This window comes from Engystomops pustulosus, chromosome 5 (genome assembly GCF_040894005.1).
Source record: "Engystomops pustulosus chromosome 5, aEngPut4.maternal, whole genome shotgun sequence".
In the NCBI taxonomy this organism is placed as follows: Eukaryota; Metazoa; Chordata; class Amphibia; order Anura; family Leptodactylidae; genus Engystomops; species Engystomops pustulosus.
This window is the reverse complement of record NC_092415.1, coordinates 204,737,091-204,863,935: the sequence shown is the minus strand read 5'-3', so window position 1 is coordinate 204,863,935 and position 126,845 is coordinate 204,737,091. Positions and strand designations below refer to the sequence as shown.

Sequence of the window (126,845 nt, the reverse complement as noted above, 5' to 3'; positions counted from 1 at the left end):
AGGGACCTGAGCGGGGAAGTGACACATGCAGGATATCAGGCGCACGATCTTAGTGACTCCCCGCACAGCGCATTATACACGGACAATGCACTTACATGCACCAGGAAGAAGAAGGTGAACTCCGGGGACCTGAGCGGGGAAGCGACACATGCAGGATATTGGGCGCACGATCTTAGTGACTCCCCGCACAGCGCATTATACACGGACAATGCACTTACATGCACCAGGAAGAAGAAGGTGAACTCCAGGGACCTGAGCGGGGAAGTGACACATGCAGGATATCGGGTGCAGGATCTTAGTGACTCCCCGCACAGCGCATTATACACGGACAATGCACTTACATGCACCAGGAAGAAGAAGGTGAACTCCAGGGACCTGAGCGGGGAAGTGACACATGCAGGATATCAGGCGCACGATCTTAGTGACTCCCCGCACAGCGCATTATACACGGACAATGCACTTACATGCACCAGGAAGAAGAAGGTGAACTCCGGGGACCTGAGCGGGGAAGCGACACATGCAGGATATTGGGCGCACGATCTTAGTGACTCCCCGCACAGCGCATTATACACGGACAATGCACTTACATGCACCAGGAAGAAGAAGGTGAACTCCAGGGACCTGAGCGGGGAAGTGACACATGCAGGATATCGGGTGCAGGATCTTAGTGACTCCCCGCACAGCGCATTATACACGGACAATGCACTTACATGCACCAGGAAGAAGAAGGTGAACTCCGGGGACCTGAGCGGGGAAGCGACACATGCAGGATACCCCGCACAGCGCATTATACATGGACAATGCACTTACATGCACCAGGAATAAGAAGGTGAACTCCGGGGACCTGAGCGGGGAAGCGACACATGCAGGATATCGGGCGCACGATCTTAGTGACTCCCTGCACAGCGCATTATCCACGGACAATGCACTTACATGCACCAGGAAGAAGAAGGTGAACTCCAGGGACCTGAGCGGGGAAGCGACACATGCCGGATATCGGGCGCACGATCTTAGTGACTCCCTGCACAGCGCATTATCCACGGACAATGCACTTACATACACCAGGAAGAAGAAGGTGAACTCCGGCAGACCTCAGCGGGAGCGACACATGCAGGATATCGGGTGCACGAACTTCGGCAGAGATCATTATTGTCAGACAATGCACTTTCGGTGAACTAGGTGGACCAGGTCAGTAAATGTGCCCCTATGTATTCAAATAAGCACAAATGAAAGATACAAATGTATCAGATAACAGGGGATCCAATCATTTCACTTGACAGATGCATTTTATCAAGCAATCCTCAGGGCGCGTTCACACGTTACGTTTTGACCTGCGTTTTTGTTGCGTTTGAAACGCATATACAACAGCTGAGGAGAGGTTATTTGCCTAATTACACCACTGTTAACATTTCCGTTTACAAAACGCATCGTAAACGCGATGTTAACGCATGCGCTAACAACGCGTTAACGCATGCGTTTTGTTAACACATGCGTTAACATTGCGTTTACAAACGTAAACGGTAATGTAATTAGGCAAATTACCTCTCATCAGCTGTTGTATATGCGTTTAAAACGCAATGAAAACGCAACCAAAACGCAACGTGTGAACGCACCCTCATAGAGAGATACAGTGGGGGGGGGACATTTATTTTCGACTTTCAAACACAAAACTGGCAAAAAAAAATTCCCCCTTGCTGCACCTCTTGCGCCTTATTTATGAAGTGTTTTGCGCCATAATTTTGGTGCTTTTCTGACACTCACGCCTTGTTCTGTTTTTCGTCACAAAATTGTATCGCCACTTGTGAATCTGCCACTTTTCTGGCGCTTCTATTTTTCCAACTGCTTTTGTGGCGCAATATTTGGCGCACAATTAGAGCAGCTAAAATCTGGTCTGGGGAGGTCTATTTCACCTTCATGAATGTGGAGACCGTTCTAATCCTTTTTGTTTGTGCACCAAATCATCAATCTCTTGCGGCACAAACTTAAAGAGGACCTGTCACCTGTAAAAACTGCACTAAAGTAATCAGCTCCTAGTGCTACAACAGTCCCAGCAGTGTTACACTGCTAGCGTTATCGGAAAACCTCCGATAACGCTAACAAACACTGCTGCGCTGTACAATAGAAAAAGCCGGACCGCGCTGTAAGCGGTCGGCGTATTCATGAGGGGGTGGGATTAGGGGCGGTGACTGCCGCATGAAGCTCAGCAGTCACACTGAAAATGACAGCCCACTTCCTGCGCCACTTCCTGCGCCACCCTGCAGCCCAAATTAATTATTATAAAATATTGCCCTGTTGGTACTTTTCTATCTAAACGTTGTCATCACCGTGCTATAACATTGGCTTACTAGGAAATCCAGGACTCCGAATTTGGATTATTGGGAATCAGCCGATAGCTAAGCCACGGTATACAGCTCCCATGCAGAGCTATGTGCTGTACTTCTAATCCTCCTCTAGTCTCTCCAGTTACTTGTCTCAGACGAGTGATTGGTCTGTGATACAAGGACCATGTACTGGCTCCATTTCATGGACCAAACACTGCTCCAGGGACAGGACCCCATGTATGGTAGACAGTCCCGAAAACATGAACTCCTGGCACAAGTGTTTGGTCCGTGAAATCCCTCCACCCTGTGGTCCATGTCGCGGGTCTGAAACAAATCACATCGGAGACAAAACCTCGAGCCCCATTCACATTAGCAGTTTTGCTGTGCGTGTTCCTGACATGTCTGACTTACATCGGACTCTGACTCAATGGGGCAGATTTACTTACCTGGTCCAGTTGCGATCCAGTGGCGCGTTGTCCGACGAGGATTTGGGTCCAGCGCGATTCACTAAGGTCGTGCGCCCAAGTTCCTGCAGGTGTCGCTGCTGCGCCGAGGTCCGCAAGAGTTCACCTTCTTCTTCCCGGTGCATGTGAGTGATTGATCTTTCGACACAATGGGGCAGATTTACTTACCCGGTCCGTTCGCGATCCAGCGGCGCGTTCTCTGCGCTGGATTCGGGTCCGGCCGGGATTCATCAAGGTAGTTCCTCCGCCGTCCACCAGGTGGCGCTGCTGCGCTGAAAAGCATCTGACCGCGCTGGAGTTCACCGGGCCGGACCAAGTGAAGGTAAGCGCGTCCCAAGCGACACATTTCTTTGCTCGGCCACGCCCCCCGATTTCCATCACATACATGCCAGCGCCGATGCGCCACAATCCGATCGCGTGCGCCAAAATCCCGGGGCAATACAGGGGAAATCGGCGCAAATCGGAAATATTCGGATAACACGTCGGGAAAACGTGAATCGGGCCCTTAGTAAATGACCCCCAATTAGTTTTTTAAATTCCACGTTTTTTCAGAATCCGTCGGGTTGTCAGACGGCCACGCCCCCCATTTCTGTTGCGTGTCGCGTCGGACAGAAAACTGGATGATGGAAAATGTCACTGATCGAACTCTGCAACCCTCGTGTGAAAGGAGCCTTCAGGGGGTCACCAACTATAGGCAGATTTGGTAGTGAATGGAGGGCAGATAAGAAGGGGAAATGAAGGGAATTCAATATTCATTCACCTTTTACCAATGTAAAATACCTTCCTACTTTTCACATCACCGCTTGCTGTCTGGGAATAAAATCAATCTATACATCCTAACAACATCCTCCGACCCTGTACTACTCACAGCTGAGTATTTGTTACATTTGTATCAAGTTCCCCAGTAATCAACTGTAATCTGTCCTCCCAGCTCCCTCCACAGGAGAGATGAAGTATTACACTTTGTCCATTTATATCAAAGTGTTTCCTGTACAGGCAGTCCCCGCGTTATGTAGAAGATAAGTTCTGTAGGTTTGTTCTTAAGTTGAATTTGTATGTAAGTCAGAACCGTATACTTTATAATTGTAACCGCAGCAAAAAAAATTTTTTGGTCTCTGTGACGATTGGATTTTAAAAATGTTGGATAATTGTCATAAGAACCAGGAGTAATAATAAATCTTCATTACAGACACCTGTGATATCTGTTACAGCTGATCATTGTAGCCTAGGACTAAAGTACAATAAATTACCAATATCCAGAGGTCCGTTTGTAACTAGGGTTCGTCTGTAAGTTGGGTGTTCTTAAGTAGGGGACCGCATGTATAATGCAGGACAGGACCTCCTAACCCTGACTTCTCTCCAGTATAGCCCCAACAATCTCCCTTCCGGGAGCCTGTAGTCTCCCCCATGTAGTCTGAAGGATCTTTTTTTGGGGGTTTCTTTAACCCCTTAATGCCGAAGCCACTTTTCACCTTCCTGACACGGCCCATTTTTTCACACTGCCCTGTGTCACTATAAGTGGTCATAACTTTGGAAACGCTTTATCATATCCAAGTGATTTTGAAATTGTTTTCTCGTGACACTTTGTACTTCATGATAGTTGAAAAATTTTGGTGTTATGTTTTGCATTTATTTATGAGAAAAACAGATATTTGGTGAAAATTTGGAAAAATTGACAATATTCGAAATTCAAAATGTTCTACTTTTTCCACACATAGTCATAACCGTAAAAAAATGAATAAGTAACATTTACCGCATGTCTGCTTTATGTTGTTATGGTTTTTTATGCATTCTCTACTTTTTGTAGGATGTTCTGGGGCTTTGAACGTCAGATTCGATTTTTCAAATTTTCATAAAAAAAGCAAAATCCTGCTATTTAGGGACCTGCTCAGGATTGAAGTCACTTTAAGAGGCCTAAATAAAAGCAAAACCACATAAATTACCCCATTATAGAAACTACACCCCTTAATGTATGTAAAACAACTTTTATGAAGTTTGTTAACCCTTTAATTGTTTTACAGGGGATAAAACAAAATCGTGTGCAATTTTGAATTTTGAAATTTTTTTGGCTAAATTAAAGGGGGTCATTTACTAAGGGCCCGATACACGTTTTCCCGAAGTGTTACCCGAATATTTCCGATTTGTGCCGATTGTACCTGAATTGCCCCGGGATTTTGGCGCACGCGATCGGATTGTGGTGCATCAGCACTGGCATGCACGCGACGGAAATCGGGGGGCGTGGCCGAACGAAAACCCGACGGAATCGGAAAAACCACCGCATTTAAAAAACAAAAAGTGTCGCGGGACTTGCACTTACCTTCACCAGGTATAGGCCGGTGTACTTCAGTGCATTCCGGCGAACTTCAGCGCAGCAGCGGCACCTGGTGGACGTCGGAGGAACTACCTTGATGAATCCCGGCCGGACCCGAATCCACCGCAGAGAACGCGCCGCTGGTTCACGAATGTACCGGGTAAGTAAATCTGCCCCAATGTGTTTTTCAAAAAACGTACAAATTTTCAGTGGATAAAATACCAAATGTCTCCACAAAGTTTGATCCCCAATCCCTCCCGAGTATAACAATCCCCCATATGTGGTGGTAACCTGCTGTATGGGCACACGCCAGGGCATGGAGGGGGGAGCTGCGCCATTCAGAGCAGATTATGCATTGTCACATTTTATTGGCTATAAAATCTTTATTTTTTCGGCAATTTGGACAAATATGGGATTATTTTCAGCAACATTAGATGCACTTTACAAATACTTAATTTTAGTTGATCATTATCTTATTGATGAGATTTTATTAACTCTTAAATGTATGTAGGGATAGAAAATTGTAAATTCTGGTTTCCTTTCTCCTTGTAATTTTTGGGGGCCGTACACCGTACCGTAAAAATAACATATTGTGGCACATTTACTAAGGGTCCGTGGACCACATTTTCGTTGGGTTTCCTGACTTTTTCCATTTTGCGCCGCATTTACGTGAGAATTGTGTCGCACACGATCGGATTTTGGCGCTTCATGCAACACAAATTGGGGGACGTGACTGTCGGACAACCCGACTAGTTTGGACTGAGCGCGGGATTTAACATTTAAAATTGTGTTGCAAGCCAAGCACTTATATGCACCGGGAAGAAGAAGGTGAACCCCGGGGACCTGAGCGGGGAAGCGACACATGCAGGATATCGGACGCACGATCTTAGTGAATCGCGACAGCTCCGAATCCTCGTCGGACAACGAACAGCAGAGATCGCGACGGGACCGGGTAAGTAAATGTGCCCCACTATCTTTATTCTATGGATCACTACGGTTACGGTGATACCTCATTTATATAGATTTTTCATATATTTTTACAATTTTATTAAAGAAAAGCTATTATAGAGGAAATCTCATTTATTTTCGTATCGCCATGTTTTTGGAGACATAACTTTTATATTTTTTGGTTGACAGAGCCATGGACCCCTACTATGCTACTTCCATGTAACTGCAACACCCCTGCAGCTGCAAAGGGTTAGGTAGGTATTGCAAAGTGTCCCTCTCCATGTCAGCAGCTGTAACTTAGTAATTGCAACCTGTGAATACTGCCTGGAAAGGCAACAGTTAACTATATGTAAGTAATTGACCAATGAGTTGGCTGTATTGTTAGCTGGAGTGAGATTGGAGAGGAGCTACCACCTGACCGGGGGGAGTATAAAACCCCTGTGCAGGGGGAGCACATGGTCAGACCTCCTGACAGAGTGAGAGACTCCACCTTGGAGTCAGGTCCAGTCCAGACTACAGGAGTCAGAGTGAACAGAGAGTCAGTGTCAGGACCCCTTTAGTGCTGTCACAGAACCCAATCCCAGGAACTGAGTCAGGAGACTCTAACCCAGAGCTGCAGCTTCCACAGTGTGAATGATCCCATCTACTACCAGGCTGGTGCCTTATCCTGAGGACCAGTCTCCACGTCCACTACAGTACCAGACTCCAGATCTGCTGTTGACCGTTTTGGCCCGATGCCTGTTACCTGTTGTTCAATAAAGAACCGTGAGATGATTTGCACAACGTTGCCTCTGTCTGATCACTGGATACGGCTGTCACCACCACAGGCTCCCCCATCCATCACCCAGGGACCTATTACAGACACTCAGGGGTTGCCCCAGGGAGAACCAGTACATCAGCCTCTCCCTCCATATTTCTTGCACACACCACCTGCTGGAGAGCTGCCAGGCTGTAGGACAGTCCTCCGGTCCCCATACCAAGCACCGTGACCACAGCGCACCCTAGACCGCAACCGCCAGCCACTCCGGTATTCTAGGCCCCGGCTGCCTCCAGGCCCCAAGAAAAGGCCCCGGTGGGGGATGTTGTATAAGGTTTTGACAGCCACATTGCATTATATAAGGCAATAGTGAAGAAGGGGGTTGCACGTTCCTATACTCTGCTGTCAGTTCCCTGCTCCATTAGGGAAACCTAACAAAACAGAAAAAGTGTCAGGACTTTTCAGTACATAAAACTTAAAGGGGTTTTCCCACAAGTCAGGCGCTATACAAAGGATAGGGCCTAACCTGAATAGCTGATCTGTGGGGGTCTTAGTGATGATCCCGCACAGTCACAAAAACGTTGTACCCGTCTGACCCCTTATCACTCCCAGAGATGAGCTGAGTAGCTGGTCACACAAGGGCGGGGACCCCCCCCCCCCTTCTCTGGATCTGTAGGGGTCTTATTACTGTGGATAGGGCCTAACTTGTTTCATGGAAAAAACCCCTTTAAGTGGATCCTCCTCCTCCTCCGTCACAGGAGTGTTGTATCACCTATAGCAGTGATGGCGAACCTTTTCGAGACCGAGTGCCCAAACTACAGCCAAAATCCACGTATTTACCGTGAAGTGCCAACATGGAATTTTAAGTAGTAACTTATTGCTACCTGTTCTTCCACATCTTTCATTTGTATTGGCCTTTCCTCTCTGTAGAGGAAGAATAATTGGTCGAGCAGGATGACCTCCAAAGACATTGCAGTTCTTTCAACAGTTCTCAGTTTTCCCACAGCCAATCTAGTGTCGCTGTAAAATAGCACTGAGAGCAGCATTTCTTAAGTTGCCTGGGACTGCAAGATTTGGTGGATTTGATCCATATTCTGTCCTGGGCTGATGGCCCGAGTGCCCACAGAAATGGCTCTGAGTGCCACCTCTGGCACCCGTGCCATAGGTTCGCCACCACTGACCTATAGGGTGAGGGGTGAGGGTGATCACATGAGTGTTGTATCACCTATAGGGGAGGATGATCACAGGAGTGTTGTATCACCTATAGGGGAGGATGATCACAGGAGTGTTGTATCACCTATAGGGTGAGGGGTGAGGGTGATCACAGGAGTGTTGTATCACCTATAGGGTGAGGGTGATCACAGGAGTGTTGTATCACCTATAGGGTGAGGTGGTCACAGGAGTGTTGTATCACCTATAGGGTGAGGGTGGTCACAGGAGTGTTGTATCACCTATAGGGTGAGGTGGTCACAGGAGTGTTGTATCACCTATAGGGTGAGGGTGGTCACAGGAGTGTTGTATCACCTATAGGGCGAGGGTGGTCACAGGAGTGTTGTATCACCTATAGGGCGAGGGTGGTCACAGGAGTGTTGTATCACCTATAGGGTGAGGTGGTCACAGGAGTGTTGTATCACCTATAGGGGAGGGTGATCACAGGAGTGTTGTATCACCTATAGGGCGAGGGTGGTCACAGGAGTGTTGTATCACCTATAGGGTGAGGTGGTCACAGGAGTGTTGTATCACCTATAGGGTGAGGGTGGTCACAGGAGTGTTGTATCACCTATAGGGTGAGGGTGGTCACAGGAGTGTTGTATCACCTATAGGGTGAGGTGGTCACAGGAGTGTTGTATCACCTATAGGGCGAGGGTGGTCACAGGAGTGTTGTATCACCTATAGGGGAGGGTGGTCACAGGAGTGTTGTATCACCTATAGGGTGAGGTGGTCACAGGAGTGTTGTATCACCTATAGGGGAGGGTGATCACAGGAGTGTTGTATCACCTATAGGGTGAGGGTGGTCACAGGAGTGTTGTATCACCTATAGGGTGAGGGTGGTCACAGGAGTGTTGTATCACCTATAGGGTGAGGGTGGTCACAGGAGTGTTGTATCACCTATAGGGTGAGGGTGGTCACAGGAGTGTTGTATCACCTATAGGGGAGGGTGATCACAGGAGTGTTGTATCACCTATAGGGTGAGGGGTGAGGGTGATCACAGGAGTGTTGTATCACCTATAGGGTGAGGGTGGTCACAGGAGTGTTGTATCACCTATAGGGGAGGGTGATCACAGGAGTGTTGTATCACCTATAGGGTGAGGGGTGATCACAGGAGTGTTGTATCACCTATAGGGTGAGGGTGATCACAGGAGTGTTGTATCACCTATAGGGTGAGGGGTGAGGGTGATCACAGGAGTGTTGTATCACCTATAGGGTGAGGGTGATCACAGGAGTGTTGTATCACCTATAGGGTGAGGGGTGAGGGTGATCACAGGAGTGTTGTATCACCTATAGGGTGAGGGTGCCGTGTTACCCCACTAGAAACCCTGACCCCTCCAATACTGCCCCCTGTGTTACCCCACTAGTAACAATGACCTCTCCAATACTGCCCCCTGCGTAACCCCAGTAGTAACAATGACCCTTCCAATATTGCCCCCCGTGGTACCCCACTAGTAACACTGACCCCACAATACTGCACCCGTGGTACCCCACTAGTAACACTGACCCCACAATACTGCCCCCCGTGGTACCCCACTAGTAACACTGACCCTCCAGTACTGCCCCCTGTTTTACCACACATGTAAGAATAACCCCCCCCAATACTGCCCTCTGTAGTTACATGCTAGGACCTACTGGACCTTTGTATTATCGATCCCAGCGCTCCATTCTGTACCACAGATTCAGTTACCCACAGAAGAGAGGAGTGGTGGGGGGCGCCGGACTCACCTGCGGCTCACTATTATATACGGTATTTATCTGCCCCCGGATCCGTCACTCTGCCCATTTGCAGCTGAGCTGCAGTACCTGCACAGACCATGGGGTGGCGATATTTTTGGAAGAATTTTTGTCATGTTTTTCGAGCCCTGGACAACAAATGAAAAGAACGTTTGTCCCTGTATGGACATTGACCTCGATATCCTGGTGTCCTCTTCTTCTGCCCTTAACCCATCAAGAAGCCGCACTACAGGTTGTAATATGAGCAATATAGTAACACACACAACTCATAAGATAAAAAGCCTTTATTCAAAAGGGAAAAAAAGGGTTAATCATATATGACACCCACAAGCGGATACTGAGCTACGAGCACACACTATAGAGCTGTACACACGGGTCGGCGCTGTGCATCCGCTGCTCGGAAATACTGACAAGTAGGAGGAGTCCAATGAGAAGCGGCTCCGCCCTCCCTATGGCTCCCGCGTGGATGGCTTTGCCTAAGATCAGGAGACTGACCAGAGGTAGACGTCCAGATGAAGGATCTAATTGCCTGAGTGCAGCAGCTCTACACCGATTCTCCTAGGAAACACGGACCACTTGTAGCTCACAATCTCCCGCCAGATGCTACGTTTAAGTCTCTCGTCTGCGGAACCGTCCGCCGCCGCTCAGTTCTCTTCTCCTTCAGACTCCGACTCTAGGAAACGCAGAGAATTACAGTGTTACTGATGGGCAAACGGAAAACAATGCATCAGTACTGCCTCCTTGTGGTCGTCACAAACACTGCATTGAAGGGGAATGTAGCTGCAGTTTCTCCTCTACTGTGAGGCTGCACGCTGTGAGAGGGGAGAGAGAGCAGCTCTATTTCTCAAGTTGTTACAATGTTTCTCTGTAGGAAGCACTATACCAGTACTGCCTCCTAGTGGTGATCACATACATTGCACTGGAGGGGGATGTAGCTGCAGTTTCTTCTCTGCTGTGAGAGGCGAGGGAGAGCAGCTCCATTTCTCATGTCGTTATAACGTTTCTCTGTAGGAAGCATTATATCAATACTGCCTCCTAGTGGTGATCACATACACTGCATTGGAGGGGGATGTAGCCGCAATTTCTCCTTTGCTGTGAGGCTGAACGCTGTGAGAGGGGAGAGAGAGCAGCTCCATTTCTCATGTCGTTACAATGTTTCTCTGTAGGAAGCACTATATCAATACTGTCTCCTAGTGGTGATCACATACATTGCATTGGAGGGGGATGTAGCTGCAGTTTCTCCGCTGCGGTGAGAGGGGAGAGAGAGCAGCTCCATGTGGTTATAATGAGTCCTACAGAAAAACATTGTATAACTTTACCCCATCTGGACTCCGACACAGAGAATTATAGTGTTATTGATTGGCAAACGGAAAACAATGCATCAGTACTGCCTCCTTGTGGTCATCACATACACTGCATTGGAGGGGGATGTAGCTGCAGTTTCTCCGCTGCGGTGAGAGCGGAGAGAGAGCAGCTCCATGTATCACGTGGTTATAATGATTCCTACAGAAAAACATTGTATAAAACTTTATCCCATCTGGACTCCGAATTATAGTGTTACTGATGGGCAAACGGAAAGCAATGCATCAGTACTGCCTCCTTGTGGTCATCACATACACTGCATTGGAGGGGGATACAGCTGCAGTTTCTCCTCTGCTGTGAGAGGGGAGAGAGAGCAGCTCCAACTCTCATGTCGTTACAATGTTTCTCTGTAGGAAGCATATGAATACTGCCTCCTAGTGGTGATTATATACACTGCATTGCAGGGGGATGTAGCTGCAGTTTCTCCTCTTCTGTGAGGCTGCACGCTATGAGAGGGGAAAGAGAGCAGCTCCAATTCTCATGTTGTTAGAAATGTTTCTTTGAAGGAAGCACTATACCAGTACTGCCTCTTAGTGGTGATCACATACACTGCATTGGAGGGGATGTAGCTGCATGTATACTATAATACAAGTAGCTCCATGCATCATGTGGTTATAATGATTCCTACAGAAAAACATTGTATAACTTTACCCTAGTGCTGCACAACATATTCAAGAAATCCCGTCTAAGTGGCAGCACAGACATTCCGTCTTCCTCCAGCTTTTTGAGGTAACCCCGCGCTTCTGGAAGAGCACTGCAGGGTCTTCAATCCTTACTGCTGATAATTGGGGGTCCATCTCCCTTTCCCCTCTCACAGCATGCAGTCTCACAGACACACAGAAAGGCACAATATACACAATATACACTCCCTGAAAGCCCCTTTATAGGTCTGTCCACCGGTCATGAAGTTTGGTGCTCTGTGATCTCCACTAGAGGGCAGCACCCAACAATAGAACTTTCTACATGGATCTACAGCAAAGGTGACAAAAAAGGGAAGCGAGAACACAGAGAATCCCATAGCATCACATACAACCTTACAGATACTGTTCTGTTATCTACAGCGCCTGCACTATATGCGAGCCAGAAAGAAAGGAAGAATCACACAACATACAATGTATTTACCTTCTTCTGCATTTTGAAGCCACTCAACAAATTTCTTCATCTGGTCAAGAAAGACGCTTTTTCCCTTGGCGATGTGCGCTTCCTTATACCACTTCAGAATGGCTTCTTCTCCCAGGACATCCGCTGAGACCCCAGAAAATATCCCAGAAATATCAGAAATACATACTACTATAATACTGCCCCCTATGTACAGGAATATAACTACTATAATACTGCCCCCTATGTACAGGAATATAACTACTATAATACTGCCCCCTATGTACAAGAATATAACTACTATAATACTGCCCCCCATGTACAAGAATATAACTACTATAATACTGCCCCCTATGTACAGGAATATAACTACTATAATACTGCTCCCTATGTACAGGAATATAACTACTATAATACTGCCCCCTATGTACAGGGATATAACTACTATAATACTGCCCCCTATGTACAAGAATATAACTACTATAATACTGCCCCCTATGTACAAGAATATAACTACTATAATACTGCCCCCCATGTACAGGAATATAACTACTATAATACTGCTCCTATGTACAAGAATATAACTACTATAATACTGCTCCCTATGTACAGGAATATAACTACTATAATACTGCCCCCTATGTACAGGAATATAACTACTATAATACTGCCCCCTATGTACAAGAATATAACTACTATAATACTGCCCCCTATGTACAAGAATATAACTACTATAATACTGCCCCCTATGTACAGGAATATAACTACTATAATACTGCCCCCTATGTACAAGAATATAACTACTATAATACTGCCCCCTATGTACAAGAATATAACTACTATAATACTGCCTCCTATGTACAGGAATATAACTACTATAATACTGCCTCCTATGTACAGGAATATAACTACTATAATACTGCCTCCTATGTACAGGAATATAACTACTATAATACTGCCCCCTATGTACAAGAATATAACTACTATAATACTGCCCCCTATGTACAGGAATATAACTACTATAATACTGCCCCCTATGTACAAGAATATAACTACTATAATACTGCCCCCTATGTACAGGAATATAACTACTATAATACTGCCCCCTATGTACAAGAATATAACTACTATAATACTGCCCCCTATGTACAGGAATATAACTACTATAATACGGCCCCCTATGTACAAGAATATAACTACTATAATACTGCCCCCTATGTACAGGAATATAACTACTATAATACTGCCCCCTATGTACAAGAATATAACTACTATAATACTGCCCCCTATGTACAGAAATATAACTACTATAATACTGCCCCCTATGTACAGGAATATAACTACTATAATACTGCCCCTATGTACAGGAATATAACCACTATAATACTGCCCCCTATGTACAAGAATATAACTACTATAATACTGCCCCTATGTACAAGAATATAACTACTATAATACTACTCCCTATGTACAAGAATATAACTACTATAATACTTCCCCCTATGTACAAGAATATAACTACTATAATACTGCCCCCTATGTACAAGAATATAACTACTATAATACTGCCCCTGTGTAATATTTCAGCATCTTCTCACCTTTATAGAACAGGACTACAATCTTCTGGAAGGCTTTCATGAAGTGGATGTTATCGTAACAATATTCTTGGACCTTCTGTAGCAGGACGAGCTCTGATTGGCCCTGTGTGCTGAATACGGCCAGGAGGGGAGCATATTGCTGGAAGACGAGGTGATGATATTATTTATAGTTACATAATATCAGTCTTGTAACAATCTGGAGATACAACACAGATGTCATAAGGGCTAGAACGTCCCTTTAAATCCTCACCTTTAAGTGCTTCAGAGCCTGCTCCGCCACCAGCTCCTCCTTCTTGTTCCATTCCACGGCGTTCATCACGCAGGTCCACAGGAGCCCGATCACGGCCGGCTCCGATATCTCGCTACGTTTCATCTCCTCTTTTAGGTAGATAACGATCTGCAGATAATGAAACGAGGAGAAACTGTAAGCGAACTGTAGAGCTGGGGTCATAAGGAGTCACTGGAGGTATGAGCGGCATTATCACAGCACTGAATAGCGGTATTATTCCATGTGTTGCCTCCGTCTGCGGGGACAACGTTACCTCCTTGATTGGACATTCTTCAGATAAACGTTCCTGTAATTCCTTCTGCAGTTCCTTCCGAGTTCCCAGAGATTGCTGGACCCGCAGGAAATCACTGAGCTCCTTCAGGTCTGCGTCAGTAAAATACTTAGAGAAATGATCAACTGTCTGCCGATTGGCCGGAAACAGCTCCTAGGAGGGGGAAGTATTATAGTAGTTATATTCCTGTACATAGGGGGCAGTATTATAGTAGTTATATTCCTGTACATAGGGGGCAGTATTATAGTAGTTATATTCCTGTACATAGGGGGCAGTATTATAGTAGTTATATTCTTGTACATAGGGAGCAGTATTATAGTAGTTATATTCCTGTACATAGGGGGCAGTATTATAGTAGTTATATTCTTGTACATAGGGAGCAGTATTATAGTAGTTATATTCTTCTACATAGGGGGCAGTATTATAGTAGTTATATTCTTCTACATAGGGGGCAGTATCATAGTAGTTATATTCCTGTACATAGGGGGCAGTATTATAGTAGATATATTCCTGTACATAGGGGGCAGTATTATAGTAGATATATTCTTGTACATAGGGGGCAGTATTATAGTAGTTATATTCTTGTACATAGGGGACAGTATTATAGTAGTTATATTCTTGTACATAGGGGGCAGCATTATAGTAGATATATTCTTGTACATAGGGGACAGCATTATAGTAGTTATATTCTTGTACATAGGGGACAGTATTATAGTAGTTATATTCTTGTACATAGGGGGCAGTATTATAGTAGTCATATTCCTGTACATAGGGGGCAGTATTATAGTAGTCATATTCCTGTACATAGGGGGCAGTATTATAGTAGTTATATTCCTGTACATAGGGGGCAGTATTATAGTAGTTATATTCTTGTACATAGGGGGCAGTATTATAGTAGTTATATTCTTGTACATAGGGGGCAGTATTATAGTAGTTATATTCCTGTACATAGGGGACAGTATTATAGTAGTTATATTCTTGTACATAGGGGACAGTATTATAGTAGTTATATTCCTGTACATAGGGGGCAGTATTATAGTAGTTATATTCTTGTACATAGGGGACAGTATTATAGTAGTTATATTCTTCTACATAGGAGGCAGTATTATAGTAGTTATATTCTTCTACATAGGGGGCAGTATCATAGTAGTTATATTCCTCTACATAGGGGGCAGTATTATAGTAGTTATATTCTTCTACATAGGGGGCAGTATTATAGTAGTTATATTCTTGTACATAGGGGACAGCATTATAGTAGTTATATTCCTGTACATAGGGGGCAGTATTATAGTAGTTATATTCTTGTACATAGGAGGCAGTATTATAGTAGTTATATTCTTGTACATAGGGGACAGTATTATAGTAGTTATATTCCTGTACATAGGGGACAGTATTATAGTAGTTATATTCCTATACATAGGGGGCAGTATTATAGTAGTCATATTCCTGTACATAGGGGGCAGTATTATAGTAGTTATATTCCTATACATAGGGGGCAGTATTATAGTAGTTATATTCCTGTACATAGGGGGCAGTATTATAGTAGTTATATTCCTGTACATAGGGGGCAGTATTATAGTAGTTATATTCTTGTACATAGGGAGCAGTATTATAGTAGTTATATTCTTGTACATAGGGGCAGTATTATAGTAGTTATATTCCTGTACATAGGGGGCAGTATTATAGTAGTTATATTCTTCTACATAGGAGGCAGTATTATAGTAGTTATATTCTTGTACATAGGGGGCAGTATTATAGTAGTTATATTCTTCTACATAGGGGGCAGTATCATAGTAGTTATATTCTTGTACATAGGGGGCAGTATTATAGTAGTTATATTCTTCTACATAGGGGGCAGTATCATAGTAGTTATATTCCTGTACATAGGGGGCAGTATTATAGTAGTTATATTCTTGTACATAGGGGACAGTATTATAGTAGTTATATTCCTGTACATAGGGGGCAGTATTATAGTAGTTATATTCTTCTACATAGGAGGCAGTATTATAGTAGTTATATTCTTGTACATAGGGGGCAGTATTATAGTAGTTATATTCTTCTACATAGGGGGCAGTATCATAGTAGTTATATTCCTGTACATAGGGGGCAGTATTATAGTAGTTATATTCCTGTACATAGGGGGAAGTATTACAGTAGTTATATTCTTGTACATAGGGGGCAGTATTACAGTAGTTATATTCCTGTACATAGGGGGCAGTATTACAGTAGTTATATTCCTGTACATAGAGGGCAGTATTATAGTAGTTATATTCCTGTACATAGGGGGCAGTATTATAGTAGTTATATTCTTGTACATAGGGGACAGTATTATAGTAGTTATATTCCTGTACATAGGGGACAGTATTATAGTAGTTATATTCCTGTACATAGGGGGCAGTATTATAGTAGTCATATTCCTGTACATAGGGGGCAGTATTATAGTAGTTATATTCCTGTACATAGGGGGCAGTATTATAGTAGTTATATTCCTGTACATAGGGGGCAGTATTATAGTAGTTATATTCTTGTACATAGGGGACAGTATTATAGTAGTTATATTCCTGTACATAGGAGGCAGTATTATAGTAGTTATATTCTTGTACATAGGGGACAGTATTATAGTAGTTATATTCCTGTACATAGGGGGCAGTATTATAGTAGTTATATTCCTGTACATAGGGGGCAGTATTATAGTAGTTATATTCCTGTACATAGGGGACAGTATTATAGTAGTTATATTCCTGTACATAGGGGGCAGTATTATAGTAGTTATATTCTTGTACATAGGGGACAGTATTATAGTAGTTATATTCCTGTACATAGGGGGCAGTATTATAGTAGTTATATTCCTGTACATAGGGGGCAGTATAATAGTAGTTATATTCCTGTACATAGGGGACAGTATTATAGTAGTTATATTCCTGTACATAGGGGGCAGTATTATAGTAGTTATATTCTTGTACATAGGGGACAGTATTATAGTAGTTATATTCCTGTACATAGGGGGCAGTATTATAGTAGTTATATTCCTGTACATAGGGGGCAGTATTATAGTAGTTATATTCCTGTACATAGGGGGCAGTATTATAGTAGTTATATTCTTGTACATAGGAGGCAGTATTATAGTAGTTATATTCTTGTACATAGGGGCAGTATTATAGTAGTTATATTCTTGTACATAGGGGGCAGTATTATAGTAGTTTTATTCTTGTACATAGGGGGCAGTATTATAGTAGTTATATTCCTGTACATAGGGGGCAGTATTATAGTAGTTATATTCCTGTACATAGAGGGCAGTATTATAGTAGTTATATTCCTGTACATAGGGGGCAGTATTATAGTAGTTATATTCTTGTACATAGGGGGCAGTATTATAGTAGTTATATTCCTGTACATAGGGGGCAGTATTATAGTAGTTATATTCTTGTACATAGGGGACAGTATTATAGTAGTTATATTCCTGTACATAGGGGGCAGTATTATAGTAGTTATATTCTTGTACATAGGGGACAGTATTATAGTAGTTATATTCCTGTACATAGGGGGCAGTATTATAGTAGTTATATTCCTGTACATAGGGGGCAGTATTATAGTAGTTATATTCCTGTACATAGGGGGCAGTATTATAGTAGTTATATTCTTGTACATAGGAGGCAGTATTATAGTAGTTATATTCTTGTACATAGGGGCAGTATTATAGTAGTTATATTCTTGTACATAGGGGGCAGTATTATAGTAGTTATATTCTTGTACATAGGGGGCAGTATTATAGTAGTTATATTCCTGTACATAGGGGGCAGTATTATAGTAGTTATATTCCTGTACATAGAGGGCAGTATTATAGTAGTTATATTCCTGTACATAGGGGGCAGTATTATAGTAGTTATATTCTTGTACATAGGGGGCAGTATTATAGTAGTTATATTCCTGTACATAGGGGGCAGTATTATAGTAGTTATATTCCTGTACATAGGGGGCAGTATTATAGTAGTTATATTCCTGTACATAGGGGGCAGTATTATAGTAGTTATATTCCTGTACATAGGGGGCAGTATTACAGTACTTATATTCTTGTACATAGGGGACAGTATTACAGTACTTATATTCTTGTACATAGGGGGCAGTATTACAGTAGTTATATTCTTGTACATAGGGGGCAGTATTATAGTAGTTATATTCCTGTACATAGGGGGTAGTATTATAGTAGTTATATTCTTGTACATAGGGGGAAGTATTATAGTAGTTATATTCTTGTACATAGGGGGCAGTATTACAGTAGTTATATTCCTGTACATAGAGGGCAGTATTATAGTAGTTATATTCCTGTACATAGGGGGCAGTATTATAGTAGTTATATTCCTGTACATAGGGGGCAGTATTATAGTAGTTATATTCCTGTACATAGGGGGCAGTATTACAGTACTTATATTCTTGTACATAGGGGACAGTATTACAGTACTTATATTCTTGTACATAGGGGGCAGTATTACAGTAGTTATATTCTTGTACATAGGGGGCAGTATTATAGTAGTTATATTCTTGTACATAGGGGGCAGTATTATAGTAGTTATATTCTTGTACATAGGGGGCAGTATTATAGTAGTTATATTCTTGTACATAGGGGGAAGTATTATAGTAGTTATATTCTTGTACATAGGGGGCAGTATTATAGTAGTTATATTCCTGTACATAGGGGGCAGTATTATAGTAGTTATATTCCTGTATATAGGGGGCAGTATTATAGTAGTTATATTCCTGTACATAGGGGGCAGTATTATAGTAGTTATATTCCTGTACATAGGGGGCAGTATTATAGTAGTTATATTCCTGTACACAGGGGGCAGTATTATAGTAGTTATATTCTTGTACATAGGGGCAGTATTATAGTAGTTATATTCCTGTACATAGGGGGCAGTATTATAGTAGTTATATTCCTGTACACAGGGGGCAGTATCATAGTAGCTATATTCTTGTACATAGGGGCAGTATTATAGTAGTTATATTCTTGTACATAGGGGGCAGTATTATAGTAGTTATATTCTTGTACATAGGGGCAGTATTATAGTAGTTATATTCTTGTACATAGGGGGCAATTTTTATTAGTATAAAACAAACATAAATACATAAATACTTTTCCATCAAATAAATCAACATTAAAGGTCATCAGTATAAATCATACATGTTCATAAAAATAAAATTTAGATTAACTGTAACTTAAAAGTCCATTTTGGCTTAAAAAAAAAAAATAAATAAATAAATAAAATAAAATAAAGAAAGATATATATATATAACAGATACAATCGCATATTACAATCAGTCTAGATGGATGTTCCTCCAGAGTCTTACATTCTCCCCCTTTTTTCTGACCTCTAATGACTGGATCCACCTGAGCTCGGACATGATGAGGCTTATGGCTTTATGATGGTGGAATGGCTCGCTATGGACAGACACTCTGGTTCTCATGTGCCAGTGATAGTATTTAATGACTTGGATAACTATATACATGGTCTCCTGGTTGATGTTATGTACATTAGATCTTATACCATAAAGGATCTCTGGGTACCTGAGGGACTGCAGTGATGGTATCTTTAGCTTGGTGGATATTTCACGCCAGATGTTCCGTCCACCCCAGCACTCAGATATAAAGTGGACCATTGTCTCCTCCTGCTGACACCCGAGGGGACACATACGATCTGCCACACTCAGGAACTTTAGATTTCCCCTGACAAAGAGCTTTCCCTGTAATGAGAGCCAGGCGATGTCACAGAACTTATGGGGCAGCCTCCGACCATTCAAGAACCTCAGACTGTCCTTTAGGGTGGTGGTTGGACAATCCGGAAGTGCCAGCTGTAGAGAGTAGAAGGTCCTACAGACTCTGGAGTAGAGATCTTTCCTGGTCTTAGTTTCTATGAAAGACTTTTCTATCCCCCATTTCCTTAAACACCGTATCCCATACTCCAGATACTGGGGGAGGAAGCCAGGAGTCCATCGGCCCCTCTTGAGACTGCCGCCTCGCATCCAGGATTCTGCAAAAGGCAATATCCAGTCCCTGACACTACTTACCCACAGGAGACCATTATTTGAGTCCAAGCTTCCAAAATTAACTTTCAGAAACATGGAGTCAAAAAATACCCTTGGATTTAACATATCCAGCCCACCCTCTCTCCTCTGCAGGTAGGTGATCCCTCTTTTTACTGGGTTCAACCTGTTCCCCCATAAAAGCTGGAAGAACAGGCTAAAGAGCCTAGAGGAGAAAGATTCTGGCAAAGGAAAGACGACAGAGACGTAGAGGAAGACAGGGACCAGGTAAGTCTTCATCAGAGTAACCCTTTCTCTATAGGTCAGCCTCCAGTTCTTCCATCGCTGAACCTTTACATTTCCGGTATCCAACTTCTCTTCCCAATTTAGTTTGGCATTATCTTCCCTCCCGAATTTAACCCCAAGGATTTTAATATGGGCGGAGGCCTTGGCGAACTGTGGCAGATCAAAGCCAGGAGCAGTATCCAATGTCCAGAAAGCTTGACTCTTCTCAAGGTTGACCAGAGACCCGGAGGCCTCTGAGTAACTTCTGATGGCTGCAGACAACATCTCCACCTCTCGAGGTTCAGATATCACCACAGTCACATCATCCGCGTAGGCAACAACATCCAGGGGCAAGCAATGGGGGACCGGCACCCCCTGAAAATCACACCGCTGCAGTGATCGCAGAAACAAGTCTATGGCAAACACATACAGCAGTGGACTCAGGGGGCAGCCCTGTCGTACCCCTGCCTCTACTTCAAAAGTGTCCCCCTGCCAACCATTGATCAGAGGAAAGCTCTTCGCCTCTCTATACAAAGTTCTCAGCCAATCTATAAATTGTCCCGGAATACCGTACTTTGATAAAGTGGCCCATAGATAATCGTGATCAACCCTGTCAAAGGCTTTAGCCTGGTCCAGACCTACAACATATCTCCCACACCTCAGAGCTTTACATCTCTCAAGCATCTCTCTTATCGAGATGACTGCTCCAGAGATGTTCCGCCCTCTTGCTGTGCCGTACTGAGAGCCTGCCAACAGTGCCGGGGACAAACAGACTAATCTACAGAATAGAATTTTTGCCAAAATTTTTCTGTCAACATTCAAGAGGGCGATCGGCCTCCAGTTCTTGATGTCACTTGGCTCCTTACCTTTGGACAGCAGAATTAGCGATGAGACCCTCATGGATGGAGGCATCAGGTTATTTTCTAGACAATTTCTGTAAACATCCACGAGGATTGGAGCCAAGAGGTCTCTGAACTTCTTATAAAATTCTGCTGTAATACCGTCAGGACCTGGTGCCTTCTTCAGATGTAACTTATCAATCGCCTCTTTTATCTCCTCTACCGTTATTTCTGCTGTTAAAGGAGAAAAGTCCAATTCTCTAGTGTCAGGGCCTGGAGTTGCCTCCAAGAATTGGGTCACTTTTTCCTTATCCAAAGCTTTCTTCTGAAACAAGTCAGTATAGTACGATCTCACCACCCCCAGGATTCCCTCCCGAGACTCTTGTAAAACACCCTGGGAGTCAGTGAGACCAGCGATCAGTTTTTTCTCCACACGCTCCCGGCAATTCTCAAATGGATCAGGTGCCCCTCGGGTGCCATAGTCCCTCTCCACTACCAGGGAGGTGTACCTACTGTACTGATACTGCCTTATCTCAGATTTCAGCCGGTCAATCCTTTGTTGGTCATCCCCACCCGCCGAATAGAGTGACTCCAATTCTTTCCGCAGTCTCAGATACTGGCTGTACTTACTTCTCCCCTTCTTAATTGACAGTCTCTGTAAGAGGGACCGGATCTCCTCCTTGACGTCCTCCCACCAGTCGGCCATGTTGTCATAAAAATCCACTCTGTCAAGTTGGTTCTGGAAAAAATAGTGCAAGTATTCCTCGACATAATTGTCATCTAATAGACTAGAATTTAGTCTCCATAGCCCTCTACCAACATCAGGATACTTATTGGCACCCAAACAAAAATATAAGGCCAAATGATCGGAGTATGGGACCGTTCTTTCCCTTCTTTCCCTTATGGCTTCAGTAGGACCCACCAGAGCGAGATCTATCCTACTTCTGCGTCCTGCACAGGTGTAAGTAAACTTAGGACTCCTACCACCCTGTACAAAAACATCGGACAGGCCGGACTGCTGAATAATACTATTAAGGACCTTACAGTCCCTGGTAAGGGGCCTACTGTTCCTGTCCCTGGTGGTAGTGGTGGCATTAAAGTCCCCAGCCATGATGACCGGAACAGACGTGAATAGATAAGGCTTTACATCGTTAAAAAGCTGAGTCCTTTCGGTCACTGTCTGTGGGCCATAGATGTTAATGAGCCGGAGTCTTCTGCCTCTGATGGTGATTTCTAGCAGCAGGCACCGTCCCATCGATACCTCGGTGAGTCTGTGGACGGTGACATTGTGGGTGTTAAACAAGATGGAGACTCCGGCATAAGGCTCCACAGCCAGCGACCAAAAGGAAGGACCAGACTGCCAATCTCTCTCCGCCTCTCGCATGAGACCCAAGGTGTTTAATCGGGTCTCCTGTAAGAAATATACATCGGCCTCGAGATACTTCAGGTGGTCATATACAACATGTCTGGTGCTTCTAGCCCTAATACTATTCACATTGCTGGAGATCACAGAAAGATGGAAGTCTGCCATCAGAAGAAGAAATAGAAAGAGCATCCCCATCATCATAGATCAGAGTCAGAGTTGTCTTGCTGACTACTAATCTCCATATCCCATACAGACTGAGACTTGGCATTAATGGGTTTCCTTTTTGTGGGAGGATCCCCCCCTGGGTCGTCATCATACTCCTCCATCATGCGCTTCAATTCTCTCTCTATCTCCTCCTCTCCATCTGACTCAGACAGTACACTGTACCTATTAGTGGTTACGGTAACATCAACCTGACTCTGTACTTTCATTTTAGAGGGTTTTTGGACAGTGGTCCATGCAGTCTCAGGTTTTCTGGTGCTCCTGTCCTTTTTCCTCTTTTTAACAGCACTATTATTATCCCCAGTGGCAGGTGCTGAGGCAGGGGAAGGGACGGGCACTGGTGGCTCTACAGACTGCTCCACTACCTCCATGTCTCCCTCAGTGTTACCTGTCCCTGGATGGTCCGGGGCAGCACCACTAATATCTGGGGTCTCTGGCACAGTACACACTGACCCTGATAATAGGGCCTCCTCCTCCTGCTCCTCATCTGGGACATCTGCCCCTTCCATCAGGTCTTCATCGGGGAGGTCCCTACAGATGTTGTGCCAGGCTTCAGGACAGTCCCTATGGGGGTGACCAATCTGACCACAAAGGTTGCATCTGATGGTCTGGCAGTTGGCGCTCACATGGCCGAGGTCCCCGCACAGGGTGCATTTCACTGCGGTGCAGTTACTCGCCACGTGACCTGATCTCCCACACCTAAAGCATAACCTGGGCTGACCGACATAAAAGCACACACCCTTCTCTCTGCCGATAAAGAAGGAGTTGGGGAGGTGATGGGTGATGTTCTGGTGTTGGTGTAATTTAACCAGGACCCTCCACCCCCCGGTCCAGATCCCATCCTCATCCCTGGTCTTGGTCATGTCTGACATGAGGGTGCAATGTCTCTTGAGCCATATGATGATGTCTTGAGGGGGGACAGACTCGTTCCAGAACATTATGGTGACAATCGCAGTATCTAGTTTGGAGATGGGAATGAAACTAAACTTACACCATCCCTCAGTATCTCTGTATCGGGGGCATTGAGCCCAGAACCGGTCCAGATTAGACATCAGCTTGAAGCTAATGTCATACCCCTGTCTATCAGGCAGATTTATTACGGCCAGGATGTCGGCTGGCTGGAAACCCATCTGGGTGCACATGTCCCTGACCACATGCCTCCTGTCAGGTAGATCCTCCTTAGCCCCTCTGTGCCTAAACCTGACAACATTCCTCCTCTTGAAGGCCTGGCCGGTGTAATGGGGACTGGAGGAGAAAAATGGGGAACCCCGACTCCACGTATTCCCAGATGACTGACCCCTATCCTGCTGTGGGGGATGTGTACTGTCTGTACTAGGGGGCTGCTGACCACCCGGACCATGGGGCTCTGCTGCTTGTGGTGTAACTAAAGGGGGAAATTCCTCGCCCTCTACAACATCAACATCGGGGCTCTCTGTGTCACCAGCTGCCACAGATTGTACCTGAGATGACTCCTCAGCTGGGACATTATCAACCACAAAAACATCAACATTATCAGAAATATCTGCAATATCAGACATGTCAGCAACAGTATCAGAATTAACCCCTTGCACAGCACAGTCCTGAATGTCCTGCTCAGATTCATCCTGAACCTCACAGTCCTGCTCAGATATACCTTGGGGTACAGATACAGTGTTACCTGCATGTGAGAGTCCAGAGTCCTCCTGCAGTGCGCTGCCTTCTGGGACTTTTGGTGTCTCCTCCACTACTTCACTGGCAACATCAGGTTTACTTACTGCTGGAGCTTGTAGTACCTCGCCAGGGCATGCTGGGACTTGTAGTACCTTGTCATGGCATGCTGGGACTTGTAGTACCTCGTCAGGGCACGCTGGGACTTGTAGTACCTCGTCAGGGCACGCTGGGACTTGTAGTACCTCGCCAGGGCACGCTGGGACTTGTAGTACCTCGCCAGGGCATGCTGGGACTTGTAGTACCTCATCAGGTGTAGTGGCAGGACTTGGCTGTTGTTGCTCTTTCTTGTAGACTTGTCCCTCTTCAAAGGGCAGAGTAGCTGGCTGTAGTATGGGCCTTACATGGGACTGCTGAGTCTCAGTCCTGGATGATGAGGCCTTGTCTCTCTCAAACCTCTGCTGGTTTCTGAAAGTCTCTCCCACTGGCCCCATTTGCTCAATGATGGACTCCATCTCCTGCACAATGTCAGCAAGTTGTTTTGCGCACGTGTCCAGCTTCTTGTCCAGCAGGACCTGCTTCCCCGGGTTTGCTGCTTTTAGCTTATACGTGCAGTCAATCTGTTTTTGCAGGAAAAGTTTCTGCTCTTTCAATGCCTCCATCTTCCTCACCAGTCCTGGGATCTGTCTGGCCATCTGCAGCTCAGGTGATGGCTCTGGGGGCTGCAGTTTGCTGCTGCGCTGTTGTTCCGGCCTGCTTGCAGTACTGGACCCTGCAGGTGCACCATGACCGCTCTTTCCTGGCACTGAACCCCGTGATTTTGGCGCAGAGTTCAGAGATTCCTGGATTTTCCCGGCTGCTGTCACTGCTCGGGGGTCACAATCTCCTGATGGGCGACTGGATCCCGGATGTCTTGCAGACACGACGCTGGTAGCACCTTTGGATCTTGCTTCATGGCTGCCTTTGATCTCTTTCACAGCCTGCATTCCCCCAGACCTGGTACGATCAGACAGTAGCACCACACTCTGCTGCAGGTTCTCCTGGATCGTCTGCCTTTCCAGCGATGTCCTCCTCTGCCTGCCCGGGGTGGAGGTGGATTGTCCACCTGAGGCTTGCACTGGACGCTGCTGCACACTCTGCATGATTCCTGACTTTGGACTCTGCAATACTTCAGGCTTGTTCACAGGCAGAACAACCTTCCTACTGGTAGGTGGTTTCACCAAATTCTTGCTTACTGTTGCTTCTTTTTCTACACCAACTTTCCTGACACCACTGCAACTGCTGACATTTGTTCCAATAACAGACATTTTAGGGTTAACATCTCTTACTTCAGCTTGCTGTTTGCTGTTCATCAAATTAGGCCTAAAAGCCTGGGCCTTGCTTGGGGAGCTTCCCCACCCAGGGTGGCCCCGTCCTGGGCTATCTCCAGACATGCAGAGGTCTCAGGAGCTCAAACCACGCACAACCTCTCAGCAAGGGGGCAGTATTATAGTAGTTATATTCTTGTACATAGGGGGCAGTATTATAGTAGTTATATTCTTGTACATAGGGGGCAGTATTATAGTAGTTATATTCTTGTACATAGGGGGCAGTATTATAGTAGTTATATTCTTGTACATAGGGAGTAGTATTATAGTAGTTATATTCCTGTACATAGGGGGCAGTATTATAGTAGATATATTCCTGTACATAGGGAGTAGTATTATAGTAGTTATATTCCTGTACATAGGGGGCAGTATTATAGTAGATATATTCCTGTACATAGGGGGCAGTATTATAGTAGTTATATTCTTGTACATAGGGGGCAGTATTATAGTAGTTATATTCTTGTACATAGGGGAGCAGTATTATAGTAGTTATATTCTTGTACATAGGGGGCAGTATTATAGTAGTTATATTCTTGTACATAGGGAGTAGTATTATAGTAGTTATATTCCTGTACATAGGGGGCAGTATTATAGTAGATATATTCCTGTACATAGGGAGTAGTATTATAGTAGTTATATTCCTGTACATAGGGGGCAGTATTATAGTAGATATATTCCTGTACATAGGGGGCAGTATTATAGTAGTTATATTCTTGTACATAGGGGGCAGTATTATAGTAGTTATATTCTTGTACATAGGGGGCAGTATTATAGTAGTTATATTCCTGTACATAGGAGGCAGTATTATAGTAGTTATATTCCTGTACATAGGAGGCAGTATTATTGTAGTTATATTCTTGTACATAGGAGGCAGTATTATTGTAGTTATATTCTTGTACATAGGAGGCAGTATTATAGTAGTTATATTCCTGTACATAGGGGGCAGTATTATAGTAGTTATATTCCTGTACATAGGGGGCAGTATTATAGTAGTTATATTCCTGTACATAGGGGGCAGTATTATAGTAGTTATATTCCTGTACATAGGGGGCAGTATTATAGTAGTTATATTCTTGTACATAGGGGGCAGTATTATAGTAGTTATATTCTTGTACATAGGGGGCAGTATTATAGTAGTTATATTCTTGTACATAGGGGGCAGTATTATAGTAGTTATATTCTTGTACATAGGGGGCAGTATTATAGTAGTTATATTCTTGTACATAGGGGGAAGTATTATAGTAGTTATATTCCTGTACATAGGGGGCAGTATTATAGTAGTTATATTCCTGTATATAGGGGGCAGTATTATAGTAGTTATATTCCTGTACATAGGGGGCAGTATTATAGTAGTTATATTCCTGTACATAGGGGGCAGTATTATAGTAGTTATATTCTTGTACATAGGGGGCAGTATTATAGTAGTTATATTCTTGTACATAGGGGCAGTATCATAGTAGTTATATTCTTGTACATAGGGGGCAGTATTATAGTAGTTATAGTCTTGTACATAGGGGGCAGTATTATAGTAGTTATATTCTTGTACATAGGGGGCAGTATTATAGTAGTTATATTCTTGTACATAGGGGGCAGTATTATAGTAGTTATATTCCTGTACATAGGGAGCAGTATTATAGTAGTTATATTCTTGTACATAGGGGGCAGTATTATAGTAGTTATATTCTTGTACATAGGGGCAGTATTATAGTAGTTATATTCTTGTACATAGGGGGCAGTATTACAGTAGTTATATTCTTGTACATAGGGAGCAGTATTATAGTAGTTATATTCCTGTACATAGGGGGCAGTATTATAGTAGTTATATTCTTGTACATAGGGGGCAGTATTATAGTAGTTATATTCTTGTACATAGGGGGCAGTATTATAGTAGTTATATTCCTGTACATAGGGAGCAGTATTATAGTAGTTATATTCCTGTACATAGGGGGCAGTATTATAGTAGTTATATTCCTGTACATAGGGGGCAGTATTATAGTAGTTATATTCCTGTACATAGGGGGCAGTATTATAGTAGTTATATTCCTGTACATAGGGGGCAGTATTATAGTAGTTATATTCTTGTACATAGGGGGCAGTATTATAGTAGTTATATTCTTGTACATAGGGGGCAGTATTATAGTAGTTATATTCTTGTACATAGGGGGCAGTATTATAGTAGTTATATTCCTGTACATAGGGAGCAGTATTATAGTAGTTATATTCTTGTACATAGGGGGTAGTATTATAGTAGTTCTATTCCTGTACATAGGGGGCAGTATTATAGTAGTTATATACTGACCAGTAATCGCTTATCCAGATTGGCTTTTCTTAATGATGATGTAACAGAGTTGGCGTCTTTCTCAGACATCCAGGCTTTGAAGAGTTTTACAGCAAAAGATGCAGAAATACCTGGGAATAATAAGTATTGGGTGTTAGTATTCCTTGTGATGAGCTTATTCTGTGCTCGTCCTCCCTGGTGTCTCTGTGACTTGGTCTATGTAGCGTCTCTCTCTCTCTCATGTGGGTTGCAGGGTGCGGCGCCCCCTATAGACGTGGCACATACTTCTTACCTTCTTTGACTATGTTCTCAGTGAAGAGGCTGGTGAGGATGGTGGCGGGCAGCGTTCCTCCGGCCAGTAATATCCCGGTCAGTACGGCGAGTTTGGTTCGCTCCGCTTCAGAGAAAGCCTTGAGGAAAAGCAGGAGCTGCAGGGGAAGAGAAGGGACCACATCAACCCCTCGGGGTATTGGGGGGCTCGGGGGCTGAAGTGCTGCCTGTGGCCTATGATGGAGGGATCCTATAGATTCTATAGGGGAGGGCTCCTTCCACAAGCTGGATCTCACTCATAATGGGGCACAGGGGTATTTACACCCCAACTGTCTATTTTTTAACCCTTGCATTGCCATAGCTGAGCATTTCCTTGTCTTGCCGCGGGCTGCAGTCTCCTCTTACCTTCTTTATTTCGTCTTCAAAGGCTTTCTCCAGATATTTGTATCTTCTGATGAGTTTGCTGAAGACCTGGAGAGCAGATCAGAGAAGAGAAACTATTTTTTAATAGTGTCAGCAAATCCGTCCTGCACATATCTGTAGCCACCACTAGGGGGCCACATAGAGCTACAAAGTTTCTGGTCTGTATCAAAATTCATCTGGGCCGGGGTCACCATCATCGTCTAGTAAGCAGTAAGTGGCACTTTCTCTGCGGTGGATTCGGGTCTTCCGGCGATTCACTAAGGTAGTTTTTCCGACGTCCACCAGGTGTCGCTGCTGCACTGACGTCCGCCAAGGCCCGCTGGAATGTCCTGATATTCACCGGCCTATTCCTAGTAAAGGTTAGTGCAAGTTTCGCGACATTTTTTTTTTTTTTAAATGCGGCGGTTTTCCCGAATCCGTCGGGTTTTCGTTCGGCCACGCTCCCTGATTTCCGTTGCGTGCATGCCGGCGCCGATGTGCCAAAATCCGATCGCGTGCGCAAATCGGAAATATTCGGGTAACACGTCGGAAAAACGTGAATCGGGCCCTTAGTAAATGACCCCCATAGTGTTAAGCATTGCCCCTGGTGAGATCTGTACACATCTCTGCGTATGTTTTTAGTAGCAGAAGGGCAGATGAACACCCCCGTATTGGTGCGGAGGGAGTGTCCTCACACTGCTGTGCTCTGTGCTCACTGCACTGAGTGTTCCCCAGCTCCTCCCCTTTGCATTGAGTAAAAGCTGTAACAGTTTCCTGATTGGATGTTGCAGCAGTCACTCAGAGCACAGGACTAGGGGCTATTACATAAAGCCTGTACCTGGGCATAATTCCTCATGGTCTCATAGTCTTCATTTGCTCCGAAGACGCAGTGACCGGTCACCTTTGTTTTGTCTCCATCATCGATTCGGGAGCCTCCGGGAGCTGAGGAGAAAAGAGAAGAGAAAAGGGTAAAGAAATGTTTAGGGGACAATGTAACCAGTCTACAGGGACACCCTGATCACCCACCGGGCCGAGAATGGACAATAAGTCAGAAAGGAGGGGCAGCGGAGGGAGGCCGGGCACTCCCCAGCGCGACAGAGAGGGGGGGAGAGAGCGGCCACTTCCCAGCGCGACAGAGAGGGGGGAGAGAGAGCGGCCACTCCCCAGCGCGACAGAGAGGGGGGGAGAGAGCGGCCACTTCCCAGCACCACAGAGAGAGGGGGAGAGAGAGCGGCCACTTCCCAGCGCGACAGAGAGGGGGGAGAGAGAGCGGCCACTCCCCAGCACCACAGAGAGAGGGGGGAGAGAGCGGCCACTCCCCAGCGCCACAGAGAGAGAGGGAGAGAGCGGCCACTCCCCAGCGCCACAGAGAGAGGGGGGAGAGAGAGCGGCCACTCCCCAGCGCCACAGAGAGAGGGGGGAGAGAGCAGCCACTCCCCAGCGCCACAGAGAGAGGGGGGAGAGAGCGGCCACTCCCCAGCGCCACAGAGAGAGGGGGAGAGAGCGGCCACTCCCCAGCGCCACAGAGAGAGGGGGGAGAGAGCGTCCACTCCCCAGCGCCACAGAGAGAGGGGGGAGAGAGCGGCCACTCCCCAGCGCAACAGAGAGAGGGGGGAGAGAGAGCGGCCACTCCCCAGCACGACAGAGAGAGGGGAGAGAGAGAGCGGCCACTCCCCAGCGCGATAGAGAGAGGAGGGAGAGAGCGGCCACTCCCCAGTGCGAGAGAGAGAGAGAGAGCAGCCACTCCCCAGCGCGACAGAGAGAGGGGAGAGAGAGAGCGGCCACTCCCCAGCGCGATAGAGAGAGGAGGGAGAGAGCGGCCACTCCCCGGTGCGAGAGAGGAGGGAGAGAGCGGCCACTCCCCAACGCGAGAGAGAGAGAGGGAGAGAGCGGCCACTCCACAGCACGACAGAGAGAGGAGGGAGAGAGCGGCCACTCCCCAACGCGAGAGAGAGAGAGAGAGAGAGAGAGAGAGGGAGAGAGTGGCCACTCCACAGCACGACAGAGAGAGGGGGGAGAGAGCGGCCACTCCCCAGCGCGACAGAGAGAGAGGGGGGAGAGAGCGGACACTCCCCAGCGCGACAGAGAGAGAGAGGGGGGGGAGAGAGCGGACACTCCCCAGCGCGACAGAGAGAGAGAGGGGGGAGAGAGCGGCCACTCCCCAGCGCGACAGAGAGGGGGGAGAGAGCGGCCACTCCCCAGCGCGACAGAGAGAGAGGGGGAGAGAGCGGCCACTCCCCAGCGCCACAGAGAGAGGGGGGAGAGAGCGGACACTCCCCAGCGCGACAGAGAGAGAGGGAGAGAGCGGCCACTCCCCAGCGCCACAGAGAGAGGGGGGGAGAGAGCGGCCACTCCCCAGCGCGACAGAGAGAGGAGGGAGAGAGCGGACACTCCCCAGCGCCACAGAGAGAGGGGGTAGAGAGCGGACACTCCCCAGCGCCACAGAGAGAGGGGGGAGAGAGCGGCCACTCCCCAGCACCACAGAGAGAGAGGGGGGAGAGAGCGGCCACTCCCCAGCGCGACAGAGAGAGAGGGGGGAGAGAGCGGCCACTCCCCAGCGCGACAGAGAGAGAGGGGGGAGAGAGCGGCCACTCCCCAGCACCACAGAGAGAGAGGGGGGAGAGAGCGGCCACTCCCCAGCGCGACAGAGAGAGGAGGGAGAGAGCGGCCACTCCCCAGCGCGACAGAGAGAGAGGGAGAGAGCGGCCACTCCCCAGCGCCACAGAGAGAGAGGGAGAGAGCGGCCACTCCCCAGCGCCACAGAGAGAGAGGGAGAGAGCGGTCACTCCCCAGCGCGACAGAGAGAGAGGGAGAGAGCGGCCACTCCCCAGCGCCACAGAGAGAGAGGGAGAGAGCGGCCACTCCCCAGCGCCACAGAGAGAGAGGGAGAGAGCGGTCACTCCCCAGCGCCACAGAGAGAGAGGGGGGAGAGAGCGACCAAGCCACGGGACAGACACGAGAGGAGATCGGCCGCGCCAACGGGTCATAACACCCACCAGCAATACAATGTGACTTACAATCACCCCTAAAAGCAGGAACTTCTTAACTTCAGTTAATAAATAATACCGCCCATCAGCACCTGTCCACAGCCACAGAAAAAAGTAATTTACACGACAGACTTCCTCTTCCCGCAGGATGGGGTGATCGATTTACACCCAAGGACATCGCAGCTCCGAAATCCTGTGAAAACCTTCATCAGGCCTCATATTACACACATTACATTATACCGCCCCCCGGCTGTCACCTCTCATACACCCCCTCCCTCTGTACCGAATTCAGAACTATATGTCGCAGCTCCATCTGCTTGTGACAAGGACATTAGTTTGATCTCCCTCCATCTCTGGAGACAGAACCTGCTGCAGCCTCATTCCCACAGAACGTCTGCCGGACCAGAAATATAATAAAACCGCAAACTGTGAAAATGTACACATGGAAACTGTATTTAATTTTACATAAAAGGCAGTATTATAGTAGTTATATTCCTGTACATAGGGGGCAGTATTATAGTAGTTATATTCTTGTACATAGGGGGCAATATTATAGTAGTTATATCCCTGTACATAGTGGGCAGTATTATAGTAGTTATATTCTTGTACATAGGGGGCAGTATTATAGTAGTTATATTCTTGTACATAGGGGCCGGTATTATAGTACTTATATTCCTGTACATAGGAGGCAGTATTATAGTAGTTATATTCTTGTACATAGGGGGCAGTATTATAGTAGTTATATTCTTGTACATAGGGGGCAGTATTATAGTAGTTATATTCCTGTACATAGGGGGCAATATTATAGTAGTTATATCCCTGTACATAGTGGGCAGTATTATAGTAGTTATATTCTTGTACATAGGGGCCGGTATTATAGTACTTATATTTCTGTACATAGGAGGCAGTATTATAGTAGTTATATTCTTGTACATAGGGGGCAGTATTATAGTAGTTATATTCTTGTACATAGGGGGCAGTATTATAGTAGTTATATTCTTGTACATAGGAGGCAGTATTATAGTAGTTATATTCCTGTACATAGGGGCAGTATTATAGTAGTTATATTCTTGTACATAGTGAGCAGTATTATAGTAGTTATATTCTTGTACATAGGGGCAGTATTATAGTAGTTATATTCCTGTACATAGGGGGCAGTATTATAGTAGTTATATTCTTGTACATAGGGGGCAGTATTATAGTAGTTATATTCTTGTACATAGGGGGCAGTATTATAGTAGTTATATTCTTGTACATAGGGGGCAGTATTATAGTAGTTATATTCTTGTACATAGGGGGCAGTATTATAGTAGTTATATTCTTGTACATAGGGGGCAGTATTATAGTAGTTATATTCCTGTACATAGGGGGCAGTATTATAGTAGTTATATTCCTGTACATAGGGGGCAGTATTATAGTAGTTATATTCCTGTACATAGGGGGCAGTATTATAGTAGTTATATTCTTGTACATAGGGGGCAGTATTATAGTAGTTATATTCTTGTACATAGGGGGCAGTATTATAGTAGTTATATTCTTGTACATAGGGGGCAGTATTATAGTAGTTATATTCCTGTACATAGGGGGCAGTATTATAGTAGTTATATTCCTGTACATAGGGGGCAGTATTATAGTAGTTATATTCCTGTACATAGGGGGCAGTATTATAGTAGTTATATTCCTGTACATAGGGGGCAGTATTATAGTAGTTATATTCCTGCACATAGGGGCAGTATTATAGTAGTTATATTCTTGTACATAGAGAGCAGTATTATAGTAGTTATATTCTTGTACATAGAGAGCAGTATTATAGTAGTTATATTCCTGTACATAGGGGGCAGTAATATAGTAGTTATATTCTTGTACATAGGAGCAGTAATATAGTAGTTATATTCTTGTACATAGGAGCAGTATTATAGTAGTTATATTCTTGTACATAGGGGGCAGTATTATAGTAGTTATATTCTTGTACATAGGGGGCAGTATTATAGTAGTTATATTCCTGTACATAGGGGGCAGTATTATAGTAGTTATATTCTTGTACATAGGGGGCAGTATTATAGTAGTTATATTCTTGTACATAGGGGGCGGTATTATAGTAGTTATATTCCTGTACATAGGGGGCAGTATTATAGTAGTTATATTCTTGTACATAGGGGGCAGTATTATAGTAGTTATATTCTTGTACATAGGGGGCAGTATTATAGTAGTTATATTCTTGTACATAGGGGGCAGTATTATAGTAGTTATATTCCTGTACATAGGATGAATGTGATTATTACACAATCTCTATACATCATTGTAGGTTCTTACCCAGCATGCTCCCAGCTATGAGAATGTCAAACAGTGTATCGGCATAGCGGCGATAGTCCAATCGGGATCCTGTTGTATCGAGAAATTTGGCTACTGCTTCCAAATCGTTCCCTGCTTCATTAAGTCCTTGGATAATTGTGTCCCGGAAAACTGTAGGTTCAAATTTCTCTTTTTCATCTATGAAGTAAATTTGGAAAAGTAACAGTTAGCGCCCCCTAGTGGTGGCTGTTAGCAGCTAGAATTCAATAACTTCACCAAATGAGTTTGTATTATTATTATTATTAATGCCCCCCACCACTTAATAACCTGAGCTATAGAGCCCCAGACATTGTCCTTAATCCTACTAGAACCATTGGTCACAGCACAAAACAGAAATTTCTACATAATCCACAACAGAATTAATAGTAGAATTATCTTTGTAACATGAATGAAGAACAAATAAGTCATCATCTAAATGCCAATAACATGGATGCTGCTGGTTATCAAAAAACCTTTGCTCAAAAAATCTGACAAAGCCATAAAAAAGAATAATAAATGAAAATGAAAAAAGCCTAAAATCCTCCATCTGTAGAGCACAGCAGGAGGCGGACGGCTCGTGGCAATGTCTGGAAGATGAAAGTGATCGGCCAAATACATTTACCCATAAAAATTACAACAAAGTATCAATATACAGACTGTGCAGCACATTGCTGAAAAAGTCAAAGTCGCATGAGGGCGCAATCTTAAAATCTAAGCTTAACAATCCCCTTGTGCAAATTAATAATGGTTACAAATCAGGTTTGGTCTCTGATCAGTAACTACATATGTTATGCAGTGATTGGACATGTAGAGTAGTGGTCAAATAGTCAAGTAGGAGGAGCGCTAATAATATATTGGGGGTTCCAGACATCTAAAAATTACATGCGGATAGGAATTGTCAGAGCAAATCCCTAATAGACGCCATAAAGGTTTGATGCTCTGTTTCCTTAATGTGTTCCCTTGTTTGGGCACATACAGCAAAGAATTTCAGATTCTCGTGGTCACCACCATTTTTTTGGAAATGCTGCACGAGAGAATACACAACGGAATGTTCAGAATGTGGCAATTTCAAAAATGTTTCGATGTAGCAAAAAAAATCTTAGCTCCAGCAGGCGATTTGGTTTACATACAGGGACACTTACCCCTCTTTCTGGTTTTAAACCGCTGGCCCGTTAGCACTGGCTTCTGGTGCTTATTCATAAAATTTCTGCAAATAGAATTTAAAAAAATAAATAAATAAAATTGCAAAACAATTAAAAATTTAACAAAAATGTTGTTTCGATGTGATTGGAGAAAAACGAAATGATAATGGAAGTAATTCTGCACATCTGTGGAAAAATATACTGACCCGACTTCGAGATAGTGCTCTCACTAGTGGGTCAGAACCCACCAAAGGGGTCATGGATAAAACCCAATTCTTAACTTCCCTTTACCAAGTGACTGAGGGGTGATCTCCCGACGAGTCATATTCATATCAGAAATGAATGGAACTGCCCTTTAAGGAAAATCAGGCTCCATCCTGATAACCAGGGACACTACTCATAGATCCAGGCACCGGGACTGTGGGATCTTCTTGTATCTGTTATCCGTGGTCTCCTCCCAGGTGCTCCTACCAGCGGCTACATGTGTTTGATAAAAGCCGAATTGTAGCCGAAAACGTTTACACTTGCCGCAAATAAAGAAAAGCCTTCGCTTTGTTACATCAAAACGACTTGTGTGCCAGGATTTGTTGTATACGATTGTAGCTACTAGACATCAACCAGCCGACCGCAACATATAATAATAATTCGTTATTTTATATAGTGCCTACAGATTACGCAGCGCTGCACAAAGTATGTCAAATTGGTCCATAATCCCATGGGGCTCACAATCTAAACAACCTACCAGTATGTTTTAGAGTGTGGGAGGAAACCGGAGGACCCGGAGGAAACCCACGCAAACACGGAGAGAACATACAAACTCTTTAGGCAACAAAAATATTGTTTTTCCACAAGTAACTATACAGAACCACCAGTTCCGTAGTCCATGGATTGTCCGGAGGCGGGGGAGGCACACGGAGGTCCATGTTGTGGCCGCCGCCTCCTCCTGTAACAGTATTGTGAGCGAGCGGCTATATATAGCGCACAGTTCAGTGGCCTCTAATCTGCTCGGGGGGGATCAGGGTCAAGCCGTACAAGGAGAGGGCGGCTTAAAGGGCGATTCCACATCATGTGCTCTGCATTAGGTGACTGGTCACGTAAAATAGAGGGTTTTATGAGACTATATTGGCCCTCCAAGTCCCCCCCCCCCCCCCCGTGCAAAAACCATCTCCACTATAAAACTTCTGCGTTGCCTGTAGCAGCCAATCAGATCCCTGCTTTCACTCTTAAATCTGTCCAAAACTGAAGTCTGACCGGTTGCTCCGGCACCAACAGTGTTTTTAGTGCTTGGGGTAAGACTACTGGATCAGGAAGGGGGGGGGGGGGAAGGCGGGCCAGAGTAAAGTGATCTGAAGTTCTTAAAGGGGCAGTTCAGCCTTTCTTCTCGTGTCATGTAGAACAACTTATCTTGATTACCGATGTGCAGCACTTAAGAGATTTCTCCCCCAGTTGTGCGGATGATACCTGTGTGACCATGGCTGGTCTACACAAAGGATACGGATACTGCTGCACCCTGCTCACTCTGGAGGGAGGAGAGTGAGGTCATGTGTTGCTGCTCCCTGCTCACTCTGAAGGAGGAGCACAAGGTCATGTGATGCTGCTCCCTGCTCCTTCTGGAGGGAGGAGAGCGAAGTCATGTGATGTTGCTGCCTGCTCCTTCTGGAGGGAGAGGTACGTGCTGCTGCTCTTTGCTCACTTCAAAGGGGAGAGGGATGTGATGCTCTCTGTGTGCAGCTTGCAGGATAGCTGTGTCTCTACAGATCTGTCAATGCATACATCTCAATAAAATAGAGAAGTACAAGATCTCTCCTGTACCCTATCAATCCCTTCATCCTAATCTGTGATTATGCAGAACTTTCTCTCTGCACCGCAAACTTTGTCCTCTGCAGACTCCAACACACACACACACCATCTACACAGCAGGAAAGCTGTTTACATTTAGTGCACACATAGCACAAACTATACACTTTATGTACCTATTTCACTGCTGGTTTCTACTATGTATTCCATGATCCTCCATGTGATGGAAGCTCCCAGGCTTGTCACCATATACATCCTGTATGTTCATATGCAGTGTTCGGTGGATTCATTTGTAGGAATCTCCCTGGATTATGGAGGAACATTGCTGCAAAATTGCTTACTATGAGAACACAAGGCATCATGGGAGGGGAGGGGAGGGGAGGGTAGCTTATCGCAGATACAGAGGGGATCACAGATAACAATTTGGTAAAAATCCTTTTGAAATCTAGCATTTGATTCTATGCATTATGGACCAAACATACCTTGAGAATGCGGTAGCGACACTGATGCAGAAACATATCTTGTTTAATCCCTGAACCCAGTGATTTTGCTGAAAAAACTATTATGAAAATGAGGCTCTTTCACCCCTTTGACTGGCTCAGCGCTTCTCCTCTTACCCTAATTATGCATCACTTCAGAGAAAGCTGTATTCACCGTGTTCGACCTGACAGGCAGAAGTAATCAATAGCTGCTGTGTACGAGTCATCCAGGATGATTAGTCCTGTCTGGACAGTTCAGGAAGCTCTGTGTGTAATGTGTGTATGGCGGCGCCCAGCTCTCCCAAGGTCCTGAATTTTTGTTTTTTGAGCAGAACCACTCAAGTTAGGGATTAAACAAGATATGTTTCTGCATCAGCGTCGCTACAGCATTCTCAAGGTATGTTTGGTTCACAATGCATAAAAACAAATTGGAATAGGAGAAAGCTGCAATACCTCAAAAACCTGCTGACAGGGGAGGCGCTGTTATACTTATTTTGGACTGTAAAGTAGTAGAACAATAGCAATGATTAAAATTTGCCATTCTGGGTTCTAGAAAAGCTGGGTGGAAACATGTGAGGGATCTATAATGGTGACCATTAAGGGGGGTTTGTTTATTTTTGTTTTGTTTTTTTAAATATGAAAACTTGGCATCTTCCAATACTGGGAACATAAAGTTGTGAAGCTCCTCAGCCCCTGCGTGGTTCCCCGCTCAGCCCCTCTCAGGTTCCCACACACTGTCACGGACCTGCAGAAGGATATGGATATTTTAGGAGCCGTTTCCAAGAAGAAATTCCCGGAATCTGTCATCATGTAGATCACAGACCCGATCCTGCGCTGCACTGCGGGAGGCGCCCCCCATCACATACAATGCATCATCATAGTGATGGGAACCCGGGTGTGAATAAGACCCTAGTAAGTCAGCGGCTCCACGTCCAGCGCTGGCAGCAGGTCCTGGGACACATCACTGCAGCAAACACCAAACCTGCCCAATGCAACCTAGCAAACTGCAGCAAGAACCGCATGGCGGCGTTATGTGAGCACCATATGGCGCCATTATTTAGGCATTGGATTTTTTTTTTTTTTTTATAGGAACAAACACAAACAAAACAGCACATTACACAACAGGCAAAATATTTTGGCAGGAATAAATAAGACAAACCACAACATCCGACGTGCGAGAGCAGGAAGGCGGCAGCTCGGGAGATCAGATTTAAAGGTGCAGGACACACAAAATGTCCGGGAACGGCAAGAATTGTGGCTTATACCCCATACAGAACCAGTACCTACCAGTTACTTAGACGTTCTAAGTAGGAAACAGCTTGGACGCCAGACTGATACATTGTAACAAACAGACAAAATGGGGCTCATTTACTAAGGGTCCGCAGATCGCATTTTCGACGGGTTTCCCGACGATTTCTGATTAGAGCTGCATTAAACAGGGGTTTTTGGCACAAGCAATTGGATTTTGGCGCATCGGTGCCGGGTTGCACACGACAGAAATCTGGGGGTGGGCCATCGGACAATCCGACAGGTTCGGACAACGCGCAGGATTTAACATCGTAAATTGTGTCGCAAGACAATGCACTTACATGCACCAGGAAGAAGAAGGTGGACCTGAGCGGGGAAGCGACACATGCAGGATATCGGGGCACGATCTTAGTGACTCCCCGCACAGCGCATTATACACGGACAATGCACTTACATGCACCAGAAAGAAGAAGGTGAACTCCGGGGACCTGAGCGGGGAAGCGACACATGCAGGATATCGGGCGCACAATCTTAGTGACTCCCCGCACAGCGCATTATACACGGACAATGCACTTACATGCACCAGGAAGAAGAAGGTGAACTCCGGGGACCTGAGTGGGGAAGTGACACATGCAGGATATCGGGCGCACAATCTTAGTGACTCCCCGCACAGCGCATTATACACGGACAATGCACTTACATGCACCAGGAAGAAGAAGGTGAACTCCGGGGACCTGAGTGGGGAAGTGACACATGCAGGATATCGGGGGCACGATCTTAGTGACTCCCCGCACAGCGCATTATACACGGACAATGCACTTACATGCACCAGGAAGAAGAAGGTGAACTCTGGGGACCTGAGCGGGGAAGTGACACATGCAGGATATCGGGCGCAGGATCTTAGTGACTCCCTGCACAGCGCATTATACACGGACAATGCACTTACATGCACCAGGAAGAAGAAGGTGAACTCCAGGGACCTGAGCAGGGGAGCGACACATGCAGGATATCGGGTGCACGATCTTAGTGACTCCCCGCACAGCACATTATATACGGACAATGCACTTACATGCACCAGGAAGAAGAAGGTGAACTCCAGGGACCTGAGCGGGGAAGTGACACATGCAGGATATCGGGCGCAGGATCTTAGTGACTCCCTGCACAGCGCATTATACACGGACAATGCACTTACATGCACCAGGAAGAAGAAGGTGAACTCCAGGGACCTGAGCGGGGAAGTGACACATGCAGGATATCGGGGGCACAGGATCTTAGTGACTCCCCTCACAGCGCATTATACACGGACAATGCACTTACATGCACCGGGAAGAAGAAGGTGAACTCCAGGGACCTGAGCAGGGGAGCGACACATGCAGGATATCGGGTGCACGATCTTAGTGACTCCCCGCACAGCACATTATACACGGACAATGCACTTACATGCACCAGGAAGAGGAAGGTGAACTCCGGGGACCTGAGCAGGGAAGTGACACATGCAGGATATCGGGTGCACGTTCTTAGTGACTCCCCGCACAGCGCATTATACACGGACAATGCACTTACATGCACCAGGAAGAAGGTGAACTCCAGGGACCTGAGCGGGGAAGCGAGGGGGTATCCACAAAAAATACATTCACCAAGGATGGGAGCTCTATTACGTCTTAGCAGTATATGGCGGTATTATGTGGGAATATTAGTAGTATTATTATGTGGACACTGCGCATAACAATGGGATGTCATGGCTGGTGTGTGCCAGTATGACATTAGCACCATATGGCGGTATAATTCTGCCATATATTTATACTATTTGGGCCTCTATAGTGGCATCTACAATTGTGCTTAAAAAGTTACTTAAAAAGGCCTGTAAGGTGACAACATAGAACCCAGAGTTGAGGCTCTACCTCTGATGTAATTACAGGAATCTTTCATCTTTTTAAGAACCTTGTAGAATTGGTGCTGACTAAATCTCCTCCCCATCGTATGTGCGTATACTGGTGTTCATTTGGTTGGTATTAATATTATTTGTACTAGTGCTATACACACACAGTATAGAATCTGTGCCTATATAGATGTACTATGCGAGACACATTGGGCACCATATGGCGGTATTATTTTGGCATTATATTAGTATTATTTGAGCATCATTAGTGCAGCATTACCCTGGTATTACCCTGGCAGTATGCTGGACAATAATGTGACACTTACACATCTCCCTGGTGACAGGATAGAAGACCGGTTACAATGTTACAAAAAAGTATCGAAGTATCAGATATGAAATGAGCTGAGACTCCCACGAATAACCCTCTTTACCAAAAACGGGATTCTATCACCAGGTTTTACCCCACTAAACGCCCTGCCCCCTCAGGAGTTGGGGCAGCACGGTGGCTCAGTGGTTAGCATTACAGCCTTGCAGCGCTAGGGACCTGGGTTCAAGTCCCATCCAGGTCAACATCTGCAAAGAGTTTGTATGTTCTCTCCGTGTTTGTGTGGGTTTCCTCCGGGTCCTCCGGTTTCCTCCTACACTCCAAAACATACTGGTAGCTCGATTACAGATTGTGAGCCCCATTGGGGGTCAGGGACTGATTTGGCAAGCTCTGTGCAGCGCTGCGTCATCTGTGTGCGCTGTATTAATAAACAATTATTATTATTATTATTAGGGGATGACATGTCCTTTCTAAAAATTCCCTCTTATGTGAAATCTCACCTGTTGTCCCATTTAAAAAGAAAATCTCCTCCAAAGTCATGCGACAAAGAGCTGAGAAGAGTCAGGTTTTACCCGAGATAAGTCAAGTGTAGAGGCTGTAGGGGGAGGGTCACTTTGACACCCTCATCTTCGGTTCTATAGCAGCTAGATACATGCTGCAGCTTGTGTTTCCTATTATGCCTTCACTGACTGTATCTCTGGTTCTGTAGAACTAACAACCCGCCTCCCGATTTCTGTCGCGTGCAAGCCGGCGCCAAAATTGCGTGCGCCAAAAACCCCTGTTAAATGCAGCGCAAAACGGAAGTCGTCGGGAAACCCAACGCAAATGCGTCCGGCGGATGCTTAGTAAATGAGCCCCTATGTCTCTGCATTGACTCTGATACTGGGTCAAGCAATAACATCAGGTAGGACTACAAGGACCATATACAAGGGTCAAGGCAGAGGTGTAACCAATAGAAGAGAAGCACTACAAATACCAGCCACACTATCCAAGGGTCAATGCAAAGACATAGGCAAGAAATAGGGTCAGGATCAGGTGTAGAACTACAAGTACCAGAGATAACCAAGGGTCAATCCATAAAAAGGTCACGAGTAGAGAGGAGCAAATCCGAGCTTCCCATTCGGGTGCACCCACCGGACCGGGACATACTTCCAGATTTACTCCCCTAGCTACCAGCCATGCCTGTGATTGGCCAAGAGGAAACCCATGGCACACCTGAACCCCGAACCAGAATGGGAAGTTCTGATCCGCTCTAGTTAAAATCCAGTGCACAGATTATAAGAGGAAAAGCGGAATCCAGTAACTTTACACCCGGCCACCAGAAGCCGTTATCTCCAAAGCTCACAAAATAATCCCCAATGTTTGTGCCAAATTGCGTCTGTGACACTCGCCGTCATTCAGCGACACACGCGGCGCTCGCGATACGTTTTCCTAACATCAAAAGAAAATCAATGTTTCATCCAAATCAAGAGAAATCTCTCCGTCTGATGGAAACAGATGGCGGAAAAAAAAAAAGATTTCACCGCATAAAGGATTTCTTTTAAAATAGCGTCCCTTTATTCCGGGAGCCCCAGGTATTAGGGGGGTGCTGAACGTTCCTGTCAAAATCTATTCAATTCTCCATCCTGTCTCCATTGACTACACAGTAAGACTGCAATGTATTGTCACATCCTATGCTCCGGTCACATCCAAAGCTGGCTCCTACTCACTTCTATGCGATCGCACTGCGCTCCTACTCACTTCTATGCGATCGCACTGCGCTCCTACTCACTTCTATGCGATCGCACTGCGCTCCTACTCACTTCTATGCGATCGCACTGCGCTCCTACTCACTTCTATGCGATCGCACTGCGCTCCTACTCACTTCTATGCCATCGCACTGCGCTCCTACTCACTTCTATGCCATCGCACTGCGCTCCTACTCACTTCTATGCCATCGCACTGCGCTCCTACTCACTTCTATGCCATCGCACTGCGCTCCTACTCACTTCTATGCCATCGCACTGCGCTCCTACTCACTTCTATGCCATCGCACTGCGCTCCTACTCACTTCTATGCCATCGCACTGCGCTCCTACTCACTTCTATGCGATCGCACTGCGCTCCTACTCACTTCTATGCGATCGCACTGTGCTCCTACTCACTTCTATGCGATCGCACTGCGCTCCTACTCACTTCTATGCCATCGCACTGCGCTCCTACTCACTTCTATGCCATCGCACTGCGCTCCTACTCACTTCTATGCCATCGCACTGCGCTCCTACTCACTTCTATGCCATCGCACTGCGCTCCTACTCACTTCTATGCCATCGCACTGCGCTCCTACTCACTTCTATGCCATCGCACTGCGCTCCTACTCACTTCTATGCCATCGCACTGCGCTCCTACTCACTTCTATGCCATCGCACTGCGCTCCTACTCACTTCTATGCCATCGCACTGCGCTCCTACTCACTTCTATGCCATCGCACTGCGCTCCTACTCACTTCTATGCCATCGCACTGCGCTCCTACTCACTTCTATGCCATCGCACTGCGCTCCTACTCACTTCTATGCCATCGCACTAGGCTCCTACTCACTTCTATGCCATCGCACTGCGCTCCTACTCACTTCTATGCGATCGCACTGCGCTCCTACTCACTTCTATGCGATCGCACTAGGCTCCTACTCACTTCTATGCGATCGCACTAGGCTCCTACTCACTTCTATGCGATCGCACTAGGCTCCTACTCACTTCTATGCGATCGCACTGCGCTCCTACTCACTTCTATGCGATCGCACTGCGCTCCTACTCACTTCTATGCGATCGCACTGCGCTCCTACTCACTTCTATGCGATCGCACTGCGCTCCTACTCACTTCTATGCGATCGCACTGCGCTCCTACTCACTTCTATGCCATCGCACTGCGCTCCTACTCACTTCTATGCGATCGCACTGCGCTCCTACTCACTTCTATGCCATCGCACTGCGCTCCTACTCACTTCTATGCGATCGCACTGCGCTCCTACTCACTTCTATGCCATCGCACTGCGCTCCTACTCACTTCTATGCCATCGCACTGCGCTCCTACTCACTTCTATGCCATCGCACTGCGCTCCTACTCACTTCTATGCCATCGCACTGCGCTCCTACTCACTTCTATGCCATCGCACTGCGCTCCTACTCACTTCTATGCCATCGCACTGCGCTCCTACTCACTTCTATGCCATCGCACTGCGCTCCTACTCACTTCTATGCCATCGCACTGCGCTCCTACTCACTTCTATGCCATCGCACTGCGCTCCTACTCACTTCTATGCCATCGCACTGCGCTCCTACTCACTTCTATGCCATCGCACTGCGCTCCTACTCACTTCTATGCCATCGCACTGCGCTCCTACTCACTTCTATGCCATCGCACTGCGCTCCTACTCACTTCTATGCCATCGCACTGCGCTCCTACTCACTTCTATGCCATCGCACTGCGCTCCTACTCACTTCTATGCCATCGCACTGCGCTCCTACTCACTTCTATGCCATCGCACTGCGCTCCTACTCACTTCTATGCCATCGCACTGCGCTCCTACTCACTTCTATGCCATCGCACTGCGCTCCTACTCACTTCTATGCCATCGCACTGCGCTCCTACTCACTTCTATGCCATCGCACTGCGCTCCTACTCACTTCTATGCCATCGCACTGCGCTCCTACTCACTTCTATGCCATCGCACTGCGCTCCTACTCACTTCTATGCCATCGCACTGCGCTCCTACTCACTTCTATGCCATCGCACTGCGCTCCTACTCACTTCTATGCCATCGCACTGCGCTCCTACTCACTTCTATGCCATCGCACTGCGCTCCTACTCACTTCTATGCCATCGCACTGCGCTCCTACTCACTTCTATGCCATCGCACTGCGCTCCTACTCACTTCTATGCCATCGCACTGCGCTCCTACTCACTTCTATGCCATCGCACTGCGCTCCTACTCACTTCTATGCCATCGCACTGCGCTCCTACTCACTTCTATGCCATCGCACTGCGCTCCTACTCACTTCTATGCCATCGCACTGCGCTCCTACTCACTTCTATGCCATCGCACTGCGCTCCTACTCACTTCTATGCCATCGCACTGCGCTCCTACTCACTTCTATGCCATCGCACTGCGCTCCTACTCACTTCTATGCCATCGCACTGCGCTCCTACTCACTTTGTAGTTATTGTACTATGTGCCTTCTCGCTTCCTGTGACCTCACCACGGGTCTTCTCCCTCCGCCATGATCCGTTATGACCGTGGTCTCCCCCTGGTGGCTCTACTGCTACTGCAAATCAGCAGCATACCATGCCCGGTAGGAGTTGTAGTTCTGGACCAGCTGTAGACCCCGGCACTGGGTAAGAGATACCTGAGGCCTGTAATAGCTCCAGGGAAGGAGTCTCAGATATTCCCATCCCCCCCCCCCCCACATCATTTACTGGTCCCAGTGAGGACTGCGATTAGTCCACGTGTCAATAGTCTCTCCTTGAGCAGCAATCCCAAAATTACAGGAGAATTTTCTGCCTTTCTGCTAATTTACCTCCTGACAACATCAACTCCGCTGCGACACAATTATATCCGGATTCAGGAGGAGAGTCACACGGCGGGAGAGGAGGTCATGTGCTCCGCCAACAAAGAGCGAAACACCGCCGCACGCTGCGACACAGAACAATCTCTGCCCACACACAAGTATTTCTGGGAAATGGCTGAAAATAAAATATATCACTTTTTATTTTAATATAATTAGACATTGGAGACCAAAGAAGCTGAAATATCAAAAGAATCAAATATATAGAGAGAAAGAGCAGGAGAGCAGAAAGATAGTAATAGTAACCTACTCCTAGACGATACAATAATACTGCCCCCTATGTACAGGAATATAACTACTATAATACTGCCCCCTATGTACAAGAATATAACTACTATAATACTGCCCCCTATGTACAAGAATATAACTACTATAATACTGCCCCCTATGTACAGGAATATAACTACTATAATACTGCCCCCTATGTACAAGAATATAACTACTATAATACTGCCCCCTATGTACAGGAATATAACTACTATAATACTGCCCCCTATGTACAAGAATATAACTACTATAATACTGCCCCCTATGTACAAGAATATAACTACTATAATACTGCCCCCTATGTACAGGAATATAACTACTATAATACTGGCTCCTATGTACAAGAATATAACTACTATAATACTGCCCCCTATGTACAGGAATATAACTACTATAATACTGCCCCCTGTGTACAAGAATATAACTACTATAATACTGCCCCCTATGTACAAGAATATAACTACTATAATACTGCCCCCTATGTACAAGAATATAACTACTATAATACTGCCCCCTATGTACAGGAATATAACTACTATAATACTGCCCCCTATGTACAAGAATATAACTACTATAATACTGCCCCCTATGTACAAGAATATAACTACTATAATACTGCCCCCTATGTACAGGAATATAACTACTATAATACTGCCCCCTATGTACAAGAATATAACTACTATAATACTGCCCCCTATGTACAAGAATATAACTACTATAATACTGCCCCCTATGTACAGGAATATAACTACTATAATACTGCCCCCTATGTACAGGAATATAACTACTATAATACTGCCCCCTATATATAAGAATATAACTACTATAATACTGCCCCCTATGTACAGGAATATAACTACTATAATACTGCCCCTATGTACAAGAATATAACTACTATAATACTGCCCCCTATGTACAAGAATATAACTACTATATTACTGCCCCCTATGTACAGGAATATAACTACTATAATACTGCCCCCTATGTACAAGAATATAACTACTATAATACTGCCCCCTATGTACAAGAATATAACTACTATAATACTGCCCCCTATGTACAGGAATATAACTACTATAATACTGCCCCCTATGTACAAGAATATAACTACTATAATACTGCCCCCTATGTACAAGAATATAACTACTATAATACTGCCCCCTATGTACAGGAATATAACTACTATAATACTGGCTCCTATGTACAAGAATATAACTACTATAATACTGCCCCCTATGTACAGGAATATAACTACTATAATACTGCCCCCTGTGTACAAGAATATAACTACTATAATACTGCCCCCTATGTACAAGAATATAACTACTATAATACTGCCCCCTATGTACAAGAATATAACTACTATAATACTGCCCCCTATGTACAGGAATATAACTACTATAATACTGCCCCCTATGTACAAGAATATAACTACTATAATACTGCCCCCTATGTACAAGAATATAACTACTATAATACTGCCCCCTATGTACAGGAATATAACTACTATAATACTGCCCCCTATGTACAAGAATATAACTACTATAATACTGCCCCCTATGTACAAGAATATAACTACTATAATACTGCCCCCTATGTACAGGAATATAACTACTATAATACTGCCCCCTATGTACAGGAATATAACTACTATAATACTGCCCCCTATATATAAGAATATAACTACTATAATACTGCCCCCTATGTACAGGAATATAACTACTATAATACTGCCCCTATGTACAAGAATATAACTACTATAATACTGCCCCCTATGTACAAGAATATAACTACTATATTACTGCCCCCTATGTACAGGAATATAACTACTATAATACTGCCCCCTATGTACAAGAATATAACTACTATAATACTGCCCCCTATGTACAAGAATATAACTACTATAATACTGCCCCCTATGTACAGGAATATAACTACTATAATACTGCCCCCTATGTACAAGAATATAACTACTATAATACTGCCCCCTATGTACAAGAATATAACTACTATAATACTGCCCCCTATGTACAGGAATATAACTACTATAATACTGCCCCCTATGTACAAGAATATAACTACTATAATACTGCCCCCTATGTACAGGAATATAACTACTATAATACTGCCCCCTATGTACAAGAATATAACTACTATAATACTGCCCCCTATGTACAAGAATATAACTACTATAATACTGCCCCCTATGTACAGGAATATAACTACTATAATACTGGCTCCTATGTACAAGAATATAACTACTATAATACTGCCCCCTATGTACAGGAATATAACTACTATAATACTGCCCCCTGTGTACAAGAATATAACTACTATAATACTGCCCCCTATGTACAAGAATATAACTACTATAATACTGCCCCCTATGTACAAGAATATAACTACTATAATACTGCCCCCTATGTACAGGAATATAACTACTATAATACTGCCCCCTATGTACAAGAATATAACTACTATAATACTGCCCCCTATGTACAAGAATATAACTACTATAATACTGCCCCCTATGTACAGGAATATAACTACTATAATACTGCCCCCTATGTACAAGAATATAACTACTATAATACTGCCCCCTATGTACAGGAATATAACTACTATAATACTGCCCCTATGTACAAGAATATAACTACTATAATACTGCCCCCTATGTACAAGAATATAACTACTATATTACTGCCCCCTATGTACAGGAATATAACTACTATAATACTGCCCCCTATGTACAAGAATATAACTACTATAATACTGCCCCCTATGTACAAGAATATAACTACTATATTACTGCCCCCTATGTACAGGAATATAACTACTATAATACTGCCCCCTATGTACAAGAATATAACTACTATAATACTGCCCCCTATGTACAGGAATATAACTACTATAATACTACCCCCTATGTTCAAGAATATAACTACTATAATACTGCCCCCTATGTACAAGAATATAACTACTATAATACTGCCCCCTATGTACAGGAATATAACTACTATAATACTGCCGCCTATGTACAAGAATATAACTACTATAATCCTGCCCCCTATGTACAAGAATATAACTACTATAATACTGCCCCCTTTGTACAAGAATATAACTACTATAATACTGCCCCCTATGTACAAGAATATAACTACTATAATACTGCCCCCTATGTACAAGAATATAACTACTATAATACTGCCCCCTATGTACAAGTATATAACTACTATAATACTGCCCCCTATGTACAAGAATATAACTACTATAATACTGCCCCCTATGTACAAGTATATAACTACTATAATACTGCCCCCTATGTACAAGAATATAACTACTATAATACTGCCCCCTATGTAACAGAATATAACTACTAGAATACTGCCCCCTATGTACAAGAATATAACTACTATAATACTGCCCCCTATGTACAAGAATATAACTACTATAATACTGCCCTCTATGTACAAGAATATAACTACTATAATGCTGCCCCCTATGTACAGGAATATAACTACTATAATACTGCCCCCTATGTACAAGAATATAACTACTATAATACTGCTCCCTATGTACAAGAATATAATTACTATAATACTGCCCCATATGTACAGAAATATAACTGCTATAATACTGACCCCCTATGTACAAGAATATAACTACTATAATACTGCCCCCTATGTACAAGAATATAACTACTATAATACTGACCCCCTATGTACAAGAATATAACTACTATAATACTGCCCCCTATGTACAAGAATATAACTACTATAATACTGCCCCCTATGTACAAGAATATAACTACTACAATACTGCCCCCTACGTACAAGAATTTAACTACTATAATACTGCCCCCTATGTACAAGAATATAACTGCTATAATACTGCCCCGTATGTACAGGGATATAACTACTATAATACTGCTCCCTCTGTACAGGAATATAACTACTATAATACTGCCCCCTATGTACAAGAATATAACTGCTATAATACTGCCCCCTATGTACAGGGATATAACTACTATAATACTGCTCCCTCTGTACAGGAATATATCTACTATAATACTGCCCCCTATGTACAGGAATATAACTACTATAATACTGCCCCCTATGTACAGGAATATAACTACTATAATACTGCCCTCTATAGACAAGAATATAACTACTATAATACTGCCCCCTATGTACAAGAATATAACTACTATAATACTGCCCCCTATGTACAAGAATATAACTATTATAATACTACCCTCTATGTAAAAGAATATAACTACTATAATACTGCTCCCTATGTACAAGAATATAACTGCTATAATACTGCCCCCTATGTACAGGAATATAACTACTATAATACTGCCCCCTATGTACAGGAATATAACTACTATAATACTGCCCTCTATAGACAAGAATATAACTACTATAATACTGCCCCCTATGTACAAGAATATAACTACTATAATACTGCCCCCTATGTACAAGAATATAACTATTATAATACTACCCTCTATGTAAAAGAATATAACTACTATAATACTGCCCCCTATGTACAGGAATATAACTACTATAATACTGCCCCCTATGTACAGGAATATAACTACTATAATACTGCCCCCTATGTACAGGAATATAACTACTATAATACTGCCCCCTATGTACAGGAATATAACTACTATAATACTGCCCCTATGTACAAGAATATAACTACTATAATACTGCCCCCTATGTACAGGAATATAACTACTATAATACTGCCCCCTATGTACAGGAATATAACTACTATAATACTGCCCCCTATGTACAGGAATATAACTACTATAATACTGCCCCCTATGTACAAGAATATAACTACTATAATACTGCCCCCTGTGTACAGGAATATAACTACTATAATACTGCCCCTATGTACAAGAATATAACTACTATAATACTGCCCCCTATGTACAGGAATATAACTACTATAATACTGCCCCCTATGTACAAGAATATAACTACTATAATACTGCCCCCTATGTACAGGAATATAACTACTATAATACTGCCCCCTATGTACAGGAATATAACTACTATAATACTGCCCCTATGTACAAGAATATAACTACTATAATACTGCCCCCTATGTACAGGAATATAACTACTATAATACTGCCCCCTATGTACAGGAATATAACTACTATAATACTGCCCCCTATGTACAAGAATATAACTACTATAATACTGCCCCCTATGTACAGGAATATAACTACTATAATACTGCCCCCTATGTACAAGAATATAACTACTATAATACTGCCCCCTATGTACAGGAATATAACTACTATAATACTGCCCCCTATGTACAAGAATATAACTACTATAATACTGCCCCCTATGTACAAGAATATAACTACTATAATACTGCCCCCTATGTACAAGAATATAACTACTATAATACTGCCCCTATATACAAGAATATAACTACTATAATACTGCCCCCTATGTACAGGAATATAACTACTATAATACTGCCCCCTATGTACAGGAATATAACTACTATAATACTGCCCCCTATGTACAAGAATATAACTACTATAATACTGCCCCCTATGTACAGGAATATAACTACTATAATACTGCCCCCTATGTACAAGAATATAACTACTATAATACTGCCCCCTATGTACAGGAATATAACTACTATAATACTGCCCCTATGTACAAGAATATAACTACTATAATACTGCCTCCTATGTACAGGAATATAACTACTATAATACTGCCCCCTATGTACAAGAATATAACTACTATAATACTGCCTCCTATGTACAGGAATATAACTACTATAATACTGCCCCCTATGTACAGGAATATAACTACTATAATACTGCCCCCTATGTACAAGAATATAACTACTATAATACTGCCCCCTATGTACAGGAATATAACTACTATAATACTGCCCCCTATGTACAAGAATATAACTACTATAATACTGCCCCCTATGTACAGGAATATAACTACTATAATACTGCCCCTATGTACAAGAATATAACTACTATAATACTGCCCCCTATGTACAAGAATATAACTACTATAATACTGCTCCCTATGTACAAGAATATAACTACTATAATACTGCCTCCTATGTACAGGAATATAACCACTATAATACTGTCCCCTAGAACAGGTACCAGTGTCAGTACCGGGTTATGGGTCAGTTTCCTGGGCACCACATCACCTGCCACCATGACAAGGGGGGATGCCTGGGCACGAGGCTCTTCTGCCCCCTGCAGTCACATCTCTACTTCGAATGTTTAGGGTTCACAACCCAACACCCCAGCGTTGCCCTGAAAACTAGGCCCCCCCCAAAACCAGCGCTATGTAGAGCAGGATTCCCCAGGCTCAGTGTCCACAGTACTTATATGATGTCATCACAGAACCTGCAAAAGATGGAAACCCCGGCAGATGGCGGCCGGTCCCTGGTGCTCGGGGCACTATGGATCTTCTATACAAAAGAACAGCAAAAAAAACAAACACTCATTTATCACAAAGTGCTGACACAGCAATGTAATGAGCAACACATCGTATTGGCGTCTCGAAGACACCAATACAGTTGTAAGTAGGAGGAGACATTTGGATAATCAGTTTCCCTCTCTTAAATATGAAGAACTGCGGGACATGAGCTCCACTGATAATCCAGCCCTGTCCACACCTCCGCGCTCCTCCTGCAGTCCCATAAAGTAGCACTGAACGCAGCATATCCCGGGCCACCCAGGACTGCAGGAGAAAAACTGTGCTGTGGTGACGGACTGGGTGCCCACAGAGACGGCTCTGGGTGTCTCCCCTTCTGCCTGTGCCATAAGTTCACCACCACTGCCCTATATAAATATCTTATGTACGAGCTCCCTCTAGTGGTGACGACAGGTACAGAGAATATCACAGCTTTATATAGTAACGACATGGTGTATAGGGGGTTTCCAAAATTTGGAAAAAAAAAATAAATTCAACATATATATTTTATAACTGTGTATACGGGACAGCCCCTGTGTGTGCGCGGGACAGCCCCTGTGTGTGCGCGGGACAGCCCCTGTGTGTGCGCGGGACAGCCCCTGTGTGTGCGCGGGACAGCACCTGTGTGCGCGGGGACAGCACCTGTGTGCGCGGGGACAGCACCTGTGTATGAGGGGACAGCACCTGTGTATGAGGGGACAGCACCTGTGTATGCGGGGACAGCACCTGTGTATGAGGGGACAGCACCTGTGTATGAGGGGACAGCACCTGTGTATGCGGGGACAGCACCTGTGTATGAGGGGACAGCACCTGTGTATGCGGGGACAGCACCCGTGTATGCAGGGACAGCACCCGTGTATGCAGGGACAGCACCCGTGTATGCAGGGACAGCACCTGTGTATGCGGGGACAGCACCTGTGTATGAGGGGACAGCACCTGTGTATGAGGGGACAGCACCTGTGTATGAGGGGACAGCACCTGTGTATGCGGGATAGCACCTGTGTATGCGGGATAGCACCTGTGTATGCGGGACAGCACCTGTGTATGAGGGGACAGCACCTGTGTATGCGGGACAGCACCTGTGTATGCAGGGACAGCACCTGTGTATGAGGGGACAGCACCTGTGTATGCGGGGACAGCACCTGTGTATGCAGGGACAGCACCTGTGTATGCGGGATAGCACCTGTGTATGCGGGATAGCACCTGTGTAATAGCACCTGTGTATGCGGGGACAGCACCTGTGTATGCAGGGACAGCACCTGTGTATGCAGGGACAGCCCCTGTGTATGAGGGGACAGCACCTGTGTATGCAGGGACAGCCCCTGTGTATGCAGGGACAGCCCCTGTGTATGAGGGGACAGCACCTGTGTATGAGGGGACAGCACCTGTGTATGAGGGGACAGCACCTGTGTATGCGGGGACAGCACCTGTGTATGCGGGGACAGCACCTGTGTATGCGGGACAGCACCTGTGTATGCAGGGACAGCACCTGTGTATGCAGGGACAGCACCTGTGTATGCAGGGACAGCACCTGTGTATGCGGGATAGCACCTGTTTATGCGGGATAGCACCTGTGTATGCGGGACAGCACCTGTGTATGCGGGACAGCCCCTGTGTATGCAGGGACAGCACCTGTGTATGCAGGGACAGCACCTGTGTATGCAGGGACAGCACCTGTGTATGCGGGACAGCACCTGTGTATGCAGGGACAGCACCTGTGTATGCGGGACAGCACCTGTGTATGCGGGATAGCACCTGTGTATGCGGGATAGCACCTGTGTATGCGGGACAGCACCTGTGTATGCGGGACAGCCCCTGTGTATGCAGGGACAGCACCTGTGTATGCAGGGACAGCACCTGTGTATGCAGGGACAGCACCTGTGTATGCGGGGACAGCACCTGTGTATGAGGGGACAGCACCTGTGTATGAGGGGACAGCACCTGTGTATGCGGGGACAGCACCTGTGTATGCAGGGACAGCACCTGTGTATGCGGGATAGCACCTGTGTATGCGGGATAGCACCTGTGTAATAGCACCTGTGTATGCGGGGACAGCACCTGTGTATGCAGGGACAGCACCTGTGTATGCAGGGACAGCCCCTGTGTATGCGGGGACAGCACCTGTGTATGAGGGGACAGCACCTGTGTATGAGGGGACAGCACCTGTGTATGAGGGGACAGCACCTGTGTATGCGGGGACAGCACCTGTGTATGCGGGACAGCACCTGTGTATGCGGGACAGCACCTGTGTATGCAGGGACAGCACCTGTGTATGCAGGGACAGCACCTGTGTATGCAGGGACAGCACCTGTGTATGCGGGATAGCACCTGTGTATGCGGGATAGCACCTGTGTATGCGGGACAGCACCTGTGTATGCGGGACAGCCCCTGTGTATGCAGGGACAGCACCTGTGTATGCAGGGACAGCACCTGTGTATGCAGGGACAGCACCTGTGTATGCGGGACAGCACCTGTGTATGCAGGGACAGCACCTGTGTATGCGGGACAGCACCTGTGTATGCAGGGACAGCACCTGTGTATGCGGGACAGCACCTGTGTATGCGGGACAGCACCTGTGTATGCAGGGACAGCACCTGTGTATGCGGGACAGCACCTGTGTATGCGGGACAGCCCCTGTGTATGCAGGGACAGCACCTGTGTATGCAGGGACAGCACCTGTGTATGCGGGACAGCACCTGTGTATGCAGGGACAGCACCTGTGTATGCGGGATAGCACCTGTGTATGCGGGATAGCACCTGTGTATGCGGGACAGCACCTGTGTATGCGGGACAGCACCTGTGTATGCGGGATAGCACCTGTGTATGCGGGATAGCACCTGTGTATGCGGGACAGCACCTGTGTATGCGGGACAGCACCTGTGTATGCAGGGACAGCACCTGTGTATGCGGGACAGCACCTGTGTATGCGGGATAGCACCTGTGTATGCGGGATAGCACCTGTGTATGCGGGATAGCACCTGTGTATGCGGGACAGCACCTGTGTATGCGGGACAGCACCTGTGTATGCGGGATAGCACCTGTGTATGCAGGGACAGCACCTGTGTATGCGGGACAGCACCTGTGTATTTGGGATAGCCTCTCTGCAGGTGCCCCGCCCCCTGATGCATTAACCCTTGGTGGTGCCCGCCTCCCCTGCTGTGCTCTGTGCTCTCACCTCTGCGCTCTGTGCTGCCCCCGGGCACTCTCCGCCAGACCCTCGGACACCGCTTGAAGGGCAGAGACTGAGATCTCCGGGCAGCGGCGGCGGCGGCTCAGACCTGCGGGCCGTACCAAGTGCTGCACAGGAGGGGGAGAGCAGCATCACGCACATCACTGTGATTGTTTCCTATCAACCTGTACATTATACACACGACATTATGACAGATATCTATATGATGACTCGTTATATAGGAGGATGAGAGGTGGGTGTGGAGCGGTATGTAGCTCCGGGCTCCCCCTGTGAGAGGTCAGGGTGGCGCGTCCCATGAGGAGGCTCCGCTGCCAGGACTAGTAATGGCGGCGCAGTGACTGTCATGTCTGACGCCTGAGACCCCCGGATCAGGGAGCACCGAGACCCAGCGGCACCATGGCCCCCAGGAAGGGAGAGCAGAGCCCGGAGGAGAGGCAGCTGCTGGCCGTCATCTCCGGAGGTGGGAGCCCGGGAGCACGACACGGATATAGGGGAAGTGACACTGTTATGGGGGGATGTGTAGGTGACACTGTTATGGGGGAGGTGTAGATGACACTGTTATGGGGGGATGTGTAGATGACACTGTTATGGGGGATGTGTAGATGACACTGTTATGGGGGATGTGTAGGTGACACTGTTATGGGGGATGTGTAGATGACACTGTTATGGGGGATGTGTAGGTGACACTGTTATGGGGGATGTGTAGGTGACACTGTTATGGGGGATGTGTAGGTGACACTGTTATGGGGGATGTGTAGGTGACACTGTTATGGGGGATGTGTAGGTGACACTGTTATGGGGGATGTGTAGGTGACACTGTTATGGGGGAGGTGTAGATGACACTGTTATGGGGGGATGTGTAGATGACACTGTTATGGGGGATGTGTAGATGACACTGTTATGGGGGATGTGTAGGTGACACTGTTATGGGGGATGTGTAGATGACACTGTTATGGGGGATGTGTAGGTGACACTGTTATGGGGGATGTGTAGGTGACACTGTTATGGGGGGATGTGTAGGTGACACTGTTATGGGGGGATGTGTAGGTGACACTGTTATGGGGGATGTGTAGGTGACACTGTTATGGGGGATGTGTAGGTGACACTGTTATGGGGGGAGGTGTAGGTGACACTGTTATGGGGGATGTGTAGGTGACACTGTTATGGGGGAGGTGTAGATGACACTGTTATGGGGGGATGTGTAGATGACACTGTTATGGGGGAGGTGTAGATGACACTGTTATGGGGGATGTGTAGGTGACACTGTTATGGGGGATGTGTAGATGACACTGTTATGGGGGAGGTGTAGGTGACACTGTTATGGGGGATGTGTAGATGACACTGTTATGGGGGATGTGTAGATGACACTGTTATGGGGGGATGTGTAGGTGACACTGTTATGGGGGGATGTGTAGGTGACACTGTTATGGGGGGATGTGTAGGTGACACTGTTATGGGGGATGTGTAGATGACACTGTTATGGGGGAGGTGTAGGTGACACTGTTATGGGGGATGTGTAGATGACACTGTTATGGGGGATGTGTAGATGACACTGTTATGGGGGGATGTGTAGGTGACACTGTTATGGGGGGATGTGTAGGTGACACTGTTATGGGGGATGTGTAGGTGACACTGTTATGGGGGGGTGTGTAGGTGACACTGTTATGGGGGATGTGTAGGTGACACTGTTATGGGGGGATGTGTAGGTGACACTGTTATGGGGGATGTGTAGGTGACACTGTTATGGTGGATGTGTAGATGACACTGTTATGGGGGGATGTGTAGATGACACTGTTATGGGGGATGTGTAGGTGACACTGTTATGGGGGGATGTGTAGGTGACACTGTTATGGGGGATGTGTAGATGACACTGTTATGGGGGATGTGTAGATGACACTGTTATGGGGGAGGTGTAGATGACACTGTTATGGGGGATGTGTAGATGACACTGTTATGGGGGATGTGTAGGTGACACTGTTATGGGGGATGTGTAGGTGACACTGTTATGGGGGATGTGTAGGTGACACTGTTATGGGGGATGTGTAGGTGACACTGTTATGGGGGGGATGTGCAGATGACGCTGTTATGGGGGATGTGCAGGTGACGCTGTTATGGGGGATGTGCAGGTGACGCTGTTATGGGGGATGTGCAGGTGACGCTGTTATGGGGGATGTGTAGGTGACACTGTTATGGGGGATGTGTAGATGACACTGTTATGAGGGGATGTGTAGGTGACACTGTTATGGGGGGATGTGGAGGTGACACTGTTATGGGGGATGTGTAGGTGACACTGTTATGGGGGATGTGTAGGTGACACTGTTATGGGGGAGGTGTAGATGACACTGTTATGGGGGAGGTGTAGATGACACTGTTATGGGGGATGTGTAGGTGACACTGTTATGAGGGGATGTGTAGGTGACACTGTTATGGGGGGATGTGGAGGTGACACTGTTATGGGGGATGTGTAGGTGACACTGTTATGGGGGATGTGTAGGTGACACTGTTATGGGGGATGTGTAGGTGACACTGTTATGGGGGATGTGTAGATGACACTGTTATGGGGGAGGTGTAGATGACACTGTTATGGGGGATGTGGAGGTGACACTGTTATGGGGGATGTGTAGGTGACACTGTTATGGGGGATGTGTAGGTGACACTTATGGGGGATGTGTAGATGACACTGTTATGGGGGAGGTGTAGATGACACTGTTATGGGGGATGTGTAGGTGACACTGTTATGGGGGGATGTGTAGGTGACACTGTAGCAGATGATTGTTTGAATATTGTAACTTTATCAGTGTATTTGAGGACGGGGTGTGAGACGTTGTGCAGTGGATATGAAATCTCCCACTAATCTGCACTAGACATAATTAAAGGGATAATCTGCGGAGATTATTGTCGGGGGAGGGGGGGGGCGCTCCTGCAGTAATTGGGAAGACGGAGCGTAGAGTCTTGTCCCTAATCTCTCACCACTGGATGGATTCCGTGTGTTCCTCGGGATTTACAGGATAAACGCCAAAATGTCCAGTATTTACATGTAACGGGCACAGATAGTACTGCCTGCCTCGTCTGTCCATCCTGGTGGAGGCACAGATAGTACTGCCTGCCTCACCTGTCCATCCTGGTGGAGGCACAGATAGTACTGCCTGCCTCATCTGTCCATCCTGGTGGAGGCACAGATAGTACTGCCTGCCTCACCTGTCCATCCTGGTGGAGGCACAGATAGTACTGCCTGCCTCATCTGTCCATCCTGGTGGAGGCACAGATAGTACTGCCTGCCTCATCTGTCCATCCTGGTGGAGGCACAGATAGTACTGCCTGCCTCATCTGTCCATCCTGGTGGAGGCACAGATAGCACTGCCTGCCTCGCGTGTCCATCCTGGTGGAGGCACAGATAGTACCGCCTGCCTCATCTGTCCATCCTGGTGGAGGCACAGATAGTACTGCCTGCCTCACCTGTCCATCGTGGTGGAGGCACAGATAGCACCGCCTGCCTCATCTGTCCATCCCGTTGGAGACACAGATAGTACCGCCTGCCTCATCTGTCCATCCTGGTGGAGGCACAGATAGTACTGCCTGCATCACCTGTCCATCCTGGTGGAGGCACAGATAGTACTGCCTGCATCACCTGTCCATCCTGGTGGAGGCACAGATAGTACTGCCTGCATCACCTGTCCTTCCTGGTGGAGGCACAGATAGTACTGCCTGCCTCATCTGTCCATCCTGGTGGAGGCACATATAGTACTGCCTGCATCACCTGTCCATCCTGGTGGAGGCACAGATAGTACTGCCTGCCTCATCTGTCCATCCTGGTGGAGGCACAGATAGTACTTCCTGCCTCATCTGTCCATCCTGGTGGAGGCACAGATAGTACTGCCTGCCTCATCTGTCCATCCTGGTGGAGGCACAGATAGTACTGCCTGCCTCACCTGTCCATCCTGGTGGAAGCACAGATAGTACTGCCTGCCTCATCTGTCCATCCTGGTGGAGGCACAGATAGTACTGCCTGCCTCATCTGTCCATCCTGGTGGAGGCACAGATAGTACTGCCTGCCTCATCTGTCCATCCTGGTGGAGGCACAGATAGTACTGCCTGCCTCATCTGTCCATCGTGGTGGAGGCACAGATAGTACTGCCTGCCTCGTCTGTCCATCCTGGTGGAGGCACAGATGGTACTGCCTGCCTCGTCTGTCCATCGTGGTGGAGGCACAGATAGTACTGCCTGCCTCGTCTGTCCATCGTGGTGGAGGCACAGATAGTACTGCCTGCCTCATCTGTCCATCCTGGTGGAGGCACAGATAGTACTGCCTGCCTCGTCTGTCCATCCTGGTGGAGGCACAGATGGTACTGCCTGCCTCGTCTCTCCATCCTGGTGGAGGCACAGATGGTACTGCCTGCCTCACGTGTCCATCCTGGTGGAGGCACAGATAGTACCGCCTGCCTCGCGTGTCCATCCTGGTGGAGGCACAGATAGTACTGCCTGCCTCATCTGTCCATCCTGGTGGAGGCACAGATAGCACTGCCTGCCTCACCTGTCCGGAACGCACGGGCGCCTCGCCGCTGTGGAGGGGACGCACCGGCCATAGTTGGTCTGCTATGACCGGTCCGGGATTATGCTCTGAGCTCCTCCTGTTGGGATATCTGCGGATAGCGGAGCGCCCCCTGCAGGTACCTGGTGTCATCCTCTGCTGCACTTACCAGATACTACTTCACCTTCACGTCTTCTCAGCGAGACGCCATGGCAACCGCAGATCTTCCGACTCCTCCAGGAGCAGCTCCCAGCATCTCACTGCTTCCAAGAAATTCTACGGAAGCAAAAGTGTCACAGGAGGAAAATCCTGCCGCAACGGACATCAACAAAACGACCCTGGTAGAATATTACATACATTACAGACGGTCTCCTCACACTGCTGTGCTCTGTGCATTATTTTTTATATATATAATTGTATTTTATTGAAAGTTTTCCATTCGATGTGATAACACATAACAGCATATACACAAGCAATATAAACATATAAAGAAGCAGACACATTGGGGCAGATTTACTTACCCGGTCCATTCGCGATCCAGCGGCGCGTTCTCTCCGGTGGATTCGGGTCCGGACGGGATTTACTAAGGCAGGTCCTCCGACGTCCACCAGGTGGCGCTGCTGCGCTGAAGAGCATCGGAACGCACTCAAGTTCACCGGCCTATTCCTAGTTAAGGTAAGTGTAATTTTCGCGACACATTTTTTTTCTTAAATGCGTCGGTTTTTCCGAATCCGTCGGGTTTTCATTCGGCCACGCCTCCCCCCCCCCCCCCCCCGATTTCCGTCGCATGCATGCCAGCGCTGATGCGCCACAATCCGATCGCGTGCGACAAAATCCCGGGGCAATACAGGTACAATCGGCGCAAATCGGAAATATTCGGGTAACACGTCGGGAAATACAGCATTGTGTATGGGGGCCGGAAGGTTGTCGGGTCCGGCCGGAAGCTGAGTCCAGCGCTGCTCCGGCGGCCATGTTTGTTTACATGGCGCCCAGACCGGAGCGACAGCAGCGCTGGATACGGGAGGGCACCGGAAGGTAAGTACAGCTTTATTGTTTTAGGCAGCCCGCTCCCGGCCACATATAGTTTTTTTTCAAAAGTCGGACAACCCCTTTAAATAGCTTCGTCATTCGGGGCAACAACACATCAGAGAAGACTTGATAATACAAGTATGTGAGCCCATCCGGGCCCGGGGACTTCCCATTGGGCATCTCCTATCTCATCCCATGTTACTTCTAAGTTGAGGGGTCACCCCGGGAGGGAGCATGATTCTAAAAAATCAACTAAAGCTCTGGGCAAGGTGTCTGGTAGGGAATATAATTTGGTGTAAAAATCAGTGCTCTGTGCATTACACCGCATCACAACCCCTCCCCTCCGATTATTAAGGACTTCTGTATGTATATGTTCTGTATACACAAAGGTCTGATCACACATCTCTCCAGGGACTATAGCTAACACTGACTGCACAGAGCACAGCAGTGTGAGGACACACCCCTTTCACTTGTAGAAGTTACACAGTCCTGCTGCTACTAACACTATACACAAAGGTCTGATCACGAATCTCTCCAGGGACAATACTGTACACGGGCTGCAGAGAGCACAGAGCACAGCAGTGTGAGGTCTGATTACACATCTCTCCAGGGACAATACATAACACTGGCTGCAGAGAGCACAGAGCACAGCAGTGTGAGGTCTGATTACACATATCTCCGGGGACAATACATAACACTGGCTGCAGAGAGCACAGAGCACAGCAGTGTGAGGTCTGATTACACATCTCTCCAGGGACAATACATAACACTGTCTGCAGAGAGCACAGAGCACAGCAGTGTGAGGTCTGATTACACATCTCTCCAGGGACAATACATAACACTGGCTGCAGAGAGCACAGAGCCCAGCAGTGTCAGGTCTGATTACACATCTCTCCAGGGACAATACATGACACTGGCTGCAGAGAGCACAGAGCACAGCAGTGTGAGGTCTGATTACTCATCTCTCCAGGGACAATACATAACACTGGCTGCACAGAGCACAGAGCACAGCAGTGTGAGGTCTGATTACACATCTCTCCAGGGACAATACATAACACTGGCTGCAGAGAGCACAGGGCACAGCAGTGTGAGGTCTGATTACACATCTCTCCAGGGACAATACATAACACTGGCTGCAGAGAGCACAGAGCACAGCAGTGTGAGGTCTGATTACACATCTCTCCAGGGACAATACATAACACTGGTTGCAGAGAGCACAGAGCACAGCAGTGTGAGGTCTGATTACACATCTCTCCAGGGACAATACTGTACACGGGCTACAGAGAGCACAGGGCACAGCAGTGTGAGGTCTGATTACACATCTCTCCAGGGACAATACATAACACTGGCTGCACAGAGCACAGCAGTGTGAGGTCTGATTACACATATCTCCGGGGACAATACATAACACTGGCTGCAGAGAGCACAGAGCACAGCAGTGTGAGGTCTGGTTACACATCTCTCCAGGGACAATACATAACACTGGCTGCAGAGAGTACAGAGCACAGCAGTGTGAGGTCTGATTACACATCTCTCCAGGGACAATACTGTACACGGGCTGCAGAGAGCACAGGGCACAGCAGTGTGAGGTCTGATTACACATCTCTCCAGGGACAATACATAACACTGGCTGCAGAGAGCACAGAGCACAGCAGTATGAGGTCTGATTACACATCTCTCCAGGGACAATACTGTACACGGGCTGCAGAGAGTACAGGGCACAGCAGTGTGAGGTCTGATTACACATCTCTCCAGGGACAATACATAACACTGGCTGCAGAGAGCACAGAGCACAGCAGTGTGAGGTCTGGTTACACATCTCTCCAGGGACAATACATAACACTGGCTGCAGAGAGCACAGAGCACAGCAGTGTGATGTCTGATTACACATCTCTCCAGGGACAATACAGAACACTGGCTGCAGAGAGCACAGAGCACAGCAGTGTGAGGTCTGATTACACATCTCTCCAGGGACAATACATAACTGTCTGCAGAGAGCACAGAGCACAGCAGTGTGAGGAATGATTACACATCTCTCCAGGGACAATACATAACACTGGCTGCAGAGAGCACAGAGCACAGCAGTGTGAGGTCTGATTACACATCTCTCTAGGGACAATACATAACACTGGCTGCAGAGAGCACAGAGCACAGCAGTGTGAGGTCTGATTACACATCTCTCCAGGGACAATACATAACACTGGCTGCAGAGAGCACAGAGCACAGCAGTGTGAGGTCTGATTACACATCTCTCCAGGGACAATACATAACACTGGCTGCAGAGAGCACAGAGCACAGCAGTGTGAGGTCTGATTACACATCTCTCCAGGGACAATACATAACACTGGCTGCAGAGAGCACAGGGCACAGCAGTGTGAGGGGGTTGTCAGTTTCCTACCTCCCATGCTTCTAGTTCTATTGGTCTGGAGGTGATGATATATTATGGAGAATACAGAGAGAGCCCTGTTTTCTACCAGTTCATTTCCATCAGTCTTCCTGAGCCCGGCCCCTCCGGGGTCTCCATCCCTGGTAAGCAGGGTCTCATCTCGTGTCCTGGGGCTGGTTACTAAATTATAGGGGGAAGTTATGTGTAAAAGTTCAAAAACCTCACGTGGGGGGTCTGTTAGTTTAGGGGTCTGGTCTGGGGTCTGTATTAGTTTAGGGGTCTGGTCTGGGGTCTGTATTAGTTTAGTGGTCTGGTCTAGGGTCTGTATTAGTTTAGGGGTCCGGTCTGGGGTCTGTATTAGTTTAAGGGTCTGGTCTGGGGTCTGTATTAGATTAGGGGTCTGGTCTGGGGTCTGTCTTAATTTAGGGGTCTGGTCTGGGGTCTGTATTAGTTTAGGGGTCTGGTCTGGGGTCTGTATTAGTTTAGGGGTCTGGTCTCGGGTCTGTATTAGTTTAGGGGTCTGGTGTGGGGTCTGTATTAGTTTAGGGGTCTGGTCTGGGGTCTGTATTAGTTTAGGGGTCTGGTCTGAGGTATTTATTAGTTTAGGGGTCTGGTCTGGGGGCTGTATTAGTTTAGGGGTCTGGTCTGGGGTCTGTATTAGTTTAGGGGTCTAGTCTGGGGTCTGTATTAGTTTAGGGGTCTGGTCTGGGGTCTGTATTAGTTTAGGGGTCTGGTCTGCGGTCTGTATTAGTTTAGGGGTCTGGTCTTGGGTCTGTATTAGTTCAGAGGATTTGATTTGGGTTCTATATTAGTTAAGGGGTTTGGTCTGGGGTCTGTATTAGTTTGGGGGTCTGGTCTGGGGTCCTGTATTAGATTAGGGGTCCGGTCTGGGGTCTGTATTAGTTTAGGAGTCTGGTCTGGGCTCTGTATTAGTTTAGGGGTCTGGTCTGGGCTCTGTATTAGTTTAGGGGTCTGGTCTGGGCTCTGTATTAGTTTAGGGGTCTGGTCTGGGCTCTGTATTAGTTTAGGGGTCTAGTCTCGGCTCTGTATTAGTTTAGGGGTCTAGTCTGGGGTCTGTATTAGTTTAGGGGTCTGGAGTCCTGTATTAGTTTAGGGGTCTGGTCTGGGGTCTGTATTAGTTTAGGGGTCTGGTCTGGGGTCTGTATTAGTTCAGAGGATTTGATTTGGGTTCTGTATTAGTTAAGGGGTTTGGTCTGGGGTCTGTATTAGTTTAGGGGTCTGGTCTGGGGTCCTGTATTAGATTAGGGGTCTGGTCTGGGGTCCTGTATTAGATTAGGGGTCCGGTCTGGGCTCTGTATTAGTTTAGGGGTCTGGTCTGGGCTCTGTATTAGTTTAGGGGTCTGGTCTGGGCTCTGTATTAGTTTAGGGGTCTGGTCTGGGCTCTGTATTAGTTTAGGGGTCTGGTCTGGGGTCTGTATTAGTTTAGGGGTCTGGTCTGGGGTCTGTATTAGTTTTCGGGCACCGCTCTGGGGTCTGTATTAGTTTAGGGGTCTGGTCTGTGGTCTGTATTAGTTTTCGGGCACCTCTCTGGGGTCTGTATTAGTTTTCGGGCACCACTCTGGGGTCTGTATTAGTTTTCGGGCACCTCTCTGGGGTCTGTATTAGTTTTCGGGCACCTCTCTAGGGTCTGTATTAGTTTTCGGGCACCGCTCTGGGGTCTGTATTAGTTTTCGGGCACCACTCTGGGGTCTGTATTAGTTTTCGGGCACCGCTCTGGGGTCTGCATTAGTTTTCGGGCACCGCTCTGGGGTCTGTATTAGTTTTCGGGCACCGCTCTGGGGTCTTTATTAGTTTAGGGTTCTGTATTAGTTTCCGGGCACCGCTCTGGGGTCTGTATTAGTTTCCGGGCACCGCTCTGGGGTCTGTATTAGTTTAGGGGTCTGTATTAGTTTTCGGGCACCGCTCTGGGGTCTGTATTAGTTTTCGGGCACCGCTCTGGGGTCTGTATTAGTTTAGGGGTCTGTATTAGTTTTCGGGCACCGCTCTGGGGTCTGTAATAGTTTTCGGGCACCGCTCTGGGGTCTGTATTAGTTTTCGGGCACCGCTCTGGGGTCTGTATTAGTTTTCGGGAACCGCTCTGGGGTCTGTATTAGTTTTCGGGCACCGCTCTGGGGTCTGTATTAGTTTTCGGGCACCGCTCTGGGGTCTGTATTAGTTTTCGGGCACCGCTCTGGGGTCTGTATTAGTTTTCGGGCACCGCTCTGGGGTCTGTATTAGTTTAGGGGTCTGTATTAGTTTTCGGGCACCGCTCTGGGGTCTGTATTAGTTTTCGGGCACCGCTCTGGGGTCTGTATTAGTTTTCGGGCACCGCTCTGGGGTCTGTATTAGTTTTCGGGCACCGCTCTGGGGTCTGTAATAGTTTTCGGGCACCGCTCTGGGGTCTGTATTAGTTTAGGGGTCTGTATTAGTTTCCGGGCACCGCTCTGGGGTCTGTATTAGTTTTCGGGCACCTCTCTGGGGTCTGTATTAGTTTTCGGGCACCGCTCTGGGGTCTGTATTAGTTTTTGGGCACCGCTCTGGGGTCTGTAATAGTTTTCGGGCACCGCTCTGGGGTCTGTATTAGTTTTCGGGCACCGCTCTGGGGTCTGTATTAGTTTTCGGGCACCGCTCTGGGGTCTGTAATAGTTTTCGGGCACCGCTCTGGGGTCTGTATTAGTTTCCGGGCACCGCTCTGGGGTCTGTATTAGTTTTCGGGAACCGCTCTGGGGTCTGTATTAGTTTTCGGGCACCTCTCTGGGGTCTGTATTAGTTTTCGGGCACCTCTCTGGGGTCTGTATTAGTTTTCGGGCACCGCTCTGGGGTCTGTATTAGTTTAGGGGTCTGGTCTGGGGTCTGTATTAGTTTTCGGGCACCTCTGTGGGGTCTGTATTAGTTTTCGGGCACCGCTCTGGGGTCTGTATTAGTTTTCGGGCACCGCTCTGGGGTCTGTATTAGTTTTCGGGCACCGCTCTGGGGTCTGTATTAGTTTTCGGGCACCTCTGTGGGGTCTGTATTAGTTTTCGGGCACCGCTCTGGGGTCTGTATTAGTTTTCGGGCACCTCTCTGGGGTCTGTATTAGTTTTCGGGCACCGCTCTGGGGTCTGTATTAGTTTAGGGGTCTGGTCTGGGGTCTGTATTAGTTTTCGGGCACCGCTCTGGGGTCTGTATTAGTTTTCGGGCACCTCTGTGGGGTCTGTATTAGTTTTCGGGCACCTCTGTGGGGTCTGTATTAGTTTTCGGGCACCTCTCTGGGGTCTGTATTAGTTTTCGGGCACCGCTTTGGGGTCTGTATTAGTTTTCGGGCACCGCTCTAGGGACTGTATTAGTTTTCGGGCACCGCTCTGGGGTCTGTATTAGTTTTCGGGCACCGCTCTGGGGTCTGTAATAGTTTTCGGGCACCGCTCTGGGGTCTGTAATAGTTTTCGGGCACCGCTCTGGGGTCTGTATTAGTTTAGGGGTCTGGTCTGGGGTCTGTATTAGTTTTCGGGCACCTCTGTGGGGTCTGTATTAGTTTTCGGGCACCGCTCTGGGGTCTGTATTAGTTTTAGGGCACCTCTCTGGGGTCTGTATTAGTTTTCGGGCACCGCTCTGGGGTCTGTATTAGTTTTCGGGCACCGCTCTGGGGTCTGTATTAGTTTTCGGGCACCGCTCTGGGGTCTGTATTAGTTTTCGGGCACCGCTCTGGGGTCTGTATTAGTTTTCGGGCACCGCTCTGGGGTCTGTATTAGTTTTCGGGCAGTGCTGGGGTCTGTATTCGTTTTCGGGCACCGCTCTGGGGTCTGTATTAGTTTTCGGGCACCGCTCTGGGGACTGTATTAGTTTTCAGGCACCGCTCTGGGGTCTGTATTAGTTTTCGGGCACCGCTCTGGGGTCTGTATTAGTTTTCGGGCACCGCTCTGGGGTCTGTATTAGTTTTCGGGCAGTGCTGGGGTCTGTATTCGTTTTCGGGCACCGCTCTGGGGTCTGTATTAGTTTTCGGGCACCGCTCTGGGGACTGTATTAGTTTTCAGGCACCGCTCTGGGGTCTGTATTAGTTTTCGGGCACCGCTCTGGGGTCTGTATTAGTTTTCGGGCACCGCTCTGGGGTCTGTATTAGTTTTCGGGCACCGCTCTGGGGTCTGTATTAGTTTTCGGGCACCTCTCTGGGGTCTGTATTAGTTTTCGGGCACCGCTCTGGGGTCTGTATTAGTTTTCGGGCACCGCTCTGGGGTCTGCATTAGTTTTCGGGCACCTCTCTGGGGTCTGTATTAGTTTTCGGGCACCGCTCTGGGGTCTGTATTAGTTTTCGGGCACCGCTCTGGGGTCTGTATTAGTTTTCGGGCACCTCTCTGGGGTCTGTATTAGTTTTCGGGCACCGCTCTGGGGTCTGTATTAGTTTTCGGGCACCGCTCTGGGGTCTGTATTAGTTTTCGGGCACCTCTCTGGGGTCTGTATTAGTTTTCGGGCACCGCTCTGGGGTCTGTATTAGTTTTCGGGCACCTCTCTGGGGTCTGTATTAGTTTTCGGGCACCGCTCTGGGGTCTGTATTAGTTTTCGGGCACCTCTCTGGGGTCTGTATTAGTTTTCGGGCACCGCTCTGGGGTCTGTATTAGTTTTCGGGCACCGCTCTGGGGTCTGTATTAGTTTTCGGGCACCGCTCTGGGGTCTGTATTAGTTTTCGGGCACCTCTGTGGGGTCTGTATTAGTTTCCGGGCACCGCTCTGGGGTCTGTATTAGTTTTCGGGCACCGCTCTGGGGTCTGTATTAGTTTTCGGGCACCGCTCTGGGGTCTGTATTAGTTTTCGGGCACCGCTCTGGGGTCTGTATTAGTTTTCGGGCACCGCTCTGGGGTCTGTATTATTTTTCGGGCACCGCTCTGGGGTCTGTATTAGTTTTCGGGCACCGCTCTGGGGTCTGTATTAGTTTTCGGGCACCTCTCTGGGGTCTGTATTAGTTTTCGGGCACCGCTCTGGGGTCTGTATTAGTTTTCGGGCACCGCTCTGGGGTCTGTATTAGTTTTCGGGCACCGCTCTGGGGTCTGTATTAGTTTTCGGGCACCTCTCCGGGGTCTGTATTAGTTTTCGGGCACCGCTCTGGGGTCTGTATTAGTTTTCAGGCACCTCTCTGGGGTCTGTATTAGTTTTCGGGCACCGCTCTGGGGTCTGTATTCCTTTGGTTCTGTCTTTATATTGGATTATTGATCAGCATCTATTCTGTTCTGTTGCAGGAAATGTCCAGGAAGCCGTCGCTCTGTTGGGGAGTAAAGAGGTTCGGGTCAACTGTTTGGATGAGGTGAGAATCACATGATGGGGATTCCAGGTAACAAGGAGTTAACCTGTTATTATAAAATTGCTGCAATTAAAGTTCCATAAATGTTAAAAATTCAAAAATATCTGGAAAATATAGAAGTAATCTTATAGCCGTAATGTCTCCAGCACCGACTCCTCCAATCCCCCATCAATAATATGTTACTAGAAGCTTCCACTGAGATTTATATGCCGGCCAATCAACATCCTAGACAAATCTATTTAAAGGGGAAGTCACCTATTCATTTTTGTTTTAAATAATTTTCAGCGAGAAGTGTCAGCTCTTGCAAACATAGGGGGCAGTATTATAGTAGTTATATTCTTGTACATAGGGGGCAGTATTATAGTAGTTATATTCTTGTACATAGGGGGCAGTATTATAGTAGTTATATTCCTGTACATAGGGGGCAGTATTATAGTAGTGATATCCCTGTACATAGGGGGCAGTATTATAGTAGTTATATTCTTGTACATAGGGGGCAGTATTATAGTAGTTATATTCCTGTACATAGGGGGCAGTATTATAGTAGTTATATCCCTGTACATAGGGGGCAGTATTATAGTAGTTATATTCTTGTACATAGGGGGGCAGTATTATAGTAGTTATATTCCTGTACAAAGGGGGCAGTATTATAGTAGTTATATTCTTGTACATAGGGGGCAGTATTATAGTAGTTATATCCCTGTACATAGGGGGCAGTATTATAGTAGTTATATTCTTGTACATAGGGGGCAGTATTATAGTAGTTATATTCCTGTACATAGGGGGCAGTATTATAGTAGTGATATCCCTGTACATAGGGGGCAGTATTATAGTAGTTATATTCTTGTACATAGGGGGCAGTATTATAGTAGTTATATTCCTGTACATAGGGGGCAGTATTATAGTAGTTATATCCCTGTACATAGGGGGCAGTATTATAGTAGTTATATTCTTGTACATAGGGGGGCAGTATTATAGTAGTTATATTCCTGTACAAAGGGGGCAGTATTATAGTAGTTATATTCTTGTACATAGGGGGCAGTATTATAGTAGTTATATCCCTGTACATAGGGGGCAGTATTATAGTAGTTATATTCTTGTACATAGGGGGGCAGTATTATAGTAGTTATATTCCTGTACAAAGGGGGCAGTATTATAGTAGTTATATTCCTGTACATAGGGGGCAGTATTATAGTAGTTATATTCTTGTACATAGGGGGCAGTATTATAGTAGTTATATTCTTGTACATAGGGGGCAGTATTATAGTAGTTATATTCTTGTACATAGGGGGCAGTATTATAGTAGTTATATTCTTGTACATAGGGGGCAGTATTATAGTAGTTATATTCCTGTACATAGGGGGCAGTATTATAGTAGTTATATCCCTGTACATAGGGGGCAGTATTATAGTAGTTATATTCTTGTACATAGGGGGCAGTATTATAGTAGTTATATTCCTGTACATAGGGGGCAGTATTATAGTAGTTATATCCCTGTACATAGGGGGCAGTATTATAGTAGTTATATTCTTGTACATAGGGGGGCAGTATTATAGTAGTTATATTCCTGTACAAAGGGGGCAGTATTATAGTAGTTATATTCTTGTACATAGGGGGCAGTATTATAGTAGTTATATTCTTGTACATAGGGGGGCAGTATTATAGTAGTTATATTCCTGTACAAAGGGGGCAGTATTATAGTAGTTATATTCCTGTACATAGGGGGCAGTATTATAGTAGTTATATTCTTGTACATAGGGGGCAGTATTATAGTAGTTATATTCCTGTACATAGGGGGCAGTATTATAGTAGTTATATTCTTGTACATAGGGGGCAGTATTATAGTAGTTATATTCTTGTACATAGGGGGCAGTATTATAGTAGTTATATTCTTGTACATAGGGGGCAGTATTATAGTAGTTATATTCTTGTACATAGGGGGCAGTATTATAGTAGTTATATTCTTGTACATAGGGGGCAGTATTATAGTAGTTATATTCTTGTACATAGGGGGCAGTATTATAGTAGTTATATTCTTGTACATAGGGGGCAGTATTATAGTAGTTATATTCTTGTACATAGGGGGCAGTATTATAGTAGTTATATTCCTGTACATAGGGGGCAGTATTATAGTAGTTATATTCTTGTACATAGGGGCAGTATTATAGTAGTTATATTCCTGTACATAGGGGCAGTATTATAGTAGTTATATTCTTGTACATAGGGGGCCGTATTATAGTAGTTATATTCTTGTACATAGGGGGCAGTATTACAGTAGTTATATTCTTGTACATAGGGGCAGTAGTATAGTAGTTATATTCTTGTACATAGGGGGCAGTATTATAGTAGTTATACTCTTGTACATAGGGGGCAGTATTATAGTAGTTATATTCTTGTACATAGGGGGCAGTATTATAGTAGTTATATTCTTGTACATAGGGGGCAGTATTATAGTAGTTATATTCCTGTACATAGGTGGCAGTATTATAGTAGTTATATTCTTGTACATAGGGGGCAGTATTATAGTAGTTATATTCCTGTACATAGGGGCCAGTATTATAGTAGTTATATTCTTGTACATAGGGGGCAGTATTATAGTAGTTATATTCTTGTACATAGGGGACAGTATTATAGTAGTTATATTCCTGTACATAGGGAGCAGTATTATAGTAGTTATATTCCTGTACATAGAGGGCAGTATTATAGTAGTTATATTCTTGTACATAGAGGGCAGTATTATAGTAGTTATATTCTTGTACATAGGGGGCAGTATTATAGTAGTTATATTCTTGTACATAGGGGCAGTATTATAGTAGTTATATTCCTGTACATAGGAGGCAGTATTATAGTAGTTATATTCCTGTACATAGGGGGCAGTATTATAGTAGTTATATTCTGGTACATAGGGGGCAGTATTATAGTAGTTATATTCCTGTACATAGGGGGCAGTATTATAGTAGTTATATTCTGGTACATAGGGGGCAGTATTATAGTAGTTATATTCCTGTACATAGGGGGCAGTATTATAGTAGTTATATTCTTGTACATAGGGGGCAGTATTATAGTAGTTATATTCTTGTACATAGGGGGCAGTATTATAGTAGTTATATTCTTGTACATAGGGCAGTATTATAGTAGTTATATTCTTGTACATTGGGGGCAGTATTATAGTAGTTATACCCTTGTACATAGGGGGCAGTATTATAGTAGTTATATTCTTGTACATAGAGGGCAGTATTATAGTAGTTGTATTCCTGTACATAGAGGGCAGTATTATAGTAGTTATATTCTTGTACATAGAGGGCAGTATTATAGTAGTTATATTCTTGTACATAGAGGGCAGTATTATAGTAGTTATATTCTTGTACATAGGGGCAGTATTATAGTAGTTATATTCCTGTACATAGGGGGCAGTATTATAGTAGTTATATTCTTGTACATAGGGGGCAGTATTATAGTAGTTATATTCTTGTACATAGGGGCAGTATTATAGTAGTTATATTCTTGTACATAGAGGGCAGTATTATAGTAGTTGTATTCCTGTACATATGCTGAGTCGGTGTGTGTGAATATGTCCTTATCCTTACATTCATGTTACTGCCCTTACAGCATGGAATGACCCCCCTGATGCACGCGGCCTACAAGGGGAAGGTGGAGATGTGCGGGCTGCTGATACAACACGGAGCTGATGTGAACTGCAATGAGCACGAGCATGGCTACACCGCGCTGATGTTCGCCTGTCTGTCAGGTACTGAGATAATTTAATTTAGAGGCTTAAATAACTGTTCTCCTCACAGCTGTGAACACATTCATCGCCCTAATACCTCTCCAACCTATTTGTTACAATAGTAATTAGTTAGGAGAAATGTTCATAGCATTTCCATGAACGTTGAATATAACATGCTGCAATACAGGCCTATATATCTCCATGGTAACAGACTACAGGCTACCCTTGTGTAGTCAGACCTTGCAGTCATGTGTCGCTCCTTCCCCACTGCTTCATATTCTGTAATCCATAATTAGCCCAGAAAATGATGCAGATTGAGGTGACATGAGACTGCACAATCTGACCACACGGGGGTCTGTTTGTAGTCTGTTTCCATGGAGACGCCGTCATAGTTCTGCAGTGCAGCTGTAGACGTGTAACCGTAGGAGATTTTTTTTTACACAATTATTTACAAAGTTGCCTTATTAGTTACTATAGCGGCACCAAAACATTGGGAAAAGTGGGAAAAATATAGACTGACCTGAAATTTTTGGATTTCCTGTTAATAACCCGAATTTCGTGAACGTCCTGATGTCTTTATTTTTAGTTGTAGCTTCTTTGCGCCCACAGATCGCTGACTAGATGATTATTCCCTTGTTCTGTTCCATGAACTTTCGGAGTCGGAGTGCCCCATTATGTGGTTAGTCAGAGATCAGGGCCCCCCGTGTCAGAGCGGTGGGTACGCAGCACCGCGGCGGGTGGTGACTCGCTGCCTGCAGCTGCCCACACATCTACATCTACTCCATCCATGACCTCACGGCCAGTGCACCTTCCCATCAACCCTTGCAGGATGATGATGCCATCAGCAGTGAGAACGGGAAGGTCTCCATTCACTGACAGCAAGCAGAATCCTTAGAGTCCGAGGTTGTTGACCTGAGTCTTTCTCCGTCTCTTAGGTAAAAAAGAAATTGTCTGGATGATGCTGGAGGCCGGGGCAGACACTGACGTGGTCAACTCGGTGGGCAGGACGGCCGCTCAGATGGCAGCTTTTGTAGGTAAAATCTTCGAAGTTCCAGAATTTGTTGGGGGGGGGGGGGTTTAGTAGTAGATCTCAGGGGGTCGTCTAATTTATAGCAGTTCTGCGCTGTCACACATGGGGGTCTCATCTTCTATTAAGGTTAATTGACATATTGGGTATTAATATAAGTTTTCTAAGTTTGCGTGGCCTGCAGTCACCACTAGGGGGAGCTCTGGACATAAGCGAATGCTTAGCACTCATTAAGGTTGTAATAATACAGCAGAAATACACTTCTGGTCTATGGGAGAGCCCTCCGCTAAAAACTGAGCCCCGCCTACTTGTCTCTCTGGGGCTCTCCTACTTTTCCCTCTTTCTCTTCCAGGACAGCACGACTGCGTAACCGTCATTAACAACTTCTTCCCCCGAGAAAAGCTGGATTATTACACCAAACCCCAAGGGTTAAGTAAAGAACCAAAGTTACCTGTGAAACTAGCGGGACCTCTGCACAAGATCATCACAACCACCAACCTCCACCCAATCAAGGTGAGGCACCCACAAGCAGTTCTCTCCATCCTCTCACCCTTACACTCCAGATTCTCTCCATGAGTTCCATGGGGGCGGCTCTTCCAAGAGTGAAATCTTTTTTAGCTAATTGGAGGGGTCCCTTAGCTGCAGCTACATCCCCCTCCTCCCAGTTTTATACAGAGGGAGAAGCTGCAGCTACACCCCCCTCCTCCCAGTTTTATACAGAGGGAGAAGCTGCAGCTACACCCCCCTCCTCCCAGTTTTATACAGAGGGAGATGCTGCAGCTACTTCCACCTCCTCCCAGTTTTATACAGAGAGAGAAGCTGCAGCTACACCCCCCTCCTCCCAGTTTTATACAGAGAGCGAAGCTGCATCTACACCCCCCTCCTCCCAGTTTTATACAGAGGGAGAAGCTGCAGCTACACCCCCCTCCTCCCAGTTTTATACAGAGAGAGAAGCTGCAGCTACACCCCCCTCCTCCGAGTTTTATACAGAGGGAGAAGCTGCAGCTACACCCCCCTCCTCCCAGTTTTATACAGAGAGAGAAGCTGCAGCTACACCCCCCTCCTCCCAGTTTTATACAGAGGGAGAAGCTGCAGCTACACCCCCCTCCTCCCAGTTTTATACAGAGGGAGAAGCTGCAGCTACACCCCCCTCCTCCCAGTTTTATACAGAGGGAGAAGCTGCAGCTACACCCCCCTCCTCCGAGTTTTATACAGAGGGAGAAGCTGCAGCTACACCCACCTCCTCCCAGTTTTATACAGAGGGAGAAGCTGCAGCTACACCCCCCTCCTCCCAGTTTTATACAGAGGGAGAAGCTGCAGCTACACCCCCCTCCTCCCAGTTTTATACAGAGGGAGAAGCTGCAGCTACACCCCCTCCTCCGAGTTTTATACAGAGAGAGAAGCTTCAGCTACACCCCCCTCCTCCCAGTTTTATACAGAGGGAGAAGCTGCAGCTACACCCCCCTCCTCCCAGTTTTATACAGAGAGAAGCTGCAGCTACATCCCCCTCCTCCCAGTTTTATACAGAGGGAGAAGCTGCAGCTACTTCCACCTCCTCCCAGTTTTATACAGAGGGAGAAGCTGCAGCTACTTCCACCTCCTCCGAGTTTTATACAGAGGGAGAAGCTGCAGCTACACCCCCCTCCTCCCAGTTTTATACAGAGGGAGAAGCTGCAGCTACACCCCCCTCCTCCCAGTTTTATACAGAGGGAGAAGCTGCAGCTACACCCCCCTCCTCCCAGTTTTATACAGAGAGAGAAGCTGCAGCTACACCCCCCTCCTCCCAGTTTTATACAGAGAGTGAAGCTGCAGCTACACCCCCCTCCTCCCAGTTTTATACAGAGGGAGAAGCTGCAGCTACACCCCCCTCCTCCCAGTTTTATACAGAGGGAGAAGCTGCAGCTACACCCCCCTCCTCCCAGTTTTATACAGAGGGAGAAGCTGCAGCTACACCCCCCTCCTCCCAGTTTTATACAGAGGGAGAAGCTGCAGCTACACCCCCCTCCTCCCAGTTTTATACAGAGGGAGAAGCTGCAGCTACACCCCCCTCCTCCCAGTTTTATACAGAGGGAGAAGCTGCATCTACATCCCCCTCCTCCCAGTTTTATACAGAGAGAAGCTGCATCTACATCCCCCTCTTCCCAGTTTTATACAGAGGGAGAAGCTGCAGCTACATCCCCCTCTTCCCAGTTTTATACAGAGGGAGAAGCTGCAGCTACACCCCCCTCCTCCCAGTTTTATACAGAGGGAGAAGCTGCAGCTACATCCCCCTCCTCCCAGTTTTATACAGAGAGAAGCTGCATCTACATCCCCCTCCTCCCAGTTTTATACAGAGGGAGAAGCTGCAGCTACATCCCCCTCCTCCCAGTTTTATACAGAGAGAAGCTGCATCTACATCCCCCTCCTCCCAGTTTTATACAGAGAGAAGCTGCATCTACATCCCCCTCCTCCCAGTTTTATACAGAGGGAGAAGCTGCAGCTACATCCCCCTCCTCCCTGTTTTATACAGAGAGAGAAGCTGCATCTACATCCCCTCCTCCCAGTTGTATACAGAGGGAGAAGCTGCAGCTACTTCCACCTCCTCCCAGTTTTATACAGAGGGAGAAGCTGCAGCTACACCCCCCTCCTCCCAGTTTTATACAGAGGGAGAAGCTGCAGCTACACCCCCCTCTTCCCAGTTTTATACAGAGGGAGAAGCTGCAGCTACATCCCCCTCCTCCCAGTTTTATACAGAGGGAGAAGCTGCATCTACATCCCCCTCCTCCCAGTTTTATACAGAGGGAGAAGCTGCATCTACATCCCCCTCCTCCCAGTTTTATACAGAGAGAAGCTGCAGCTACATCCCCCTCCTCCCAGTTTTATACAGAGGGAGAAGCTGCAGCTACATCCCCCTCCTCCCAGTTTTATACAGAGAGAAGCTGCATCTACATCCCCCTCCTCCCAGTTTTATACAGAGAGAAGCTGCATCTACACCCCCCTCCTCCCAGTTTTATACAGAGGGAGAAGCTGCAGCTACATCCCCCTCCTCCCAGTTTTATACAGAGAGAAGCTGCAGCTACATCCCCCTCCTCCCAGTTTTATACAGAGGGAGAAGCTGCAGCTACATCCCCCTCCTCCCTGTTTTATACAGAGAGAGAAGCTGCATCTACATCCCCTCCTCCCAGTTGTATACAGAGGGAGAAGCTGCAGCTACTTCCACCTCCTCCCAGTTTTATACAGAGGGAGAAGCTGCAGCTACTTCCACCTCCTCCCAGTTTTATACAGAGGGAGAAGCTGCAGCTACACCCCCCTCCTCCCAGTTTTATACAGAGGGAGAAGCTGCAGCTACACCCCCCTCTTCCCAGTTGTATACAGAGGGAGAAGCTGCAGCTACACCCCCCTCCTCCCAGTTTTATACAGAGGGAGAAGCTGCAGCTACATCCCCCTCCTCCCAGTTTTATACAGAGGGAGAAGCTGCAGCTACACCCCCCTCCTCCCAGTTTTATACAGAGGGAGAAGCTGCATCTACATCCCCCTCCTCCCAGTTTTATACAGAGGGAGAAGCTGCATCTACATCCCCCTCCTCCCAGTTTTATACAGAGAGAAGCTGCAGCTACATCCCCCTCCTCCCAGTTTTATACAGAGGGAGAAGCTGCAGCTACACCCCCTCCTCCGAGTTTTATACAGAGAGAGAAGCTTCAGCTACACCCCCCTCCTCCCAGTTTTATACAGAGGGAGAAGCTGCAGCTACACCCCCCTCCTCCCAGTTTTATACAGAGAGAGAAGCTGCAGCTACATCCCCCTCCTCCCAGTTTTATACAGAGGGAGAAGCTGCAGCTACACCCCCCTCCTCCCAGTTTTATACAGAGAGAGAAGCTGCAGCTACATCCCCCTCCTCCCAGTTTTATACAGAGAGAAGCTGCAGCTACACCCCCCTCCTCCCAGTTTTATACAGAGGGAGAAGCTGCAGCTGCATCCCCTTCCTCCGAGTTTTATACAGAGAGAGAAGCTGCAGCTACACCCCCCTCCTCCGAGTTTTATACAGAGAGAAGCTGCAGCTACACCCCCCTCCTCCCAGTTTTATACAGAGGGAGAAGCTGCAGCTACACCCCCCTCCTCCCAGTTTTATACAGAGGGAGAAGCTGCAGCTACACCCCCCTCCTCCCAGTTTTATACAGAGGGAGAAGCTGCATCTACATCCCCCTCCTCCCAGTTTTATACAGAGAGAAGCTGCATCTACATCCCCCTCCTCCCAGTTTTATACAGAGGGAGAAGCTGCAGCTACACCCCCCTCCTCCCAGTTTTATACAGAGGGAGAAGCTGCATCTACACCCCCCTCCTCCCAGTTTTATACAGAGGAAGAAGCTGCAGCTACATCCCCCTCCTCCCTGTTTTATACAGAGAGAGAAGCTGCATCTACATCCCCCTCCTCCCAGTTTTATACAGAGGGAGAAGCTGCAGCTACATCCCCCTCTTCCCAGTTTTATACAGAGGGAGAAGCTGCAGCTACACCCCCCTCCTCCCAGTTTTATACAGAGGGAGAAGCTGCAGCTACATCCCCCTCCTCCCAGTTTTATACAGAGAGAAGCTGCATCTACATCCCCCTCCTCCCAGTTTTATACAGAGGGGAAGCTGCAGCTACATCCCCCTCCTCCCAGTTTTATACAGAGAGAAGCTGCATCTACATCCCCCTCCTCCCAGTTTTATACAGAGAGAAGCTGCAGCTACATCCCCCTCCTCCCAGTTTTATACAGAGAGAAGCTGCAGCTACATCCCCCTCCTCCCAGTTTTATACAGAGGGAGAAGCTGCAGCTACATCCCCCTCCTCCCTGTTTTATACAGAGAGAGAAGCTGCATCTACATCCCCTCCTCCCAGTTGTATACAGAGGGAGAAGCTGCAGCTACACCCCCCTCCTCCCAGTTTTATACAGAGATTGGGAGACTGCAGGTGCACTCCTTGAGCTGTATATATATATATAATATAATCGGTCCAATCTTCTGTGCAGATAATTTTCCTGATAAAAGAGAACCCGCTGCTGCTGGAAGCGGAGGCTCTGAAGAAGTGCAGCGCGGTGCTGGAGCTGATCTGTGAGAAGTGCATGAAGCAGCGGGACATGAACGAGATCCTGGCCATGAAGATGCATTACATCAGCTGCATCTTCCACAAGTGCAACTCGTCCCTGCAGCAGGAGAACACGCTGGACGCCCTCATCAAGAGGTACGGCCCCCCGGGGGAGGGGGGACTACACCGTCTGACTACACATGCTGCCATCGTAGTCTGTTACCATTGGAGCTGTATAATCCAAACATGAAGATTTTGTAGTTTAAACTCCTGAGAGTTTGGAGAAGTAGATAACATCTTGTGTCAAATTTAGGGATGTGGGGGGCGTGTCCTCACACTGCTGTGCTCTTATCTCTCTGCACAGAACTCTTTAGCTCCTCCTCTTTCCTCTGGTTTCATATTCAACCAGAAGCTTTGATACAGCTTATATTCAGGCCAGAGGGTCTGTGACACAGAGCTCAGAGCACAGCAGTGTGAGGACACCGGCTCCACCGTGTTATACACTGTTACATTAGTTTATATAACCAATTGTACCTCCTACCCCTGTATGTGATTGGCTGGGTACTAGATCCTTAGGATAATCTCCTGTGAGTTAACCCTTTCATCTCCCGTCTTACGGTTTAGTTTACTGAAGGGCCGAGACAGCGACTGTTTTCCTGTTTATCAAGAAAAGTTCATCAGGGAAAGTATCCGGAAATTTCCGTATTGTGAGGCCACGCTCCTCCAGCAGCTCGTCCGAAGCATCGCTCCGGTGGAAATGGTGAGAAAAATGTGGGATTTGATGAAATCATTGATTAGTTCTGATCCGTATTCTTCTCTTTTGGGAAAACTGAGTGACAAGCAATATGGCCGCCATATTTCTGAGCTACCCAGCTTTTCCTGTTTCCTCACTGCTATACCTACTCCAGGAGTAATTTCTTCCCATACAGAGAAGGATTTTTCGGATTATTTCATGTCTGTTTCCTCAGGGTTCGGACCCCACCGCGTTCTCGGTGCTGACCCAGGCCATCACGGGTCAGGTGGGCTTTGTGGATGCGGAGTTCTGCACTACGTGCGGGGAGAAGGGCGCAGATAAGCGCTGCTCAGTCTGCAAGTTGGTGAGTCCCAACTCATGTTCCTCCACCTATGGGACCAGGCGCTTTGTCTACATACAGCTGCATTCTGGAGCAGTGTGTTATTATTTTATGTCACTGCCTCCTCTTAGACCTCGCTATCCTGCTGATCTGGTGCTGGGAGGGGCTTCTGCCGAATAGTGCTCCTAGGGGGCGGGGCTTCTGCTGAATAGTGCTCCTAAGGGGAAGGGCTTCTGCCGAATAGTGCTCCTAGAGGGAGGGGCTTCTGCCGAATAGTACTCCTAGAGGGAGGGGCTTCTGCCCAGGGGCAGGTACATATAATCTGATTTAAGATGCACTGGTGGGCCTTGTGCACACCCTAGGAAGTGACAACATTAGCAGTTTCATACTATCCAGCTCTCGCTTTACCTATGGTAAAAATGGGTGACATTGCCTTGAAAAGGTTAGGACCTTTGCACGGAATAGGGCCTAACTTGTTGATCAGTGGGGGTCTCAGTGCTGAGACCCCCGCAGATTGGCGAAAACAGGGCGTCGCTCCGTCAGATTAATGGAGTAGGCGGCAATTTCCACCAGCGGTATAGAGATTAATGGAACGGAACGGTCATGCGCGGCCGCCTGCTTCATTAATCTGACGCCTCTCTTTCTAAATCTTGGGGGTCTCCGCACTGAGACTCCCACTGATCAGCAAGTTAGGCCCTATCCCGTGGATAGGGCGTAACTTTTCTTGTGGGAAAACCCCTTTAAGAGAGAATTTCCTGGACCGGACGCCCATAATGGACCCATAATGGCAACGGAATTGAATATATCTTGGTGAACTGATCCTGCGGAACAGTATTATATAAACGTTTAGGATCCCTTTAATTTCTGCTTAAAGGGGTTTTCCGGAATGTATTATTTGATCATTGATCCTTAATATTAGACTGTTACGGTTCGAACACCCCCACAAATCACCTGTGCCGAGGACCCCTCCCTGTAAGGCTACAGACCCATTTTTACACGTTGCTGTCACCTACCTGTCTTACAATGCAACTACCATAAGACTGTATTCAACTGTTGGGACTACAACTCCCAACATATCTGCAGACTAGAACCCTACTGACTACACCCGCATCCTCATCTTCCAGGTCGTCTACTGCGACCAGAACTGCCAGAAGCTGCACTGGTTCACCCACAAGAAAGTCTGTAAAATCCTAAGGGAGAAACGCGAGAAACAGGAGCTGGAGGCGGCCAAAGAGAAGAAGAGGCAGGAGAAGCAAGGTCAGTAATCTACCTCTGCTGCCTGTCAGGGAATGGAGATACAGCTGGCAGTTTGTTCCAGTTGTAACCGGTATTTAGAATCCTATGTGCAATCCACACAGATAGATGTTACGTCTTCTGATACATTGTAACAAACCAGATCTGTTCTACTGTTATGCTTAACTCCAGACTGGATGCAATTGTATCAAAACCTCATCTGTGATAAGTATCCTATTATACAAGGATCATCAGTAGAAGAGACACTTTTACCTAACAGCTTGTAGCTGTCCTCAAATAAGAGGTGACCTAGTAATCCTCATTGTCTGTATCAGTCTTCCCCAACCACCGGGCTGTAGAGCACCTGGTTCCTGGGCTGCTGCCAAACTACCATACTACTATAATACTGCCCCCTATGTACAAGAATATAACTACTATAATACTGCCCCCTATGTACAAGAATATAACTACTATAATACTGCTCCCTATGTACAAGAATATAACTACTATAATACTGCCCCCTGTGTACAGGAATATAACTACTATAATACTGCCCCCTATGTACAGGAATATAACTACTATAATACTGCACCCTATGTACAAGAATATAACTACTATAATACTGCACCCTATGTACAAGAATATAACTACTATAATACTGCCCCTATGTACAAGAATATAACTACTATAATACTGCTCCTATGTACAAGAATATAACTACTATAATACTGCCCCCTATGTACAGGAATATAACTACTATAATACTGCCCCCTATGTACAAGAATATAACTACTATAATACTGCCCTCTATGTACAGGAATATAACTACTATAATACTTCCCCCTATGTACAGGAATATAACTACTATAATACTTCCCCCTATGTACAGGAATATAACTACTATAATACTGCTCCCTATGTACAAGAATATAACTACTATAATACTGCCCCCTATGTACAAGAATATAACAACTATAATACTGCCCCCTATGTACAAGAATATAACTACTATAATACTGCCCCTATGTACAGGAATATAACTACTATAATACTGCCCCCTATGTACAGGAATATAACTACTATAATATTGCCCCCTATGTACAAGAATATAACTACTATAATACTGCCCTCTATGTACAGGAATATAACTACTATAATACTGCCCCCTATGTACAAGAATATAACTACTATAATACTGCCCCCTATGTACAAGAATATAACTACTATAATACTGCCCCCTATGTACAAGAATATAACTACTATAATACTGCCCCTATGTACAGGAATATAACTACTATAATACTGCCCCCTATGTACAGGAATATAACTACTATAATACTGCTCCCTATGTACAGGAATATAACTACTATAATACTGCCCCTATGTACAAGAATATAACTACTATAATACTGCCCCCTATGTACAGGAATATAACTACTATAATACTTCCCCCTATGTACAAGAATATAACTACTATAATACTGCCCCCTATGTATAAGAATATAACTACTATAATACTGCCCCCTATGTATAAGAATATAACTACTATAACACTGCCCCCTATGTACAAGAATATAACTACTATAATACTTCCCCCTATGTACAAGAATATAACTACTATAATACTGCCCCCTATGTATAAGAATATAACTACTATAATACTGCCCCCTATGTACAAGAATATAACTACTATAATACTGCCTCCTATGTACAAGAATATAACTACTATAATACTTCCCCCTATGTACAAGAATATAACTACTATAATACTGCCCCCTATGTATAAGAATATAACTACTATAATACTGCCCCCTATGTATAAGAATATAACTACTATAACACTGCCCCCTATGTACAAGAATATAACTACTATAATACTTCCCCCTATGTACAAGAATATAACTACTATAATACTGCCCCCTATGTATAAGAATATAACTACTATAATACTGCCCCCTATGTACAAGAATATAACTACTATAATACTGCCTCCTATGTACAAGAATATAACTACTATAATACTGCCTCCTATGTACAGGAATATAACTACTATAATACTGCTCCATATGTACAAGAATATAACTACTATAATACTGTCCTCTATGTACAAGAATATAACTACTGTAATACTGCCCCCTATGTACAGGAATATAACTACTATAATACTGCCCCCTATGTACAAGAATATAACTACTATAATACTGCCCCCTATGTGCAGGAATATAACTACTATAATACTTCCCTCTATGTACAAGAATATAACTACTATAATACTGCCCCCTATGTGCAGGAATATAACTACTATAATACTTCCCTCTATGTACAAGAATATAACTACTATAATACTGCCCCCTATGTACAGGAATATAACTACTATAATACTGCCCCCTATGTACAGGAATATAACTACTATAATACTGCCCCCTATGTACAAGAATATAACTACTATAATACTGCCCCCTATGTACAGGAATATAACTACTATAATACTTCCCTCTATGTACAAGAATATAACTACTATAATACTGCTCCCTATGTACAAGAATATAACTACTATAATACTGCCCCCTATGTACAGGAATATAACTACTATAATACTGCTCCCTATGTACAGGAATATAACTACTATAATACTGCTCCATATGTCCAAGAATATAACTACTATAATACTGCCCCCTATGTACAAGAATATAACTACTATAATACTGCCCCCTATGTACAAGAATATAACTACTATAATACTGCCCCCTATGTACAGGAATATAACTACTATAATACTGCCCCCTATGTAGAAGAATATAACTACTATAATACTGCCCCCTATGTACAGGAATATAACTACTATAATACTGCCCCCTATGTAAGAAGAATATAACTACTATAATACTGCCCCCTATGTACAGGAATATAACTACTGTAATACTGCCCCCTATGTACAGGAATATAACTACTATAATACTGCCCCCTCTGTACAGGAATATAACTACTATAATACTGTCCCCCTATGTACAAGAATATAACTACTATAATACTGCCCTCTATATACAGGAATATAACTACTATAATACTGCCCCTATGTACAAGAGTATAACTACTATAATACTGCCCCCTATGTACAGGAATATAACTACTATAATACTGCCCCCTATGTACAGGAATATAACTACTATAATACTGCCCCCTATGTACAAGAATATAACTACTATAATACTGCCCCCTATGTACAAGAATATAACTACTATAATACTGCCCCCTATGTACAAGAATATAACTACTATAATACTGCCCCCTATGTACAGGAATATAACTACTATAATACTGCCCCCTATGTACAAGAATATAACTACTATAATACTGCCCCCTATGTACAGGAATATAACTACTATAATACTGCCCCCTATGTACAAGAATATAACTACTATAATACTGCCCTCTATATACAGGAATATAACTACTATAATACTGCCCCTATGTACAAGAGTATAACTACTATAATACTGCCCCCTATGTACAGGAATATAACTACTATAATACTGCCCCCTATGTACAGGAATATAACTACTATAATACTGCCCCCTATGTACAGGAATATAACTACTATAATACTGCCCCCTATGTACAAGAATATAACTACTATAATACTGCCCCCTATGTACAAGAATATAACTACTATAATACTGCCCCCTATGTACAAGAATATAACTACTATAATACTGCCCCCTATGTACAAGAATATAACTACTATAATACTGCCCCTATGTACAGGAATATAACTACTATAATACAGCCCCCCATGTACAGGAATATAACTACTATAATACTGCCCCCCATGTACAGGAATATAACTACTATAATACTGCCCCCTATGTGCTTCCTCTTCTTCCCTGCATTAACCCTTGGATCTCCGGCTCTGTGCACTGATAATATAGGAGTATTACGCTCCTGACCAGGATCCCTACACTTGTGCTGTAATTCTTGTGCAGTTCTGCTTGCACACACAAGGTGGCGCCCTTCCTGTACGGATAGATATGTTACATGGTGTCGGTATTATCTTAATTTGTGCAGAGCTGAAATCTTTGGAGTCCAATCCGGTGCAGGAGAAGGATGAAGGAGTACCTGAAGCTTCCAAAGAAGTGGAGACCCCGGCGCCCTCGGATGGTGAGAAGGTGACAGAGGAGCGTGTGACCCCTGCACCGGGGGAGGAGACCTCAGGTGATCCACAGCAGCCGGACACACAGGACGGAGAAGGACAATGACGTGACCACTGCGTTCCCATGATGCTCCACAGCGTGGATGTGGATCCTTCTCCTGTAGAACTACAAGTCCCAGACTGACTACAGTGGTGGGGGGAGGGTGTTTGGATGATTATAGTATGAGAGATCCATGTGTGTGCAGAGACAGAACTCCCTACATTCCAGCAGAACCCCCCGGACCATCATCAGAACCACCAGGGGCCCGAGAGACCAAGCAGCCTTAGACCTGTCACAGCTGATGATTCAGCATTCATACTGATATGTCTGAGGAAAAGCTGGGTTTCCATTAATTTGCATCCTCATACATGTCCCATGGTGGTTGTCACCCAACTTTCCTAGGTTTCTGAATGGTCACTCCACTTCATCCTGTTCTTTGTAAGGACAGTACCACAAGGATTGGCCGTTCAGGAATCCAGATAAGCTGAGTGACGGTCCCTGTAGAGATGTTATGGAATCCACATTGATGGTCACTCAACTTTTCTAGAGAGAGAAAAATAAAACTCACCAATAGAATTCTAAATTAATGGGACCCCACAGACTGCAGCCAGTGTTATGTATTGTCCCTGGAGAGATGTGTAATCAGACCTCACACTGCTGTGCTCTGTGCTCTCTGCAGCCAGTGTTATGTATTGTCCCTGGAGAGATGTGTAATCATACCTTACACTGCTGTGCTCTGCGCTCTCTGCAGCCAGTGTTATGTATTGTCCCTGGAGAGATGTGTAATCAGACCTCACACTGCTGTGCTCTGTGCTCTCTGCAGCCAGTGTTATGTATTGTCCCTGGAGAGATGTGTAATCAGACCTCACACTGCTGTGCTCTGTGCTCTCTGCAGCCAGTGTTATGTATTGTCCCTGGAGAGATGTGTAATCAGACCTCACACTGCTGTGCTCTGTGCTCTCTGCAGCCAGTGTTATGTATTGTCCCTGGAGAGACGTGTAATCAGACCTCACACTGCTGTGCTCTGTGCTCTCTGCAGCCAGTGTTATGTATTGTCCCTGGAGAGATGTGTAATCAGACCTCACACTGCTGTGCTCTGTGCTCTCTGCAGCCAGTGTTATGTATTGTCCCTGGAGAGATGTGTAATCAGACCTCACACTGCTGTGCTCTGTGCTCTCTGCAGCCAGTGTTATGTATTGTCCCTGGAGAGATGTGTAATCAGACCTCACACTGCTGTGCTCTGTGCACTCTGCAGCCAGTGTCATGTACTGTCCCTGGAGAGATGTGTAATCAGACCTCACACTGCTGTGCTCTGTGCTCTCTGCAGCCAGTGTTATGTATCGTCCCTGGAGAGATGTGTAATCAGACATCACACTGCTGTGCTCTGTGCTCTCTGCAGCCAGTGTTATGTATTGTCCCTGGAGAGATGTGTAATCAGACCTCACACTGCTGTGCTCTGTGTTCTCTGCAGCCAGTGTTATGTATTGTCCCTGGAGAGATGTGTAATCAGACCTCACACTGCTGTGCTCTGTGCTCTCTGCAGTCAGTGTTATGTATTGTCCATAGAGATGTGTAATCAGCCTTCTTGTATGTTGTTAGTAGCAGCAGGACTGTGATATATGGATTGATACTATAGGGTTGTAGCTTCTGCAAGTGCACTGGGCACGTGTCCTCACACTGCTGTGCTCTTAGCTCTTTGCATTAAGCTGCTTCACAGCCCTTTCCCTTTTTCTCTTACTGTTGTAACATTCACCCAGAAGCTTGTAACCGCTTTTACTCAAAGAAGATACAAGGGGATGTAATGCACAGCAGTGTGAGGACATGCCCCCAGAGGTTACAATGCTGGTATATAAATTCATATTCCACAGTCCTGCTGCTACTTACAGCATACACAAAGGTCTAATTACACATCTCTCCAGAGACTATGCATAACACTGGCTGCAGAGAGCACAGAGCACAGCAGTGTGAGGTCTGATTACACATCTCTCCAGGGACAATACATAACACTGGCTGCAGAGAGCACAGAGCACAGCAGTGTGAGGTCTGATCACACATCTCTCCAGGGACAATACATAACACTGGCTGCAGAGAGCACAGAGCACAGCAGTGTGAGGTCTGATTACACATCTCTCCAGAGACTATGCATAACACTGGCTGCAGAGAGCACAGAGCACAGCAGTGTGAGGTCTGATTACACATCTCTCCAGGGACAATACATAACACTGGCTGCAGAGAGCACAGAGCACAGCAGTGTGAGGTCTGATCACACATCTCTCCAGGGACAATACATAACACTGGCTGCAGAGAGCACAGAGCACAGCAGTGTGAGGTCTGATTACACATCTCTCCAGGGACAATACATAACACTGGCTGCAGAGAGCACAGAGCACAGCAGTGTGAGGTCTGATTACACATCTCTCCAGGGACAATACATGACACTGGCTGCAGAGAGCACAGAGCACAGCAGTGTGAGGACATCAACCCCCCCCCCCCCCCCCCAGTGCACATGGAGAAGCTCCAATATAATTTCATATTCCACAGTCCTGCTGCTACTAACTACATATGCAATAGATACATAACACTGGCTGCACAGAGATCAGCAGTGTGAGGACACATTCCCAGTTAGAATCATGGAAGATAAATCCGTTTCCCATCATCTGTTTTCCATTTGGGATTGTACGAAATCTGATGGCTGATAACTGTAGAAGCTTTGATGTGGTGCAGTGTTTGGACCTCTGTGTCGGTGCAGGACGTGGTGCGGTTTTGTTCCACAATGAAGCCTCCAGAACACGAGGTTTGTGGATCCAGCACCGATACCAAATGGGAGGGGAAAATAAAGATCTTCCTATTACTGTGACTACTGTCATTGGTCAAACAAAGGGGTGTGACTTATAGACTCCGCCCCCTCACTGGAGGATCATGGTCTGCTGCGCCTGGGCAAAACATTTGCAAATTTCCAAAAACAATGTGGTCCTTTATCAATGATCACTTCTATTTAAAGGGGATGTATAGAGCGGCCGTAATATCCGTCTCTCTTGAGAGATCATCCATTGGTTCAGATTAGTGTAATACTTCATATCACCAGGGGTGGAGCTGCTGGGATACTGAGCCGTGTCTCTACACTGCCCCCGTAGGTGATATGCAGTATTACACAATGTCACGCAGGACAGGAGGAGCATCCACTGAGAGACGCTCTAGACTTCTCACCAGCGAGGCAAATTAAAGGGGTTTTCTAGAGTTAAAAATATAGATGACTATATAAGAAAATACAGGGTGACATGGGGTGTGACACACGGCAGCTGATACATAGGGTATAACAGAAAGACAGCGCCGCTCAGTGAGTAGTGGTCACATCAGGTTACTGCAGCCCAGATCCTATTCATGTCCTGTCCTGCATGACATTGTGTAATACTGCATATCACCTACGGGGGCAGCGTAGAGACACGGCTCAGTTTCCCAGCAGCTCCACCCCTGGTGATATGTTAGTGGGAGCTGAGCTGCAGGGACTTGTATCAGCCACTACACACAGAGCGGCGCTGTCTGCTTCTTGTTCCGTCCTGTGTATTAGCTGCTAAGATGAGTTGGGGTGCTGGGTGTCCCCCGACACACACAGCACGAGCTACAGGAGACCCCATGGCTGCAGGAACCTGGAATCTGCTCAGGGGAGGTGACACCGACCTGACATCTCCCCATAACACATCGCAGCCCCCCATTCCCATCCAATGACGGAAACTTCCCGCTCCAGATGTTCCGTGCGGGTTACATAAATGTTATGTTCTGCTAAGATCAGGTAGACGCCCCCCACCCAACCGAGGACCCCGAAATGAAAGCAACATCAGAGGGGAAGCCTGAAGTGTGTACAGAACGGAGAACCTGCTTATCATCTGCACAACCCTGTCATGTGTTATACTACAGAGACCCCCGAGCAAAGCCAGAAGACCCCCACAGCCAGACACCGAGCAACATAGGGGGGCAGTATTATAGTAGTTATATTCTTGTACATAGGGGGCAGTATTATAGTAGTTATATTCTTGTACATAGGGGGCAGTATTATAGTAGTTATATTCTTGTACATAGGGGGCAGTATTATAGTAGTTATATTCTTGTACATAGGGGGCAGTATTATAGTAGATATATTCCTGTACATAGGAGGCAGTATTATAGTAGTTATATTCTTGTACATAGGGGGAAGTATTATAGTAGTTATATTCTTGTACATAGGGGGCAGTATTATAGTAGTTATATTCCTGTACATAGGGGCAGTATTATAGTAGTTATATTCTTGTACATAGGGGGCAGTATTATAGTAGTTATATTCCTGTACATAGGGGGCAGTATTATAGTAGTTATATTCTTGTACATAGGGGGCAGTATTATAGTAGTTATATTCCTGTACATAGGGGGCAGTATTATAGTAGTTATATTCTTGTACATAGAGGGCAGTATTATAGTAGTTATATTCCTGTACATAGGGGGCAGTATTATAGTAGTTATATTCCTGTACATAGGGAGCAGTATTATAGTAGTTATATTCTTGTACATAGGGGGCAGTATTATAGTAGTTATATTCCTGTACATAGGAGGCAGTATTATAGTAGTTATATTCTTGTACATAGGGGGCAGTATTATAGTAGTTATATTCTTGTACATAGGGGGCAGTATTATAGTAGTTATATTCTTGTACATAGGGGGCAGTATTATAGTAGTTATATTCCTGTACATAGGAGGCAGTATTATAGTAGTTATATTCCTGTACATAGGGGACAGTATTATAGTAGTTATATTCTTGTACATAGGGGGCAGTATTATAGTAGTTATATTCCTGTACATAGGGGGCAGTATTATAGTAGTTATATTCTTGTACATAGGGGGCAGTATTATAGTAGTTATATTCTTGTACATAGGGGGCAGTATTATAGTAGTTATATTCCTGTACATAGGGGGCAGTATTATAGTAGATATATTCTTGTACATAGGGAACAGTATTATAGTAGTTATATTCTTGTACATAGGGGGCAGTATTATAGTAGTTATATTCCTGTACATAGGAGGCAGTATTATAGTAGTTATATTCCTGTACATAGGGGCAGTATTATAGTAGTTATATTCTTGTACATAGGGGGCAGTATTATAGTAGTTATATTCCTGTACATAGGGGGCAGTATTATAGTAGTTATATTCTTGTACATAGGGGGCAGTATTATAGTAGTTATATTCCTGTACATAGGGGGCAGTATTATAGTAGTTATATTCCTGTACATAGGGGGCAGTATTATAGTAGTTATATTCCTGTACATAGGGGGCAGTATTATAGTAGTTATATTCTTGTACATAGGGGGCAGTATTATAGTAGTTATATTCCTGTACATAGGGGGCAGTATTATAGTAGATATATTCTTGTACATAGGGGGCAGTATTATAGTAGTTATATTCTTGTACATAGGGGGCAGTATTATAGTAGTTATATTCCTGTACATAGGGGGCAGTATTATAGTAGTTATATTCCTGTACATAGGGGGCAGTATTATAGTAGTTATATTCCTGTACATAGGGGGCAGTATTATAGTAGTTATATTCCTGTACATAGGGGGCAGTATTATAGTAGATATATTCTTGTACATAGGGGGCAGTATTATAGTAGTTATATTCTTGTACATAGGGGGCAGTATTATAGTAGTTATAGTCTTGTACATAGGGGGCAGTATTATAGTAGTTATATTCTTGTACATAGGGGGCAGTATTATAGTAGTTATATTCCTGTACATAGGGGCAGTATTATAGTAGTTATATTCTTGTACATAGGGGGCAGTATTATAGTAGTTATATTCCTGTACATAGGGGGCAGTATTCTAGTAGTTATATCCCTGTACATAGGGGGCAGTATTATAGCAGTTATATTCCTGTACATAGGGGGCAGTATTATAGTAGTTATATTCTTGTACATAGGGGGCAGTATTATAGTAGTTATATTCCTGTACATAGGGGGCAGTATTATAGTAGTTATATTCTTGTACATAGGGGGCAGTATTATAGTAGTTATATTCTTGTACATAGAGGGGAGTATTATAGTAGTTATATTCCTGTATATAGGGGGCAGTATTATAGTAGTTATATTCTTGTACATAGGGGGCAGTATTATAGTAGTTATATTCTTGTACATAGGGGGCAGTATTATAGTAGTTATATTCTTGTACATAGGGGGCAGTATTATAGTAGTTATATTCCTGTACATAGGGGGCAGTATTATAGTAGTTATATTCTTGTACATAGGGACAGTATTATAGTAGTTATATTCCTGTACATAGGGGGCAGTATTATAGCAGTTATATTCCTGTACATAGGGGGCAGTATTATAGCAGTTATATTCCTGTACATAGGGGGCAGTATTATAGTAGTTATATTCTTGTACATAGGGGGCAGTATTATAGTAGTTATATTCCTGTACATAGGGGGCAGTATTATAGTAGTTATATTCTTGTACATAGGGGGCAGTATTATAGTAGTTATATTCTTGTACATAGGGGGCAGTATTATAGTAGTTCTTTTCCTGTACATAGGGGGCAGTATTATAGCAGTTATATTCCTGTACATAGGGGGCAGTATTATAGTAGTTATATTCCTGTACATAGGGGGCAGTATTATAGTAGTTATATTCCTGTACATAGGGGGCAGTATTATAGTAGTTATATTCTTGTACATAGGGAGCAGTATTATAGTAGTTATATTCTTGTACATAGGGGGCAGTATTATAGTAGTTATATTCTTGTACATAGGGGGCAGTATTATAGTAGTTATATTCTTGTACATAGGGGACAGTATTATAGTAGTTATATTCCTGTACATAGGAGGCAGTATTACAGTAGTTGCAGCTCCCTACGTCTAGTGGTTGGAAAATCCATGGAATGTGACGTCTATTGTATTGTACATGATCGGTTCTTTAATCAGACACATTACTATATTTCTCCCATGTAGATCAAGCAGGATTTCTGCCACATTATTAATAACAGGATATAAATGAAGGAAAACTCCTGTGTGTCGCCAGTAATAAGTCTGTACAGTGACTGGTGGAGAAATGGGCAGGCGCTGTGGGATGAGGCGCAGGGCATGCTGGGACATGTGGTACCTATCACCTGGGGGTCCTGGCCAGGGATTAGAATGTGGCTTCTTCTCCCATCGTCATCACCGAAACTCCACGGTTATGAGGCGCGGCGCCTCCACGGACCTCTCCTCCGAGCGCCTCAGTCTGGATGAGGGGATCATATTCCAATCGAAGAGACTCAGCCGCATGACGGATCTGTCATATCCTCGGAGGAGAAGTCGCTCCTCCAGGCTGAGGGCGTCATATCTGTAGGGAGATGACGGATGATCAGCCTCATTGCTGGAACTGCACCCATCCTGCGCCTGCCGGGGGTCCCGGAGGATGGGAGTAGTTGGGGGAAGCAGCAGTTTTCTTACCTTTCTGATTTACTCGTTGCAGCAGAATTTCCTGGAAAGACGGAAACGGTCATTGGAAATAGAAAGATTCCAGTGATTTGTGATAAATCTCATATGATACATTGTAGCACTACAATCACAGACAGATACATCCACTCTCTACCACAACATCCTAACATGTTCTTTCCTCCACACCCCATGTCCTCTATCTCAGACAGCTACAACCTCACTATCCCATATGTCACCACCAGCGGCTGTAGTGATGTTATGACTTCTGCTCCATTGGAGATGATTACATTATCCTTCTCTCTATAATCCCTGATGTCTATCTTACCTATGCATCTTACCTATGCGATACATAGATGTATCCTATCTGTGTGATACATAGATGGATCTTATCGATGTATCTTATCTATGCGATACATAGATGGATCGTATCTTATCTGTGTGTTACATAGATGGATCTTATCTATTCATCTTATCGATAACAACCCTTACGCAAAATCTTGGATGAGCTGTGACCTGTGGGGCTCTGGGTCACTGGTCTGTTACTGAGGACCGAGTCTGTTCTTCTGCCAAAACCCAGTGACTGTATGACGGCGGTTCTGTGCGGATGAAAGAGATGGAAAGCTTCTTGCCTTTCCTTCTGTGTGACTTCTGTGGAAGAGATGATGTTACGTTAATATAACAACAGGATCACAAACAATCTCTCTACACACAGACCTCTGACAATACTATGATGAGCACCTGTGGGTGGTCCTGTACCAGCACCCGGTGCTCTGTGTGTCATATATACACTCCCCAAAACATTAAAGGGGAGAATAAAATCCCACATCCTGGATCTCAATGAATGACCTGTTCCTATAGCAAATATTTATTGCTGAGAACAATAAAACATAAAAATGATCAATAAAAATCACAATAAATGTCCCCTGGAGGTCTGGATATGGAATGATCCTAGAAATCAAAGCAGAAAATCACATTTCAGGCTGATCCAACTTCAGTGGAAATGCCTCAAGATAAAGAAATTAGGCTCAGTATTGTGTGTGGCCTCCACGAGCCTGTATGACCTCCCTACAACACCTGGGCATGCTCCTGATGAGGCTCAGTATTGTGTGTGACCTCCATGTTCCTGTATGACCTCCCTACAATGCCTCGGCATGCTCCTGATGAGGCTCAGTATTGTGTGTGACCTCCACGTGCCTGTATGACCTCCCTACAACACCTCGGCATGCTCCTGATGAGGCTCAGTATTGTGTGTGACCTCCATGTTCCTGTATGACCTCCCTACAATGCCTCGGCATGCTCCTGATGAGGCTCAGTATTGTGTGTGGCCTCCACGTGCCTGTATGACCTCCCTACAATGCCTCGGCATGCTCCTGATGAGGCTCAGTATTGTGTGTGGCCTCCACGTGCCTGTATGACCTCCCTACAACAGCTCTGCATGCTCCTGATGAGGCTCAGTATTGTGTGTGGCCTCCACGTGCCTGTATGACCTCCCTACAACAGCTCTGCATGCTCCTGATGAGGCGCAGTATTGTGTGTGGCCTCCACGTGCCTGTATGACCTCCCAACAACGCATCACATTGCTCCTGATGAGGCTCAGTATTGTGTGTGGCCTCCACGGGCCTGTATGACTTCCCTACAACAGCTCTGCATGCTCCTGATGAGGCTCAGTATTGTGTGTGACCTCAACGTGCCTGTATTACCTCCCGACAACGCATCACATTGCTCCTGATGAGGCGCAGTATTGTGTGTGGCCTCCACGTGCCTGTATGACCTCCCAACAACGCATCACATTGCTCCTGATGAGGCTCAGTATTGTGTGTGGCCTCCACGGGCCTGTATGACCTCCCTACAACAGCTCTGCATGCTCCTGATGAGGCTCAGTATTGTGTGTGACCTCAACGTGCCTGTATGACCTCCCGACAACGCATCACATTGCTCCTGATGAGGCTCAGTATTGTGTGTGGCCTCCACGTGCCTGTATGACCTCCCTACAACACCTCGGCATGCTCATGATGAGGCTCAGTATTGTGTGTGACCTCCATGTGCCTGTATGACCTCCCTACAATGCCTCGGCATGCTCCTGATGAGGCTCAGTATTGTGTGTGGCCTCCACGGGCCTGTATGACCTCCCTACAACAGCTCTGCATGCTCCTGATGAGGCTCAGTATTGTGTGTGGCCTCCACGTGCCTGTATGACCTCCCGACAACACATCACATTGCTCCTGATGAGGCTCAGTATTGTGTGTGGCCTCCACGTGCCTGTATGACCTCCCTACAACAACTCGGCATGCTCCTGATGAGGCTCAGTATTGTGTGTGGCCTCCACGTGCCTGTATGACCTCCTGACAACGCATCACATTGCTCCTAATGAGGCTCAGCATTGTGTGTGACCTCCATGTGCCTGTATGACCTCCCTACAACAGCTCTGCATGCTCCTGATGAGGCTCAGTAGTGTGTGTGTGGCCTCCATGTGCCTGTATGACCTCCCTACAACACCTGGGTATGCTCCTGATGAGGCTCAGTAGTGTGTGTGTGGCCTCCACGTGCCTGTATGACCTCCCTACAACACCTGGGTATGCTCCTGATGAGGCTCAGTATTCTGTGTGGCCTCCACGTGCCTGTATGACCTCCCTACAACAGCTCTGCATGCTCCTGATGAGGCTCAGTATTGTGTGTGGCCTCCACATGCCTGTATGACCTCCCGACAACGCATCACATTGCTCCTGATGAGGCTCAGTATTGTGTGTGGCCTCCACGTGCCTGTATGACCTCACTATGACACCTGGGCATGCTCCCGATGAGGCTCAGTATTGTGTGTGACCTCCACGTGTCTGTATGACCTCTCTAAAACACCTGGGCATGCTCCTGATGAGGCTCAGTAGTGTGTGTGACCTCCACGTGCCTGTATGACCTCTCTAAAACACCTGGGCATGCTCCTGATGGGGTCCAGTAGTGTCTGTGGCCTCCATGTGCTACCTCTAGAGCTGAGGGCAATAACAAAATACCAAAGTGACCAAAAAGGATGAGAAGAGAGAAATGGTCTGTGGTCCCCACCTACAGAACCGCTCCTCTAGGGTTTGTCTTGCTCATTGTCATTATCTCTACCTGTTGTCTGTTCCATTTCCACAACAGAAGGAGAAACTGATTAACAATCAGTGATAATTCATAACGTGACAGGATGATGTTTATATTTTGGAGCAGTGTATTTTAGCTTATTATGTTCAGTTTGTATAACATTTATACCCTCCCCCTTCTACCCCTGTGACATGCGGGGTGAGTCCTCTCGCCTCACACAGAACCAGTGATGTAAATCTGCTGCCACGCAGGATTAAACAACACAAAGCAGCCGCCGGGGATTGGGCAGATCTGCGGTAATTTGTCGCTTGTGCAGAGGGTCTGCTTTCGGGTACGTGGGGGGTGCGGTCGTGTTGTAGATTTACATCTGGTAGAAACAGAATTGGTAACAGACGGGAGGTTGCGCTTACGTTCCCGATCCAGCAGCTGCACGGAGGGGACGCGGTGGACGACCGTATGGCGGTAACTTGGGTCCTGCTCCAGCGGGTTATGGAATAAATCTACACGAGAAATGAGAAATAATCATCCTGACATATAACATATCAACTACACATATAGGGGCTGCAGTCCCCTATAGATCCCAGGCGGCAGCTCTCAGATAGTATGAGAAGAATCCCCAAGGAATAATACCCCAGCCCACCTGGGATGCTGATATTACCCATCTAATACCCCAGACCACCAGGGAAGCTGCTATTAACCCCTCTAATACCCCAGACCACCAGGGAAGCTGCTATTAACCCCTCTAATACCCCAGACCACCAGGGAAGCTGGTATTAACCCCTCTTTTACCCCAGACCTCCAGGGAAGCTGCTATTAACACTTGCACTATTGTAAACCACCAGTTATGCTACCATTAACCTGTTATTATAGACCACCAGGGAAGTAGGTACTAACCTACAATTTTGCACTGACCTACTACCACCATGAACTACCCTCTACCAGGGAAACCAGTATTAACCTCTCCACTACCCCGCACCACTAGGCAGGCTGGGACTAACCTCTCCACTACCCTGCACCACTAGGGAAGCTGGGACTAACCCCTCCACTACCCTGCACCACTAGGGAAGCTGGGACTAACCCCTCCACTACCCTGCACCACTAGGGAAGCTGGGACTAACCCCTCCACTACCCTGCACCACTAGGGAAGCTGGGACTAATCCCTCCACTACCCCGCACCACTAGGGAAGCTGGGACTAACCTCTCCACTACCCTGCACCACTAGGGAAGCTGGGACTAACCCCTCCACTACCCTGCACCACTAGGGAAGCTGGGACTAACCCCTCCACTACCCTGCACCACTAGGGAAGCTGGGACTAACCCCTCCACTACCCTGCACCACTAGGCAGGCTGGGACTAACCTCTCCACTACCCTGCACCACTAGGGAAGCTGGGACTAACCCCTCCACTACCCTGCACCACTAGGGAAGCTGGGACTAACCCCTCCACTACCCTGCACCACTAGGCAGGCTGGGACTAACCTCTCCACTACCCTGCACCACTAGGGAAGCTGGGACTAACCCCTCCACTACCCTGCACCACTAGGGAAGCTGGGACTAACCTCTCCACTACCCTGCACCACTAGGCAGGCTGGGACTAACCTCTCCACTACCCTGCACCACTAGGGAAGCTGGGACTAACCTCTCCACTACCCTGCACCACTAGGCAGGCTGGGACTAACCCCTCCACTACCCTGCACCACTAGGCAGGCTGGGACTAACCCCTCCACTACCCTGCACCACTAGGCAGGCTGGGACTAACCTCTCCACTACCCCGCACCACTAGGCAGGCTGGGACTAACCTCTCCACTACCCTGCACCACTAGGCAGGCTGGGACTAACCTCTCCACTACCCTGCACCACTAGGCAGGCTGGGACTAACCTCTCCACTACCCCGCACCACTAGGCAGGCTGGGACTAACCCCTCCACTACCCTGCACCACTAGGCAGGCTGGGACTAACCCCTCCACTACCCTGCACCACTAGGGAAGCTGGGACTAACCCCTCCACTACCCCGCACCACTAGGGAAGCTGGGACTAACCCCTCCACTACCCCGCACCACTAGGGAAGCTGGGACTAACCTCTCCACTACCCTGCACCATTAGGCAGGCTGGGACTAACCCCTCCACTACCCTGCACCATTAGGCAGGCTGGGACTAACCTCTCCACTACCCCGCACCACTAGGCAGGCTGGGACTAACCCCTCCACTACCCTGCACCACTAGGCAGGCTGGGACTAACCCCTCCACTACCCTGCACCACTAGGGAAGCTGGGACTAACCCCTCCACTACCCCGCACCACTAGGGAAGCTGGGACTAACCCCTCCACTACCCCGCACCACTAGGGAAGCTGGGACTAACCTCTCCACTACCCTGCACCATTAGGCAGGCTGGGACTAACCTCTCCACTACCCCGCACCACTAGGCAGGCTGGGACTAACCCCTCCACTACCCTGCACCACTAGGCAGGCTGGGACTAACCCCTCCACTACCCTGCACCACTAGGGAAGCTGGGACTAACCCCTCCACTACCCCGCACCACTAGGCAGGCTGGGACTAACCTCTCCACTACCCTGCACCACTAGGGAAGCTGGGACTAACCCCTCCACTACCCCGCACCACTAGGGAAGCTGGGACTAACCTCTCCACTACCCTGCACCACTAGGCAGGCTGGGACTAACCCCTCCACTACCCTGCACCACTAGGGAAGCTGGGACTAACCCCTCCACTACCCCGCACCACTAGGGAAGCTGGGACTAACCCCTCCACTACCCTTGACCACAAGGGAGTCTGACATTTTGCAGGATCGTTGGCTCCCAAACATAAAAAAATCTAATGTGGGAATTCTCCCGCCATCGATAAACGCTGCTCTGAGCTCCCGTCTGCGGAGCGATTATTACTGAGGACACGGAGACTCGTCATTGCTTTCAGCTCCTTCACAGTCGAGGGGAGATCAGTCAGATGATTGTCGTTCAGCATCAGCGTGTGCAGGGAGGTCAGGTGCTTCACACATCCTGGGAGGAGGAAGAAGGAGATGTCACTAGATGGCTGCCCCCAAAAAGACTAGAACTGTCCTGAAATACTCTGTGCTGCTGCGGTACCCTGCTACCTCTGACCAGGACACTAGTCTACTGAAATACTCTGTGCTGCTGCGGTGCCCTGCAATGTACCTATTAATCTATGACCTCCTCAAGAATACACTCTTCTGAAATACTCTGTGCTACTGGGGAGCCTCCCAAGGTCATTGTGCAACACCCCTGCCAATGCATAGGCAGGCTGGTAGTTGTGAATAGCGCCCCCTCCAGGTCAGGAGCTGTCAGAGGGAGTCATGAACCCTCCAGGAAGGTTCTAGCACTGGGAGAATATGCAGCTGTAGCCTCTGCCTGGACAGGTAATAGTTAAATGGGTGTAAGATGTTATCCATGGAGAGGAGCTACCACCTGACCAGGGGGAGTATAAAATCCCTGTGCAGGGGGAGCACATGGTCTGAGCTGGTCCAGTCCAGTCTTTGAGCACATGTAAAGAGTGAAGAGAGAGATAGAGTGCACAGTACACCTTCAGTGCTGTCACATAAATCAATCCCAGGAACTGAGTCAGGAGACTCTAACCCAGAGCTGCAGCTTCCACAGTGTGAATGATCCCATCTACTACCAGGCTGGTGCCTTATCCTGAGGACCCTCTCCACGTCCACTACAGTACCAGACTCCAGATCTGCTGTTGACCGTTTTGGCCCGTTGCCTGCTGTTGTTCAATAAAGAACCGTGAGTTGATTTGCACAACGTTGCCTCCGTCTGATCCCTGGATACGGCTGTTACCACCACGGGCTCCCCATCCATTACCCAGGGACCTAACTTACAGATACTCAGGGGTTGCAGCCACTCCTGCCACTCCAGTATTCTGGGCCCCGGCTGCCTCCAGGCCCCAAGAAAAAGCTAGGCCCGGTGGAGGTTGTTGCACATACATGACATTACTTATCCTGTACTGATCCTGAGTTACATCCTGTATTATACTCAGAGCTGCACTCACTATTCTGCTGCTGGTGCAGTCACTGTGTACATACATGACATTACTTATCCTGTACTGATCCTGAGTTACATCCTGTATTATACCCCAGAGCTGCACTCACTATTCTGCTGCTGGTGCAGTCACTGTGTACATACATGACATTACTTATCCTGTACTGACCCTGAGTTACATCCTGTATTATACCCCAGAGCTGCACTCACTATTCTGCTGCTGGTGCAGTCACTGTATACATACATGACATTACTTATCCTGTACTGATCCTGAGTTACATCCTGTATTATACTCCAGAGCTGCACTCACTATTCTGCTGCTGGTGCAGTCACTGTGTACATACATGACATTACTTATCCTGTACTGATCCTGAGTTACATCCTGTATTATACTCCAGAGCTGCACTCACTATTCTGCTGCTGGTGCAGTCACTGTGTACATACATGACATTACTTATCCTGTACTGATCCTGAGTTACATCCTGTATTATACTCCAGAGCTGCACTCACTATTCTGCTGCTGGTGCAGTCACTGTGTACATACATGACATTACTAATCCTGTACTGATCCTGAGTTACATCCTGTATTATACTCCAGAGCTGCACTCACTATTCTGCTGCTGGTGCAGTCACTGTGTACATACATGACATTACTTATCCTGTACTGATCCTGAGTTACATCCTGTATTATACCCCAGAGCTGCACTCACTACTCTGCTGCTGGTGCAGTCACTGTGTACATACATGACATTACTTATCCTGTACTGATCCTGAGTTACATCCTGTATTATACCCCAGATCTGCACTCACTATTCTGCTGCTGGTGCAGTCACTGTGTACATACATGACATTACTTATCCTGTACTGATCCTGAGTTACATCCTGTATTATACTCCAGAGCTGCACTCACTATTCTGCTGGTGCAGTCACTGTGTACATACATGACATTACTTATCCTGTACTGATCCTGAGTTACATCCTGTATTATACCCCAGAGCTGCACTCACTATTCTGCTGGTGCAGTCACTGTGTACATACATGCCATTACTTATCCTGTACTGATCCTGAGTTACATCCTGTATTATACTCCAGAGCTGCACTCACTATTCTGCTGCTGGTGCAGTCACTGTGTACATACATGACATTACTTATCCTGTACTGATCCTGAGTTACATCCTGTATTATACTCCAGAGCTGCACTCACTATTCTGCTGGTGCAGTCACTGTGTACATACATGACATTACTTATCCTGTACTGATCCTGAGTTACATCCTGTATTATACCCCAGAGCTGCACTCACTATTCTGCTGCTGGTGCAGTCACTGTGTACATACATGACATTACTTATCCTGTACTGATCCTGAGTTACATCCTGTATTATACTCCAGAGCTGCAGTCACTATTCTGCTGCTGGTGCAGTCACTGTGTACATACATGACATTACTTATCCTGTACTGATCCTGAGTTACATCCTGTATTATACCCCAGAGCTGCACTCACTATTCTGCTGCTGGTGCAGTCACTGTGTACATACATGACATTACTTATCCTGTACTGATCCTGAGTTACATCCTGTATTATACCCCAGAGCTGCACTCACTATTCTGCTGCTGGTGCAGTCACTGTGTACATACATGACATTACTTATCCTGTACTGACCCTGAGTTACATCCTGTATTATACTCCAGAGCTGCACTCACTATTCTGCTGCTGGTGCAGTCACTGTGTACATACATGACATTACTTATCCTGTACTGATCCTGAGTTACATCCTGTATTATACTCCAGAGCTGCACTCACTATTCTGCTGCTGGTGCAGTCACTGTGTACATACATGACATTACTTATCCTGTACTGATCCTGAGTTACATCCTGTATTATACTCCAGAGCTGCACTCACTATTCTGCTGCCCTTCAGTCACACAGTGTTGCTGGAGCGAAGGGTGATAAGTATGGAGTCACACTTGGTCTGTACCTGTGATGTCACCAATTTCATTGCTGTTCAAGTATAATTCAGTCAGCCGGAAATTTTGGCCAAGGAAGTTTATTTTTGATATCTGGAATGGAAATTTGACATTGTGAAGAACTCACACAGATATAAATGATAACAGATCCTGTAGTTTGAGTTGTAGGCCTCCCAGAGGAATGTTATTACATCTGGGAGGTCACATGATCTGATGTCACTGCCTTATAATTCATTTCCTTTAGTCAATGTCCTAGAAACTACTTTAAAGGAATCTTCCATCAGAATCCATCCTGATAAACCAGGGACATTACTCATAGATCCAGGCACCGGGACTGTGGTATCTTCTTATATCTGTGATCCATGGTCTCCTCCCTTCTAATGTTAACTTTTATAATCATGCAATGAACCAGAATGGCTCTGAGGGGCGTCACCAAAGCCCCTCCGTGCTGTAGCTTCACAGGCTGTTACACTGTGCGGGAGCACATACCCCCTCCAACTGTGTAAGATTACTGCAGGCAGAGGGAATTGCTGAGGGAGAAGGAGGAGGAGGAAACAGTGTGACAGCCTGGGAAGATACAGCACAGAGGGGCTCTGGTAATCCTCATCATAGCCCTTTAGTTCCATTGGCATCAATTAAATTCAGAAGGAAGGAAGCAATGGATGACAGATATAAGAAGATCCCACAGTCACGGTGCCTGGATCTATGAGTGATGTCCCTGGTTATCATGATGAGTGTAATGAGCCCTGGCTTTACCAGCTGCTGCCTGGCTCTGAGCCCTCAGAGGGTTAAGGCTATATTCACACTGCCGTTGCCCGCCCGTACCGTACTGTAGCGGGCAACGGCAGTGTACGGGGAGAGGAGGAGGAGGTGAGCGCAGCTCACCCACGCCCCTCTCCATAGCAAACTATGGCGCACGGCGCCGTATTACGGGAAAAGATAGGACAGGTCCTATCTTTTTCCCGGGTACGGAACGGTACGGTGCTGCACGTGTGCTGCACCGTACCGCTCCCGTAGGGTGCCGTGCGCCCATAGGAGTGTATGGGGGGCGTATATCGGCCGTATATACGTCGGCCGTATATACGTCCCCCATACGTTAGTGTGAATGTAGCCTAATACTGATGGTTCCTTTGAGGTTTTGTTACCTTGTTATGGTTGAGCCACAGATACTTTAATAAGCGAAATCTTGACAAGTCTGGGACATCCCTCAGGTCTCTGCGAGAGATAGAGAACACGTGATACTGGGTAGATAGATAGATAGATATGGGATAGATAGATACATAGATACATAGATAGATGATAGATAGATAGATAGATAGATAGATAGATAGATAGATAGATGATAGATAGATAGATAGATAGATAGATAGATAGATAGATAGGAGATAGATAGATATGAGATAGATAGATAGATAGATAGATAGATAGGAGATAGATAGATAGATAGATAGATAGGAGATAGATAGATAGGAGATAGATAGATAGATAGATAGATAGATAGATAGATAGATAGGAGATAGATAGATAGATAGATAGATAGATAGATAGATAGGAGATAGATAGATAGATAGATAGATAGGAGATAGATAGATAGATAGATAGATAGATGATAGATAGATAGATAGATAGATAGATAGATAGATAGATAGATAGGAGATAGATAGGAGATAGATAGATAGATAGGAGATAGATAGATAGGAGATAGATAGATAGATAGGAGATAGATAGGAGATAGATAGATAGGAGATAGATAGATAGGAGATAGATAGGAGATAGATAGGAGATAGATAGATAGATAGATAGGAGATAGATAGATAGGAGATAGATAGGAGATAGATAGATAGATAGATAGATACATAGATACATAGATAGATGATAGATAGATAGATAGATAGATAGATAGATAGATAGATAGATGATAGATAGATAGATAGATAGATAGATAGATAGATAGGAGATAGATAGATAGGAGATAGATAGATAGATAGATAGATAGGAGATAGATAGATAGATAGATAGATAGATAGATAGATAGATAGGAGATAGATAGATAGGAGATAGATAGATAGATAGATAGATAGATAGATAGATAGATAGGAGATAGATAGATAGATAGATTGATGATAGATAGATAGATAGATAGATAGATAGATAGATAGATAGGAGATAGATAGATAGGAGATAGATAGATAGATAGATAGGAGATAGATAGATAGATAGATAGATAGATAGATAGATAGATAGATAGGAGATAGATAGATAGATAGGAGATAGATAGATAGATAGGAGATATATAGATAGATAGATAGATAGATAGGAGATAGATAGATAGATAGGAGATAGATAGATAGATAGATAGATAGATAGATAGATAGATAGATAGGAGATAGATAGATAGATAGATAGATAGATAGATAGATAGATAGATATGAGATAGATAGGAGATAGATAGATAGATAGATAGATAGATAGATAGATAGATAGATAGATAGAAGATAGATAGATAGATAGATAGATAGATAGATAGATAGATAAGGAATAGATAGATAGATAGATAGATAGGAGATAGATAGATAGATAGATAGATAGACAGATAGGAGATAGATAGATAGATAGATAGATAGATAGATAGATAGATAGATAGATAGATAGATAGAAGATAGATGGATAATGTGTGGTACTTACCTTCTCCCCAGGTAGAGCTCATACACATCACTGTTGGTCTTGTAGCGGCATTTGTGGATTTGTTCTTCTATGATCTGTGTAGATACATCCTCCTCTCAGTATATGTCGCCGCCATACATTGATACATTGCAGCGTTGTACACATCATACATAAGATCCTCACATTCCTGCAGATGTGACACTGACCCCCTATAATACATATGTACCTGTGTTCTGCTCCAGTGATCAGCGCCGCCCTGGTGTTCATACAAGAAAGCAAAATACAAAACTGCTCCAAAAATTCATCTGTGCCGCAGCACGGGAGCCGATAAAAACTACGGCCCCTCACAAAAAAATCATCCCTCACCGTGTCAGACCGCAGGACAATAAGAAGCTTCTGCCCCTACGGGGAGGGGGTTGTGTATGTTATGTGCTCAATAACATGTTGGACTTCATGAAATACAACTTATCCCCCAAAAAACAAGTCTAATAAGGCCACATCCATGGAAAAAGAGGAAAATAATGGATCCTGGGATGTCAATATGATAAATATAAGAAAATCCAGCAAAACTGTATATAATCTCCAGGTAATAATAACACTCACCTTGGCCGCCATCTTAGCTTCTCCCGTTGCTAGGAGACGCCGCGGCTTTGGAGGAGGAGAAGTGTTTACAAGCACACCGGAAGTACGTCATGTGTCGGGGCGGGGCTAGTGCTGCTTAACGCAGTGAGGGCGGAAGTTGCTGGAGAGAAACAAGAAGATGGCGACCGAGGGAAGAGAAGAGGAGAGGGAGCGGGTGAGGAGACATCACAGGACGGGGGGGACTACAACTCCCATCAGGACTGAGCTCAGCCTCTGTACTACACCGCAGGAGAGGCATCATGGGAGATGTAGCTGTTATTGTTGTGCTCGGACTAGTAGTCCTCCAGTGCTGTGTGTGTGGTGGGGTATGATGGGACTAGTAGTCCTCCAGTGCTGTGTGTGTGGTGGGGTATGATGGGACTAGTAGTCCTCCAGTGCTGTGTGTGTGGTGGGGTATGATGGGACTAGTAGTCTTCCGGTGCTGTGTGTGTGGGGGTAGTATGATGGGACTAGTAGTCCTCCGGTGCTGTGTGTGTGGGGGTAGTATGATGGGACTAGTAGTCCTCCGGTGCTGTGTGTGTGGGGGTAGTATGATGGGACTAGTAGTCTTCCGGTGCTGTGTGTGTGGGGGTAGTATGATGGGACTAGTAGTCCTCCGGTGCTGTGTGTGTGGGGGTAGTATGACGGGACTAGTAGTCCTCCAGTGCTGTGTGTGTGGTGGGGCATGATGGGACTAGTAGTTCTTCATTTCCACTTATGCTTGAATGCTGGGCTTGTAGTATTGTATGTTGTACTTTACTGTGACCTAATGTTTATCGGTCTGTTCCCCTGGTTTGTTCAGTTGTGCTGGGACTTGTAGTTCCCCTAAGCTATTAGTCGACTATTTGGTAGTCCTGGTGGCAGGGGCAAGTCTGTAAGATGTCTCATATGCGAAACTTGGTAGATATGGAAGTAGGGTGGCACTATTCCATGGTCCTATTTAGTGTGAAGACATACTTTTTTCATTGAGGCAAAAATCTGACATGAAAGGTGGGGTGGTGCTCTGATTCCAAAAAATGTGGTTGAGTCCCAATAGTAATATCAAAAAGCAGTGAAACGGCACTCACCAATCTTCTTCCTTTAAAATGTTGCTTTTATTGATGCATACTCACGAAAATTTCTTAAAAACAGTTGATCAAATGGCAGGGGTGGCACCCCTGCCATTTGATCAACTGTTTTTAAGAAATTTTCGTGAGTATGCATCAATAAAAGCAACATTTTAAAGGAAGAAGATTGGTGAGTGCCGTTTCACTGCTTTCTGTAAGATGTCTGCCTTCAATGTCTTCCCAACTATGGCAGATAACAGGGAACAATTGATTGCATTCACCCAGATTTTTGTAAAATTTTTGCTTCTTAAACATAATGTGATGTCATTTTCTACAGGAGTCGTCCGAGGAAGAGGGACCGTCTACATCTGCAGAAGATCTGGCGGCACAGAAGCGGGAGGAACGCCTGAGGAAATTCCGAGAACTGCATCTGAAGAGGGTGAGAGGTCACATCCACAGCGTAGGGGGCGCTCTACCTGCAGAGGGTGAGAGGTCACATCCACAGTGTAGGGGGTGCTTTGCCTGTGAGGGGGGTGAGAGGTCACATCCACAGCGTAGGGGGCGCACTACCTGCAGAGGGTGAGAGGTCACATCCACAGCGTAGGGGGCGCTCTACCTGCAGAGGGTGAGAGGTCACATCCACAGCGTAGGGGGCGCTCTACCTGCAGAGGGTGAGAGGTCACATCCACAGTGTAGGGGGCGCTCTACCTGCAGAGGGTGAGAGGTCACATCCACAGTGTAGGGGGTGCTTTGCCTGTGAGGGGGGTGAGAGGTCACATCCACAGCGTAGGGGGCGCACTACCTGCAGAGGGTGAGAGGTCACATCCACAGCGTAGGGGGCGCTCTACCTGCAGAGGGTGAGAGGTCACATCCACAGCGTAGGGGGCGCTCTACCTGCAGAGGGTGAGAGGTCACGTCCACAGTGTAGGGGGCGCTCTACCTGCAGAGGGTGAGAGGTCACGTCCACAGTGTAGGGGGCGCTCTACCTGCAGAGGGTGAGAGGTCACGTCCGCAGCGTAGGGGGCGCTCTACCTGCAGAGGGTGAGAGGTCACGTCCGCAGCGTAGGGGGCGCTCTACCTGCAGAGGGTGAGAGATCACATCCACAGCGTAGGGGGCTCTCTACCTGCAGAGGGTGAGAGGTCACGTCCACAGCGTAGGGGGCTCTCTACCTGCAGAGGGTGAGAGGTCACGTCCACAGCGTAGGGGGCTCTCTACCTGCAGAGGGTGAGAGGTCACGTCCACAGCGTAGGGGGCTCTCTACCTGCAGAGGGTGAGAGGTCACGTCCACAGCGTAGGGGGCTCTCTACCTGCAGAGGCTGAGAGGTCACGTCCACAGCGTAGGGGGCGCTCTACCTGCAGAGGCTGAGAGGTCACGTCCACAGCGTAGGGGGCGCTCTACCTGCAGAGGGTGAGAGGTCAAATCCACAGTGTAGGGGGCGCTCTACCTGCAGAGGGTGAGAGGTCATGTCCGCAGTGTAGGGGGCGCTCTACCTGCAGAGGGTGAGAGGTCATGTCCGCAGTGTAGGGGCCGATCTTCTCGGTTGAGCTTGGTCTGTGTGCATGAGGATCTGACTACTGAACCTCCAGTCAACTCCTCCATGTTCCCCCTTACCCAAAAAATCTCTCGCTGTCCTTACAGTCTCATAGAAACAGTAATTGGGTCCTAGATCCTATAGTTCTCTGGGGTCTCGGCAGTGTACCCCCCCATTTGTCAGCACTTTCCCTTTAGTGTCTATTGTGACATATCTCCCCTACATTCCACACTTTGATTATGTTACAGAATGAAGCCCGAAAACTGAATCACCAGGAGGTGGTGGAGGAGGACAAGAGGCAGAAACTACCCAGCAACTGGGAGGCGAGGAAGGCGAGACTGGAGTGGGAGCTGAAGGAGGAGGAGAGGAAGAAGGTAAAGTCCCGGGGTGGGCATGAGGGACCCTATAATATGTCAGGGGAAGACAGACCCCTCATGTCTTCCTGCTCTGATCCAGGAATGTGCCGCTAATGGCGTGGACTACGAGAGGGCAAAACTACTGGAGATCAGCGCAGACGATGCAGAGAGATGGGAGAGGAAGAAGAAAAAGAGAAACCCGGATATAGGATTCTCAGGTAAGTGCCCAGGCCATAGGGTCATCATGTCCTGGTCACTGCCCACAGGCTCTGTATAACTAGTATATAATCCATCCAGAGCCCCTCTATATACCCCCTGTACATCATCATCTATGCCCCCCATAGACAGATCTACAGCCTCAGCTCAGAGCATCCTCAAGGCTTCTGCTGGAAAATGAAACTCTATAAATACATTATGACCTCCCGATAACATGTGTCTGGTGATAAACTGTTCCCATTTACTGAATTGTTCTTATCAGACTATGCTGCAGCCCAACTGCGCCAGTACCAGAGACTGACCAGACAGATCAAACCGGACATGGAGGAGTATGAGAAGGAGCGAGAGAAGCAGTAAGTGTGCAACCAGCAGAAAAGTGAGCGCAGCTCTGGAGTGTAATACAACTGTGATGTAACTCAGGATCAGTACACGATAAGTAATGTCATGTATGTACACAGTGACTGCACCAGCAGCAGAATAGTGAGTGCAGCTCTGGAGTATAATACAGGATGTAACTCAGGATCAGTACAGGATAAGTAATGTCATGTATGTACACAGTGACTGCACCAGCAGCAGAATAGTGAGTGCAGCTCTGGGGTATAATACAGGATGTAACTCAGGATTTATATACATTTTACCATTTGCTCCAGAGCTGTAATCTCTAAGATTATATAATATACATCCATAAATGACTGCTATCTGTATGTAACACATTGTGTCTTGCAGTGGTGAGCTCTTCTACCCCACATCTGACACTCTGTATCATGGAACACACGTTCCCTCCAAGGACGGCATCGACAGGATGGTCACTGACCTGGAGAAACAGTAAGTCCTTCCGGATATCACTTATATATTGTTGTTGCTTACTCCTATAGCTTTTTATAGACTCTTGAATTATTGTTATAATGGGTTTTTTTTTGTTTTGTTTTTATAACCATTTTTCTAACTTTTTTTGGAAAATGATTTAATGAAATCCTTCTAGTGGTCCAGTCCATCTTTGATCCATACAGTGTGTTATTCTAGGCAGAGCTTACTAGGATTGCTGCATTGGCAAAGGGTAGAAACCTTAAGGCTGTGACCATACAGACTGCAGCCAGTGTTATGTATTGTCCCTGGAGAGATGTGTAATCAGTCCTCACACTGCTGTGCTCTGTGCTCTCTGCAGCCAGTGTTATGTATTGTCCCTGGAGAGATGTGTAATCAGACCTCACACTGCTGTGCTCTGTGCTCTCTGCAGCCAGTGTTATGTATTGTCCCTGGAGAGATGTGTAATCAGACCTCACACTGCTGTGCTCTGTGCTCTCTGCAGCCAGTGTTATGTATTGTCCCTGGAGAGATGTGTAATCAGACCTCACACTGCTGTGCTCTGTGCTCTCTGCAGCCAGTGTTATGTATTGTCCCTGGAGAGATGTGTAATCAGACCTCACACTGCTGTGCTCTGTGCTCTCTGCAGCCAGTGTTATGTATTGTCCCTGGAGAGATGTGTAATCAGACCTCACACTGCTGTGCTCTGTGCTCTCTGCAGCTGGTGTTATGTATTGTCCCTGGAGAGATGTGTAATCAGACCTCACACTGCTGTGCTCTGTGCTCTCTGCAGCCATTTTTATGTACTGTCCCTGGAGAGATGTATAATCAGACCTTTGTGTATGTTAGTAGCAGCAGGACTGTGACGTGTGAATTTATATTTCCGTATTGTAGCTTCTCCAAGTGCACTGTCCTCACACTGCTGTACTGTAAACACTTTCCACTGAACTGCTGTCCACCACCACCTCAGTGGCGGTGGGGCATCTATCTAGAAGCCTATTGTAGCTTTCACTCAGATCACAGGGTAGATGCTATGGAGTGGTTCACTGTAGAGAGCCAGGGGCGCAGCAGTGTGGGCGCAGCAGTGTGGGCGCAGCAGTGTGGGCGCAGCAGTGTGGGCGCAGCAGTGTGGGCGCAGCAGTGTGGGCGCAGACCCCACTTTGTGAGATGTACCTGATGTTTGACATCTGCATACCTTATCTTTGTGTTCCAGGATTGAGAAGCGTGAGAAATACAGCCGCCGCCGAGCGTACAACGACGACGCCGACATCGATTATATTAACGAGAGGAACGCCAAATTCAACAAGAAGGCGGAGAGGTTTTACGGGAAGTACACGGCCGAGATCAAGCAGAACCTGGAGAGAGGCACCGCCGTGTAGCTGCTCCACTGTCTCCAGTTTTATATATTTTCTATACTTTTCCTGCTTTGTACATAAGGTAAAGACTGTGCGTAATAAATGTGATTCCGGAAAACGGGGAAGTCACTGATGGACCATGAATGGGAGAAGGAGGGGCAGCTATAGCCTGCACAGTCATGTGGAGACATTGGTAGGGATCCTCACTAGTCTGTACTAGTGAGCCCCCTAATGCTGGAGACATTGGTAGGGATCCTCACCAGTCTCTACCACTGAGCCCCCCCCTAATGCTGGAGACATTGGTAGGGATCCTCACCAGTCTCTACCACTGAGCCCCCCCCCTAATGCTGGAGACATTGGTAGGGATCCTCACCAGTCACTACCAGTGAGCCCCCCCCTAATGCTGGAGACATTGGTAGGGATCCTCACCAGTCTCTACCAGTGGGCCCCCTAATGCCGCTTTGTGCCATCTGTTAAGAGAACCTGTCACCAGGTTTTTACCCCACTACGCTCCCAGCAGGTTGGGTTTGAAAAGTCCATTATTTTTCTTTCCTCTTTGGTGTGAAATGTCTGTTTATGTATAAAAAATCTCCTCCAGCGTCAGGGAAATATGACTCTTCTCACCCCATTTTCACATGAGAGGAGTCAAGTTTAGTGGTTTTAGGAGGAGGGTCACGTCAGAAGCCACTATCTTCTGTTCTGTAGCACCTAGACACGTGCTGCTCGTGTCATATTAAAGATATGGATCTCCACTTTCAGATGACTTAAGGTTATGGCTCTGTGCTACAGAACCACAGATCTAGGCAGAAACTGGAGCTTTACCTGCATTTACAATTATGTATTTAGCTGCCTGTACCTCACAAAGCCATAAGCCTGTATATTTTTTATTTATTTTTTTGGCGCTTCCCAGTACACATGGAAAATTAAATATCACTAGGAAGCACAATTTGTTAATCGGATAACAAGCCTCATCCAGCTCCGTAGACACAGAAAAAGTGGAAATATAAAACAGTTACAGGTTTTGGAAGCATGAAAGTAAAACAAAGAAAATGGCAGGTAAGGGGTTAATATTGAAGTGACCATAAGCATACAGTCAGGGAGGCAGCAGCTGGGCGCCTGGACCCTGCTTTCGTCATTAGTTGTAGCCGCCATAAAGTTTGTTCTCCCCCTGTGGAGGATCTGCGTGGTACAGTCCAGGCTATTACATGAAGCGGCTGAGGTGGTGACCCCCGAATTTGCAGGGGGTCACCATGAGATCACATGGTGCTGGGTAACTCAGAGCCAAGGGGTCTCCAGGGTCTATCAGAAGTTGTGTGACAGCATCTCCTCCGTCTCTACACTTGTGCCCGACTTTGTCCTTAAACGGGGACGACAATCAGAGAAATTAATATTCGCGGTTACGTTTCATATATAAAGCGAACATCTGCGCGGCCCCAGGGGATGTGCAGCAGATGGAAGGATGGAAACCAGCAAAGGTCTGGTACTTTTTGTTCCAGTGTCATGGAGTTACTATTACTATATAACGGTGGGAGAGCTGGACTGTAGATACAAGGAGCTGGACACGTGCTAGAACAATGGTGCAAAGTAGTAGCTGCAGCCGGAGGCAGTGATGTCCTAGAACCAGGTAATAGTAGCAGCTGCAGGAGGTACGTTTTCTATCTGACCCTGTTGGATCTTACACTTGCTTGGTCTTCTTTAGGACAGTTCTGACTCTTATCATTTTGGAGCCAGTGAGAAGAGATGAGGTCCAAAGTCTTGGTCCTGTGGTACCAGGTCCCATCCCTCTCTCATTATAGTTTTTCCTAAATTCACCACAAAAGAGAACAATATACAGCACTCAGCCCTTACACCATAGTGTAAATTGCAGTATGCTTTCTATAGGTTCAGAGCATATAGTGATATACTGTGTATTACTAGCAGGATGAGGCCGAGCACTCGCGTCACCATATTACGCAAGATTTCTAGGTGTCAGGGTGGAAGCTGTCATCTATAAAACCAAATCCAGAGTGCAAACATGCCACAGCCTGTCCCCAGATGTCACTACAGGAAAAGAGTATTGGTGCTCACATTCCCATCGCCTTTATAAAGTGTCACATCTGTCACTGCCCTCCCTCCAAAATAATACACTAACAAGAGGTCTCTATCTATCTATATATATTATATTGACACACTGCTCAGTTATGTCTTCTACAGGATAAAACTAATAATACTGCCCCTATGTACAAGAATATAACTACTATAATACTGCCCCCTATGTACAAGAATATAACTACTATAATACTGCCCCCTATGTACAAGAATATAACTACTATAATACTGCCCCCTATGTACAAGAATATAACTACTATAATACTGCCCCCTATGTACAGGAATATAACTACTATAATACTGCCCCCTATGTACAAGAATATAACTACTATAATACTGCCCCCTATGTACAAGAATATAACTACTATAATACTGCCCCCTATGTACAAGAATATAACTACTATAATACTGCCCCCTATGTACAAGAATATAACTACTATAATACTGACCCCTATGTACAGGAATATAACTACTATAATACTGCCTCCTATGTACAAGAATATAACTACTATAATACTGCCCCCTATGTACAGGAATATAACTACTATAATACTGCCCCCTATGTACAGGAATATAACTACTATAATACTGCCCCCTATGTACAGGAATATAACTACTATAATACTGCCCCCTATGTACAGGAATATAACTACTATAATACTGCCCCCTATGTACAGGAATATAACTACTATAATACTGCCCCCTATGTACAGGAATATAACTACCATAATACTGTCCCCTATGTACAGGAATATAACTACTATAATACTGCCCCCTATGTATAAGAATATAACTACTATAATACTGCCTCCTATGTACAGGAATATAACTACTATAATACTGCCCCCTATGTACAAGAATATAACTACTATAATACTGCCCCCTATGTACAGGAATATAACTACTATAATACTGCCCCTATGTACAGGAATATAACTACTATAATACTGCCCCCTATGTACAAGAATATAACTACTATAATACTGCCCCTATGTACAAGAATATAACTACTATAATACTGCCCCTATGTACAAGAATATAACTACTATAATACTGACCCCTATGTACAAGAATATAACTACTATAATACTGCCCCCTATGTACAAGAATATAACTACTATAATACTGCCCCCTATGTACAGGAATATAACTACTATAATACTGCCCCCTATGTACAGGAATATAACTACTATAATACTGCCCCCTATGTATAAGAATATAACTACTATAATACTGCCTTCTATGTACAGGAATATAACTACTATAATACTGCCCCCTATGTATAAGAATATAACTACTATAATACTGCCTCCTATGTACAGGAATATAACTACTATAATACTGCCCCCTATGTATAAGAATATAACTACTATAATACTGCCTCCTATGTACAGGAATATAACTACTATAATACTGCCCCCTATGTACAAGAATATAACTACTATAATACAGCCCCCTATGTACAGGAATATAACTACTATAATACAGCCCCCTATGTACAGGAGTATAACAACCTTTTTTTTCCTATAATTTGATTATCAGTATTTGGGTATTTTTTGCTTTTCAATTTTTGCATATTTTGCAAGAAAAACCGCGTAAGAGATTTTTTTGCCACCTTGTGTCCTCTGTGCATTGTCCTGTCCTATGGTCCCTGTGCCCCACCCATGTATCCGGGCCGCTCCTGTCATGTATTCCTCGGGCTTTGTACCGTCACATGAGGACAGGCCCATTAATCCGATCCGTGAAGCTCACAAATTGCTGATTCTCAGTATCGGGTTTGCGCTCGTCTATTGTGTCGGGGGCTTCTCGCTGGAAGGAAAGTTCTCACTGACAATCACACACAGCGTTTTATAACACAGGCCCTCAGGAGATTCCCTCCTCGCGGGGTTAATTGTATTCATAATTAGTAACACTGTATCCAGGACGTGTCATATGACCCGTGTGCCGCCATCGCACAACAATCACACTTCCGATTGGCAACTTGTCTCGTAATTTGATTTCTCTTGGTTGAACAATGAGAAGATTCATCAGGTTGTGTCTTCAGAAAGTTGCAGGACAAAGGGAAACTTCCAGGAATAAAAATAACTGGAATATTTAATAAAGTCTTTAATTTTTTTTTACTCTTATATTAATTTCTATGTGACCATCAGAACCTGAAATATGCAAAATACAAGAAATAAGAAACTAAAATAAGCAATAATTTAAATAAAATAACTTGCTATTGAATTAATAATAATGATTATAATAAGAAAATAATAGTCATAAAATAATGTATTTTAATATTTAAAAATGTATTTGCTGGAATGGAATAATCCTAATAGTAATGAAATAATAGTCATAATTTTAATAAAACCAAATAATAACATAACACAATATTAAAGGGGTTTTCCTCCCACAAAGACAAGATTCTTAAATATACTCAGATATAATTTTAATCCAAATCTCTATCGGCCCTGGTGTACACAATTTTGGTTATCAGTGGATACAACCGTAAATCTTATATTTTTATTTATAGCGGGAATTTATTTTATATTCCCTGAATATATATATTATATATATAATTTATATTAAATTCTTTATTTATAGCGCCTACAGATTCCGCAGCGCTGCACAGAGTTTGCCAAATCAGTCCCTGTAGCCTCGGGTAGCGTTAGGTTGAGGTCTCCACTGAATGATACTAGAGAGAAATATGCAGCCGCACAGTTCTCTCTAGGATCAGGCACAGAGATTCATGGCTGCCTTGTCTGATCATAGGGCAGCATGGTGGCTCAGTGGTTGGCATTACAGCATTGCAGTGCTGGGGTCCTGGGTATAAGTCCCAGGGTCAACATCTGCATTGAATTTGTATGTTCTCTTCATGTTTGCATGGGTTTCCTCTGGGTCCTCCAGTTTCCTCCCACACTCCAAAACATAATGGTAGGTTGATTAGATTATGTGACCCATTGGGGACAGGGACTGATTTGGCAAGATCTGTGCAGAGCCGGGAAATCTGTGTGCGCTATATACATAAAGAATTATTATTATTAAAGGGGTTGGCTACTTTTCGATAAATCTCTACCATTAGACCTGTCTCTTCATGTATATGTCCCTGTGCCTTTGCCTTCTTTGAGAGTTTCATCTTTTCCCTGTTCTCACTATGCTGCTCTCTGTGTATATACACAGCTTCCTCTCTTTCACTCCTCCAGCCCGTCCTTATGGCGTCTCCCACTGTGTCTCTCTTCTCAGTCTGTCCTCACTGACAGAGACAGAAAGAGGGGAGGGAGCAGGATGAGTCATAACTCTGCTGCTGCTTCTCCTCCTATTCAGCATAACTAGGTCATAACAAAAAGTTTAAAAAAAAGCCAAAACAAAGGTAAATGTGCCCCGATGCTATCCAGGACCGTGAACGGGGAGAGTAGAGGGACCCATGCGCCCCTGAAGCCTCATGTTGGACTTGGACCATGTCCCCTTGGAGGAACAGATTACTGATGGTGGTTGTAGCCTCTTATATGGAAGGGCCCCCTGGTCCTTACTGTTGCGATGTGACTGCACCTCCCGCCGTCTCCTTGTATTTTACTATTCCTTAAACCCAGATGTGGGTGCGGACACTTATCCCAGCATCATGCAAGCAAAGAATGTAAATCCACAGCTCTGCTTATACTACCAGCCACAAATACTGAGACCCTGCCAAACGTCTCCAGCGCAATGAATATGTATGTGACAATCCAAACAAATGACGCGTCTCTCCCAACACGAACACACGACATGAGGCGCAGCAGAGCAACCTGCCAGGCTCCACTACATACCCTGCAGCCATAATACATGACTCAAATAATAGCAACATACAGTGCAGAAAGAATATTAACATAAAGCACTTATAGGAAATCTACCATCAGAATCCATCCCGATAAACCAGGGACAAAACGCATAGATCCAGGGACCGGGACTGTGGTATCTTATTATATCTGGTGTCCATGGCCGCCTGCCTTCTAATATCAACTTTTACAATTATGCTAATGAGTCAGACTCTGGGGGAGTGTTACCAGAGCCACTCCGTCCTGTAGCTTCACAGGCTGATACACTGTGCAGGAGCACTTCCCCCAAACACACTGTGAGATTACATCAGGCACACAGAGGAGGAAGTGCTGAGGGGCAGGGGAAGGAGGGAGACAGTGTAATAACCTGCCAATCTGCATCATGGAGGGGGCTCAGGTACAGTCCCCCAGAGCCATTCAGGCTCACTAGCATAATTTAACAGATCGTTTTAGAAGGAAGAAGATACCACAGTCCCGGTGCCTGGATCTATGAATAAGGCTACATTCACACTGCTGTTGCCCGCCCGTAGGAACATATGGCGAACGGCGCCGTATTACGGGAAAAGATAGGACAGGTCCTATCTTTTTCCCGGGTATGGAACGGTACGGTGCCGCACGTGTGCTGCACCGTACCGCTCCCGTAGGGTGCCGTGCGCCCATAGAAGTGTATGGGGGACGTATATCGGCCGTGTATACGTCCCCCATACGGTAGTGTGAATGTAGCCTATATGTGAAATTATTCCAGCACATAATGGTTACAAAGTACCAACAATACTTTGCACAAATAATAGCAGCAGATTTCGATGCTGATATATTAACAACATCCAGTGCTGAAATAATACCACTATACCGTACCCTAATAATACCAACATACTGTACCATTATAATACCACCATACTTTACCCTAATAATACCACCATAATGTACCCTAATAATACCACCATAATGTACCCTAATAATACCACCATAATGTACCCTAATAATACCACCATACCGTACCCTAATAATACCACCATACTGTACTCTAATAATACCACCATACTTTACCCTAATAATACCACCATAATGTACCCTAATAATACCGATGCGGCAAAATACGCTTGCGTGTACCAAAATCTCCTGTTAAATGCGCCGCAAAACGGAAATCGGCGGGAAACCTGATGAAAATGCGCTCCACGGACCCTTAGTGAATGAGCCCCAATATATTACCTTCCTACTAACCGTCTCTCTCTCTCGCTCTCGCTCTCTCTCGCTCTCTCCTATTACATAATCAGATATGTTTAATACTTTATTATATTAATATTTCCGTGTACAATTTATTTAGATCCTATTTCTATGTTTTTCTTTTTATGATATTTAAATTCTTTCTCTATGTAAAATACCAAATAAGAAGACATTGTGGGATGGAGCAGCGGGGGGAGGGGGTTGGGGCAGGGGAGGGGGCGTCTTCTCTACATCTGTTATCAATATCTGTCTGTGATGGGACATCGTGTCTGTCTAAATCCTTGCATGTCTTTTCCATTCTGGGAGACAGGCAGCTGCTTGTGTGGTCCCGCTAATAAGCGCTGCCTGTTTATGAGCACAGTGTAAGCAGTGATTTCCCTAATCTATAATTAGGGGGGAGCTCAGGAGATTACTGCATACTGTATATACAGCCACCACTAGAGGGAGCTCAGGAGATTACTATATACTGTATATACATCACTAGGAGCAGCTCAGGAGATTACTACATACTGTATATACAGCCACCACTAGAGGGAGCTCAGGAGATTACTATATACTGTATATACATCACTAGGAGAAGCTCAGGAGATTACTACATACTGTATATACAGCCACCACTAGGGGGAGCTCAGGAGATTACTACATACTGTATATACAGCCACCACTAGGGGGAGCTCAGGAGATTACTACATACTGTATATACAGCCACCACTAGGAGGAGCTCAGGAGATTACTACATACTGTATATGCAGCCACCACTAGGAGGAGCTCAGAAGATTATTATATACTGTATATACAGCCACCACTAGGAGGAGCTCAGCAGATTACTACATACTGTATATAAAGCCTCCACTAGGGAGCTCAGGAGATTACTACATACTGTATATACAGCCACCACTAGGGGGAGCTCAGGAGATTACTACATACTGTATATACAGCCAACACTAGGAGGAGCTCAGGGGGTTACTACATACTGTATATACAGCCACTACTAGGAGAAGCTCAGGAGATTACTACATACTGTATATACAGCCAACACTAGGAGGAGCTCAGGGGGTTACTACATACTGTATATACAGCCACTACTAGGAGAAGCTCAGGAGATTACTACATACTGCATATACAGCCAACACTAGGAGGAGCTCAGGGGGTGACTACATACTGGATATACAGCCACCACTAGAGGGAGCTCAGGAGATTACTACATACTATATATACAGCCACTACTAGGAGAATCTCAGAAGATTACTACATACTGTATATAAAGCCACCACTAGGGGGAGCTCAGGAGATTAAAACATACTGTATATACAGCCACCACTAGGGGGAGCTCAGGAGATTACTACATACTGCATATACAGCCACCACTAGGAGGAGCTCAGGAGATTACTACATACTGTATATACAGCCAACACTAGGAGGAGCTCAGGGGGTTACTACATACTGGATATACAGCCACCACTAGAGGGAGCTCAGGAGATTACTACATACTATATATACAGCCACTACTAGGAGAAGCTCAGAAGATTACTACATACTGTATATAAAGCCACCACTAGGGGGAGCTCAGGAGATTACTACATACTGCATATACAGCCACCACTAGGATGAGCTCAGAAGATTATTATATACTGTATATACAGCCACCACTAGGAGGAGCTCAGAAGATTACTACATATTTTATATACAGGCACCACTAGGAGGAGCTCAGGAGATTACTGCATACTGTATATACAGCCACCACTAGGAGGAGCTCAGGAGATTAATACATACTGTATATACAGCCACCACTAGGGGGAGCTCAGGATATTACTACATACTGTAGATACAGCCACCAATAGGGAAAGCTCAGGAGATTACTACATACTGTATATACAGCCACTACTAGGAGAAGCTCGGGAAATTACTACATACTGTATACAGAGCCACCACTAGGAGGAGCTCAGGAGATTACTACATACTGTATATACAGCCACCACTAGGAAAATCAGGAGATTACTACATACTGTATATACAGCCACTACTAGAAGAAGCTCAGGAGATTACTACATACTGTATATACAGCCTACACTAGGAGGAGCTCAGGAGATTACTACATACTGTGAATACAGCCACTACTGGGAGGAGCTCAGGCGGTTCCTAAATACTGTAGATACAGCCACCACTAGGGTGAGCTCAGGAGATTACTACATACTGTATATACAGCCACTACTAGGAGAAGCTCAGGAGATTAACATACTGTATATACAGCCACCACTAGGAGGTGCTCAGGAGATTACTACATACTGTATATACAGCCACCACTAGGAGGAGCTCAGGGGGTTACTACATATTGTATATACAGCCACCACTAGAGGGAGCTCAGGAGATTACTACATACTGTATATACAGCCACCACTAGGAGGAGCTCAGGAGATTACTACATACTGAAGATACGGCGACCACTAGGGGGAGCTCAGGAGATCACTACATACTGTAGATACAGCCACCACTAGGGGGAATCAGGAGATTACTACATACTGTATATACAGCCACTACTAGGAGAAGCTCAGGAGATTACAACATACTGTATGTACAGCCACTACTAGGAGGAGCTCAGGAGATTACTACATACAGCATATACAGCCACCACTAGGAGGAGCTAAGGAGATTATTATATACTGTATATACAGCCACCACTAGGAGGAGCTCAGGAGATTTCTACATATTTTATATACAAGCACCACTAGGAGGAGCTCAGGAGATTACTACATACTGTATATACAGCCACCACTAGGAGGAGCTCGGGAGATTACTACATACTGTATATACAGCCACCACTAGGGGGAGCTCAGGAGATTACTACATACTGTAGATACAGCCACCACTAGAGGGAGCTCAGGAGATTACTACATACTGTATATATAGCTACCACTAGGAGGAGCTCTGGAGATTACTACATACTGTATATACAGCCACCACTAGGAGGAGCTCAGGAGATTACTACATACTGTATATACAGCCACCACTAGGGGGAGCTCAGGAGATTACTACATACTGTATATACAGCCACCACTAGGGGGAGCTCAGGAGATTACTACATACTGTATATACAGCCACCACTAGGAGGAGCTTAGAAAATAAATAAATACTGTATATAGAGCCACCACTAGGGGGAGCTCAGGAGATTACTACGTACTTTATATACAGCCACCACTAAGGGGAGCTCAGAAGATTACTACATACTGTATATACAGCCACCACTAGGAGGAGCTCAGGGGGTTACTACATACTGTATATACAGCCACCACTAGGAGGAGCTCAGGAGATTATTACATACTGACGTTACTGCGACCACTAGGGGGTGCTCAGGAGATTACTACATACTGTATATACAGCCACCACTAGGAGGAGCTCAGGGGGTTACTACATACTGTAGATACAGCCAGGACTAGGGGGGGCTCAGGAGATTACTACATACTGTATATACAGCCACTACTAGGAGAAGCTCAGGAGATTACAACATACTGTATGTACAGCCACTACTAGGGGGAGCTCAGGAGATTACTACATACTGCATATACAGCCACCACTAGGAGGCGCTCAGGAGATTATTATATACTGTATATACAGCCACCACCAGGAGGAGCTCAGAAGATTACTACATACTGTAGATACAGCCACCACTAGCGGGGATCAGGAGATTACTACATACTGTATATACATCCATCACTAGGGGGAGCTCAGGAGATTATAACATACTGTATATACAGCCACTACTAGAAGAAGCTCAGGAGATTACTACATACTGTATATACAGCCACCACTAGGAGGAGCTCAGGAGATTACTACATACTGTATATATACAGCCACAACTAGGAGGAGCTCAGGCGGTTACTACATACTGTATATACAGCCACCACTAAAGGGAGCTCAGGAGATCACTACATACTGTATATATAGCCACCATTAGGGGGAGCTCAGGAAATTACTACATTTTGTATATACAACCACCACTAGGAGGAGCTCAGGAGATTACTACATACTGTATATACAGCCACTACTAGGAGGAGCTCAGGAGATTACTACATACTGTATATACAGCCACTACTAGGAGGAGCACAGGCGGTTACTAAATACTGTAGATACAGCCACCACTAGGGTCAGCTCAGGAGATTACTACATATTGTATATACAGCCACTACTAGGAGAAGCTCAGGAGATTAACATACTGTATATACAGCCACCATTAGGAGGAGCTCAGAAGATTACTACATACTGTATATACAGCCACCACTAGGAGGAGCTCAGGGGGTTATTACATACTGTATATACAGCCACCACTAGAGGGAGCTCAGGAGATTACTACATACTGTATATACAGCCACCACTAGGAGGAGCTCAGGAGATTACTACATACTGAAGATACGGCCACCACTAGGGGGTGCTCAGGAGATTACTACATACTGTATATACAGCCACCACTAAGGGGAGCTCAGGAGATCACTACATACTGTAGAGACAGCCGCCACTAGGGGGAATCAGGAGATTACTACATACTGTATATAGAGCCACTACTAGAAGAAGCTCAGGAGATTACTACATACTGTATATACAGCCACCACAAGGAGGAGCTCAGGAGATTACTACATACTGTTTATACAGCCACCACTAGGAGGAGCTCAGGGGGTAACTACATACTGTATATACAGCCACCACTAGAGGGAGCTCAGGAGATTACTACATACTGTATATACAGCCACCACTGGGAGGAGCTCAGGAGATTACTACATACTGAGGATACGGCGACGACTAGGGGGAGCTCAGGAAATTACTACATACTGTATATACAGCCACCACTAGGGGGAGCTCAGGAGATTAAAACATATTGTATATACAGCCACTACTAGGGGGAGCTCAGGAGATTACTACATACGGCATATACAGCCACCACTAGGAGAAGCTCAGGAGATTATTATATACTGTATATACAGCCACCACTAGGAGGAGCTCAGGAGATTATTATATACTGTATATACAGCCACCACTAGGAGGAGCTCAGGAGATTTCTATATATTTTATATACAGGCACCACTAAGAGGAGCTCAAGAGATTACTACATACTGTATATACAGCCACCACTAGGAGGAGCTCGGGAGATTACTACATACTGTATATACAGCGACCACTAGGAGGAGCTCAGGAGATTACTACATACTGTATATACAGCCACCACTAGGAGGAGCTCAGGAGATTACTACATACTGTATATACAGCCACCACTAGGGGGATCTTAGGAGATTACTACATACTGTATATACAGCCACCACTAGGAGGAGCTCAGAAAATAAATAAATACTGTATATAGAGCCACCACTAGGGGGAGCTCAGGAGATTACTACATACTTTAAATACACCACCACTAGGGGGAGTTCAGAAGATTACTACATACTGTATATACAGCCACCACTAGGAGGAGCTCAGGGGGTTACTACATACTGTATATACAGCCACCACTAGGAGGAGCATAGGAGATTATTACATACTGAAGATACGGCGACCACAAGGGGGTGCTCAGGAGATTACTACATACTGTATATACAGCCACTACTAGTAGAAGCTCAGGAGATTACTACATACTGTATATACAGCCACCACTAGGAGGAGCTCAGGGGGTTACTACATACTGTAGATACAGCCAGGACTAGGGGGGCTCAGGAGATTACTACATACTGTATATACAGCCAATATTAGGAGAAGCTCAGGAGATTACAACATACTGTATGTACAGCCACTACTAGGGGGAGCTCAGGAGATTACTACATACTGCATATACAGCCACCACTAGGAGGAGCTCAGGAGATTATTATATACTGTACATACAGCCATCACCAGGAGGAGCTCAGAAGATTACTACATACTGTATATACAGCCACCACTAGGGGGGATCAGGAGATTACTACATACTGTATATACAGCCACTACTAGAAGAAGCTCAGGAGATTACTACATACTGTATATACAGCCACCACTAGGAGGAGCTCAGGAGATTACTACATACTGTATATACAGCCACCAGAAGAAGGAGCTCAGGCGGTTACTACATACTGTATATACAGCCACCACTAAGGGGAGCTCAGGAGATCACTACATACTGTATATATAGCCACCATTAGGGGGAGCTCAGGAAATTACTACATACTGTATATACAACCAGCACTAGGAGGAGCTCAGGAGATTACTACATACTGTATATACAGCCACTACTAGGGGGAGCTCAGGAGATTACTACATACTGTATATATAGCCACTACTAGTAGGAGCTCAGGAGAATACTACATACTGTACATACAGCCACCACTAGGGTGAGCTCAGGAGATTACTACATACTGTATATACAGCCACTACTAGGAGAAGCTAAGGAGATTAACATACGGTATATACAGCCACCACTAGGAGGAGATCAGAAGATTACTACATACTGTACATACAGCCACCACTAGGAGGAGCTCAGGGGGTTATTACATACTGTATATACAGCCACCACTAGAGGGAGCTCAGGAGATTACTACATACTGTATATACAGCCACCACTAGGAGGAGCTCAGGAGATTACTACATACTGAAGATACGGTGACCACTAGGGGGTGCTCAGGAGATTACTACATACTGTATATACAGCCACCACTAAGGGGAGCTCAGGAGATCACTACATACTTTAGATACAGCCACCACTAGGGGGAATCAGGAGATTACTATATACTGTATATATAGCCACTACTAGAAGAAGCTCAGGAGATTACTACATACTGTATATACAGCCACTACTGGGAGAAGCTCAGGAGATTAACATACTGTATATACAGCCACCACTAGGAGGAGCTCAGAAGATTACTACATACTGTATATACAGCCACACTAGGAGGAGCTCAGGGGGTTACTACATACTGTATATACAGCCACCACTAGAGGGAGTTTAGGAGATTACTATATACTGTATATACAGCCACCACTAGGAGGAGCTCAGGAGATTACTACATACTGAAGATACGGCGACCACTAGAGGGTGCTCAGGAAATTACTACATACTGTATATACAGTCACCACTATGGGGAGCTCAGGAGCTTAAAACATACTGTATATACAGCCACCACTAGGAGGAGCTCAGGAGATTACTACATACTGCATATACAGCCACCACTAGGAGGAGCTCAGGAGATTACTACATATTTTATATACAGGCACCACTAGGAGGAGCTCAGAAGATTACTACATACTGTATATACAGCCACCACTAGGAGGAGCTCAGGAGATTACTACATACTTTATATACAGCCACCACTAGGGGGAGCTCAGGATATTACTACATACTGTAGATACAGCCACCACTAGGGGAAGCTCAGGAGATTACTACATACTGTATATACAGCCACTACTAGGAGAAGCTCAGGAGATTACAACATACTGTATACAGAGCCAGCACTAGGAGGAGCTCAGGAGATTACTACATACTGTATATACAGCCACCACTAGGGGGAGCTCAGGAGATTACTACATACTTTATATACAGACACCACTAGGGGGAGCTCAGGATATTACTACATACTTTAGATACAGCCACCACTAGGGGAAGCTCAGGAGATTACTACATACTGTATATACAGCCACTACTAGGAGAAGCTCAGGAGATTACTACATACTGTCTACAGAGCCAGCACTAGGAGGAGCTCAGGAGATTACTACATACTGTATATACAGCCACCACTAGGAGGAGCTCAGGAGATTACTACATAATGTATATACAGCCACCACTGGGAGGAGCTCAGGCGGTTACTACATACTATATATACAGCCACCACTAGGGTGAGCTCAGTAGATTACTACATACTGTATATACAGCCACTACTAGGAGAAGCTCAGGAGATTAACATACTGTATATACAGCCACCACTAGAGGGAGCTCAGGAGATTAATACATACTATATATACAGCCACCACTAGGAGGAGCTCAGGAGATTACTACATACTGAAGATACGGCGACCACTAGGGGGTGCTCAGGAGATTACTACATACTGTATGTACAGCCACTACTAGGAGAAGCTCAGGAGATTACTACATACTGTATATACAGCCACCACTAGGAGGAGCTCAGGGGGTTACTACATACTGTAGATACAGCCAGGACTAGGGGGAGCTCAGGAGATTACTACATACTGTATATACAGCCACTACTAGGAGAAGCTTAGGAGATTACAACATACTGTATGTACAGCCACTACTAGGGGGAGCTCAGGAGATTACTACATACTGCATATACAGCCACCACTAGGAGGAGCTCAGGAGATTATTATATACTGTATATACAGCAACCACTAGGAGGAGCTCAGGAGATTTCTACATATTTTATATACAGGCACCACTAGGAGGAGCTCAGGAGATTATAACATACTGTATATACAGCCACCACTAGGGGAAGCTCAGGAGATTACTACATACTGTATATACAGCCACCACTAGGAGGAGCTCGGGAGATTACTACATACTGTATATACAGCCACCACTAGGGGGAGCTCAGGAGATTACTACATACTGTAAATACAGCCACCACTAGAGGGAGCTCAGGAGATTACTACATACTGTATATATAGCGACCACTAGGAAGAGCTCTGGAGATTACTGCATAATGTATATACAGCCACCACTAGGAGGAGCTCAGGAGATTACTACATGCTGTATATACAGCCACCACTAGGGGGAGCTCAGGAGATTACTACATACTGTATATACAGCCACCACTAGGAGGAGCTCGGAAAATAAATAAATACTGTATATAGAGCCACCACTAGGGGGAGCTCAGGAGATTACTACGTACTTTATATACACCACCACTAGGGGGAGCTCAGGAGATTACAACATACTGTATATACAGCCACGACTAAGGGGAGCTCAGGAGATCACTACATACTGTATATACAGCCACTACTAGGAGGAGCTCAGGAGATTTCCATGTCCTCCCCCTAGTGGTGGCTGTATATACAGTATGTAGTAATCCCCTGTCCTCCCCTAGTGGTGGCTGTATATACAGTATGTAGTAATCTCCTGAGCTCCCCCTATGGTGGCTGTATATACAGTATGTAGTAATCTCCTGAGCTCCCCCTAGTGATTGTTGTATATACAGTATGTAGTAATCCCCTGTCCTCCCCCTAGTGGTGGCTGTATATACAGTATGTAATAACCCCCTGAGCTCCTCCTAGTGGTGGCTGTATATACAGTATGTAGTAATCCCCTGTCCTCCCCCTAGTGGTGGTTGTATATACAGTATGTAGTAATCCCCTGCCCCTCCCCCCTAGTGTTGGCTTTATATACAGTA

General features: G+C 45.8%; 4 protein-coding genes across 7 annotated transcripts; 2 read left to right on the top strand and 2 right to left on the bottom strand.

Annotated features, from left to right (window-relative positions):
* Positions 1-10,016: 10,016 nt before the first annotated feature.
* On the bottom strand, positions 10,017-55,937 carry BZW2 (basic leucine zipper and W2 domains 2). 4 transcript variants are annotated; one of them, XM_072154400.1, is made up of 12 exons: positions 55,782-55,937; positions 35,520-35,584; positions 34,360-34,536; positions 29,898-30,001; positions 29,063-29,128; positions 28,680-28,815; positions 28,409-28,518; positions 14,348-14,518; positions 14,056-14,202; positions 13,806-13,944; positions 12,232-12,354; positions 10,017-10,420 (listed from the first exon to the last, which is right to left on the bottom strand). In XM_072154400.1, exons 2-12 carry the CDS (start codon positions 35,575-35,577, stop codon positions 10,392-10,394), a joined length of 1,260 nt encoding a protein of 419 aa, XP_072010501.1. In that variant the 5' UTR covers positions 35,578-35,584; positions 55,782-55,937; the 3' UTR covers positions 10,017-10,391. The 4 variants fall into 4 exon arrangements, with proteins under 4 accessions (XP_072010501.1, XP_072010502.1, XP_072010503.1 ...); XM_072154401.1 differs by lacking the exon at positions 55,782-55,937 and adding an exon at positions 45,801-45,821; XM_072154402.1 differs by lacking the exon at positions 55,782-55,937 and adding an exon at positions 45,437-45,457.
* A 133-nt stretch (positions 55,938-56,070) lies between these two features.
* Positions 56,071-86,005, top strand: ANKMY2 (ankyrin repeat and MYND domain containing 2). Its single transcript, XM_072154399.1, has 10 exons — positions 56,071-56,256; positions 68,946-69,010; positions 72,617-72,755; positions 73,670-73,768; positions 74,114-74,274; positions 78,747-78,958; positions 79,427-79,562; positions 79,771-79,899; positions 81,000-81,132; positions 85,174-86,005. Exons 1-10 carry the CDS (start codon positions 56,193-56,195, stop codon positions 85,362-85,364), a joined length of 1,329 nt encoding a protein of 442 aa, XP_072010500.1. The 5' UTR covers positions 56,071-56,192; the 3' UTR covers positions 85,365-86,005.
* Positions 86,006-92,201: 6,196 nt separating this feature from the next.
* LRRC72 (leucine rich repeat containing 72) lies at positions 92,202-105,161 on the bottom strand. Its single transcript, XM_072154397.1, has 9 exons — positions 105,062-105,161; positions 104,480-104,553; positions 102,940-103,009; positions 101,806-101,887; positions 98,714-98,827; positions 96,227-96,316; positions 93,231-93,389; positions 92,754-92,784; positions 92,202-92,643 (listed from the first exon to the last, which is right to left on the bottom strand). Exons 1-9 carry the CDS (start codon positions 105,071-105,073, stop codon positions 92,478-92,480), a joined length of 798 nt encoding a protein of 265 aa, XP_072010498.1. The 5' UTR covers positions 105,074-105,161; the 3' UTR covers positions 92,202-92,477.
* Positions 105,121-110,507, top strand: SYF2 (SYF2 pre-mRNA splicing factor). Its single transcript, XM_072154398.1, has 7 exons — positions 105,121-105,254; positions 106,463-106,564; positions 107,907-108,032; positions 108,115-108,232; positions 108,493-108,583; positions 108,957-109,055; positions 110,248-110,507. Exons 1-7 carry the CDS (start codon positions 105,219-105,221, stop codon positions 110,411-110,413), a joined length of 738 nt encoding a protein of 245 aa, XP_072010499.1. The 5' UTR covers positions 105,121-105,218; the 3' UTR covers positions 110,414-110,507.
* Positions 110,508-126,845: the final 16,338 nt, after the last annotated feature.

What these genes read in the sequence shown, in the direction of transcription:
- ANKMY2 (XM_072154399.1), top strand. Translation starts at nt 56,193, where the DNA reads ATGGCCCCCAGGAAGGGAGAGCAGAGCCCGGAGGAGAGGCAGCTGCTG. An exon ending in GGGTCAACTGTTTGGATGAG is followed by an intron (nt 69,011 to 72,616) that starts GTGAGAATCACA and finishes CTGCCCTTACAG; the next exon opens with CATGGAATGACCCCCCTGAT. An exon ending in CCAACCTCCACCCAATCAAG is followed by an intron (nt 74,275 to 78,746) that starts GTGAGGCACCCA and finishes TCTTCTGTGCAG; the next exon opens with ATAATTTTCCTGATAAAAGA.
- SYF2 (XM_072154398.1), top strand. Translation starts at nt 105,219, where the DNA reads ATGGCGACCGAGGGAAGAGAAGAGGAGAGGGAGCGG. An exon ending in GAGAACTGCATCTGAAGAGG is followed by an intron (nt 106,565 to 107,906) that starts GTGAGAGGTCAC and finishes ATTATGTTACAG; the next exon opens with AATGAAGCCCGAAAACTGAA. An exon ending in GTCACTGACCTGGAGAAACA is followed by an intron (nt 109,056 to 110,247) that starts GTAAGTCCTTCC and finishes TTTGTGTTCCAG; the next exon opens with GATTGAGAAGCGTGAGAAAT.
- BZW2 (XM_072154400.1), bottom strand. Translation starts at nt 35,577, where the DNA reads ATGAATAAGCACCAGAAGCCAGTGCTAACGGGCCAGCGGTTTAAAACC. An exon ending in CATAGCTGGGAGCATGCTGG is followed by an intron (nt 30,002 to 34,359) that starts GTAAGAACCTAC and finishes TTTTCTCCTCAG; the next exon opens with CTCCCGGAGGCTCCCGAATC. An exon ending in TTGAAGACGAAATAAAGAAG is followed by an intron (nt 28,816 to 29,062) that starts GTAAGAGGAGAC and finishes CTTCCCCTGCAG; the next exon opens with CTCCTGCTTTTCCTCAAGGC.
- LRRC72 (XM_072154397.1), bottom strand. An exon ending in GAGCTCTACCTGGGGAGAAG is followed by an intron (nt 103,010 to 104,479) that starts GTAAGTACCACA and finishes TATCTCTCGCAG; the next exon opens with AGACCTGAGGGATGTCCCAG. An exon ending in TGAAATTGGTGACATCACAG is followed by an intron (nt 98,828 to 101,805) that starts GTACAGACCAAG and finishes TCCTCCTCCCAG; the next exon opens with GATGTGTGAAGCACCTGACC.